We start from the raw sequence: 144179 nt of genomic DNA, 5'->3' as shown, positions 1-144179 counted from the left end.
GAGAGGTCTGCTGTTGTTATTTCCAGAAATGCAGAGATGTAGAATTGGATAAACAGCTTAAGCATTTTCTAGTGGAGGGAGATATAAATCATGCATCCCTGTTGCAGCCTAGACTTGTCTATCTGCCTAAGAAATTTATTAAAGATAAGTAGGCAGGAATATCAAAAAATCATCTTGTAAGCTTCTGGCACCTCTCCCCTAAGCATTAGTCTTTGGAAATAAATCTGTATGTATATAAAATGAATTAAATCTAACACCAGTGATGGTAACGTGGCTTTCATGAGTTCCACCTTGCAATTATCTTTTATAAAAAAAATTCTCTGATTTAGTAGTGAGTAGATGAAAAGGAGAATGAATCACTAACACCTCTTTCCTGGCCGTCAAAACGTTACTTACTGACTCCAACACTCCTTACCTTCTCAGGGACTATTTATTTCTCTGTGTGCGTAACATTTTTTGCATGTCCTGATTAATCTAAGCCAAATGAAGTTCTTTGCACATCCACATTTTTATGATTAAAACCCAGCTACATTTTTCCTACAGTTATATGAGCTAGTAGTGATTCTGTGGTTCATGTTTGTAAAATATTTATTTCTGAAATAATACTTCATAGATATAGGATGCTGTTTTAATAATTTATCCCAGATATGCTRCTTTAGTTCCAGGTCTGGGAAAACTGCTTCAAATGCAGTATGTGAGCATATACCCAGGCTATTTTTCTGTGTTTGTATAAGGGTTGTTACCTGAACTTGAGCTTGGATTAAAATGAAAACTAGCACTTTTGGCTTTAGAACATGCCAGACAAGACAATGAAAACTACATCTGTTTGGGTCAGCAGGACGTGAGAACTCTCTATTTTCGCATTATGGCTTCCAGGAAAACCACAATGTCAGATGCACAGGACAGCATGTCCAAGAAGTTCATTCTTAAACTGATATCATAGTGAGGTGCTTTATTAATTGTGGAAAGCAAATAGTGCAGATAAAACAAGAGAATACCATTTTTATAAAATGTACCTCAGGCCATTCCTAATTTTCTCTAGTTGCTTAACAGCATTTTTACAATCAAAGCATTTCGACACAGTTTTTAAAGGATTCCTCTTGAAGACATTTTGAAATCAGGGCTGTTGATTAGTTGGCCTTTGAAGAGACAATAACTTAGCATGCTGTGTGCCTAATAATAAACCCTTGGAGATTCATACAGGTCTTTACAATCTTTTACATCTTGTTTGGTCTCAGATTACTGGGACTAAGAAAATTTCATTCATGGTCAATACTTAGAGCATCTTCCTACCTTTCACTTGAATTTTCATCAGATTCTGTGTCAGCTCCATCAAGAAATAAAAGTATTTTCATTACGTTACTTCGTGGAGATTCCATGCGCTTTAATTCTGTATAGTATGCTTTTAAAGGAAACTCYACAGACTTCAGCATTACAAATATTTATTATTAATAAATGCATTTCAAGAATATTTGGGTATAGATAAGTATTTGAGCTAATGCCTAAATCAGTGTATATAAAATAATATACACATTATAAAAAAAAAAAAAAAAGAATGTATTACGAAGTATTATTGTTGAATACCCRTTTGAATGACTTTTCAGTGTAATAGCCTTAATTCTGTTTCCCMGTTAGTGCTTGATAAGTCTTAAATTCCTTAAAAATTATATTGCAAGTGAAAATATTTTGAATGTTTTAGGATTATTATGAAAAAAAAAGTTGACATTTGATATTGCATGCAAGTATTTCAGAACTGTGCTTCTCTATCTCCAGGTTGTAGGGAAAGGGGCCTTTGGGAGTGTCCTTTGAAGAAGCTTTGCATCAAGCACACTATGATCTGTGATGGTTTCCCGGATTGCCCTGACAAGACGGATGAAAAGAACTGCTGTAAGTGCTTAGGCAGGTTCTTGGTCCCTGCTGTAGTGTGTAAGGAGTTGAACATCTTTTTAGGATTCTGGAGCCCAGAATAAATTGAGATAAAAGGATTCTCTCCAGATAGAAAAGCTCGGTCATTCCCACGGTTTCCTTTTCAGTCTTTCTGTGGCATCAATTTATCTCTTTCCTCATGTTGTGTCCTCTGTTTTTCATATCCCRGAATTCTCACTGTCTCTGTGGTCACTCCATCTCTCTCTCATTTTATGTCTCTCTCTCTCTCTCTCATTTTATCTCTCTCTCTGTTCCTTCTCACATCTTCATGTGTCTTCATGTATCTCTGTGACTTTTCTTTTTACTTCTTATAGATCCTTTATTTTTTTCCTAACTATTCTCAGMTTAATAGATACAGGTGCTCACTGATCATTTTTTCTTCATTTCATCTTGACTTTCCCATTAATCTGTTCTTCAGTAACCTTCATATATCTTCCTGTTTTCTTTGATTCATCTACCTGATGTTTCTTAGGTACTGTCTTTCTCTGGCTTCTCCTACATTCCAAACTGATAAATGTTAGAGCTAAAAAGCTTAGTATGATGCAGTGAGAATATGGAGATATGATTTGGGCCAAACTGCTCACATTGGGCAGTAGACCTCTTTTCTCCATAGTCAAGCTGGAGCTTGGCTCTGTTCTGTTTCCATCTCATAGCCAACTGCTGCGATGGGAAAAGGTGGAGGACCCGTGAATGCAGCTGCTTTGCATGTTCCTATCCTGCATGTTAAAGTAATGAAGCCARGAGAGGGTACTATGCATATTTTGCTTCAGTTTCATGAATAGATTAGGGGAACTCTGAATTCTCTTTTTATGAGAAAATGTGGTATGTGAGGTGTGCCCAAGCTTAGGAACTGGAAAAGATATATTGGCCAAGAATCAGCATGGGAAAGATGCTTGGCAAAGTTGATTGAAACTGGAAATTTCAGTTCTTTGGGCCATCCTAGTATTTCAGCATTTTTGCTGGGACTATAGGAAATATAGTTTCACAAATAAAGTTTTGTTAGCAGAGACAGGACAGAAGATTATATCATTTGTCTTTCAAGAGATCTATGTGCAGTCATCTTAAAAAAAAAAAAAATCCAGTCATTCTACAAATTCCAATTCTACAAATTCCAGCCATGCTACATATAGCTAGTCCTTTTTTTTTTTTTTTTTTTTTTGTGGAAAGCACATCACCACTATTCGTTCTTTTCTGATCTTCTTTTGAAAGTTTATTTAAATTCTGTAGGTCTGGATGCTTTCAGATCTAAAGAGAGAAGCATTGTGGACCAAAGCAGTAAACTGTGTCATCTCAAAAAATCTGTGAGATTTAAGCTGCACAGCAYATATGTCTCCCGTGTCTTAAATAGACTTCTGTGGTATTTCTTGTCTAGTTTTGTGTCAGGGTGTGCCTGGTCCAAAGTGGGAGCACAGTGTGCTCAGCCGAGAACTTCCAGCTTTTGGCATATACTCTCTCTGGAGGGCAGATTTAGAAAACTTCTTATTATTTTGCATGTTTTCTTCCAGAGCCAAAATGATCGCTTATRTAGATATCACTGCCTTCTAATTCTGCATAACTTTTGCTGTGGTATTTATTCTTTCCACTTGGAAATAGTTGCTTAGCTTAAATATCAAAACAGAAACTATACAACAGCCAAAAATAGACACAGCTGGATGCAACTTTCCTCAAGCACTCTTTCCTCCACCCTCAATTTCCCAATGAAGAGTTTTATAGGAGCTGGGAGAGGAGTGTGTTCAGGAGGAAGGTGCTGTTATGACATACGCCTTTGGGGTGGGAGCAAACTGAAAATCTGCAAATGGACATTCCTGTAGTTCCTTGCAAACTAGCAACATATTGTGACTTRCAGCAAGTCTATCTGCTATTTAAAATCGTGGACTTTTTTTAAACTTAACTTGAGAGATGAGGAACTAATGTACAAAGGAGGATCAGAAAGAGAAATAACTTGCTTTGGATGAAATATTCTACATCCTATAACATCTTCTGTGTTACAGGAAAAATGTATTTTTTGAAGAGCACAAAGAAATATGCCGATTTAGAGCAGTCTTCTAGAAAGCAATGAACACAAGTTTTAGCTTAAAGCTTAGAGTGAGCATCTGAGGCTTCATATGACAAGACTGCAAATGATATTAAATAAATGAGATAGATTAAATAAATGAGATAGGGGGCATACGTCACAGATCTTGCCATGTCCTTCCTTCTTTTCGACTTATGGAGCCCTCTGTGATTGAGTAGCAGCAACCATCTTCTACCTCAGTGATGTCCATCATCAATTTTGCTGCAAGTCTACTGCACTGCTCCGTAATTTTGACCTGTGCCTACCCTCCCCATCCTTCAGCTTTTCATGTTGATCATTCCTTTCTCAGAAGGAAGCATATTTTTGTCCTTACAGCCTTCTGTGAGGAGGATGAGCTAGAATGCGCCAACCATGAATGTGTGCGACGAGAGCTGTGGTGTGACGGACAAGTAGACTGCAGTGACAGCTCAGATGAATGGGACTGTGGTGAGTTTCCCTCTTGGTACGTTTGGGCAAAGCTGATGGAAATAATTGCTCGTGGTTTGTTGTAGAATACAGTAGAGAGAGTTGCTCCCATGCTCCTGAAAAGAGCCTGGGTAGAGTTGAAGGCTTCTGTGTGTTGTTAAAGTAAAGCTCACTAAACATTATTCTTTCAATAAAAATGCACATGGATTTCATAAAACATGTGCTTAAAGGAAGCAGGTTGGAAAGTGGTAGTGTAGTCTGTGTGGATATTTTACTGAGTTTAGTTTTTTTCCTGTATGTTAAAATATTTTATATTACTAAGTTTTGTAAGTTGTAAGTTATTTTAAATGTAGGAAAAAAGATATTTCATGCTCATGAAATCAAATATTTTGTATTGTATTTGTATTGAAGTACAAATACATTCTACTAAAGTAGAATGTATAAACATCTAATAATTTATAAGTGTTAATAGTAATATTTAGTAAAAATCTATGCATCAGAAATTAAATGTTCTAGAAATGCATATATGAAAATAGTAAACAAAGATAAATATGGAAAGAAAATCTTTATGGAAAAGAAAATCAAAAGCGTCTTTGGCATATAGGATAAATAAATGTTTATGTTAAGATTAGTACTATCCAAGCAAAAGTGAGAACACTTTAAATAAAAGTTTGGGAAAAATTGCACCTAMAAGCTGTCGTCTTGTCAGGGAGCCTGGAGATGCAAGAGAGATGTGCGTTTCTGCTGGGTCATTTGGGATCATTTTGAGAAGGTTTTTATGTGTTTTTAGACCTCAGTTGAGAGAGAGAGAAGTAATGGTCATGCTCTTTCTTTTAAGCAGTAGTTGCTTTTTCCGTTGCTAATATCACCCAGATATTGTTGTGACAGGAACAATTTATATTTTTGAGAGTCAAATGATGTTATCACTCATGTCAAACAATTCATCCCATAAATAACCTAAGTGATTTCATTTGGACTATTTGAGGGGTAAGGTACCATGTAACAAGATTAAGGCTATCAGAAACATGTGTGAACTTTCCTCAGGATGTCTTTATTGTTTGGTGTCTTAAACAGAATTTCCACAGCCATTGTTGCCTCTATTTTAAATGATATGTCTGTCAAGCACGGAAAATGAGCAAAAATGTGAACAACTTCCCTAAGTGGAAGACACTTTTGAAAGAAGTTTCATGTTTTCAGTGACTATATATAAAATCAGCCATGCRAAATAGTAGTCAAGTTATTTTTCTTCTTATTTGCAGTTACGCTGTCTAAAAACAGAAATTCCTCGACGTTCCTGACAATTCRTAGGTCAGCTGCTGATTACCATGTTTGTGCTGACGAGTGGCAAGAAAATTTGAGCCAGCTGGCCTGCAATCAGATGGGTTTAGGGTAAGGTCAGTAGTTTGTAGCATTGATGAATTTCTTAGGATGGTTGGCATGACAGAGTTTGAATTTGTGAAAGATCATTGGTCAGTGTGACCCTGCAGAGTTGGTATGGACTTAATAYGGAAAGAATTCATAGCAAAAAGGGACAACGAAATTGTTCAAAACAGTGGCAGGAGCAAAAGCTACTAAAAATCTAGGCACTTTTTAGCATTTTACAAACATGAATTGCCCAGTTATTAAAAGAGTATGTGGAAAAGATAATAATCTCTTGCTTAGCCTCAGATATGAATTTGCAGTTATTTAGGAGATTCCAAATCACTTGGAAATGTGATACTCTTATGTATTTCTAGGCAAGTAAACCAAAATTTCTTTCTAATAAGCTTAAAATCCTTTGGTATCCTTAAATTGCTTTTACTACTACTGTGTTGTCTCAGGATAAACTGGTGGCCTCAGTATTTAATCATGTTTTTTTTTATCCCCCACTATATTCTAGCTTAATAGGCTTAGCATCAAATTTTCTTCCCTTCCTTGCTCTGAAGAAAATGGGGAAGTTGTGCGATTATTTTTCCTTTTCTCTGAGCTGTGCCTAGACCAAAATTAGCATGAGCAGAAACTTGTTTCTTCCTTCAGCAAGTCCTGCTTACAAGAAGTAATTGTCAACCTTATCACTTTGGAGACAATGTATGAGACAAAAATATTTCTTCCTTTTCACAAATCCCTTTTCTAACAGGGGAAGAGTCATAATAACTTTTCTGTAAATCCTTTTTGTAGTAACAGGTGATTGAATGAAGGGCTGTGGTAAGCTTCAATTTAAATCTGAATTTTGTCACTTGAAGTAGTCTGTAATATACAGCTTTAATTGTTACTTCTAGTTCTTTAGAATACCAAAGCAGTAATTTTCTTTCCCATTTAATGCCTGATTTTGTCAGTACCTGAAGTCTGATTTTCTTAGCTATGCCCCCAGTGTGTAGGAAGTGGTGCTGCAGAACATGCAGTAAATTAGCTGTGAAGATCTATAAGAAATCCCAAAGATTATAAAACATGCATCAGAACTAATTTCAGAAAGAAGCAATCTGAGTTAATATAAATAATTTATGTCTACTTTTAATATTGCTTGGGGAGTCAATGAAAATTGAATCGCAAAGTGTAACACTGAGTCACAAAGGGTAACATCTTCCATATGGAAGGATAGAAGATTAAGTAATATAATGGTGTTACACAACCGTGAAATCTTAGTTAAAGCCATAAGCTTCATCTGTTTTCATTATCTCCAGCATAATATATTAGGCAGTTAGCATAGAGGGTACATGGGAATTAAACTGGATGTTATAGAACACTCAAGTACTGCTGAAATTTTTTTCTTGATTTTTTTTTCATGTTTTCTTTTAAAGATAACACAGTTCGAACTGTGGTTTTCTTCTGATGTACCTAATTGGAAATATTTCATTTTAGTCCTTCAAAAAATTAACATTAAAATTCCGTCCATATTGCACCACATTCCAAAACCCACCAGCTGGGTTGCTATGCAAATTCATTAAAGGCTTATCCTGATAGTGCATTTTGGTTTAATAGTTCTCCTGCTTATTCTTAAAGCTAAGTCGTGCACATGAGATTCAAAGCTGAGACTTCTTAGTGTCTTAAGCTGGGAATTACCATTAATGTGTAGTATTTTTCCTTTCTGTACAGCTCTGCACAGATAACAGATAACTGATACCTGTGACCAGTGTTTTCCCAAATGACAAATCCCAGTTACTATATGATATTATAATGTTAAAAATATGAAAACAATGCATTTCTGGCACCTTGAAGTTATTTTTGCTTGTTTAGACTACATTAATCTGGAAAAGAGAATTTAGTGGTAGTGGTTAAAATTCAGTTAATTTAGCTAATAGAACTGATGTATTTTATCAATAACAAGTTGTTCTTCAATTGGGAGATTTGAGCACTGTCTGACACAACATTAGAGATAATTCTCTTCGGGCTGTATTCCTGGCTGTTGGCCAATTCTAATTCCATAGGTGGTGTGCTGTTTCTCAGCACCATGCAGGTACATGATGCAGCTTCACAGAAAACCTTGCAAATTCCAAGCCTTGTGCAAGGCTCCCGTCTCTAGTGATGGCTGGTGCTCACGCTCTGCAGTGCACACTTAGCAGCTCATGTTTTCTTCTAGCTAAAAGAATGTTATCCATGAGCTGAAGTTTTGTTTATAAGAGCCCAACTGGGACTGGTTTTATAGTTCAAGTATTGGGTTTCATAAAGTTTGCAGCCAGCAGGGGCTATTGGATCATCTGATATGACAGCCCGTTCATCTCAGTGCATATAATTTTGTTCAGAGGCCTCCTCCTGAGTTCAAAATTCAAATATTATAAAGCATGTCTCTGGCAATTGGTTCCTAGTGCCACAAGGGTAAAACAGAGGAAAAAAATTGCCACCAGTGCTCAGATCAGTCATCAGTGATATCACTGGTGTCCTGCAGAGACTGAGTGGCTGTCTAAGGACACATGTGTGCTCAAAATATTATATTATGTTCAGGAGACTGTAGATCTGTCTTGATGTTTAGCTAATGAAAAATATTTTCACATACCCTGAAGCCTACACTTTTGTTGCTGACACAGTGATCAAAACCATAGCCTGCTCATACCTGAAATTTGGCAAAACCAGAAGTTGGTGGAGTTGTTTGGCTGCTCTGTGGGAATTCAGCGCATAATTTCTTGTTTCTCTTCTTTTCTGTACTAGAATGAGATGACAAATGTTGTAACAATAAACTTCTGCAGGTGGTGCCCAGCTGTGTGAAGGGTAATTTCATCTGAACTGCTTCATGTGGTCTAACAGTATAAGCATAAAAGCATAACTGTTTCCAGTATAAGATGCAGTCGTCTTTAATAATATTTGTTGAACTGAGTAATTCAAGCTTGCTGCATCAATATTCTTTTTTTTATTTTATTTTTGTAACATGAATTATGCTAACTACTTTCTAACAACTGCATCAGAAATAATGGAAGTTGAATATAGCGTCTTGCTTAGGAATATCACAGAAAACAAAAAATGGAGTACTTATGCCCTATCCACATTAGAATTTTGAACTTCTGAATCTAACCTACTTTCTTTAACCTATTTTCTCCAAGGATAAATATGTCAGTAAGTCACATTTCTTGTCACGAATGAAGTATTTCAATTCATAAATTCAGTCTGCAGTTCTAAACCCACTTGAAAGAATGTAAAATATGTCTGACCTAGCCCAAATACCTCCATATTGGCAGCAGTGTGTTCTATTAAATCTTTAAAAGTGTTAGAAKAGAAAGAAAAGAAAAAGACCTCAGAATTCTTCAGATTATATTTATTTTATAAAGARGGGGAGCAAATATTTCTATTAAATAAGTTATATCAAAATTAACTATATAAGCTGTGCTTGGTATGGGAAACTTTATTATAATAGTTTTGAGAAAAAAATAAAGCAATGTTAAAACACAGTTATATGTAGAATACATAGATTTTAAGCAGAATACTTTATCTAAATTTAAAATAATTCCACAGGTTTACTATATTTGATAGCTTATGCCTCGTCTTTCATGTAGGCATGTAGTTTTAAGTTACACATAAATTATTTGGAGAAGGCTTTCTTCCAAAGAAATTTTAATCTTATCAATCCTTGCAAATTGTGAGAAGTGCTTCAAATAGTCATTAATGATATTTTCACTTGCCTCATACAGCACTATTTTAGCTCTGTGATTGGGTAACTTTTTATTTAGGTAAAAAAAAGTAATTATTATTATTGTTTAAATTAGAGACAGGTGAATGCTTCCAACCAAAATAAAGGTAGTTACTGTAATGATTGCTCACATTTTTATCAAGTTGTGCTATGTCATAAGTTGTATAAATGATGTATAAATAGGATCTACTCTTTTCCAGTGATTTCCAAATCCAATTTGCTAGATTTAAAATTAAACAGATGTTAGTTTTTACTGTCTTACCTGGAAATTTATTCTGTTAACTGTAAGCTGAACTGTTTTTTATAGTTTTTGTGGCTGATTCATTATTACCAATAGAACTATGCTAACATTTTTCAAAAATAAAATTTCTGTGTAGTGCAATATTGAAATAAAATAACAGTGAATTTTATATTCCATGGTGTAACCATGGCTTTATAGAACTCTGTTCAAGAGTAAGAAACATCTTAAATTCAACTTTAAGCACAGACAGGAAACACATGCTGTTCCAATTCTGAACTAGACTTAGTTTGTTAACTACTAGTTTCATATATGTATTATTCATGACCTCCTGGTGTCCGTCACATGGCTTCCTCTCTCAAGCCTGCTCTTCTGTTACATGAGGCTTAAAACAATAGAGTTACAGAAGCTGAATCTGGCAAATTTACTGGTGCTTTGARGAGAGGAGAAATCTGGTTTGGGGATTATTGAAATGCATATTTTATGCTAACCTTAGAAAAGTGCTTTGAGATAGTTTTGCACAATCAAATAGAGAGAAAGTAGAATTTTACATTCAGATAGATTTAAGTGCAACTTAATGAAAATGCCTTGACTTTCTCATTTTATAAGTGAGTGACTTTACAGTGTTATCTTCAAAATATCTTTTTGGATATTGCATTCTAAACAATTTCTTCAACTAACGGAATTAGATTTGTAGAATTATATGTGCTCTTTAATCTTTATTTTGTGTTTCTGTGAAGCAACAAGTCCAATTTCACTAAGATGCAAGCTCTTCCGTGACCTAAAACTCCCAGGGGGATATAGGTGAGAGTGGAGATTGAGCTCAAGCTTATAAGGATAGATGTAAAATGACAGCATAAATATCTGTGGAAAGAATCAGAAAAGCTAAGGGATAGTAAACCAAAATAAACAAACAAAACCAAAGCAAAACCACACAAAAAAAAAAAAAAACCCAATAAAATATAAGTGGAAAATGTTAGTCTTTTACTCATTAACAAATTAATTACAGTCTGATGACTAGGAGCCATCAGTAGCAAAGAAATAAGAATTAGGGCTAGATTAAGAAAGGAGCAGCTTAATACAGCACTTTTGTAAGTAATTTGTCCTGCTGAAATTCATCCAAGAGTACTTAAGATATATGAGYGTGGCAGTCCTCCGTTATGGTAGACAATAATAGTAGTAAGTATCTTTTATATGTTCTGAAGAAGACTAYATAAGCTGAAAACTGTTAAATATGCCATCTCTTCTTAAAAAAGGGAAAAAGGGGAAGATTTATCAACTAGTCAGCCTAACTTCAATTGCCAACAAAAAAAGTATACAACTAATATATAAGGTCTTAGTGACAGAAAACAAGTATGCGTCAGTAAAAAATCATGACAGAGTCACTAAATTTCCTTTCTGGAAAGGATAGAGACGCTATGAATAGGGAAGAAACAGTAAGTGTGATATCTCTTTTTGTATCAAGTCATGGAGAGTGGGGCTAGAAAGGRCRTGTGCTGGGGCTGCATTTGCCATATAGCCATCACTAGGTCTGGTGAGCTCAGACTTTGGCCTAAGGTTAGGTTTGAGGGAGAGAGAAAGCCTGGAGCCCCATGGAGAGTGGGTCTGGAAAGAGTTTGCTAAAGGAAATGTAGCGCTATATCCAGATCWGTACAAGGACCGTATTTGCCATTTAGTCTGCACTAGGCCTGGTGAGCTCAGGCTTCAGCTAGGGTTGAGGTTAGGGTTAGGGTTGAGAGAGAAAGAGTCCCATTGGGACTGGGGCTTAAAAAGGGCACGCCAAAAGGTAATTGGTACAGACTGAAACAGATCTGTTGGCAGGATCCAATGTAAGTTTGTGGTGGCCAGTGATAGGACAAGGGACAATGTGTATAAGTTGAAACACTGGAAGTTCCATCTCCATGTGAGGAAGAACTTCTTTGCTGTGAGGGTGACAGAGCCCTGGAACAGGCTGCCCAGGGAGGYTGTGGAGWCTCCTTCAGAGATATTCAAAACCCTTCTAGATGCGATCGTGTGCAATGTGCTGTAGATGTCCCTGCTTGAGCAGGGTTGGACTAGATCATTTCTAGAGGTCACTTCCAACCTCAGCTTTTACTATGACATTACTTTAGATAAATAAGGAAATGGGGAAAAAGATGAAATAACGTGAGTGTCCATTTTTGGCTGTCAAACCATGAAAATGTGTCAGTAGAAGACTAGTGGGACTTGCCCTTTTTCTGGTTGCGTTGTCGTGGGTCGTTCAGATGATGGAGTGGARACCCTGCTTACTCATTTCTCGTTCTGTGTCAGTCTGGGAGGATCTTGGATTAGAATTAATTTTTTTTTTTTTGAGATGGCTGGAAATACCTAATGYCAAGGATAAGAACAAAATAGCATGTGTAGGGATAAGTTGAATAARTACGTGAGGGAAAATGGTGACCAAGGCAGGAAACCTGTATGAGAAGGATCTGGGAATACAGTGGGTCAGAAACTGGACATAATGAATCAATATTGTACTGCTACATGAAAAACAAGCAAAGTATAAAAACAGCTAGTTTAGGTATAGTTGATCATATTTTGGAGCAATGGACTGGATGATCTTATAACATGCCCTTTAAACTCACTTTTCTATGATATTTTTACTTTGGTTAAATGTTTAGTGAGAGAAAAATTTCTGCGAGGGTGCCATCCTAATCCTATTCCGTTGTTAAAAATAAGGCAGACAACCTAGTAGAAGCTTGAGGAGAAGATGGACCTGTCTTTTACTACACAGCTTTGTAAGTTGTAACTTAAATGTTACCATTAATCTAGTTGAATCGGTTCGCAGAGCTCAGTGGCATGGTCAAATGAGAAACATTGCTGTCTGCAGTTGCATCTGTTATAAACTTAGCTAATTATGGTACATTTGGCATGGCTTTTAAGAAGCYCATAGCATGAGATTGCAGGCACCCTAAACTGTATTCATTAGACTGYTGTTTTGAGAGCCTTGGAACTCAGAAGTTTTAGCACAGTTGTTTTGGACATAAAGCTTTATTTCAGATATTTAATACCCACATGAGACAATCCATTAAAATTTTGTGGTCTATACAGTAATAGATTCTTAGAACCCCATGGGTGTTAAAATGACCTTATAATGCTTTTCARTACTCAAATCGTTCCATGCAAATATTACCATGAGTTATTATGCAGTCAAGTGGATTCTGGCAGGATTYGTAAGTGATTTGGAAATTCTGGTGGAGGATCTTGTCCAAGGTTCACCACCCAAAAGGCCTGTATGACTGTTACAACAATATGAATGTCTTATGTTTTTAAGGTATCACTGACAAATTTACTTAAATGATGTAGATATTTCAGTGACTATACTGTAATGTTAGAAGATGTTCTAACACAAAAAACCTGTACCAGTAAATGTCAGTAATTTTTTTAAGATGAAGCTCTTCAGCTTAAATTCTGTCCATTTCAGTGTATTTGTTCTACACACAATAATCATAAAAATGCCAATTGTAACGGACATCTGGAGATCATCTAGTGCATCTCCCAGCTGAAGCAGGGGAAGCAATATAGGGRAAGCTATAACCAACACGAGACCAGCTCAGCCACTGCTTTGTCTAGCCAAGTCTTGAAAACGTTGAGTACTGAGATTCCAGTCACTTTGACCCAGCATTGTGCTACCCTCCTGGTGAAAAAGACTTTCCTAATACATGCTGAGAGTCTCCCAAGCTGCAGCTGTGGGCAATTTCACCTGGTTTTACTATGTGCAACTGCCGAGGAATTTGGCTTCCATCACTGAGGTAACTCCTCTTAGCCACATTTGGATTAGCTCTTTGMCTCCTTTTCTCAAGACTAAGCCAGTCCAGTTTCCGCAACCTCTCCTTGTACATCAGTGCCCAAGACACTTTGGTAGGCATTAGCAGGACCCTATCCACTTTCTAAATAAATGCATTTGTAAATATGTCCCTCTTAAACTCAAGGTCCCCTCAGTTGCACACTGTATTCCAGGTAAATATGATTTCAACAAAAAATATGTTTTCAATTTTGMTAATTTTTGCAGTGGAAATAATAATTACACCTACCTAATTAAGCTAAAATCAACAATAAGTTTCTGAATAAAATTTCTGTGCAATATGCAAATGAAATGAAAGAAATTTCATTCACTTCATTTTTTCTTCAGCTTTTCTTCAGGCTTATGAGGCTGAATTGAGGCTTTTAGGCTTAATTGTCTTTGAGGATGCAGGCCTGGTTTTAGGAGTTAATATCTGTTTCATGGTGATTGTAGTATCTTGAGCTGTAATCTAAAATCAAAAATTTCAACAAAATTCAACAAAAGACATGACATGACATTTGTGCTCTTTTCTGCATTATGTGTTTTGTAGATAAGATATTTGGTTAAAGTCACATAAAATATCTGTGCACAAATGTAAACTGTTGAACATAATGAATCATAGAAGATTACAGTGCACATTGTCATCTTAAGAGAAAGGCAAATTTATCTATATTTGGTGGGAGAAAGAATGAGAAAAGGCTGGAAGCTAAATGAGGAGACACCTATATGTGTTTACCATAAGGAGGCACTGATGGAGAAAGCTATTTGCTTCAAAAGGAGCTTTTTTATATAAAAGAGGAAAAAACAGAGAGGTAAAAAAAATGCTTGTTAATATCTGCCTGCATGTTTTGGATAGTAGATCGTGGAGTGATAGTTTTTTAATATGCCCAGAGGAGGCTCCAAGAAATAAGTCATATAGCAGACAGGATCAAAGAGTAAGACCTCAGAGTCTAGTTAATTCTGCCAGTCCTGTTGAAAACATTTCCATATGGCTGCACTGACAACAACTTTACCATAAAACATCATGCTTAGACCTCCATTAACTTGTGCAATCAACTGGCTAAAGGATGCTTATTTATAGTCTTTTATTAGACATAAGGAACCCTAAGGTATTAGCTTATAMAAAGAAGTCCTTAGTTGTGTGCCTTAAGGACTGCACATACCTGCACATGAAAGGGTTTTAAAAGTCATGGAGAATTCTTAGATTAACTGGGGATTGCATATTCCTGTAGAGGTGATCAACAAGATGAAAAATTTAGTGCTTAAAACAACAGATATTGTTATAATAGATATTTGCAATAGCGTCTCTCCYATCACTTCATCCCACCTAACTCTTTTTAGAATTTCCCTGAAAAGAATTTGCCTCAATAAATATTTCCCTCTCAAATTATAGTTTCCTTTTTTTAAGCAATCATCTCTGTTTCAGCAAGGGATAAGTGCTAGACTCATTTATCTCTGCCATGCAGATTCTGGTGGAACTTCATATTTGATAGTGTGTTACTGTACCATAAACCTTGCCTTTTAGAGACCGCAGGAACATGTGGCGTGAAATGGGGTAGATGCTAGAGATTTTCTGCATCATTTCTGACCTGTTTTAKGTGCCCATGGAGCTATTGGGAGTTGCTTAAAATCATCCTGAAATATGTATGAAATATTTTTTTTTATAAGACACAATAATAATATTCTGGGTTAGGCTAGTCTGAAACTTTCTTATGCATTTGATCTTTTTATTTTCCCACAGTCAGCTAAATATGCTTGTGTTACACATAGAAGTTGAAAAGAAGATGCATTTTTGCTTTGATACATTTGCTTTTTAAATAATCCTTTTGTCCCTCTGTAGTAGGAATTAATCTAGCAGCATAAGAAATACTCTTACAATGAAAATTTGATGAATCTTCTAGACCCAATCAAGTGACTGAGGATGTGAATCTTTTTACCAGTTTTCTCACAATGAAGAACTATAGAGAAAGATGGAATATTTTAAAAGCCACAGCTAAAATAAAATGAAAATTGATGTTATAGATTTATGAACACCAATATGCCTATGAGTCCCACATTTCGTTTAAGAATTTATTGATTTCATGATACTTTTAAATTTGGTATGAGTGGTCAGCTTGTTCATTGTGAATAGCTAAAAGTTATCAACTAATTTTTACTTTCCATAGTACTGTGTAGGGAAAAAAGTATTCAATTAAGACATTTCACTAGTCAAATATAGCAGTAATGAAAGAAGAAAAGGTATAAATGCAGTATAGAAAATGCTACCCAAAGATTCTTGCAGTTTCCTGTTCTACTACTTCTTCTTTCTTCTAGTTGTCAGAAAATACTACTTGAGCGACCTGTAATGTTAGCTATGAGTTTAGCTGGTTGGGTTTCCTGAGCCAATTTCATGCCCCCAAGTATGATTTTACTCCAGCTGGCTTTGAAATACCGTTGAACAGTTTATCTTTGGAGTAAAGAGGAGGCATTAAAGCCTCTTCCCCTTTATAACCCTGACATAGAGGCATACTGGAAGATGTAAAAAATATCTCTTATTTGTTGCAGAGGACCACCTGAAACAAAAATTGTACATGAAGATGAGGAAATGCAGCATCACAAATGGCTGAATCTTCACTCAGACTGGAAGAATAAAAATCCATCCACTTTGCATGCACTTCTAGTGAATGGGTAAGGAACAGTTAAATGAGGCTTTACTTCTGTTTTTCTCCCCGAGATATCTGCATATAAATCCCCGAATATACTCATGTGACTTGTTAAGATGCATTCTATGATCTTAATGTTTGTTAGAATTGTAGTCTCTACAGTTACATACAGATAACGTGTACAGATAATATGYATTGGTCCCTTCCCAGACTGAAAATAGGAGAAGCCAGGAGCTGAGAAGTGCTCCTGAGCTCCACAGTCTGGGTATACTCATCCGGATCAGCTTCAGCGTGTAAAATCTGTGCCAGAAACTTTGTCAAAAACTCGCAAATACACTAGTATTTTCATAGAAGTTTGATGAGTGGGTTTGTCAAAATGCAGACACTGTGCTGAGAACATAGAGTCTTTTGGCTATTTGGTCACAAGTTGAAACAATTTCTAGGTAAGGGAATAATTCCCATGTGTGTAGCTGCTCCCAGTTATATTCTGCATTTTTTTTTTAATGCAGCGTTAATACTTCAGGGGCCTTGGAATGTTCCTGAGTTTTCCTTAAAGTACCCCAACTTTTAGGGCAAATATTTTTGTCAAAAATGTCCCAAGTATTCTCTCCTTCAATGCTAAGGAGGAGAAGAGTAGCAATCTCTGGGTATTAAGGGGCCATAAATTTAAAATTGACTGAAGATCCCTCTCAGCTGGCCTCAGAGCTGGATGGATGTCCAAAGAAGGAGGTAGTCTGCCAAATACGATGCACCAAGTCATGAAGTGCATTAAAAATGGGTTTGCAATTCAAACTAAGAGTTTGTCTATAGGCAGCCACTGAGAGGTTGATGTTTCTGATGTAAGAAAGTCTTTGTGTTTCTTTGCATGGTTTGCGGGTATTTTACAACTTATAACAGCAGCTATAGTACCTGTGCTGATATGCAAATTACCAAAAATTGCATCWACTCATTGAGATTTCCATGATGTTGTTTCAATATTTAGGCAGATGTGTCAAAGTAGCAGCAAAGTGTCTCTTCTCTGCACTAAAGAAGGTAAGAGAAACATACATTTCTGGCAAACTAGGCAAAGTAAATTGAACGAACCGCTTCTTGACGCATGTCCTCTGAAGTTACCTAAGGGAATTCAGTAAGAATTAGGGATTACAAATCACCATTGCTCCAATTTATTTCTTCCTCACTAAACTCCCACACGTACAATAGCAGGAATCCGCCCTTGGGAGGCTGATTGCAGAAACTGGTGGTTCATTTTTTTTCTAGAACAAACGGAGTATAAATAATAGGATAATATTTATCTTCAGACTGAGGATAAATAATGGCTGTCACTTTACAAATCCAGAACATAATATGGACCGAAAGCGAAGGGCTAAGTATATTTAAAATAGCAATTCTCTGGCAGATAGGACTCTGATACAGTTCCTAGTGGGGAGCAACATGTAAAGCAGAATGCGTAGAGTATCTTCAAATCTCCAAATACTTTCCCTTGGTGATTTCCATGAATAAAGCAAGTATTGTGTCCAGCAGATAAGTAATCAGTGTTATGTTTGGCTGAGACTTGGGCTTAAGCAAAGTCCCAAGTAAGCTGAGCTAATTTTGCAGAAGCAGCTCTTATGGACAGTGCAAYGTAGCTCAAGTAAACATACAAAAATCAAGAAGCTTCCCCAAGGGTGTTCAAAGAAAGAAGAGAAAGGAGGCCAACTTAACCTGTTTCATATGGTCTAGGCTGGCCTAGGCTGAGCCATTAAAACCAATCTCAGGAGACGAAATCCTTTGATGTGAAGTAAGAACTGAAGAACTGAAATGGTTGAATGCGTTAGATGTTCCTGTGTGATCCCTGATGATTTTATTTATTGTGCTATTCACTGTCACTTAATGACCGTGCCAGTAATGTTCTGTGCCCAGGGGTCTTGCAGCACCTYCTGGACGCACCGTGTCTGTAGTACCAAACAAATCTGTGTCTGTTGCTCGCCAGACTGTGGCCGTCGCCCAGCTGCCCGCATGACCAAGAGGATCCTCGGTGGCCGGACCAGTCGCCCGGGCCGGTGGCCGTGGCAGTGCTCCCTGCAGAGCGAGCCCAGCGGGCACATCTGTGGCTGCGTTTTGATCGCAAAGAGATGGGTCTTGACGGTAGCGCATTGCTTTGAAGGGTGAGAAGGGCCAAGACTGCGTTACTGTTTGCCTACAAAATGCTGTAATTCACTCGTGGAAGTTACCTAGTCCTCCCTCCTTGACCAAACGCATGAGTGGAAGGTGATGGCAGGTCACAGGGGCCTGGTTTGGGAGACCAAAAGGCAAAGTGAGTAGTATACAACAGCATCAGGTGAGGTCCTGACATGCTTTATTGATGGTGCCTCCTAAGCACCATCTAAGCGAACTGGGACTGTTAAGTTTGGAGAAGACTGAGGGGGGATCTGATCAATATGTATAAGTACCTGAGGGGAGAATGTAGGGGAAAGGGGGCCAAACTCTTCTCGGTGGTGGCCAGTGACAGGACAAGGGGCAATGGGTACAAGTTGAAACCCAGGCAGTTCCATCTCCATGTGAGGAAGAACTACTTTCCTGTGAGGGTGACAGAGCCCTGGCACAGGCTGCCCAGGGAGGCTGTRGAGTCTCCTTCTCTGGAGGTCTTCAAACCCACCTGGATGCCGCCCTGTGTCCCGTGCTCTGGGTGTCCTTGCTGGAGCAGGGGGTTGGACTGGATGATCCCTGGAGGTCCCTTCCAACCTCCTCCATTSTGTGATTGTGTGATCTCTTTTAAGATACTTTAGAACTCTTTCTTATTTATTCTAAAAGCCTTGCAGAACAAAGAGACAAAAAGCTGTTTAAWTGCTAAGATGTCTTGATTTAATTTTGATTGAGGAGTTATATGAACATTTCTTCTGCCTCTCTGATGGGAGTGAGGGTCAGTGTCTTGGCATCTTTACACTGTTTAGTAGTTTCTTATATAAGTAGCGAGCTCATTCATGGTCTGATGTTCATAATCCTAGCAACACACAGAGTGGGTTACTGTCATGATGCATTACACACTTTCATTTTAAACTACTGTGTTTTTGTGACACAAAAAATTTCAAAATCTACCACAGCAAGCCGGACAACCCAACAGTTGGAAATATTGCCTACGTGGTGTGATGCATTAGATAATCCCAAGCTACAGAAAATAGCTTTCAAAACATGAGGCCTGGGCATCATTAATGCAGCAGAAGATTTTGAGACTGGCCATAAATACTCATAGAGGTTAAAAATGAGAAAAAAAAAAAAAAAATCCAACTCTACATCAAGCATGGAGGCCATGCCTAAATACATCTTTTGTCCTGAGTAGCTTGAAATGCTTTGCATAAAAACATCCAAGACACTAAATTATTTTTCCTCACTGTATGATAATATATTCCAGCTGTGACTTCTCATTGCTCAGAGCAATGCTTTTTATAATGTTAAGAAACATGATAGCATATGAATATTCTTAGCTGAATATTCATAATAATGCTGAAACATTATGGAAAAAATATTCACTGACTGAGTATAATAGCAAAAAGATCATTATTGAATTTTCATGCAACTTTTAAATTGAAATAGCTCTTATTTAGCAACCAAAACTCTACACAAATTATAGAACCTACAGTTCTCTTGACTGCTTTGAGAAAAAAAAAAAAAGCTGAGTTTTTAGCGGCTTTGATTTATACTGTTTGATTAAGCATCAGTGTCTGCAAAGGTACTTGGTCACACTAACTGTCTCCCATTAATTGTGAAAATGCCGAGGGTTTTCTTGAGGATTTTTAGAATCACAGGCTAATTAGGAACCCGTGACTTCTTACCACCAGTTACCATCAGCGATGACACCCTCAGAGCCTTTCATGAAGCCCATGTTTTTCTCACATGTCTCAACTGGTGCTAATTCAGTCTTCAGTCTTCCCACTTGAACCATTGCCATCATTTTTTTTTAATATTCATTTTTACAAAAAGAGGAGAGAAAAAAAAAAAAAAAAGGCTTATTAAACTATTGTGTGGAAGAGTCAAAGTCCCCTTTGATCGTAGGCATAGTGTGCTTGGCACAGGCCGGGTGCCCAGTAAACAAGAAAGGACTTTTTCCAGGGATATCAAAAAAGTTTTAATTTCCATAATTGCTGCTTTGAGATTTATTTGAGACTTCAGCTTGAGTTACTGCTGTTAGCAGCATGTTACTGAACAGTAACGTAGCCCCCTGGGACCTCTGTACGTGTCCCGTGGTGAGCAAGGGGACACCCAGGACTTGGGCAGGATCCCCARGGTGATGCTGAGAACCTTTGGCATTTGATACAGCGAGTTGGGGGCTACACCCCTCTGAGGGAGCTGAGCTTGAATTCATTTGGGAGCAAGCAGGAAGGAAAAGAAAATCTCTTGGTGCTCAGATGATAGATGTGATGCCTAAAACAGTTTTTTTCTTGTYTTATTTGTATGCACAAAGTAAAAAGACAAAAATTCTCAGTTACGTATGTTCCTTTGCTATCTTGATGGAAATTTCCCGTTTTCCCTTTTATTTTTTAAACAAAGGCGAGAAAACGCAGCTGTTTGGAAAGTAGTGCTGGGCATCAGCAACCTGGACCATCCCTCGGCTTTCATGCAGACGCGGCTTGTGAAGAGCATCATCCTGCACCCTCGCTACAACCGGGCGGTCGTGGACTACGACATCAGCATCGTGGAGCTGCACGACGATGTCAACGAGACRAGCTACGTGCGGCCCGTCTGCCTGCCCAGCAAGGAGCAGCTGGTCCAGCCGGACACCTACTGCTACATCACGGGCTGGGGACACATGGGCAACAAAAGTAAGGGGAGTGATTTGGGGAATGCTTGGAAGTTCTCATATGACTTGATCACATGCTTGGTGCCAGTACAAAGCTATACCCACTTACACTGTTTCTGGCTCTTATTAAATACTAAGGAATGCACTTATGAAGGCTTCTAGCTATGACCAAAGCCTGCCTGCCTGCCTGCCTTCCTTCCTTCCTTCCTTCCTTCCTTCCTTTTTTTTTTTTTTTTTTTTTTTTAAAAAAAGCCTAAATTTAGGCTCCTAAATTCACATTTAGCTGAGTGGATCATTTTTTTTTTTTCAAAATTGCTGAGGACCTAGCAATTCCCACCAGGAAAGCCACCTGAAATGGTTACCACTTTGCTCCTTCAGGTTGTGTCCAACACTGTATTGAGAAGGTATCAAATCACCAGTGGGAGAACAACCATCTTCGTTTGGTGAAAACAGAAGGCATGGGCTCGAGGCACTGCCTGTATTGCCATGTAGGCTGAAGGAAGTGATTTTCCTAAGCCAAGGCTCTGTGCCATGCTTTGGGCTTGTGACACAGTTTATTCCATCCAGGCTTAATCACAAGTGTTGTTTTTGTTTCCCCGAACAGAAATGTTACTGTGTTGGGGTTTTTGTTTTTTGTTGCTGCTGTTGTTCTGTAGCCACTGTAATCATGGGGTCCCAAACAGAAACATTTATTTTATGCAAAGCTCTGTAGTGCCAGAACGAGCCTGCATGCATCACATGCAAAATACCCTGGCTCTGTTGCATTCAGCCCCATGTGTTTCTCCCAACTCTGCTGTAGAGGACATCTTTCTTTCAGAATCGCTTCAGATGGCATTTCACAACTACAGGTCAGCTCATACCTGTGGTAACAGTGAACAAATTATTCCATTTGTAACTGAAAAATTGCATTCTGTATTTCTGAACACAGAAACAAGTTGTGTCTGTGAGGGACAGTCTGCTTATTAGCAGCTCTGCCCATCTAAAACTAGCTTTTATGTATTGGCAGAACAAACAGAATACTTGTGTGCCACTGCTCCCTGGGAATAGCACCTTGCTCTCTAATATGGTGTGGCAATTTTATTTTTTGGTGTTATGAAGCAGCAAAAGATGATCACACCTACATCAGGTCTAGTACTTCATGCACTGGGATTAGCAGTTTTGCTTTGACTTTGCGCTAGGTTGGCTGCTAACGGTGGGAAGAAGCCCTTTATGGTCTCCTGGATGCTCTAACACAATTTCAGTGCTTTCAAATTCTGATTCCCTGATAGAGGCTCTAGGTCAAATTTTACCCATGCAGTAACTCAAATAACTCTGTWTTTTAGTGCCCTTTAAGCTGCAGGAAGGAGAAGTTCGCATCATTTCCCTGGAGCAGTGCCAGTCGTACTTCGACATGAAGACCATCACCAGCAGGATGCTGTGTGCCGGCTACGAGTCCGGCACCGTGGACTCCTGCATGGTAGGACACRCGCCGAGAAGCAACTCGCTGCCACGAGTGCTCCAACAATCCGAGGCAGAGCAGGGCTCACGAGCTGTAGTTACTTCATCTACTGCAGAAATGACAGCAGAGTTTGCCCGCATGTTTTGATTCAGTATCTGATCCTACTGGTGTAGTTAGCTTCAGTTTATGATTATGAAATGCTACTTGAAAACTCTAAGGTTCCTATACATTAATTATTAAATTACCATTTTTTTTAATTAGTATGAGCTTTGCACAGGTATATTTTTGTACAATTAGAATTAGTYTAATTTAGAACGGACTAATTGTGAATATAGCTATGCGTTACATTTCTGTGAGCTTAGCTGAGGTGCCAGTTTTAACAGCTGAGTTGCTTATGGAAAGCAAACCTGTCCAGAAATCGAGACATAGCTCTAACCATACATRCTACACCCAGCAATACACAGCCCCTATAGACTGTTCTTGCTCTCCCCTTGCAGGGTGACAGCGGAGGACCCCTCGTGTGCGAGCAACCCGCGGGGCGCTGGACTCTGTTTGGTTTAACGTCTTGGGGCTCCGTCTGCTTTTCCAAAGTTTTGGGACCTGGAGTTTACAGCAACGTGTCACACTTTATTGAATGGATTGAAAGACAAATATACATCCACACCTTTCTGCTGAACTAGCTCCAGATGGCTAGGATCGCGCTGACAGGCCAAAGGGAAAAGGAATCAGCATTTCAACCCTCAAGACTCTGCAGCCAAGAAGGAAGGAAAAGGAGCTCAGGCTGTTACCTGTTCCTGGTGCAGGGCTCTGGACTATGCAGGATGTTAATGGCAAACCCTCCTGCTGGTGGATAGACTTTGGGGCAGAAGCAGCTTCCCGTTTGGACTTTGCTTTTAGCTGGGTTGTGTCGCTCTTCCAAACACAAGAACAGGTTTAGAAGAAGAGACTCAGACACTCTCTGCCTTTCAGTTACTCAAACTAAGCAGTAGTGCAGACTAGTAAAACTATAAAATAACCTATTTCAATACCGTTAAATTAGTAGCACAGGCGGTCTCGCTCGGTGGCTGCCATGAGAGGCCCTGCGGTGACAGGGCCGCCGCCAGGAGGAGGAAGCTGCTGCTGTGTGGCTGGCCAGCTCCTCATGGCACCAGTCTCTTTGTCAGGGTGGCTCGTTAGCACCGCTGTCATTAGCCATGCTGCTCGTCACCGGCTGCTCCCTTCGCAGGGCAGCGTGCAGCCTGCGGTGCTGGCGGTGGCCCAGCTCGTCCTGCAGCTGCTCCGAGGCCTGCGCCGCTCTGACCCGCAAGGTTTCGGAGACCTCTGCGTTTCAGTGTGCCTGAAATGCCCACGTTTATCAATCCTGCGGCCTCTTGTCATTTTTCTTAAACTATTTCTTTTTCTTTGCATATTGGATCCAACCTATAAAAAGGGTTGACAATCTCTAACAAACCAACACTGGCAAAGCCACTTTTCTTTTTCTCCTACCAATGAGCTACTGGGATATTTTGGGCTGGTTTTCTTTTCAAGTATCTTGCAATGGAAATTTCATTTTGCTTGGCAAGATTAAACACTCAGATCATAGAGAAGAGAGAGAGAGGGAAAAAAAAAAAAAAAGGTAAACCTGAATGACAGAAGACTTGGCTCTACTAGGTTCTTCTCAAATTAATATTACAAATGTTAATTAAAATACAATAGCCTTAGAGTTGTAGTCAACTGCTTGACAGCCCGCGGGACAAGGCAGCGGGGAGCCCACAGCTGGGAGCCCACAGCAGAGCTCAGCCTCTCCTCGTGCTGCCCAAGGGGAGCCATTCCTTACCCGCCGCTGGAGGTGACTTTCTGCACCCACCCCCGTTGTGTGGGAACCTGCCTCAGGAAACGGAGGGTTATAAAATTAATTTCACCGGGGGGCAGCGCATCTCTAACATGTGTGTTTTCAGTGCTGTGCCTTGCACCCCGTGATTCCAGCCTAAAACACAGAGCAAAATGGCCCAGGGCCTGCTCAGCACCAGGGCTGCCCCATGTGGACGGACACCCGTGACGGGATGGCCACCGCACAGGCACTCCAGGCTGCTCCCATCCCCGCTGCTTTCCCTCGTTCTCGATTCCAGCGTTTAGTTGGGCTTCTAGGTGTTCGTGGAGGGCCTCACCTCTTACGATCCGTATCTTCTCCCTCAGCACGCCTCATGTTAGCCATGCTAGACAGTGCTCTACAGAGCAATATTAATAAATATTCAGTATTTATGTTATGGGTTCTGAAACTCTATTTAAGTGACTATTGTATCACTGTTTTATACTCACCAAGAAACTCCAGTGCTTCTCTTTTGTATTAAGGGATTTGCTTTTCTCTCTGTCATACAAACGTTCTTCCCCCAGCTGCAGTTGCGAGGGCAGCTGTGTGTGACACGTTTTTTCCAGTGAGGGCTTCCCCTGCCTTTGCCTCCAACACACAAAGGAGCCAGACTAGGGGAAAAGACACCTACAAAGCACTGGAGAACATCCTGTCCCTTCATGTAGATAAAAGCACTACCAAAGGGTCAGATGTAAAGTAATCCCACATTTCGATCAAATGGGTTTGGCTGCTACCCCTTCCCAAGCTAGCTCTCCCAAGAAACAAGGGAGGGTCCTGCTTAACACCATCAGCCAGTCTCTGTCTAAGGAGTGTTTAAAGGAGTTACAGACCGAGCCCCATCCCAGAAGGCCTTAGGCGGGAGCAGCAGSAATCTTCCGTTCCCACAATTTTGTCTGCTGCAACATTCCATGTAAAGAGGAAATTTGTAGTTTTATAAATGTATTTTTATACTGCTTTTTTTTTCTATATGTGCACATAAATCAGGCAAAACTCCCCTTTCCAGTGTACCACGATTCTCCCTGTGTGCTGCAGTGATGGTTCTGATCAGACTCCCAGTTTCTCTTGCAATGTGCCCCGGCTGTAGCTCCAAGGGGAGCTCCAGTTGGACAGATGTGTTTCTTTTTAGCTGTATTAATAAAAATTTACAATCATTTTCCAAGTAACTCCTCTGTTGGAAATGTGTTTTTGTTCGTTGTGGAGCTGATGATAAGGTCAAGGTGTGAAGAGATTAAGGGCAAAGTTTTAACCTTAGCAGCAATCCCTAAAAATAACCTGAAAATGGTACCTGCAGACCCTGCTCAGTACCACCCTAGCCCTGGTAGCACTGCAGCTTTTGTAGAGGTCCAGGCCCTACAGCCCCTATGTAACCTGTAGTTTATTCCACACATGGGMTTCCAGCTAAAATATTCCTGCATTTAATCTAAGAATGGCTGCTGAAGGCTGCTGTGGGCAGGTGAGCAGGCTTGGGAAGCGGGGATTGCTGTGCGCTACCATGGGGTGCAGGCAAGAGGCCTTGAGGGCATGAAGCTGGCGCCGGGGCCAACAGGCACGTGCCACCGAGGAACCTTGGTGGGGATATTTTGGTGCTGCAGAGGAGTCCAAAGCTCTTCTCTAGACTGTTTCAGCTACTAGAGGCAAGAGGGCTACTACAGTCCAAAGAATGAAATGGTGGGGACAGCCTTCACTTGCGTCAGTGGTTACTGCAGAGAGAATAAAATAGTCTGTTTGCTGTGTCCACAGTGAGGTGAGGCAACAGATGATTTAAGGTGCAGAAGAAACACAAAAGTGAGACAAAAAAGATCCAAAGTGTTACCTTTGAAGGCAGGGGAGTGCTAGTTCGGCCTGTTTCTTCGGAGCTCTTTCCAATTGGAAACATTTGCTGGGAATGACACAGGTAGAGCTGTGAGGAGCTCTACTCCTCACAGCTGCCTTGAGGCAAAGCAAGGCAGCAAGCAGAGGCTGCCTTGGGGCCGTGAAGCAGAGCAGGCGACTTCACTGTGTTCCAGCTGCTCTCTCCCTAAGAAAAGCCCCTGTACCAGCTCACGTCCCTGCTCAGCTTGCTGGCTGTTTCATGTCTTCTTCTTGGCCTCCACCTCATGGTTTCCATGTTTTGCAGGGATGTGAGCTGCTTTACTGGTGTCCACTCCTTGCAAAGGACCTCCCAGCAACAAAGCCCCTCTCCTGTCCTTCTCAGACCTTTCAAAATCTAGACCTTCGAATGATTTTCCTCAACTGCAAACAACACATAAAGAGAACAAGCAAATATGCTACAGGCAACATGTAGAATCCACAACCACAAACCAATTTAGGCGCAGCAGCACAGTCTCTCACCGCCTCCAAGTCTGCTTTCACTTCAAAGGTTCCAATTAACCAYGTCAGAACTTACCAAAAAACACTTGGTCATATGTTGAAACCAAATAAATGCAGTATTTGCAAAAAATACTGGCTCTACCTACTCTTTTTCTTCTCCTGTCTCAAGACAARGGATCTATTTTCTGCTAACACTAAGGATGGAGTCAGTCCTAATCACAATCTACCTTTAAAAAAAAATGGTTCTCAACTTTTGGTAACATGTGGTGACCGGTGTTCAAATGAACTCAGCCTGCCCTCAATAGCTGCCCTGCGAGCAGCAGCCGCCTCAGACCTCACAGCGTTTGTTTAAATTCTTTCAGAGATCTTAAAAGATGGGGCATATGTGATGTCGATCATCGACAAGGAAAACTCATGGTTCAATTAAAAAGCAGAGCCCTTGTTCCAAACATGGAGTCTAAAATTAAACACACAAATCCTGCCAATTTGAAAGCAAAAAGGTTTGGAAAGAAACGTAACAAAATGGGCTCAATACTAATAATTCTTTAGCAGCTACAGTTTGAGGGGAATTGTTTATTTCAACAGGTGCTAGTGGATACAAATGATTTAATGAATTTCTCTATAAATTGGCTATGTAACTCTTTGGGGATGGAGATAARAAGGAGGCTACATTCTAGACAGGCTGCACTCCAGAAACGGCCACCTGCAGCTCAACCAGCTTTTCTGGGTGGGCAGAGCTATGGGAGGCTGGAAAAGGCAGGACATCTCCAAGATACTCACACAACAGTGCTCAAATTTAGGTCCTAACTTCTTTTTAACAGCCTTTGCACACACCAACACTACTTATTATAAAAGAAAGTTTGGAGGAATATAAGAGGACCTGGGAGCAAAGAGGAGAAATGTCATCATCTTGAGGCTACTGTTGTAAGAGAAGGCCCGAAGGAAGACAGGAGTGACCTCTGCCAAAAACAGAGCATCTTCTGGAGGAGGCACAGATAGTTCTTAGAGGAAAGTTTTATGAAGACTTGCAACAGGTCAACAAATAATCCTAGCCTTTCTGCTCACTTTATATTCCATGAAACTGTGAATTCTGGGAAATACTATGATTTTAGGACATCAGTGCAAGACAGCTGGGTGACTTATGAAAGGGTAGGTCTTACCTGAACTGGATCCTGCAAATATGAGGTTCGTACAGGGTCCGTAACAGCCACAGGCTTAATGCAACGTTGCATACTGGAGATAAGCAGTATACAAACTCATCTGTGTGAAAAGTACAACCCTCCCCACCACGCCCAGCCAATTTAGTTCCTGAACATCTTAATAAGTTACTAAAAAACTTTATAAATACAAAAAGTTTTAAAGGCAATGCATGCATCATACAGCTTGTCTGCACAAAACAACCTACCAGGTAGCACCCGCCGTCCGTGCTGTTAACACTCTGACTTTGTAAAATGCACTAAAGCATCTTGCTCACACAGAGCGAAATTCAAACCTGCTTTGTGTGCTGGAGCAGCAGCACTGTGGCCCTCTCCAGACACATGTGCCAGGACTTTGGCACACGAGTTACTACCTCCACATGTGTCTGCATTAGTCTCTTCTGATGAATTCAGAAATACTGTCTTTTGAAAGTTCAGGCTGTCTGACTCATCCTGAGTGCTTGACAAGGAGGAGGCTTTCTCTGCTAGCCCATCCCTTGAACAGGACTGAAAAGGTGTTTTAGATGTTGACAAAACACTGGCAGTGCCTTCTTCCCCTGAGGAAGCACCTGCGGCTGAGCTGGGAAAGCCAGTGGCAGCCTGGAGCTCTGTCCCACAGTTCACAGGGCGGTCGTTTTTCCATCTCTTAATTGCATCCCGCTGCTCCTCACGGGTCAGCCTGTCGAGGTGCTTGGCTCTCAGYACTGGAGATGGAAACAACGTTCCTTGGAGAACTCTCAGTAAATATCTGCAGAATAAACAGCGTTTCAAATAAGCTGTCTGGAAGGAGATTCAAAACTGTTTCCAGCAACATTAAAGGAAACTAAACACCACTGGCGTAAGCCCCAGGCTGCAGCAGACTCTGAAACACAGGTTTTGCAGGTGCCATTTGGGGAATGTAAACTATGACGTTAGAAATTGCATCAGAACATGCTTTTAAACTGGCATTTCTTATCCTATCCACTCAATAACAGACACCTAACTGGAGCAATGCACACTGGCAATTTCAGTGGAGGGACAGAGTACTGGCAGCACTGAAAATGGAGAAAACAAGGTCTAAAAAACAAGATCAGTTTAGAGTTTCCCTGGGCCACTGATCTTCAGTGCAGATATATGGAATTAAGAACAACTGCACGAAAAATCAGGCCTAGAAAAAAAAATCATGCTTTAAAGCAAYAAGTTCTTTATCACTCCTGTTTAACATTGTTACTAATAGTTAAAACCTGGAAAGAGAGACTAAGTTAAAGTCTAGTGACAGCATCTCTCTAAAATTCCTAACTTTTTTGCACTTACAGAACAGGTACACACCTGGGCAGCAGAGCAACACAAGTAGTCAAAAGGCAAACTAGGTAAAACATTGGGTCTGCCATGTGCTTTTCCATGATCCAATAGGGATTTGATGCCAGACTGGATGTTCTGCAGGTTGCCCCAAAAGCCAGAGTGAAGATGAAGTAAAATAGGATGCTGCCAACTATAGCTATCACATGTATCCAAGTCTGCAATTTAGAAACATAAACAAATTAGGCTTACGCTGCAAAAACAGAAAGACCCATACATCTGTAGATGTGTATACATATATGTGTGTGTGTGTGTATATATATATATATATATATATATATATATATGTGCATGCACAAACCCAACCTCCCAAACACAGATTCTCCCTCCTCCTCTGAGGACAGCTCCTAAGGTAACAGATTTGTTCTGAAAGGTGGAATTCTTACCTATATGTGAAACAGTCCCAGGAAGAACAGAACCTTCCTCACACAGTTCACAGGTAATTCAGCTTTTTTTTCCCTTTTTTTGGTTTGACTAAATCCATAGCTCTTGATTTCTTTGTGTAAGAATTTAGAGTACCCTTTGCCATTGGATGACAACATCATTCAACAGCAACACAGAAAGTGTTCTTGTACAAACTGAAGTCATATCTGCACATGGCATCACTCAGGCACCCTTGCCCTTGTTCTTCATTTTGAGTTTTCTGTGATGTCTTGCCTTAGGTTTTTTTAACTGGTTATACTAATTGCTACAGAAACAACACTGTCATTGTTTGGGCAACTCACCCATATTTAAAGATGCCCAAGAAAGGCCATTTAGGCAACATTTCACTATTCAGAGCACAGATAAGTTCATGCTACCCCTATTTTCCCAAATAAAGACATTCCGAAAGTGAGGCCATGCTCCCACAGGAAGAACGAAAAGGCTGGATCACAACTTGAAATTTCATCCACCATGAAACAATTCCAAAAAAACTTTCAAAACCAAGAGAAAAAGCAAATGCCATTAACCTGTGTCCCCTGCTTTAAATATTATTTTATTTTCTCTAAAATTATGCCAAATACACACATATTACTCTTGTAAAGACGTTACATTTGTCCAAGCTGATGCAGATAATATCAACAGATGCTTTAGCTTATGCAGGCTTAAGTAGAAACTGGAATTACAGTTCCATAGCATAATGGTTCTGTCCTGGCAGGGAAACATGCTCTGAATCGTTCACCCTGGCTAGAGAACAGACCCTCAGGCATTCACAAGCAGGAGCTCACACTGTGTCTAGGGAAGAAAGACTTGGGAACCTAGGAAATCTTAGTAACTGGGTGGTTTTGCCATGTGCTAAATTAAAGTAACAGCCTCCAAACACCTGAACTYGACTTCGGCAGGATCCTTCCACAATTTACAAAAAATTCTGAAGACAAATTTTCTTAAGCTTAACCATAAATCTGCTCACTCCARTGAGAGCTGTCTTAAGAGAGCTCACAGGATCTCATTACCTGGATTTTGGCCTTTTATATATATATTCTGATTTGTATATGAAGTTCTTCTTCTGTTTAATTTTACTGATACTTGCATGCAAAGAATAAATTCTTTAAATGGACTGAGTACTCACCACAGACTTGCTCTCAATGAGCAGGTGAAACAATATCATAAAGAGTGCTGCTGTGTTTATAGGGTTTCCGAAGGAAAAAATGTCTATGTCTGAGCCATGGTAAGTCTGTAAAAGAAGACAGCACTCAGTGGAATATGTTCTTTACATATCATCCTAACATGMAAAGCAACATGAATATTTTCAGTATTGGACATATTTGTATATGCAAAGTTCAGCACAATCACAGCGATSTTCCTAACTGCTTACATTTATATAGTACAAGTAAAGACTGCATTTTAGTCTTTAATTTGTTTGGGTTTTTAATGTGTCAAAATGTGTGAATGTAAATTCATACCAAACACTTACAAAGTAAGGCACAAAAAAGCAAACGAGACTTTGGTAAAAAGCATCCAGCAAGGTTATCCAGAAAGTTGAGGACGAATAGGCCTGTAAGATAAAAAGATAACAGCCCTGAAACAAGTTGAACAAATTACTGCATCTTTAGTCAGAATTCATTTTGTTTTCTTTTTTAAAATTATCTGCGGTAGGARTTCTGCTTAGTTTCCCAATCCAAAGACACCTTTTGTGCTATGAAAATAAGAATAAAGAGCTCACTGCAGGTCACTGTCAGTATTAAATTAGGAACCAGGTACCTGCAACCTCATGTTACAATGCCAGCCAGAACAGACCACCTGGAGCACAGCTAAGTACCAAGAAAGGCACCAGACCAGGGGACAATGAACTACCCTTGGTGTCACCAACAGCAAAGTCCCACTTTCTTCTTCCACCTCCACCCTCTTCTCCTGTTCTAGTATATGTGTTTCTGCCTCTCACTTTATGCTGGCTGCCTGCTCTGTGCTTCCTGAGTCCTTGTGTGAGCTAACAACTCACTGGAACACGGGAAGGCTGCTGGGGTAACTCCTTGCTGTTTCAGAGAGCTTCTCAGAAGCTGGCCTACAAAAGGGACTGTAATTACCTGGGTGAGAACAGGGGACACGGTGACAAGGAGCCAGRAAAGGAAAGGGAACAAACCTTCCAGCAAACTGCTACCACAGCTCTGCCACTTGCAAAACCACAGCTGCATGGGCCTAGGCTCGGATATATCCCACCACAATTGTGGACAGAGATGGGTTCCTCCAAAAAGCCAGTGGGCCCCGCCGGCTATTGACCTGCTCTCTGGGGACACATGGAAACCTACCCAGTCTTCTCGGCCCCAGTGCCAGGGAAGAGCCTCAGATTACTGAGGATGAATCTGTGTCACCAACTATTTCATACTTTGTACAGAGCTGTGCGTTTGTGATACGATGTGCAATATTTAGGCTTCTACATTTTTTAAGGCATTTCTCCTCCTTAATTCAAACCAGTTATTTCATTGTGCTTACAAGGAAGCAAATGAGAAATGATATACTACTTACTGACGGCAACCATAGAAGAGGACATTGCTTAACTGGACAAAAGAAAAATTCTGATAAAACCAAAAAAGAAAAAAGAAAAAAAATGAGAGAGGGGAGAGAGACGCAAAGTTACATGTTGTGTAATAAAGTAATTCTGATCATGCTGTTTCAAAAACTTCCTCTCAGCTCAGCTCACCAATCTGTGAGAAAAATACTTATCTTGAAGACTAAAATAAATGACCAAAATCTGAGGCCTCTATAATATTTACATAGTCAAAACTCTTTCCTTTGTCTGCTTTGACAAAACGCAGTCCTGCTCCACAGTCCAGCTCCAGCCAGTCTATAGAGGCTCAGAGTGGTACCAGAAAGTATGTGGTTTAGCAAAAATGTTATAACATATAAACCAAGTGTTTTACGTTATKTCAAGCTATGTAAAAAGAAATGCAGAAGCCAATAAACAAACCAACGTGTGTCCCCATTGTATAGGCTTGTTCTTTTCCAAACCAAAGCAGGGCTTCTGCTGGATTATATTGATGAGACTTCACCAACACTACACAGTATGCTGCAGCTCATTAATTTAGAGATATCTGTTATTGAAAGGTTAAAATCGTAAGGAAAACGGTGAGTTTCAGGTGAGCCACATGCTGATGCTTTTTCTCACTAGTCTTCTGGTACCCATTCTGTTCCAGGCTCAGTATGTTAGTACTTTACATTGTTACACTAAAATTATTATTTTTTAATTAAAAGTGTTAAATTAAAATACAATAAGATTATGTGGGAAAGAAAAAAAAGGGGGTAAAGAAAGAAAAGAAATGAAGGGAAAGAAAAAAAGAGGGAAAGAAAGACATGGCCCAGATGATGACCATTTTCATCTGCTAGAGGCCAAGCAGCATTCTTTAACCTACCACAGATTTCTGGCTCGTCATGTACAGCTGTGGGAGCTGCAGGAGTATCTCTGCAGACACATCTTTATCCAGGACACCACAGATGATGGGTGGCACCGATGTAAAGAGGAGGTTGAAGAGAATCAGGATCCAATAGTGAGTCATTGATGTGCCCGAAAACCCACAGAAGAACTGGTACCAGAACAGGAGGTTCACATAAGCCTGAAAAGACCAAGGCAACATGATTAAAATGATTTAACCTGTAGTCAAGGTTTTTGAAAGTTGAGGGAAAAAAAAAACCCAAACAGATCTGAGGTCTGGTTACAGTAATCTGTGTAAATTTTCCAGGCATATGGAGGAGAAGAAGCTGCTGAGGAGCAGTCAGCACGGATTCACCAAGGGGAAGTCATGTCTGACGAACCTCATAGCCTTCTATGATGGGGTGACAGGCTGGCTGGACGAGGGGAGAGCCGTGGATGTTGTCTACCTTGACTTCAGCAAGGCTTTTGACACTGTCTCCCATAACATCCTCATACGGAAGCTCCGGGACAGTGGRCTAGACGAGTGCACGGTGCGGTGGATCGAGGGCTGGCTGGATGGCAGAGCTCAGAGGGTGGTGATAAGTGGGGCCGAGTCCAGYTGGAGGCCTGTGGCCAGTGGTGTCCCCCAGGGGTCAGTGCTGGGCCCAGTGCTGTTCAACTTGTTTATCAATGACCTGGACGAGGGCACGGAATGCACCCTGAGCAAGTTTGCAGATGACACCAAGCTGGGTGGAGTGGCCAACACTCTGGAGGGCTGTGCTGCCATCCAGAGGGACCTGGACAGGCTGGAGAGTTGGGCAGAGAGGAACCTCATGAGGTTCAATAAGGACAAGTGCAGGGTCCTGCACCTGGGGAGGAATAACYCCAGGCACCAGTACAGATTAGGGGTCAACCTGCTGGAAAGCACCTCCATGGAGAGGGACCTGGGAGTCCTGGTTGACACCAAGTTAACCATGAGTGAGCAGTGTGCCCTCGTGGCCAAGAAGGCCAATGGCATCCTGGCCTGCATCAGGAGGAGTGTTGCCAGCAGGTCAAGGGAGGTGATTCTGCCCCTCTACTCAGCTCTGGTGAGGCCGCACGTGGAGTGCTGTGTTCAGTTCTGGGCACCCCAGTATAAGAGGGACGTGGAGCTTCTGGAGAGGGTCCAGAGAAGGGCAATCAGGATGATTAGGGAATCAAGGGAATGGAACATCTCTCGTATGAAGAGAGGCTGAGTGAGCTGGGCCTGTTTTCTCTGGAGAAGAGACGGCTCAGAGGGGATATGATTAATATGTATAAGTTCAGGAAGGGAGAATGCAGGGAGGAAGGGGACAGGCTGTTCTCACTGGTGGCCAGCGATAGGACGAGGGGTAATGGCCACAARCTGAAGCAYAAGAAGTTCCGTCTCCAGGTGAGGAGGAACTTCTTTACTGTGAGGGTGACAGAGCAGTGGAACAGGCTGCCCAGGGAGGTTGCGGAGTCTCCTACTCTGGAGCTCTTCAAAACCCGCCTGGATGCCACCCTGTGCCACATGCTCTAGGTGTGCCTGCTTGAGCAGGAAGGTTGGACTAGATGATCTGTAGAGGTCCCTTCCAACCTTAAATATTCTGTGAATTCTGTGAATCTGTAATCTGTAGAATATTAAGTATAATTGCTGTACAGTCGATGCCAATTCCACACTTTAAAATTTCGTTCGTCTCTCGTCGAGAGACTAGCTCTCATATTTATATTTAAAAAATGTTGCTGGATACGTGGCTTATTTAAATAGTCATTCTGCCACCACATTATTCATGCCTGTTAGCCATTTTTTAAGCAGAATGGACAATGGCTATCTGAACACATGCGGAGTGGTAACTCAGTCCAAGACATAGGAGTGGACTTTGCTCTCTGCAGATGCAAATGGCAAACAAAGTTGTCTGATGTATGCTCTTTGTTTCTTTTTGAACCCATTCATAACAGAAACTAAAAAAGAGTATGAAGCCAAACCAGACCCTTCAACACCCTCCAATCAGCAGACTGTGACTTTCCTGGAATGGCACAGCTACATACCACATTCTTGTAGAAGAAGTAGAGGATCATGTTGGTAAGTCTGGTGTAACACCAGTGACCATGGACAAGCAGCAGCTTTCTTAGGTGTTTAAACTGAGACACTGCAAAATCACTTGCCATCACAGCCTGTAACATACRGGAAGGAAAGGATATGTTGTATCCAAGCAGTTAGAGAGGAGCTTTGAACACAGACAACTAGTCAACTAATAATGTACTAAGAGAAATGCCCTTTTTCTGATTTGTCATGCACAGTGCTTTTACTCTTATCCAGATCTGAGTCGCTTTGCACAACACTAATGCAAATCAGCCCAACAACACAACACAGGCAGGAACAAGGCTGTCTGCCTTTATGTTTAACCCACAAATCCACAGAAGTCACTGCTGCTTGAGCTGCTTGTTTCCTGCCAGCAGGCAAGCAATTGAGAGGCATTTGATCTGTTGTCTGGAGTCTGAACCCCTGCAGCATTCAACTTCTGGGAGCTCTTGGAAGAGTGTTGAGGCCTGGGCACAGGCTCAGGATGTGATTCCCCCGTATGCAGTAATGGACTGTGGAGCCACTAGACCTCCTGGGTAAACTCTGAACAGATTTAAAGCAGCCTCTGATGTCATTTGCAGCTGCCTTTGCTTACACTACCTGCATGCCTTCTTCGCCTGAGATCCCCACACCAGTGTCAGCCACCTGGATCATACTGACATCATTGGCACCGTCACCTATAGAGAAAAAAGAGGGAAAAAACTCCTAATCCTTCTCACTCAGAGTGCAAACAGGAGGCAGCTTTGCTGGCTCTCATACTGCCATGCAAGTGTCGGGAAAAGAAAAATATATCAGACCACCACATAGGGCAGGGAAAATTATTTTGGCAGCCAACAGTGCAAACTACGGAAAACTCTACGGAGAGCAGGAAAGGTCTGACTGATGAGAAGAATAACGTCCATATTAGCTGCTGCTTCTCTCAAAATCTAGTCAGTATGCTGGAAAAGAAAATATGGATGTTTTACATCACAGTGAACTCTCCCCTTCCTCAGTATTTTGGGAGGTTTGTGATAAAGAAGGACAATGCAAAAATCCCCTCATTTGTACATCCAAACATGCCATACAACACAGAGCAGAAGTACTCCTGTTCTGGTGTTAGAAGATCACCACGAGTCAACTCATGGCCCAGATTTGCTAGCTCAGAAGAGGAACATCATCTTGTGCCAGAAACGAGTGTGACTCAAAGAGTGTTCCTGTGTTAAGTGAACGTTAATAGAGATATTAATAAAAATACAGCAGGAGAAACTGGGTTCTGTGTCTTTCCAGAGAAAAGGTGGCAAGCAGGGGACTCACCTACAGCTAATGTCATTGCCTTTAGCTTATTTCGCACCAGTCTGACCAGGACACTCTTCTGCAGCGGCGTCGCCTGGCAGCACACTACAGCCCGACATCTTTCTGTGAGCTGCAGGAAAGTGTTCTGCAGACTGTCATGAAGGACATGCTCCAAAGTCTTTCCATCAATAACCAGGCCTGCACTGAACCCTGCAGCTTGGGTGGAGGGACTCGCGGAGAAATTCCCAAGTTTCTGACTGCTTTTTTTTTTGGCAGGGTTCGTTTCCTGGAAGCCTTCTAAAATGGTATTCATCACCAAGGCACAGGCATCCTAGTTAAAGACAAGAGAAAGGCAGCTTATTAAAATGCTGTTTGTATTCTGGCTTCCTTTCCAATTTATAAGATACSTGTGGAGAAAAATGTTACCCTTGTATGGCTGTTCACTTGCTCCAGCAGGAATGAAATTTGGGGCTGAATGTTCCTTTAAAATTAGCATGCAGTTGCTAAATGGGCCCATCACCAATGGGTGATGTTTCTAAAATGGACCCATGGTTGAACCTTGCTTAAGAATATTCCCTTGGGAGTTGTAAGAGGTGAAGGGAAAACACTGAGGCACACCAGTTTACAGAAAGAAAAATCTTTGAAGTTTCTACAACATAAATGTAGCTTTGGTGCAAGCCTTTTGCTCTCTGCATTTGCCAAGCCAAAGGAGCTTTCAAATCAGCGTACAGGTGAGTTGCAAAGGATTCATACTGGATTTGTACAGTTACCTTGCAGAATCGTTAAAAAATAGAAGATTTTCCCCCAAAACATACATATTGTGTGTGATACATTAAAAAAAAAACACATTTTAAAATCTTTTGTTAATTTATTTTGAAATTGCAATAGACAGTTCCTATGTACTGTGGATTTCAAAGCCCAGTTCTTGGAAGAAAAGCACTCTGTACAAGGGGCTCAGTTCTCACTGTTAACAAACACACTCCTTGTCCAAGTGACTAAGGTAAAGTGSAAGGAAAAAAGTGTATTAATAAAAATCAAATACTTTCCCCAAACACAACTGGACTAAAAAATACTTTCTTCTTCAATTTATTTTTCCCAACAGTTATTGCTGACTACACAGTCTTCTAGGAGGAACACAACTTAAATTGCTGAAATAACATATAAGAAGGAAAACATTCTCAGAAGAATCTTCTGATCATTTGCAGAGGTCTCAAATTTTGCCTCTGCTCTGAGGAGAGACTTTATGGGCTGACTTTACCCGTCACAATTTTGCTCTTGAGAAACCCCAAATTCATAAATTAGACTTTGAAAAGTAGCTAGTTACAAACCTCCACAAAAGGGCACATCTAGCAAGTGGGATTAAACTTGCCACCCTAAAAATCAGCAGCTTACCACTCTTTACCACATGACTCAGTTTGGCTGGGAAAGCTTTCTGTTAAAATGGTTAGTAGATTAATTGTTTCAAAAACTGTGCTCAATGCACTTTAATGAGACAATTCCTTGTACATTTATGCAAGTCAAGCAGGACTGAGGGAAGATATGACACAAACCAGGAGAAAACTGTAACTCAACACAATTTTCATGACAGGAGCTCTTACATTGCTATTACTCTGTGGCTCGTAGCCTTCTGAAATCTCTGCTAACATCTGAGGTACGTCAGTCTCTAATCCGGCACAAAGTGAAACCAAGCAGCCTACCCAGTTAAAATAATTGATCATTTAGGGACTGTATGTGAGGAAACAAATGCTACACATACATAAAATATTTCACCCAGAGGGAGGCAAACCAGCGGATATTTTATTTTTTCCATATAGCCCTGTAACATAGCCCTGAGTGTATTTCTCAGCAGAAAGAAAAGACAAAGAAAGAAAGAACTCGAGGAAAAATATAACTTTTGACTCACTCTACTTTGTGATTTGAGAGTGAAGATTTTGTCATCTGGCTCCAGCAGTCTGCAAGCATAGGCAATGTTGACAGCTGTCTCTCTCTTGTCACCTGTCAGCATCCATATTTTTATTCCTGCTTTCCGTAGTGCCTGTATCGTGTCTGGAACACCCTCTTGCAGGCGATCTTCAATGCCAGTGGCACCTTAATTTAGACAGGCAGAAGGATTAGTGCCACTGTATTTCCACACCAAGAGGCTGCCAGAATGACAGGACAGGTTGGTCTCGTGTGTGTATTGGCACCCCAAAGCAGATACTCTCCTAGAACATATTTAGACACGGGAATATCTCCCTTCCTGACCCTTTCTGTCCCAAATTCCAGCACATGCCTGATCATTAATACACACCAGCCTTAGGGCTCACAGCCTCAGTGGCCTTCAACTCTTCACAAGACCCTTTTAAGCCAAACTTTTTCCATCTCAGATGTCTCATTCCACAGGGCCCAGAATGAAACCCAGCTCAGTATCTCCCAGGCACTTTGAAGTATTGAAGACTCCCAGACTATTCCAGACAGCTATACTCCAATAATCCCGTTCTTTTGAACTTCAGTTTATCCCAAACCTTCTTTTTAGGCAGAAAAAAAAAGACCCAAAACAAAACCACAAAAACACCCCAAAACAGAATCTCCTCCTTTGCATATATTTTTGCATATTACTGCAAAGTTCTCCCACTCATCAAGAAGTTTCTCAGTCCTCTATAGCTGAAGTACATCTTGTCCCAGGTCCCTCCAACACATAGCACTAAACCAAGAAACTGTTATGCTCTTCCTCCTGCTGGCACTGCAGACCTGTGTCGCCACAGGGAGAAAATACCCTCTCTAACCCCTCTCCACCACCATAACCATGGCCAACTTTGGACAAAGTTGCTCCTTCTGAGATCTGAGAAAGATAAAAAAGGACAAAATACTATCTTTGATCAGTTTACCTCTCCTATATGCAAAATAAGTTATATTACATTATGCTGCCATTCAATATGCAAGATAATATTATGTTGTATTTCAGCAGATCACAGAAAGAGTTTCAGTTAAATAAGCAAGGACTTTAATACAGCCACATCCTCTCTTTTGGTGTGCACAACAGTTAGAACAGTTAGAACTGCGCCCCTAGAAGCAACTTATACAATCTGTTATTCTGGTGACAGTGAGGTTAACACGACATCAGCATAAAGCAGAAACATCTCTGAAAAGCAGAAATGCCAGTGATTTAGTATGGCAGAAGACATTTTTATGGATTGTTCATAAAACAAATGGTACTAAATCATAACCAGGGAGTTGGCTTGTGGGATTCGCAGGCTATGAGAATTTCTCAGAAACTTCACCCAGTTGAATCTAATTCATAAGACAGAATTAATTTAAAAATCCACAGTAAAGTATTCCCTGTTAGTGTGTTTCTAGTGAGAAATTCTAGTGAGCAATTTATAAAGGGCAGCCTGTGATATGGTGGTGGATAAGGACCACAATGCCAGGCTAAGTTTGGATGCCGTAGCAATTCCTGCAGTAAGTAGCTGCCACTCATGGCCACTCATCACCTGGAAGGAGGTAACTGCCAGTTTCAGTTCATACACCACAAAAAGCCGGATCTGAGCTCAGCTGAGCACTGTGTGCTAGAATTATTCTTTCCAGAAATAGTTTTCCATTCAGATAAAGGTCTGGGGCTTCATATACATGCACACAGATTTCACACCTGCCTACAGAACAGACCACAAAACCACCGCTGGCCTGTCCATGGGCCTGGCAATACTGAGACGATTTGAATTTTACCTTGTCGTTCCTTGAGGACCAAGTTTCTTCATTTCTCAGTCCTAAGAGCACAGTCAGAGAACTACAGCTGCAACTGCACTGCTTTATAGTTATTAAAAAAGCAAAGGAAAGCTTAAAGAAGCAGAATGAGGAGTACTAAAAGTACAGCATCCTCATGCCCCCTGGCAATGCCCCTGGCAGTGGTAACTAAGCCAGCACAGGTACTGAAGCAGGCACCATGGCACCATAAAGCCATTTACCTTTTTCATTCTGTTGCCATGTAAAGCCAGGACCAGCTCATTATTGCCTGCTSTCCAACCAAGGACATGAGATGTGCRGAAATGGCTCTGTGTGCAGGACTGCAGGCCTCCAAAGTAACAAAATCTCCCTCTGCTGACTTCTCAGTGCATACGGCAGCCTGTTCTGTATCAGCCCTTAAAACTAYACCCYGGAGCTAGCACTACTGCCCTGGCTTCACAGTTCAAAGCCAGCAACCCCACAGTGCCTTTCAGTATCAAGGATTATGCTATCTATCATGAGCAGGGGTAACAGAAAACGGGAAATGACAGCTTTCCAGGCAGACGGGTCTGTTTCTATTCACCCTCTAGTAGCAGCTGTCTTTACCACCACAGTCAAAGCTCTGTACTTTGCTGTCCAAATGTCATTTGCCGGGCAGTTCTCCAGAGCTATTACCCCAGGCTACCAACAGTTCACCTCTTCCACAAGGAACACTTCTCATTTTGTGAACTGTGTGAAAAATTTTCCATTTTTCATTTTCCACTTCCCAGTTTCTGCACAGCTGGATGACCACCCAAGGGATGGTTCCTGCACAAGCACGCCTGACTTCTTACCTCCATGCAAGGAGATGCAGAAATAGCACCAGCATAAATGCCATGCTGCTAATACAACATTGATGGAAAATATGTCCAGAAGTAGAATCCCTGAAAATGTTTTTGTCRCTATCATGTAATGGGATTATGATAACACTCAAACACCCTAGTGAGCACAAAAATCCTTTACAAACAAGAGAACACTGGCTGCCTTCAGTGGGTTTTGCAACTAGTAGAAACCTACCAGCAAGGTTTAAGAAAATTCAGGAATGGCAGTAAATTCTAGATCTGCAAAAAGCTGTGCATTATGTAAATCAGATTAGCACAGCTCTYTCTGGGGTAAATTCAGAGCAGGACTGTTAAAAGGGATTTCCTGAAAGCATTTTCTACCTACCGAGCAAAGTTAGTTTGGTCTCGAGCCTGATGGCAGATTCAAGCAACAGCTCCTCCCTGTTGTCAATACTGGTTTCTGCTAAAAAATGAAGATTTAACCAYTCTGCATATTCTGCATCACTCATCACCTACAGAGAGAGAAAAAACACATAGGGTGTATCTAYACAATGTTCGCAAAGATGCCCCAAAACTCTCCTCAGAGCCAGTTCTGCTGTCCACATCCTGAACCTGGAAACTCAGTCCCCTGTAATGCAGTCCATGTGTGCCCCAGCATGTCCATGAGTGCAGCAGGTGGTAATTAATTGTCTGAAGACCTTCAGGCTGCAGGCTCCACAGCACAAACTGCTCTCCAGCACCCTGGAAGCTGCTTGATTCACTTCTGTTTGGATGGAAGGTAGGCAGGCTAGGGAGCATATTGCACTGAATTCCATATATTGGAAACCAGTCACAAACAGGGCAAGTTCTTCTTAAGACCTACTGTACCTAGCCCCAAACCAAAAACACTGAGGCAAGAGTTAGATTGGTTGTAGAATAAAGCCATTAATTTGCTTAGCATCCTACAGTGACAACAACTATGTATACCTAACTAAATTTAAGAAGTGATTTTGGTCTCTTTACAAACACCTCCTGAAAAAACAAAGAAAAGCAAAATGTGGCAATGYCAGTTTGTAACAAAGTACTGATGTTTGTCCCATAGGTGATACACATACTAAGAATTACGCATAAAGAAATACCTTTTTAGCAATACACAAAGTGCGAAGTCCCCTTCTAGCATAGTCATCCAAATGGCCCTGAGTTTTCTCTTTAATTTTCTTTCGTTCCATTTCTGAACCTGTTAAACAAATGCAAAAAAAAATTAAATTAAATTGCTGGACTAAATATTTCGGAAGCTTCTGAGGGTCTAAATACACCTGCCTCAGAAATAGTAACACAGGTAATGGCTAGGAGGCATCTCATTTGAATAAAGCTTATCAAATAGCTCTCAYGGGGTAGCAGAAATGGGGTTCTCATTCAGCCAGCTACTTGAGCCGATGACCTTACTTTAGCACTGGAAGTACTTCAATTGGCTATAAACTGTTGCTTTAGATAGCACTAAAGTCTTTGAATGACATCAACTTTYCTGTTTTCAGTTTCCATAACAGCAGGCAACACAGCCATACCTAGGTGACAAGCAATAATATCTTTCTATTCCCTATAAGGAACTATTAGCAGATAGAGTTCTGCTTGGTAACTTGTTTCCTCTTACGAGTTGCACAGGCTCCTCTGCTCAGCTAGACTGGAGAATGACAAATGTGAGTCAAGAACAAAATTCTATAAAATACCTTCTGATGTCGTTTCCAACAGATCCATCATGACCGAGTCTGCACCTTTTGTGTACACCACCACTTTGTTGGAGACAGGATGACGAACCACTACTGACATCCTTTTTCGCACTGAATCAAAAGGCAGGATATGCAAAAGCTGAAATGTTAAAGATCCCAGACCTGCCAAGTCCACAGTTACCTGATCGGGAGTCCTAGACCGTAAAATACATTTATAAGCCCTGGCAGCATGAACCAAGGCAGCTTCATCCGGACTCTCAGCTTCATAACACAGTTTAAGAGACTGTTTAAGAGAGAAACCAGCACTGTGGTTTTCACAGCCAGCAGCTACATTCTCTGTATCTAATTCTTGAGGTAGCGAGGAACTTTCTGGGCTGTCACTGCAGTGAGGCTCAGCAGCCCTTTCAGCAGCCCCATCTGAAGCAGATGAAGGCAGTTTCATTCTGAAAATAGACAGTTTCCTCACAAAACTATTTGGGCTTTCAGATGATGACTCTTTTACACTTGGAAGCGGAGGGGAACTTAGTCTCCGGACTGACAACCTCTGGAACATCTGTCTGATTTCCTCAAGGGATTTAATTGGCATCCGACCCAGTGAAGACAGTCGCATCTGGAACAGAGCAGATAAAGAAAGTTAATCAAGTTAAAATCTTCACATTTTTTTTCATGAAAGACAGTTACAAGTTGTGTACATTTCCTAATGAATTATTTTGAAAACTGCCATGCTTTTGCTTTTACTTACTTATATTAAAAATGGCCACTTTAAATAAAACAATTAGTGCCCTATTAGTAAACTGTCATACATATAAAATGAACTAAATAAATTGTCAAAGCTATATTTATGCAAACTATATTTCAGATCTGTAAAATGCATGTATTAAAAGTCTGATTCTTGAGTCCACGTAGTACCGCTTTTTAGAACTAATTCAGTAATGAAACAGATAGCTTGACAGCATAGCTTTTAGAAGTTGTGAAAAATGCAACTAAACATTTCGATTCTTGCATTCAATTGGGAAGATACTTGTAAAGAGCAAACCAAGTCAGCAGCCTTCACAGTAAATAGCTACAAGAATATTAAGAATACAGTACCTTGTCTACATTTCTTTAATATCTGAATTTAAACCAGAAAAGAGTTCTTTTGCCATCAGTGTTAGAAAATAACTGGCTTACTGTTACTCAGAATAGTTCGGCAGCAAACAGTTTGTGAAGAGAGAGTAAGTGATGGACTCATGTCCATCACTGCTGTAGGGCTGTGGATGAGGAAGCACATTCTGCTTTGCCATCGGGAAGCATCACGACAGGACAGGCTCTGGCTTCAGTTCTACCCTGGCTGCATCTCTCTGTTTAGCAACACAGCGATGGAGAGCAGGAACATGCAGCCTTGTATTGCTTCTCCCTAGGGAAACACTGAAACCTGCTGCTCCTCAGGCTCTGAACTCGGAACCTTTAGGCCATATCCCTCCTTTCAAATCACCAACTTGGGGATCTTCTTCCCTGTTAGCAAATCATTCAAAAATATCAGCCCCTAAAGAAAGTCCTCCAAAGAAAATCTTGCCTACTTTTCCACATCATCCTTCAGGAATGGCTGGGTGTTAACTATTAACACTGCTGCCCATCCACACTTTCACACGTAAGCAGCCTGCTATGCTGATTTGGCTAGGAATGTCTGCAGCATACTAAAATATCAGGTTCATTTAACCACAGGCAGTACATAAATACTCCACAAAATATCCTTTGGGAATGTCTCCAGGCATGATTATAGCTTCGCTGCTAGATGGACAGAAAAATCTAATTCTGCACATGTCACTGAAAATTTTTACACGGAAGATACAAGGAGTAAATGGGAGGGGACGGTGCATRTGGAATAAATCATAGTTGAATGTATGAGTTATCCTGCAACACAGCCAGAAACAATATGAGAGAGTGCTATGGAAATCCTACCCTGGAAAGCAACTTGAATTAAAAAAAGAAAGTAACATCTTTAGACAAGGGTTAGGTGTATGTTCTCAAAACAAGTAGTCTCAGGACGAACTTAAAATCACAAGAACATTAAACTAGGACAGTCTAGCAAATCCACTGTCTAGTTAAGGTGAGGTTTGTTATTTTACACTGAGAAGCATTTTTAATTCAAATTATTACACATGCGAAACCTGAATTGCCATTCTTTTACAGGGATCCTTTTTGAAAAGTCAGAAAACAGAAGAGGAAAAAGTTTTCTCAGCCGTAATATTCTGGGGCCTTCTGAGATGATTCTTATCTTTCAGCCAACAATAATCTATTTGTAAAGGAAACCTGAGCCAGGGCACTCTGAAAGCTATCTAAATATCTGGCAAAAGAATACTAGCATATAGTAAGAATTGTAATTCTAATTAAATCTCAAAATATGACTTGTACAAGTTAGTTACAATTGACCTATCTACAGAAGGAAAAATATTCAAGTCACAGTTTTCTGCATTAGGAAAACCTTGCCAATATTAAAACACATTGCACTCTGTAAACGTACAGTATTTCCTTTCTAACACACACACACAAAAGAACAAAAGAAAAGGATCATTTTCTAAATGCCAGTTATTTTCTTTTCAAAATCAAATCAGAGGGCACATTTTAACTACAAATCTGCCCAACCAGTGCAAAACAAGGCCGCCCTACCTTCTGGCGTGGCTGATTGGGGGCCGAGACGACGACGGTGTTGCAGAGGGCAAGGGCGAGGAAGAAGTCCCTGACATACACGGCCTCCGAGCAGGGCTCGCTGCCGGCGGCGCCGCACTGCGGGCAGGCATGGGAAGAAATCGCACGGAATTTCTCCAGCAGTTGCGCGTCTGGTACGACATCTGTCTCCTATTGATCAAAATAACAAAATTGTCCATTAGGATATAAGCCCTGAAAGTCCCATGAGGGACTTGGTGCACAAAGGGATTTTTATATTTCCAAGGATGGAGACCTATAGCCTGTTCCAGTACATTGGTACCCGCACAGGAAACAAATTTTTCCTTATATTCTCACAGAACTTTGTGCTTCTGTTTGCAACCGTTGCCTTGTCTTATTGCTGGGCATCACTGCAAAGAATCTGATTCCATCCTCTTTGCAAAGCTGTTTAGCTTTGAACASGAATTAACAGCTTATGCTTTTCTAAGGCTTTCTAAGGCTTTGGCCTGCCTTTAGAAGCAATAAAACACAATTTTACTTTTGCCATTGATCAAAAAATTAAAACGTTATGCTGCAAATAGGCTGTAGCCAAGCAAGCACTGGAGGCTCCCATTTTGATGGGAGAGGGAAGGGATTTTACACGACAAGCATTCAGTTCAAACGGGGTAAAAAAGAATTCCTTTGTGAGTTAYTCCCAAAATTTAGTATCTAAACCAACACTTTTTACTTACAATGCGGCTGCTGAAAGCAACATGTTGTGAGTGGGGAACATCACTGGCACCATCTTCCCCTCCTGATGCAGGAGAACCACCAGACAACTGATTTAAAGATTTCTGGCTCAAAGGTTCATTCACAGCTCTGCTCTTGTGCCCCCTCCACTTTGGCATAAGGCTCAAAGAGCCACACTGACCATCAGGCAAATCCTCATCCTCTGAATCCGTCTCCTGATAGGATTCCAACCTCCTTGCTACAAAAAGAATAACAAAGTTATTGTTTCATGAGCAAAAACACTTTTTACTAAAACACTGTCTGGAAGCTTAGGGCACAAAATTTAGTAAGGAATTTAGTACATAGTTAGGAATAATCTACAGTTCATTAAAAATCAAAACACAGGAGGCCATCCCACTGTCATCATTCTGTTTCAGATGCTGTGCTTAAGAGAAACACACTCCAAGGCAAGAACACAGAAGAGAGAGCAAGAATAATGAGGTGATGAGGAACTATGGCCCACAACAAAACAGCTGAGCACCTGACAGAGCCTCATGAAGAGAGCGCTGATGAGAGCCAAGTGCAAGGGCAACTGCAAAGAGAAAAGAAATAACCTCTCTTCTATACACACTGTGGGTAATAGAAGATGCAATGTGCTAAATTGTGGCAAGACGGGCTCGGGCTAGACAAAAGGAAAGAAGCATGTGGATGGTCTCTAGGTAGAGGCTATGGCACAACAGGAAATCTCTATAAACACAGTCGATGCACTGATACTTTTGGAAGTTGGAAGCAAGTGGCAGGCATTTCCTGCAACAATAAGGCCTGAATCTGCCACAGCTCATACAGTCTCACTACTCTTTGGTTTAGCTCTTCTGAAATGTTTCTCATGCAGTTAGAAAACACTCTGAAAAATGTATAGTACTTTTCAAGTTGTTTATTCATCAGTTCAAATCTTGAAGRTATTTTCTTCTGGCTTTGCTCCTCATCCTTTCCAGCAAACCATGCAAAGTCATAGAAGCACTGGGACACAGGCAATTTTTCGAAAGATGTGCAGAAACGGTGAGACTCTGGCTGCTCAGAGGGAAGCAAGGCCGGCCCCATTCCCAGCTGTGGCCAGCAGAGTGTGCCTTCTGCCCGAGCAAAGCGAGCTCGGCCGTGGCGGCCRAACCCAGGCACCACAAGCCGGCCTACAAGGCCCTGCTCTACAAGGCCCTGCTCTGAGTCGCACGTCTGGCTGCCYCTCAGCTGCTCCTCCTTGATCTCACACAGAGCACACGGGCTGCCAACCAAAGGAGTATCCAATACCTGCAGTCACTAGCACTCGCATAGCACCGTGGTAATAAAAACTCGGTGTATTTACCTAGCTTATACATTAGCTAATTTAATTGACGATTGCAAGAGACTAAATGTTTTCTCCCGTGTCTAGAGCTGTATCTTCTCTGGGCTTTTGGAAGGTTATTGATTCAGAGTTTCTCCCATGAGATCTCCCATATCTCCCATGAGATGCCCATAGAAAGTATTCTAATGTGAGGCAATTCAATGAGGAAGCATGAGTAATTCCAGTATCACTGCTTTCTGACTTTTCAGCTAAGGACAAGTTTGTAAGATGGAGGGAAGAATACAACATTCTTTATGCTTCAAGAAGGCACTTACCTTCTAAACCTAACCACACATTCATGTACATACATCTGCCTGATTTCTCCCTTAATGTTACTGTTAAAACCTTCAATATACCTTCAGGGTATATTTTATTAGGATTAATGCATCCTCAAATGCAGAAGTATGTGTTGAACTGGAGCCTTAAGGTATACTCCATAAAAGTAGTACAGGGCACAATTAAGCATCTTCTATGGTAAGACAGAGATGATTGACTAGATGGACAATTTTCCAATGGCCTGACTCTGAAGGAGTCAAGGAGACAAGCAAAGTAAACATGACTCCTTGCTGAAAGAATATTTTGTTGGTGTTAAACTTGAGCATCTCACACAGAGTTCCAGTCTCTTGAGAGAGAGACTTCTAAGAGACCCAAGTCTCTTAGCACACAACCCAATTTCATGAAAGGACACAAATAAGGGAAAAGTGCATAGCTATCAGTGGGACCACTCTGAACTTGCACCTTCCCCGAGTACACGAGGCCCAGTGGACAGACTTATGAACTCCCAGCTTCAGAGGAAGGACACATCATGCACACAGACTGCTTCATGTCTTACCATTTTCCTCATGGCAATATTCCTGTCCTGCAATGCTGCACCTCCGAAAAACCATCTTATTTTCAGTGAGAGTTCCAGTCTTGTCCGAGAAGATATACTGGATCTGGCCAAGATCTTCAGCGATATTCAGTGCTCGACATTGAATAGTAGAGTCTGTCTTCTCATGGTAGAAATCAATGTCATTCTGAATTAAATAGATTTGTCCCAATTTGACAATTTCAATTGAAACATAAAGAGAAATTGGGATCAACACCTACCAAAAAAAGAACAGAATTATATGAAACCAAATTCCTTGACCAGTTACAAACTTAAATCAACTCCTGTGGAGCCAAAGAGTTACTCCAGGGACATAAATAAGAACATAATATGGTACATCTTCAAAACAAACCAAAGTTACCTGTAATAAAATGATCATTGTCCAAAACATATTGAACCCTGCTAAGGTTGGAGGAATCAATTTCCCATCTGGCTCGGGGATGTTAAAAAATGGTATTTCCGAATACCTACTTAACCAAATTCCATGGCCTTGAAAACAAGAACAAGATAAAGTGAATCACTTTCATGTAGAATGCACTGTGGTTCAGGGTCACGGTGTTAGTTGTTTCTACTATGCAGTTACCTCTAAGCCTTTAAAAATCCCTTTGTCTCTCGAGCTTTACCTCCAAGAGAACCCCATTTAAATTAACCCTCCAATGCATTCAAGAATAAATGCTTTATTGCATTCATATCAATAGCACATCTGATACAGCACAGATCAAAAACAAAAGAAACCTAGTTAGACTCACTAAACACTTCAACACAAAACCACAAAACACATAAATACTAAACACAAAAAAAATCTTTGCAAAGAATCTGGCAATGAATAGTCTTATCTTTGCTTGTCCAAGTTTCATATAACATGTAATAATAACCCGTAATTATCTGATCCTAAATAAGCTAACCAGCCTATGGTTCTGTGAAACAAATACTGGCATAGAAGAGATCCCATGTAAAACACAAGATTAGTTTACGGCAGGAAACTTAAAACTCAACTGCAAAAGCAGTTTCAGTTAACACACATTGTGATTTCAGTGCATAAGGCATGTTTATTAAGTGCAGTGTGAAGAAGCCTTTTTAAACATCTTTTAAATTGGTTTTTGATTTGTCATAAAATGTAGCCAGTTCAGATTTTGGTATTCTAGTACACTTTCTAATCATACTCTAAAATATTAAATACTTAAAACTCTACTCAAATTAGGCCTCTCCCACAATACTGCACATGCATCGCATTTTACAGTTCCTACAAATAAAAACATGAGTTCTGCAGAGCCATTAGTGAGGGAAGAGGGAAATGCACTGGAGAAATGGGCTGCGGACCTAAGAACTTTCACCAGAAATGTACTCCTTGACTAGACCGAAGACTAAACATGACAAAAGGAACTCCAACCTGCCAGCATCACCAACTGCCAGGGAATACACTCAGGGAAAAGCAGTTTCTGTGATGAGCAGATAAAAATAATCCCTCCCAAAATAAAACAGTAAGAACCACAGGACAAATGAGGAAAGAGCAGGAGTTTACAGATTCTTACTTACCTATTGCCCCAGTTAAGCACATTAAAATTAGAAGCAGAACACACCAAAGGATGTCAGTGTTCACTCTTCTTTCCAATTTACTGCGCTTGTAATGTGGGCCACTATTATTCAGCAGGGCTTTGGTTTCATGACCTGTAACCAGAACACAGGATGAAATCCTCTGCTAGCAAGCATCACAGCTAAAACATTTTGCTGAAGTTAAAGCTCTGGGAGAATGGATGTTTCTGTTAACTAGTATTTGAAGAGAGATTTCAAACATAAGCAAAGTAACTAACTGCTCCTACAATATATTAAGTTATTCTGTCCTAAAGGAAACAAAATAAATCAAAATCTTGTCCACACATTATCTCAAACTGTTAATAGGATTCCTTSCTATAGCAACAATCATTTTCTTGATATTTTCTCTATTATTTCTATTATTATTTTCTACAATGTTCTGCACCTATGTTATAATTATCTAACTGAATATATAACATTTAACACTGATTGGCCTTAAAACACCTTTCCTTTGATAACGGAGTACTGAATAACAGTATTAACTGGATCAGAAAAAAACTCCTAAAAAAGCTACAGATCTCCAAGTCCATCTCCAAATTTGGATTTGTCACCACAGCTAACAACAGCTAAATAAAAGCTGCTGTTCACACAGAAGGGAACTGGTCTCTCATGCATAATCAGACCTAACCGCCCTTTACATTTTTAAAACAGAAACTAACAATTCAGACATGCATTCTTAACACTGGAAGCTACAGCTGGCTTAAGGTGGATTCAAGCTTGGCATCTCAGCCAAGAGAAAAGGTAGTTCTCTCTGTATGACCATTTCTTGGGGCACATGACTTGATCTTGTTTGCTGTGAATGTCAGGGTGGCCTCACGTACCTGCATACACCACGATGCCTACAACAGCTTCTGTGTTTCTCACCGTGCAGCCTCGAAGCAGCAGGTTCTCCTTGCTGAGACCCACTCGTTCCTTGTTTGAATGCTCACTGCAAAGACAGCACATTTTGTTTGTTTAGTCTCCAATCCAGAAGACTCCACCAATTTCCAGCCAAGCTCTGGAGAAGCATTAGTCTTTTCCCACAGAGGCTGCTAATCCCTTGCCTAGTCTGGACATTTCTGGCTCTTCAAAAAGAACGGGGCACTTGGCATGTTGGTTGGAAACCTAGTGACAGAGGCACTGTAGTGAAATTACTGTATGTTTACAAGTCTGGTGCTTGCATATCAGAAGCTGAAGTGAGCTCAGGACAAACACTGAGTCTCAAAGCAAATAACTTCTGTTTGGATGGCCAACATCACACAAATTCCAGCACCACTTAGAATGCCCTTTTAAAGCTATTGTGCACACGGTTACCCTCATGACAAACTGTCAGTGCAGGCAAGCCCACTGTTACTCAAGCTTTTTCTTAGAGATCAAGATTTACATAGGTGGAGTTTTTCCACATCTCTATCTCACTGCCTATTACGAAAAGAGTARAAATCAAAAATTAGCCACTCCATCAAACAGCACTTTGCTTTCCTCATGTTCATAGGAAAATCACAGGCTCCTCAGGGTAAAGGAGACGATAGATGAGAAACTTAAGATCGAAAGGATTCTGGTCCAGCCAGTGAGGGCTACACACAAGGCAGGGGTGGAAACCAGTCCTTCCCATTTCCAGTACTGAGCAGCGCAGCTTGTCCAACCACAAAGTGGCTCAGACTGAATATTAAGCACACAATTACTGATGCCACATATCATTAACAGCAGATTTTAAACGACCACTTCAAATGAGGAATACACAATTGCAAAGTAACTTGAACTACGGTGTTGAAAATATTCAATTAAAAAAATATATAATATTAGCGAGCTTCCCCAGCTTACAGACTGCTATTTAGGAAGACCCTTCTAGAGCTCTATCTGCTTGGCTGCACTCAGAAACTTGGTGATGAAAACTCCCAAAAAAAAAGAAAAACAGAAAAAAAAAACCAAAAAAAAAAAGTTGTAATTATTTCTTAAAGTGAACATGACTAACTCTCAGAAAATCTGTATGAACACAAAGCAAATGACATTAGTTCAAAGAGCCAGGAAAGCGACTTACATAAAGCCTCGGAAGCAGCTGAGGTCGTTGTTAGGACTTTCACATTCTATTCTACTGGAAAAATTCTCTGGATCCATTTCAGAGACCTGAAGCCAGGAAAAACAAGACAAAAACAAAAACAAAACCCCAAAGAACTCAGACCAAATGTAATGTAAACAGACCCAAATGTAAATGTAAATGTAAATGTAAATGAATGTAGAAACTTGATAAATTCACAGATTTAGATATCACGAAGAACTTAGCTTCAACCTTGTGAATTGCTGATTTTAGCATATCTACAATGCAGGGCAAATCAGACTTAAAAGGCATGCAAGGACTTTCCAGTAAATATTAATCCTTGGAAAGGATCAGCTGAGTTTCTGATATCTTGAGAACACTGGATAGGAGAAAATTGTGGGAAGTCATGAAGAAAGAAGAAATGTGCAATAAGGACACAGGAAAAGGAGAGATTTTTCAACTCTCAGATCAAAAAATATAATTTTTATAATGAGGAAAAAAATGGACACTGACTTCTCCGTAAGTAGAACTGCTTCTGAACTGTGTTGCTACTTGTGCTAACATAAAGGAAGTTTTTCAGGCAGAGCTTTTTAATGACGATTGAGCCTATATTGAAGTTGAAATTAGTGGGATATGAGTGAAGTCAGGATATGTGGAAATTTAGCCTCTGGTATAACAGAACTCTTTCCAAGTWGAGTGCCCGCCTCTAACACTTTGCAAAATCAGTTCTGCTCTTTACAAAGAAAAAGACTGGCCAATTTAAGGTTTCAAACTACATGTCTAAGTCTGCAACTCTCAGTTTGAACTTAAAACACCTTCTATGTAATTAGAGGTCACCTAAAATATCTATGTCGTCTATAACTGAGTGACACTTCACATGAGGAGAATAATATGGGGGCAWAAATACAATCACATAAACAGTATTTGAAATTCAGAAAACATAACATTTTATTATTAACATATGCCTAGCTGGAGCTGTACTAAGTCATGAACAGTCCTAGACAKAACCTTCAGTCTCTTTGTAAATGTAATTGAAAGTCATTAAGTAACTGTGAAGGACCTTTTTCTCCACTAACTGTCCTCTTATTTATACAGGAAGTATAAATTTTCTGTAAAATATATTACAGTATATTCATTAATCTTCTCATCCATGTTGCGTTGTGCAACGATTATGCAAGAAAAAGAGAACAAAGAAAATAAGGATTATCCCCAAGAGGAAGCAAAATAACCAAAGCAGCYGATTCTTCGCTTCTGCATTTTGGAAACTATCTCTAGACATAGATTTCTAGCGAAACCATTTTATTTTTGGTGTACAACTAAACCATCTGACTTGGTGAGATCCTCAGCTGCAGTAAAACAGTTTGTAAGAGCTTTTTGGAGTAATGAGAAACAGCAGCCACAAAACTGCTGGGTGCAACCCATGGAATTATGTCCACTGGTGATCAGTAAAAATAAGAGGTGACTACAAGTACATGCACACRGTGGTATTTTGGTGTGTGCACTCGAGCCTTCCCTGGCCAAAAGAAATTTAGTCTAGTCTATCTCATTTATAATATTACCTTCTTCACAGTAAATACTGGAAATAAAAGATTTTACCCTTCACTTCTGGAGATACTTTGCTACAGTTCCTAGCACAAAAGAGAAGCTTTACTACAGCAGATTGAAAGCCACTTGCACTGTATGGAAAGGCCTTTAAAGATGCACCAAAAAAGGGTGATCAGACAGAAAGTAAAGATGGGAACTGATGAGCAGCTGTGAGTGATGATGTCTGTGTGAGCCTTTCTCCAGGGGAACGGAGAGAGAGGCAGCTTCCCAAGGCCAGATTTGATGCTTTGACTACACTGTGCTTCTGACTGTCAACATAACCATGATAACATGGCATTGGAGAGGGGTGCACAGCCAAGATGGAAAAGGAAAACAACTCCCTTTACCAACTGGCAGGAAAGGATATAGCACTTTGTCCTCCACTGGGTTTGAGGATGCTGCAGGTTGGACTGGATCCAGTCACCAGCCACATGAGCTCAGAAGTTGGCAGTGTTGTCCTGCCTGCCCTGTCCTATGCCTTTTAATACAAAACACTTGCCATGCAGTGACTTAGCGCTAATAGTATTTTGGTTTGGAAAGTATGAAAGGAAAAGGAGATTATGCCTTTCTTAATGGGAAACAACTTTGTAATCTCTTGAAAGGAACAGGACAATGTCAATTTATCCACTAAATAGGTCAGTATCCTACAGAGAGTAGATCCTCAGCAGGCTGGGGTATTCCTCCTCACCTCCTCATCACTGCTGCTGATGCACAGTTCTTGTGATGTTATCTCCAGAGAACTAAACAGTCTGTCCTTACACACAGACAGCACCCACTCCTCTCTACTGTTGTGATCAAGTGTGGTCTGCTTCTATACCACAAGCCCGCACCAGATGTGCTGAAGTCTGAGCATAAGTCAGGATATTTTTGTTTTCTTTCGACATCATCTTCTTTGTGCTGGTTTCCAGGATTTTGTCTACTAGATTTAATACTGAATAAAGTTGGTTTGTCTGTGGGTTTGCTATTACAACAGCGGTCATGTCTTAAGGACCAGAAAAGGCTTTCATGAATTGCTTATAAAGCTGTAAACATGTGATTTCCATATTGGGAAAGCAAAGATCTACTGAGTTTCCATCACCACTAGTTAGTTGTGTGGAAAACTGCTGAGACACAGTGATTTTCAGTTTTAGAAGGGAAGATGACCCAGCTAACGTTATTCAGAGCAGGCTTGTTGCAGAAAATCAGAAAGGTTCCAAAAGTTTTAGAGATCCTTGAAGGAATTTAGTTAGAGCTAAAAACACAAAATGCCATTGCATAAGAAAAAAACACAACAAAATAGAGAATATCAGTGGCAGATAAGGTACACACCTCTTTTCTAAAAAGAATTTAATTCAYTCCCTATGAAATGAGAGGTGCCACCCTGATAAATAGCTGAGTATTTTTACTGTCTTGTGTCACTTGAAATAGGGTTCTCCTATTCTGTAATAAGTAGGCTCTCAGATATTTGCTCCAAACTAACCCCAAACACAAACTAGAACTGTTATCTGGTTAGTTTGCTTTCAGATGGGGATTGCTGAGCTCCAAAGAATGAGGCAATCTAGAAAGTTGAGAGTTTTTTTGGTTGATCATCTGGCAYGCTGACATTCTCAACCCAACAGAGACACACAATTATCACCTGCTCTGAATATCCTCTCACCACCTGCCTCTGCTTTAGGTTGGTTTCTCCATCAAGGCCTGCTGTTTCAATATAACAGATCCCATCTGGGTCAGTAGAATACAACAGCACCATGTCAGCAGGAATGATTTCATTACGTGAAAGACGGATGAAGTCCCCAACATTGATATTTTTCCAGCGTTCATCCATGTATTTCTTCTCTTTCCTAAAATACATATAAAATATTAAATACAGAAAAACAAAATACACATGAGCTGAAGGCTCAGAGAAACGTACTTTACTAGAAGACGAGCAGAATAGTTAATTTGTACTTTTAAGCCACAAAAAAGTGCTTGATGAATATCAAGCTTCTGAATCAGCTTCTGAATCCCAACCCTGTCTTCTTGGGAACTGCATCCCAATCACCCTTACAGAATTACTCCATTTAAATTTAAGTTACTCACTTCCTGTATTTTTATTACTCCCAGAGAGAAAGCAGTGTTTTAAAAGTTTTTCTTTGGGTGACATTAACTTCAATTATGCAAATAAAAACAGCAAATCTTTTTTTTTCCTTCTGAAAAGGCCTTTAAAGGCCAACTGTTTGGTCTCCCAGAATGACAAAACCTACCAGAAAGCAAAGATGGTTCAAACACCAATACTCTCAAGAAACGCTTATATTTACAAACTTTTAAAACCTCCCTTCCACTCTTTTTTTGAATATAAGGTAGCAAGACCCTATAACACTTTGAGGAGTCATTAAGAACTCAGGCGCCTGGTACCAACCACAGACTAACCCTGGAGCTGTGTCTAAAGAGAGGAGCGTGTGGCCTTCATAGTCCTGGTGTCCCCCTCTGTGCTAGGGGTTGTCTTCCACCTCAGGCCTCCTGTCCCAGGTCCCATCCTCGCACAGCTCAGCAGCACACTCACACCAAGCAGTTGGCATGGTATAGACACACATATAGACCATGTATATACTAATAAACTGAAAAATATGTTGCAATATGGGTTTTATGTACTGGCTTTAATCAGGTGCTAGCTATATAAAATGCTCCTGATAAACATGTAAGAAGAAATAGATACTTCCACAAAGGGAAAAAAAAACTACAGAAAATGTCTCCTGTGCTATGCCCCGCATGTGTACCTCTAGGACCTGTGTTATCTGACAGTACCCCCTTAGAAAACACTTCTCTGCAAACAGAAGAAACAAAAATTGCACAATTATCATGTTTTTTGATGTCAGTTTCTCCAGCGAAGATGAAACGAAGGTTGTTAAACTGCTTTCAACTTGCCAGCAAAGCAGAACCCCGCAGCAATAAAAGCTAATGTAAAGCTAATGTAAAGCTAATGTAAAGCTAAGCCAACACAAACCACTTCTCTGCTTCCTCCTCAAGATGCTCGCTGCTGGTTTTCTAAGCAGGCAGAAGACTGGCACAATGGAAAGAATGTGAAACTCAATGAAGGCAAGAGTCACGTCTAGAGGAGACAGATGGGCTCAACAACATCCATAGAACTGCCATTTAATACCAAYACATTCCCTTAAAATAAGGGAAAATAAGAACTGAAAGAAAAATTAACCAAAGGGGGAAAAAAACACCTTAAGAGACCTAAAAATGGAGGTAAACAGGGAAAATGAARGAAGATTTGTAGAAGCAGGATGTGATTCATGGACCAAAGGTATGATTTAAGCTTTGATCAAACTGAGCTCAGTCTTACTTTCCCTCTGCTATTGCTTCTATGCATCCAATTCAATGAACTGAGTCAGCTGAAAATCAATAAAGTGTTTTGTTTAGAAATAGCCTTTTGATGTTGGAAACTGCACCAGCATAAGGTTAGATGTAGTCCAATTTTGCTAAGAAGCAAAGCTAGTCCAAAGAGAGCGTAAGGCCCCCTGGAAGGGAACGCTCTGGTTGCTCCAGGAGAGCTTCCTTCACCTCTCTCTTCCCATGGGATGGAAAGGGTTCCAGGTGACTGGGAGAGATTTACTTCCATGTCCACCTGGTATCTGGAAGAGTCACAKAAAGAATGGAGATGGAAAGGTAAGCAAGACAGAGTAAGATCATAAAGAAAGGAGTAATATCATAGTTGTAATAATACAGGATGAAGGAAAAAGAAAAAAAAATGGGAGAATGAGAAGATACTGATAAAATCTAAAGTGAAAGGTGCAGCTACCTGAAGCTTCCACAGTAATTTTGCAAAGCAGTAAAAATATTCAAAGCTGCAAAACCACATTAATATCTGGAAATAAGTATTTTGTGACAAAGCAACCTTTTGATTTATGCTTTAAGTAACTACTGACTAGAGATTAAAAACATATATAATCTCACATCCCCAGATTTCTTCTTACTAACATGTATCACACTAAGAAACGAAGACTGGCTTCTCTGTCCCTTCTCCCTTCTCTTTAAAATAAGAGACAAAGACTTCTCTTTAAAATAACTACCTATTTAATAGATGTGGGACTGAGAGTACATGACCCTTCTTTTCTTTACTTGCTGAACTTGGATAAGTCTAACTTTCTTTTTGCTAAACTAGGGACTATGGCAGAAAAGGGAAAATTAAAGTAAGGGAGAATCTTCTGGAAAGAAMTGTTCTTGCTTAATTGCATAAAGCTTTAATGAAATGGGACAAATTACATGATTTTAAGAGATGCCTAAATAAACAGAAMTGCACCCTACTTTGTGATTCATGGCAATTTAAATAAACTCATATTGCTTTAAATGATAACTTTTGAAAAAGACAGGAGGATGTGCCTAATTAAAGAGTTCAAACTCATAGCTTTTGCAAACAATTGCATGCTTATGTGCACATCAACACATTTTTGCTGGTTTTTAATATTTTCTCTCATCTTTTGCTTGTGGGTTGAGAAAGGAACAAAATACATAAGTAATTTTACCTTACTTTCTCACATTTTCAAGACAGAAATAAGCTGGTTTGGAAAGAGCAGCCTCAGCCTCTGTGTATTTAAGACCAAGTACCATTATAAATAAATTCTTGTCTTGGATAATAAAACCCCCTAAAGTAGCAGGACAAAAGCTGTGAACCTACGGATGGCAAAATGTTTATTATAAAGAAGAAGAAATGAGGGGAAGAAGAAAACAGATGTGGTAAAACCCACAGAAAGCTGGCACGGAGCTGCTTGGTTAGGTTTAGCAAGGCACTGAGGTAGGCAGGTTTTGTCATCGACAAAGCAGCACAGTAAAACTGTTACTTATTATGAAAAAGTATGGTAAGAAAATAAATGGAAATTGGATTCAACAATACCTAGGTCCTTGGTAGCTTTAGAATTGGTATGAATATGCTTCATTACATACACTGGAAGAGTCTTTCAAATTTCTAAGGGATCTCATTGAAATGATTAACAAATTCTAAATCCTAATGTGGTATGAACTATATTTAAGATAAATCAGCTCATACAAAATAAACAATCATTTCTGTATCAGCAAACTTTAATTCTCCTATAGACTATGCCTCCCAAATTATTTTAAAATCCAAATTATAGAATACAAAATAATTCACAGTGATGAAATTAAGAAGAAATTTAAGTTACAAAAAYTGCATGCTCATAGGCAAAAGAAAACGTTCCTACAGATGACTGATATGAATACTTCTTATCTCACACTTTGGAGGAAGGAACCATGACAGAAAAGGAAGTCAGAAATCATTTCTGCTTCACTGACATGAGATTGCAAAAAGAGTCGTTAACACGAAGAGTAATCAAGAATGTAGATCCTGGATATTCTGGCTTTCYGGCACCTATTTTCCTCAGTGGCATGTGTACATGACACAATCCACAGCAGGAATAATCTAGCTTCTTTCTCAAGTGTTCTTTACAGACATGAGAAAGAAACCTAATTTCCTTTAYAGCTCAATATAGCTCTTTCCTAATAGCTCAATTACTTTCTTGGTTCAAGTCCTTCAAGCTCAAATTTTTAATAAAACATTCCTAGCAAAGCTGCTGCAAATATTAGCAATCGTGTTTGCAAATATATCTATTAAATTATGTTAATTTCTTTGATTATATAAAACAATAGTTCAGATTATTTCTATAGGTATGAACTAGCTCCAGAATGAACTACCAACAGAATATATCAAAGACCAGRAAGTAAAGACCACATCTTCTGAGTATTATCACAATATACTTAGTTAGTATATTAGTTCACAACAAGGGTTCACTATAGCGGCTCTTCCATTTATCCTGCACAGCTGCATTATATGGACTTTGAATGTGTCTCACAACATGCTTTTAGACAAATATATAAGGAAATAAAAGGATATGGGCAGTGGTAACACATGTGAAAGGCAAGTTTTTTGGCAGTTTACTTGGAATGTGATGTTTGCTTTTTTGCTTTTTTATTATACATGCCAAAAAATGAGCTAGCCAAATACCTGAGTTAATACAAACTCATGCATCAACATTCTTGCTTCAACTGAAAAAAACATTATTTCTGTGAAGTTTACACTAATGTGATATCCATTTAGCTAAACTGGCGATCAAGAGTCAACTAGGCAAGTCCCTGAATAACCGGATCTAATTACACTTGCTCTGAGGAGGGTTAGACCAAATGACCTCCAGAGGCTCCTTCCAACCAAAATTACTACGTGATTCTTTGAGTATTCAGAAAGTAAACCGGAAGATTTTTCAACAGTTTTTCCCCATATGCTCATAAACACTTTAATAACAATAAGCGAAAAAGATTGTTGTTCCTTACCTGCTATATACTTTAGTTAGCAAGTTGTTTATCTGTTTATCCATTTTGTATTTTGAATAGTCCTCCAGACCATCCTTCACTGCAATAATTGTGAGAACCACCACCAGAGGTAGCATTGTAATTTCTTTCTGGAAGGCTTCCACCATAGGAACCCAGTTTAAAATCACTAAAAACAGGAAATATAAATTGGCAACTCTGAAACAGAGAACAAAGGTAGGAGTTAGCTACGCTAGCAGAGATTTACCCTCATTCCCCCACTCAGCGCTATACAGAGAGCTAAACTGACAGCAATCCATTTCTTCMCCACTCTATTTACAATCTCTTACTTTACAACAAAGTATCTAAAGTTCGGATTTTGATTTCTAGTGAAAATACATTTATCTGGATAGTTGCTTGAATATGCATCATAAGAAGATGCAGAAACAGGTTTTCCTGTGTTTCCCACCCTCCCATCAGGTCTACATTTGTATCCCAGTGAGGCTTTGGTAAACTTTAACTCTCTCAGATTTCCAGAACTTCTAACCTCAATTTTATTATATCCTAGAAGAGTAACTTACTTCAAAGAGGGACCCATTCTGCTACCTTCCTGTATAACTTCCCAAGTTGGCAGTCCTCCGAGCAGAAAGAAGATGAAAAAAAAAAACTGACCATAGATTAAGAAGTGACATAAAAGGAAGAAAACATTTGGAGGAAATGAGCTGAAAATCCCACTGCAGATTGCTCTGTCACAGTCCTTTAAGATGAAGGAATATTTCAATAACTCAAATTGTTGAATGGACAGCAATGACAGAAGCTACAAAGAAAACAGCTCAAGACTGATGCTCGGAAGAGTGAGTATTTGGCCCCAAAACAAATCTTTTCAGAAGTGATAGGCAAATCAGGAAAGAGGAATATTTAAAAAGAATACTCCCGAATACATTAACACACATACTTAAATAAAAGGATTCCAACTCAGAAGAATTCCACATACAAAATGCAAACGCTCATTACCTGTGAAACTGTTCAAATAAATTCCGTGGTATAAAATTCAGTACAGTATACTTAGTAGTCCGTATTCTGTTGTTCATGTACAGCTTTGACACCTTTTCATACTCCTCCTTAAAATGGCCCAAGCAAGGTATCACTGTCCTGTGTTTGCCGATGGGTTTTGACGACTGGACGTACTTGCTGCTCGAAGTGGTGCTGTTGCTGCTGTCTCTGCCTTCTGCAGACACCAGTCGCTGCCAACGGTATCGGGCCCAGCGGATGGGATCTGCCATGGTGCCTGCAGGGCTCTGTGACTCAAGCAGCGTCCTCTATCTAAAAAAAATACATAAAATAAGGCAATTTATGCAGTATTCTGTAACTGCTTTTTAACTACGAAGTCAAAGTTACAGTTTTGAAGAAGCCTAAGGAAAAGCAATTTATATATTTTCATTTAAAAATGAATGGACAGTTAATAGCTTGTGTGAGCTTAGGAACTTCTGCTTCAGTGGTCTAGTGGTCTTTGCATAAGTTGACTTTATCCAAATTGATTACTCTGTTTAAAATGCACTGTATTTTTGTCTGTGTTTTATGAACGAAAACAAATTTGACTCCAGTATTTTCTGCTACTGAATACACACTTGCTAATTTTTTTCCACTAAAGAGCTTTCACTTTGCTATTTACAACCCCAGAGTATATATACCAATATAGTTTAAAATTGTACTGATTTCTAAAATTGTATGTACTAMAGCAGTAGCAATATTTGCAGCTTGAGAAATCCAAATGAGTGTGTTAGTCGGGATTATATGATGACTAATAAAATAAATGATACCAGGCAACTTTACTTAGAAAACTAAGTCTAGGTAAGTCTGGATACTGCAAGAGAATACACTTTTCTACAGACTTCTACATTTACCGTGAGGTGAGATATTGTTCAATCTTTCCATAACCCCTATTTAGGCAATAAACTACTCAATTCTTTTTACAGCTCCCAATAGCCAGCATACTATACCATGGTAATGCCTTACAGGAATTTAAGATTCTTGTAGGTTCTTTAAAGTTTACACAACATACAATCACATCCAGCACAACTGCTCTGGGACTGCAGTATTGCTTCTTGTAGCTACTGTAACATTTGCTCAAACAAATGAATTTTGCAAAAAGAAAAGGAAAAAAAAAAACTATGCTACAAGAACACCTGCCACAACTAGCGTCTCTTGTTTTGTATTTCTGTTAAGCCCTTATGCCCTCAGTTTTGGGAGATGCTCCCGTTTGTCAGGGTGTGCAGCAAATTTCCATCCATCCCTGGATGTCTCAGAGAGATGGCCCTTGTAATCTTAGGAATGATACATTACAGACAATGACAGTTTCACACTTTATTTGTATTATTTCTCTTCTGCTAAAGTCTGAAGTGTCTTCCAGCAATCCAGCATTCCAAAGGAATGACCATGTCCACAACTTGCACTCCTCAAACACTGAAGCATCCTGCAAGACACAGACACTACCTATCCTTAACTCACCTGGGTTTTTGGTTCCTTCTCTATCACATTAGCTCTATTTTGACATCAACCATACAATAACACCTTGTGAAAACAGACTGCTCTCCACTTACTTATGCTATAGTACGGTGAAAGAAATTGCTAATTCCGCAGAGAGCATCGCTCTGGCAGGAGTCCTTATCAATGACTGATGGTCCTTACTCAGCCCGTGAGGCAGCAGCACARCAAGGGGCATCTGATGAGCAAGGCACTGCAAGGAAACAGCACTAAGCAGCCACCATGGTCCAAAACATCCTCTTCCTACTGAATCAAAAGAGCCAGGAGCATTCTTGCCAGCTGGGGGAGGAGAGAGAGAGATTCCACAGGAATGTTTCTCCTCTGAGAACATCCTCCTACTTTCTGTTTTCCTAAAGAAAGTTAATGTTTATAGGTACAGGTGATAACTCCGTTTATGAGAAGACTCATTATAATCAGAAAAGCACTTTTGGGCACATGAGTCATTCTTTAACAGAAGCTCAAAACCATATAATTTTTTTTATAACTTAGAGTTTATACACTTTTTGCAAGACTTCTTCCAAGGAGAGCCCGTCTTACATTCATTCAAAGCTGCAGCTTGTCTAAGCCCACAGTCATTTCATCAATGCATCTACTTTTGACTGGGGATTTYTTTCTTTCCAACTGGTATCCTACCAACTGCATATACTACAGCAAAAGATCAGTCAAATCCATACATTTGGTAGATTTTATAAATATAGTAGGCAAGCCCTATGACAAATTATACTGAATTGTCCCAATTCCGTAGTTATTCCTAGGATAAAATGAAAAGAGAATATCTGTATGGAAAGTGAGTAAAATAAACCATTATGTRCAACCAAAAATCATTTCAAGTCCTGTAATAACTTCCAAGTTACATAGTTCCAAGATTAGATTTGGAGATTTRGATTTAGAGACAGTTGTGTGTGTTCTCATAAGCCCAACAAAAATAAGTATCTAATGCAGGTGATTTATGAGACCAGAGGAAGAAGCACAAGTAAAGAAACTTGCTCACAAACTGCAAAATGAGAATTCAAAGGGTTTATATGGGAATCTACTTTGACTCAATTAAAATGATACAGGCAAAATGCTCTACGCATAAGTAACTAAAGCACCTTTAAGAAATTAAGAATAATGTTACCAGTAACATGCAAATAAAGATGAGAAAAGAGAATAGGGAAAAACAGAACAGAGAACCTGGCAAATTCCACAACACCTAAACTCAGGCAGTTAACTCTTTCTGCCTTTCATGATCTACCAGCCTTTGTAACTCATCACATTTACGTACACACACGGTGATCTCTGCTTAAAGCAGCAACAACAGCTAACAGGATATTTCAGAGCGACAGCGGGTTAGGGCAGYGTTTCTTACCGCTGGGTCGGGAGCCATGGGTTGGCACCGCACGTGGGGCGCTGACAAGAGCAGCCCCCCCTCGCTGCACACCACGTCCCCACAGCCCACACTGCCCCACACCCACGGCCCCACCCTCCTCATCCTCCTCCAGGGAGGCAGAGCTTCCCGGGGCTGCTTCCCAACAGGAAGCCTCCGGCTCAGCTGCACGTAGGGCCTGTTTTGTAGCGCCAGCATCTCCAGCACTTCGCTGTGGTGTATCTTAAGGAACCCACTAAGSTGATTATGTGCACAAAAGATAACTAAAATACCACCATTTCCTGGCCACACTGGAAACACTGTTAGGAGAAAGTAACCCTCCATGGCTAAAAGGAAGAACAAGATAATAAATCTGGTAAAAAAAGAAATACTCAAGATCTGCTACTCTTTCACAATACCTCTGACTCACCTGGGATTTGCCTGAACTGCTTTCACAAATGATTTTTAAAATTACTCGCATCTCCATTTTAAAGTATGACTTACAAAGCTCTGAACTTCAGAAATCTCTTTTGCATTTCTTTCTTTTGATTGTTTTCTTCTTCCTCCTTACTGCAGTGGGAACACAAAGCAAAGAGCTCCTTCTCCTTGGTTACTTAGATGGAGGTGAAAAGGAGATTCCTCAACTTCATGTTAGGCATCAAGAAGGATGAGGTTGCTGAAGATCAAACAGAAGTAGTTTTAAAGAGTTTTTCTKTTAAAATGCTTTTTGTGTCTCCTAMATTGTGATGTGATGTTTCATCGCACACTGTTGAGCTCTCCGGTCCAGCTCAAATTCAAAGCAATAATGTAAAAATGTTTCTGGAAATGCTAGCAAACGACCCATKAAAGGGCAGTTAATTACTTCTAAAGATACTTGAGAGCGCTTAACTTTGAAACAGCTTTAAAAAATGAAGTGCATGTTTAAAAAAAATTCATAGGAAAACCTGCATGTTCTTGAAAACAGGAAACCTAAATGATGAGATTATAAATTGGAGGAAATGCCCTGGGTTCTTCTCTCATTCCCACTATGCAGTCACACAGCACCACCCATCACTGCTAAATAACTACTTTTTTAGAATTATTTGTTGTTTTTCCTACATGCCAAAAGGCAAGTTTTTGTAGCAAGTGCACCCATGTCACAAGACTATGATAAAATCTGGAAGGGCAAAAATGTGCTTCTCTTTTCCCATCGTTTGCTTTCCTCTGTAAATTTTTCAACTTCCAGTACRGTGAAGTTTCAGTTTCACATCTGCTTCCAAGCCTTTGCTCCGAGCTCTCCTGCAGGGAGAGTGCACGGAGACCGAGGATTCCGGAGTTCCAATTATATCACTGCCTTTGGCGAGTCACTGACCTCTCCTGCACCAGATTCTTTGCTGGAGACTACCTACATAATTTAGTCAGTATTTGTAGTGCTTTGGAACTGTACCTTGCTATTAACATTGTTGTTGTTTGCTTGCATGTCATAATGAAGTGCCCTGCCATTTACCCTGGCTTCTCTTGACCACTTCTTCCCATCTCCTACCAACATTGTTCTCCTGCTATGATTCCCGAAGGATTCGCCCTCATTCTTCTTTCAGAAAATTATCTGGTAAATGCACCCAGTAAATGACATTTTAACCATAACGTGTCCAGACCTTTGGCCCATGCATGTATACAGTGCTTGTTTCCATCCTGCTCAGGCACAGGCTTTGGACATCACGCGCAGAGACTGCTTGTGTCCTCTGGGGCTGCTTCCAGTTATCAATTCTTGGCAAACAGAAATGCACTAAATAAAACTGCATTATCTTTTGTGAGGTCTGARGTTCTGGGGTGACCAAGGAGGACAAAAAATGCTAACCCAGAAGGAGCTGACACTACACTGACAGCTATGGACAAGAGGCTTGGCATTTGTTCATACAAAGTCCCACTTAAAGCTCTTACTTAGCCTGTGTTACTGCACTTGTGTCACTACCTTACAATTCTGGTATGCTGTCGAAACTGTGCAGAGTGCGCGTTAAAAATGCCTTCTAATCAGCTGTGAAAATGCAGAAGCTATTAGATAACTGATAAGCTTAAAGAAGCCACGGCCTAACGATTAATTTRCATTCTGAAAAGCAAACAGTTCTCCTAAGGTTTGCTGCTTTCTTTGTGGTGCCCAACGCCACGGGGCTCTAACAAGTCTTTGCAAGCTGACCTGCATTCTGCACAGAGCCACCTTAACTTGCCAGACAGATCTGAGAAAGAGGCTTGTGCTGCTAATCCATGGGGCAGAGAGCCAACAACCTGCAGGAATCAAGATTTCAGGTCTAAGAGGAATACGTGGCTGCTTCCAAGTCAGACATTCACATGCCCATAAAGAGGATGCTAAATAATTGGATTAAGAGGAGAAAGCAGATGTGACCAAGGAAAGTGCAAGGCTATGGCAATATCTTGCCACACAACTCTACCTACAAAGTCAGGTTTAGCACAGGGGACACTGAAAGCCAGCAAGCCTTGGAACGCCTTGCTGTGACAAGTGACTTTTCTTGGTTGTGAGGAAGTTAGACCAGACATCAGAAGCTCCTCACAACTAAAACATAACCAGCAAGGGACATAAAAATGCAGGGAATGCCAAGGCCCTGACACAAGGTCAAGACAAGGTAACTGGATGGCAAACTGGACGTGCAGCCGTGCCAGGTAATGYGCTGCCGTGTGGGAGCAGCACGTACAAGTATAAACAATCTCCTCCATACGGGCCAAGTTATTTAGAATGCTAATCAGAGTCGGTACCTACGCAAACAGCTGAGTCACATACTACCCAATTCGAGGTTTAAAATTCAGGGTTGAATCATGTATCGCAGTTACAGGCCAAGAGTTTCAAAATAAAATTGAATGACTACTGGAAAGCTGTGGTTTGTGCAAACCTTTTACACCCTCTTGTCCTTCCTGCTTCATCAGCGGTTTTCTCCTCTATACCCTATTCTCATCCCATCTCAAAACTGTAAAACAAAATCTTTCAGAAAAAGGTTTTGAAAAGAAAATTGCACTTCTTTATATCTCCCTTTTCTCACAAGTGTATCTTTAGCTGGTCGTCATGCAGCATTTAATCACTGCAGATATTATCATGTAAGTAAAAAATAAGTTGTTATGTTTCACAGTAAGGCTAAGGTGTGAGCTATGTCAGAAAAGTCATATTGGTGTTCATATGATGCACAGAGATTAAGCTTTTGCATTCTGCATAGGCTCTGTACAGTGAATATATCAGCTGCTTACCCTGTTTCCTATGCTACAGCAAGCAAATCTATACTGACAGTACAGTCAGTATAGAGAAACCCAGAGAGGTTTTCAGTTCCAATGTTTGAGGGTGTTTTCAAAGGCTTTGGGGAAGGGGGTTTTATACTCATGGTTTCAAAGCGCGCAACTTCAAATCTGGAAAATCCTCTGCAGCTCACTTTCAATGAATATTAGATTTGACTATATCAAAGACCTTCTGGTTTTAAATAGATTTTTCAGTCAAGAGTGAAAGTCGGAGATGTCAGTGATACAGCGGTGGGCTTAATGCGAGCTACTTAAATCTAGATACTAACAGCAGCGAAGCCACAGGAGTACTGATATCCATGAAGGGCTCCAAGCACTTAAGCAGACTTAATAGGTCGTGTCAAGGCCTGTAACAGTGCATTTTGGCCAGCTAGATTAAACCTGCCTCAAATCTACTGCAACCAAATGTACCAAATGCATATCTCAAGTAGGAGGACCTTACATACAGCATTCCTTCTTTTAAGAAGCTGAAATAACAGCTCCAAGAGCTGTGATGTGCTCATGTATTTCAAAGGGATGCTAATGCTACAGTTGACAGCACCTTAATTGTCAGGGCTAATTATTTCCCTGCTGCTCAGTTTTGGGGCAGGTCTGCAGTGTTGATTTAGGGTATTTGTGTTATACGTTCAGCAACTGCTGTGCATAAGGACAGTTCCTACTTCCTATTAGTAAGGCATCTTCCATGTACACTGTCCAGCTGCAAATGAGTGTTGTCTAAAAAACCCTTGCTGTGCATCGSGTTTGGCTATTGGCAGCATGCTGCTTCCTTGGCATTTTAAGATTGAGGTGTGCAATGGTAAGACCCTTCAGAAAGGCAGTTCGGAAGGTCAGACTCAACTAAGGAGCTGTTTCAGTTCYATTCATGTTGCTATCACTGCTTTGCTACTTGCCTTACCTGCCTCTCTATCCTTTCACTTTTATTTTTACTTCTTCTTCACCAGTACTGTTTGTTATATTTAGCTCTAAAATTAGCCTCAGATCATGCAGACTTCACTCAATATTATATGACACCAATTTCAACTGTTACATGCCCTAGATGGAAGTTACATATTGACTTCAAACACGCAAATACACTTTTATTTCATTAATGTGACAGCAAGAAGTTAATCCAGTTTTACATACATATTAAGCAGCCTATCAGAAGATATTTATGGTTCTTGAGTTTATATAAGATAGATGGGGCTTTTTATAGTCAAAGCAGAAACCACATCTAGGAGCAACAGAGGTGGTCATCAGCCACAACACCGTTCAAGAGAGTTCAAGGCAGCAAGGAACATAATTTTCCAACAGTGCCTTGAATTCCTGACAATCCTGACTCTTCTGTTACATCAGGAATACAATCAGACATTTGTCACAGAACAATAAGACTTGTCAGGATATTTTTAACAGGAATAACCTGTGAATCCACTTTAACCACTACAAAGCTACTGTAAAACATGCCTCTCGAGAGGCTAATTTCCTACAGCAACTCACAGCTCATCTACAAATGTGCTGCTTTAGAAATCTCATTATTAAAAATGAAGCCAAAGACGGGGGAGCCTGAAGCAGAACGCAGGGGGTCATGAACGCTCAAGCTGTGATGCTCCCAATCTCAACAACATGACCAAATGGATCTAATAGCTGATGCTAAAGGGAGCTGGTCCTGCTCTCGGCAAGCCTGACCTTGCACTAAAGCCATTTTAAAATTCCCTCATCCAGAAAACCCCAAAACATCGGAATTACTATGTATATATCTGATCCAACTTACAGCTGTAAAAGTACTTGAGATGGCAAGTAAGGTGGGACAAGAAGGTCAGATTTGAGTGTGCTTTTGGAGTAGGTGCTGAATTGGGCTTAACTTTAACTGGGAGAAGAGATGAGCTGCAGACCTAACCTTTGAACGTGAGTGTTGATTAACAAAGAACATGATCTTTGTCTGCACTTCCTGGCTTTTCCTTCTGTAAGAAGTATCTATCCACAGGCTGACTGCAAAGATTCAGCCAAAAACAACGTCTTGACACCAGTTTTGGAGGGCACGCAAAGGTTTTATGAGAATTAAAATCTTGTCTCCCTTTCATACATGTCACGTTGAGGAAGTCACTTTGTGCCTCTCTGCTGCAACCCGTCTATGAAAACACAGATAACAGCACTGTCACCTCATAGTGATCATGTAAGGACAAATGTCTTTATAAATGAGAGGCTTCTCAATACTGCTGAGATGTGAGTATCTTTTAAGTGTTATTTTAGCACGAAAACAGTAGTAATATGAAAAGTACATTCTCCTTCAGCAGCTGCTCTTCTGACAGAGCAAGCATTTCCCTCTGGGGACTCTGTTTTTCCTTTCACACCCTTGTGAACATCTTTTCATCCCAAGCCCGGTAATTGGGGCTCATTACCGGGGCCTGATCCTGCCAACGCTGCACCCCACTGCACGGTCCCGGAGCCGCGGGGATTTCGGGGTGAGTTTACACACACCTCGCTCCAAGCCCTCACCACAAGCACGTGCTTCCTGCACAGGAGCTAACACCCTTCCCCTGCGCCGCTGCCACGAGCTCTTAAATTGTCCCACGCAGAAGGGGTGATTTAATTGCAACCTTTGTACCTTGTTTTTGTTGTTGTTGTTCTAGCGAGCTTCCTAGGAAGACCCGGATGAGATTAACACGAACAGGGCTGGAACAGGGATGGAACAGGGATGTCCCGGGGCACGTTTAAACCCAAAGCAGCACCAAGCCACTATTCCCGGTTTGGGCTTGCGCAGCACTTCGTGCTGACGGTGACAGGGAGGTGCTGACGGGCACACGACATGTCATGACATGACACRACACGACACSACACGACACCACACGACACATGGGGCCTCCCGCTTCCCAGATGTGCCCCAGGGCCAGGCAGCTGCAAAACCCTGCAGACCATTCCCACCCCGGGGAAAACGGGGGCAAGCCCCATGTGTCGGGCGCTTTTGTGCTTTTGTTCCGGGCACACGGCGAGCTGGGAGCCGCGCCGGGCTGCGCGGCGACACCCCCCCGGCCACGGCTCAATGCGCGGGGCGGCGGGCGGGGAGGAGCGCGCCCTGCAAGGCGACACCGCGGGGCAGGGCAGGGCGCGAGCGCCGCCCCGTCCGCCCCGACGGCGGGGGGGACCCGCGGGGGGGGCGGGGGGTTCGTGCTCACGGGTCTGGCCCGCCGGGTGGCCGCGTCCTGCGGGATGCGGCCGGCCCGTCCAGGGAGTCCCTGTCACGTCTAGATGCTCCCAGGCAGTGCGGGGTGTCCCGGTCATGCCTGGGTGCTCCCATCTTGCCAGAGTGCTGCCAGTCCATCTAGGATGTCCCCACCACGGCTAGGTGCTCCCAGACCAGCTACAGTGTCCCCGTCTTAGTTGGGTGCTCCCATCCTCTTGGGATGCTCCCTACCCTTCTAAGGTGTCCCCATCCTGGCTGGGTGTCCCCATCCTGACAGAGTGCTCCTGTCCCGCCAGGATGCTCCCAGCCTGTCCAGGACATCTTCATCATGTCKAGGTGCTCCCATCCCATTCAGGGTGTGCCCATCCTGGCTGGGTGATCCCTGCCCATCTAGGGTGCCCCCATCCTGGCTGGGTGCCCCCATCTTGCCAGGGTGCTCCTGGCTCATGCAGGTTCCCCTCATCCTGACAGGGTGCTTCCCAACTCATCCAGGGTGTCCCTGCCAYGTGTGGGTGGCCCCACCCAGTGTGTTCCTGGTGCATTCAGGGCATCCCTGTTTTGCTGGTGTGTCCCAGTCACTCCCGGGGTGCCCCCAACCTCTCGGGGTGCTGCCAGGGGGAGCTTGGCCCCTCCAGGATGTTTCCATCATGTCTGGGGACTCCTATGGCAGACGGATGCACCCAGCCTATCCAGGGTGTCCCCCTCCCACCTTGGGTGCCACCATCCCATCTGGGTATCCCCAAGGTGTCCGTGTGCTCCCTTGGGTGCTTCTATCCGATCTGGGTGCCCTCATCCCGTCTGAGTGACCCCCCTACCACCGTGCCACACCACGCTGGGTCCCCCAAAAGGGCACCCAAAATCCCCCTTCTGCCTGACGTGACCTGGACTCACTCTGACCTGCTCCATCTGGAAAAAAACACCCAGCCAATCTCCCCCCTCCAAAAAGAAATTATTGGGAAAAAAAAAAATGGGCTGTTTTGCTGTCCCCCTCCCCATCCGGCCGCACCACAAAGCTCCCTCAGTAGCTTTGCCTCGGCCCTGGCATGAAAAGGCTTTTGTCACCTCAAAAGCGCTGGTGACCCCGGCCCCCCTGCCCCAGGACACCAGGGAGGGACAAGGGGCAACTGCGGGTTCCGGGGAGGAGGGATGTTCTCCCTCCCCCGCCTGCATCGGCAAAGACCGGACAGAACTCGTTGCATGCAATGGATGGGAGAGGCGGGAATTGCCAGGGGGCAATGGGGGGGTGGAGCGGGTGTGGGGGGGTCGTTGGCTCTTGGTGACTACCTGTGAATGGCCCATTAGCCCAGGCCTGGGAGACCCCCGGGGCCATGCAGGGGCTGGCACATCTCCCCCAGCCAGGTTGTTTTTTTGGGTGAAAAAAGGCCACAAAAGGGGCTCAGTGGAGGCTGCRTGTGCCACAGGGACCAAGGGGAGGTGCCCCAGCCCCCCTGCTATGACCCTTGGGCTGTGGCGTGTCACGATGGTGCGAGACCTCAGCTCCCAGGACAGCAAGATCGAAGGCAACTGAAGGATATTTGGGGCTGGGGGAGGTCATTCCGCCCTCCCCTCCCACTTTCTCGGACCCCTCCCTCCGTTACTCCAGAATAAATCTCAGCTCCTCACTCCGGTCATGTTATCCAGCGGGAAAAATAATTAAACGGTGCTCCAAATCGGTGGCCGCAGCACGGGAACGCTGGGATTTCCAGGGGGACAGAGCCAGCGGCAGACCAGAATTAACAAAAAYGAGGCAAAATGCTGCAATGCTGCAGAACCCCCAAATTTGGTTGAGGGGGATTTGCTCTGAATCCGTGTTTTTTTGGGGGATGTTTGGGCTGGATTTATAGAAAAAAAAAGAGAGTTTTGGCGGCCTGCTGGGGTAGGGGTTTTAGGGCCCTGGGGAGGGTTTGGGAAGGTCTGGGAGTGATTGGCGGGTGCTGGGATGGCCTCAAGGGGTGCTGGGTGTCCCCACGGGGTGTCCCCAAGGAGTGCTGGTGTGTCTGGATGGGACTGGGGAATGAATCCAGGGTTTGGGACTGTGCTGGGACAGAGGGTCCCCAAGGCCACATTAGGATGGTGTCCCCAAGGCCATAGCGACATCCTGCATGCCACGCTGCTGCCTCCAAGGCCGCGCTGGTGTCACCAAGGCCACCCTACAACAGCGGCCCCATCGGGAGCGGTGTCCCCAAGGCCACCCTGGTGTCCCCGAAGCCATCTGATGTTCGCAAGGCCACCCTGGTGTCCTGGATGCCACCCTGGTGCCCTCAGGGCCATGTGACGAATGTCCTGTGGCCATAGAGATGTCCCCAAGGCCACGGTGGTGTCCCCAAGGCAATGTCGGTCCCCAAGGCTGCGCTGCCGTGAGTGTCCCCAAGGCTGCACCGGGACGGGCGTCCCCAGGGCCGCAGCGGGGCATCCCCGCGGCCGTGGCCAACGGGGAGGGGGCGTGGCCAGGGGCGTGGCCAGGACGAGAGGGGCGGGGCGAGACGGGCCGAGGAGAAGGGGAGGGGAGAGGCAAAATAAGGGCGGGGCGAAAGGGGAGGGGGCGTGGCCTGGACGAGAGGGTCGCGCGGTGGGAGGGGGCGCGACTGCTGGGCGTGGTCATGTAGGGGCGTGGCCATGAGGGAGGGGTAAAGCCAAGCNCCCGGCTCCCCCGCCGCGGGCGCGCAGCTTGGAGGCAGGGTTTCCAAAGGGGAAAAGGAGAGGGAGGCGCCTGGCGCGGCCGCGTGGCTGCGCGCCCGGGCCCAGGCGGCGGAGCCCGGCGGCCCCGAGGGCTGCCAGGGAAGCGATGCTCTTGGTGCCTCGCCAGGGCTGAAGGCAGCTCCGTGCCCTCATGGAAACATCCTCCACGCCAGCCAGGCTGAGCAAACGTGGCCCCTTATTGTCAGAGGAGCAAGCCTCTGGCTACCGCGAAGTCCTTGTTATCTTGAACAAATCTCTGGCTTATCCCTGGCACCAGGAGCCGGTGTGTTCGTTCTCATCAGTAATTCCTGAAGCGCAACCACATCCTTCTTGCACTGACCCCCATGGGCTGCTCTTGGATGCTGCCCCATTATAAGGCCTTTCACTCAAAAAGTGAGGGGATTCTTGCTCTGAGAGCATCTCCTGCTGAAAAAAAAAAAAAAAAAAAAAAAAAAAAAAAAAAAAAAAAAAAAAAAAGGAAGAAGAAGAAAAAAAAAGAACAGAGCTAGTTTAAACCCTTTTGTCTATATGGAAATGGAGAGGGTTTCCAGCACTTCTCCGATGCCAGCATGAATTCCTGGCAGAGGCCGAGGAGGGCTTTGCTGGGCGATGGTTGCTCGCTGTGTTCTCCCTGTTGTGCATGTGAGGGGGATGTTTTCCCTACGTTCTTTGGCATTTTTGGACATTCCTGCTTCCCAGCTACGCACRCCTGGCAGTCTGCTCCTTGGGCTGCCCATGTGGCTTGTCTTGATAAGGCTGCACTGTTGTGCAGGGCAAAGATGCCCAGGAGGCGCATAGCCGCCCTACTGCAGCCCTCTGTGCCCTTTGATGAGATTTGACAAAGCAGGGTGTGTGAACCCGAGGTCTGAGAGGTAGGTCTGGCAGGGTGGTGAGAAGCTTTATTGATCTATATTCCTGATCTAGCCTTTACATGTACGTGTTTTCACTTTTATCCTGCAAGTGTTGCACAGTGGTACAAATGGTGTAGGTCCCAAAGCATGAAAGCCACTATCTGGCATACCTAAACTCTGACTGAACTGTCTTCTCCCTTGTGTCACGTGGAGGACTATCTGCAAAGATAAATGGGGACACCAGAGACATGAATGACGGAAAAAGAAATCTCATTCAAACTCTTCTATGTGGAGGGAATGTCATTTACYGTCATCCATACTGATGAATCTCTTATTTCCAGTGCAGTCTGCAGTTAACTCTTGCATTGATTCCCAAACTACTATGTGAAGAGAGCAAACTATGCACACATAGGAGCTCATGTCTCCAGCACAGYTGGGGAGCTTTTTGGTCCTTTGTGGTTTTCAGAAGCTCTATCTGTTCATGGTTACAGTAACTCTGCAGGCACAAGCGTGGAGACCTCATGTTGGCACTAGCTGGGACACAAAAGAGATGAACAGACATTATAGGAACTGTGTCAACTAAATGTGTTGACAGATTGAAAGCTCTTCCCCAKGAAGATCTGGAAGGAAGAAGGGAGTTTGTCACAGGATGCCATCAAACAGTTCCTAGAGTAGCTCAAGTTAATGGAATGCTGAGAACCTGAGTATGATTCTCCAGACAATCTAGTGCCAAGGCCATGTAAATAGTAGTAAATAGTAGTGCCCATGGGGATTTGGTTTTAGAGATATAAGTGATTGTCATTACCCAAGTAATGACACTCATTGGAAACTCATTGGACTGGCTTAGCAAGTACAAGATGCATATCAAGACAGTGGATGTATCTGAGAGATCTGGCTGTATTTATAGGCATGCAATGATATGCAGTCTGCTTTAAATATCTTTGAAGTTACTGTGGAATACTCTCTGAGTATTCCTGTGGAATACTGTGGAATACTCTCTGACTCTGAGATGCATTTCCCCACAGGAGCTTGCTCTGACTCAGTTCAGGATGATGGATGCACAGTTAATATGGCAGCTATTGGTATTTACCTGCCCTAGTCTGTGTGTAGCTATAACCTTTATTTACTGTACTCCTTTTAAATCTGTAGGGGTTTGTTGATTTCCTCATGGGGAAATGGCATTCATTGCTAGAGTGAATATTTTACAAATACTCATGAATTTTCCTCGCAGCACCCTGGCAAATCAGAAGGCATTATTACTTCCATTTACAAATTAGAAAACGAAGCAAGGAAGAATGAACATGGTAATGGTAGTGTTTGCTGGTGATTCAGAAACTACATACATAGTTTGAATGATCCAACATTTCTTCAACTGAGTATCCTTTTTGTAGTACTAGCAATATTCTGGGCATAATACGTACACTTTGCAAATGTTGAGTGTGGTAGGGTAAGTATGTAGATGTTGTTGTGGGAACTTTCCTGAAAGGCTGGATGGATATGGATTATGGAGTCTAGACTCTTCTTGTTGCCAGCATGCCACGTAATCTTATTTATAAAATGATTTAGCTTTATCTTGAAAGTCGTTTTACTTATACCATGCTATTAGAAAGCAGTTCCAGAATATGGATGATGTGAGGGTTAAGAATTGCTTTCTAGCTTCCAAACAAAACATCATACCCATTTTCTCTTACACAAGCAGTGTCCTTTGGTTTAAAGATTTCAATAATTCTTTTCCTTCCTGGAGTTTATCCTTCCACCTTCGTTTTGCTAAAGTAAACAAGGTAAGAACAAATTATGCCAAACTGAGTGAAGGCTAAGTGAATTCTGAATGCAGTGTCCACCCGAAGGTGTAATGCAGTTTAACACATCCATTCCCTTCTTAATTAATGTTAGATTAATTGGCATGACTTAGCTTGCACGAACAAGTTTYGAACTGGCTGCAGTTTTCACTTGACTTGTCCTCACACTTTGCTTGTGGTTTATTCCGTTATGATTAGCAAGTTGCAGAACTCCAGGAATCGGAAAGCTTGAGTTACATCCCTGTTCTAGAGAACATCCCTGTCTGGAGAACATCCATCTGTCGCATGTACTGAGATAGCACTTGGTCTGGTTTGGCCGTCATCTATGTCAYGAACTTGCATCCTGAAAACTCACTAAAGTGATGGAGCATGTAGAGTAGGAAAGTAACGTTAGCTGAGTGCAATGAACAGAGGTGGCTTTCGTGCACTTGGATCAATTGCTTTATCCCTTTATTTTGTATTTACTGAGGTGTGGCAATTTCCCATGGCTAATCTTCAGCCTTATCTTATCTGCAGCTGCAAGCTTGTTATTAGCTTGTTTACACTGCTGCGGTTTTATTGTGCACTGGAACACACTTGATACACAAACTGGGAGTACGTATGTGCCTCCCTTTGCATTGTATGCAAAAGCTGTGCGCTCCGGTGAGTTATTTGACTTGCTGATTTTGTCTGGGCCGTAGAATAATTTTAATTCTCAATCTTTTTATTTTTTCCTCTCTCAAACCACTCTGCAGGCTAATAAAAAGAGCTGAGTTAGGCATTTAAAATAAGCTGTTTGGTAAATGCTGCTTTTCTGTCATGATTGTGGAAAGTTCTTGGGGAAAGTTCTTATTCTTCTTATAATTTTTATGAAGCTTTATTTACTTTTTTTTTCTTTTTACAGTTTTTCTAACTGTAATCTTTCTAATATTTCTGCTGAGCAAATGACTCAGACTTGCTAAACAAAAATTGTTTTTCACTCACTATTTTAAAATAGTTACTTATGTCACAGCTCTTACATCTATCCCCTAGACAAATAAAAATAACCTAGAATTAAGCAGATGGAAAGGCAGATGTCACTGGGACTTTGATTCCTTCACCACAGTAAAATCCAAAAATCCAAGTTTTTTTTTTTTTTTTTTTGCAAGATGGTTAATCTAATTTTAGAAGGGCTAGTATCAGATCCAAAGTGTTATTGCCACAGGACACCACAGTGATACAAAATTATTCTAGTGGTTCGTGTGTATGTAAACATATTTGAAGAGGAAAGGGGAAACTTTTTCCCAGCAGACCGTATATCTGATCATCTCCCCCTCAGTATGGGCTAACTGCTGGGTGTTTTACTCTCATGCTGTAGAGAAAGGGGAATTGCAGTGATGCAAATTCAAAGCACAATTTGTCATGGGACTCTGTGTCGTGCAGATGATGTCATATACTTGCAATTTTTTTTTAAGTACAGTTTATCAATTTGTGCTCTTTTCCACTGAATGTATTCCTTTGCATCACTCATAAGCATCACATGTGCTCTGCTTGATGTCCTATTGCCATGTGTTTATTTAAAAAGAAACCCTACCATTCAGAACAAATACCCGGCCTACTGACAGGTCCGACTTTTCCCCAAATACAGAAGAGCTGCTGCTTCTTATCAGATATCAGCTACCATTAGTAGATATGACGATGCAAAACTGTAGCCTTAATAGATTCCTACAACACCCATTGAAGCATTCAGCTGTTTCTATCTTAGTTTTGCATGTGGCAAAACTCAGATGTACGAAGATGAGGTGGGTTGTCTGTAGCTTGAAAATAGGATAGTGACAGAGCTGATTTTATTTCTTTATTTTAGTTCTATGCTAAATATGTGAGTCATACGGCCTGTCTTAGAATAAAAGAGGAAGGGAAYGGATGTTATATATCCCCCAAGAGAATGTCTGTGTGTAAAGTGTACTAAGGGATTCCACTTCCCAGAGGTTGAGCACAGGCGCAGGTGCCCAGGATTTGTGTTTAATAGGAGTCGATGAATTTCTTGGGTGACATTTTTTCAATCGTTATTTCTCATGGWAGAAGAAGGAGCAAAAGTAGGAGTCAGGCTTAGAAATGTGGCCCCTCGAGTGTTATTTGGATACTCCGAAGAATTCTCCAGCCAGCACAGTATGCTGCCAAGCTGGACCAAGCCTGAGGATTAAACCTGGAGGTTGTTTTCCTTGGGAGCAGGTTGGCTCTATTTACAGTGGAAGGGATTTACTGATAAATAAGCCCTATGGTGCCCTGCTGGCAAAAGCACTCTCAGCATGGATGGATCTGCATCTAAAAACTCTGCTGCTACTTAGCCTGATAAAATTAACTTACATTTCATGAATTTAAAGTACTATGTGATTAAAAATAGAGCATATAGCAGCTATCGTAGTTGTTTCCAGATCTGAGGTGTGTAATAAATATGTATGTATGGATGAGGTGAGATTTACCTAGTGCCATGTTTACTGTTTCTCTGCTGCTATTATGACATGTTGGTGCAACTTGTTAGGCAACATATTCCAGTGTCCACTAATTTCTGTTTACTAATAACACTAAGAGTCATTGTAATCTACCTACAGGGCATTTTCTTTTCTTATGTCCAAGGAAACCATTTTGAAAAGCACTAACATATTAGTAACATTCAATATTAACATTAAAACCTTGGGGTTTAAGGAGAAGGAGGGGAAAATTTGGCTTATGGATTTGCTTTTTCTGCSCTAGAAGTGGCCTTCTGTTCTTGTTACAAGCATCGCACTCACTAGACCCGCACCAAGGAGAGGCAAATGCCAGCCCTGACACATACCTTGAGCCCTATATGTAGGGCAGGAGGGAGGCAGAGTGCTAAAAATGGAAGCTAGAGGTTTTTCCTGACAAGGTGGTGACCAGGGGGGCTTGTGAACATCCAACCCCAGTTGGTCACTCTGGTTTGCCTTGGGCTGTGAGCTTGCCCTGCTGCCCAGGGCACTCATGGGCTCTTTGGTCGCAGTTCACAGGAGTTTTTGGCTCTTTGATGCTGGTAGTGCCATTACCTACCTCAGAGGTTGCTCTTCCCATTTCTTTCCCATTGCTTTTTAAAAGAGTGTTTCCAAGGCTGTTTTTCTCAGCTTTCTGTATGTCCCGCAGTTTTGCCTAAGGAGACTCGCATCACACCAYGGCAGCTGCTCTTAAGCTGCTTATTTTAAGACATGGCACCTTTAGTCAGAGTTTTCTGTCCTCTGCTATCTTAGTTCCAGGCTTATAGCTCAAGCTTCCCAGCCTTGAGTAGGCTGCATGTCTGGTCTGAGCTCTTCCCTCTTCTTTTGTCCTGCAGAATACTCTGGWTTAAATCAGCTATTGACCCTTCCACTTGCTCAGCTTCGCAGGTGACAAGATGAACCCGGTATTTAGAAGTCCCATGATTTAGAAAAATATCTGCAAAGCTTTTCCCATCTGGTACTCTGAAGTACAGTCTCCTGCATTTTTCTCTYTGAAAATCTTGCAATGCAGCTGGGCTGTTCCGAGTGATCTGTTTAGTAGGTTCTTGTCTGTGAAAGGTGACATTGAGTTCAGTGTATAAACAGTGCATTCCTAAGGAGATGCTGAAGAACAGAAGTGTTCCTCGAAGCTATTGATAGCTCTGAAGGGCAATGCGTTGATGGAGCTGAAAAACTGCTACAGAAAACAAGGGGCTTTGGAAACTCAAGAGTGAGAACTGAAAATAACAGTTAAGAAAATCCCCTCTTGTTCTATCACTATATTGTAAAAAAAAGTTAGACAGTATGAAAGTAAATGATTTTGAGAAAATAGGGGGATTTAGGAGAAAAAATGTTGGCATGAATGGCCAAGAAGATTAAGAAGCTGGAGATATGACTGTTTACCCGTGTTCACAAAAACAGTCTTGACAGCCTGTCCTTCGTTATTAAGGACTCAAATGGATTGATTTGCAAAGAGGACTTCACAATTCATTACCTGAAGTTTTATAGAAAACCCAAGAGCAATGGGCATCATGCACTGTGGCCATACAAATGGAAACAGTGCATGCAGCCAAACAGGGCAAGTCTTAGAGCAGCAAGATTTTCTTTTCCCCTGGAAATAATTGAATGTTTTTTTGCAAGAACAGTGGAAAAAAAAAACCCAGCAACATAGGTCTTATATAACACTTTATATCTGTAAGTTGAAAAGTATTTGTATTTTTGTTCCTGCCAGTATCTGTGTCATTTTACAGAAACTGAGGCAGAGGGAAGTGACTCATTTGACTCGCTGAAAGTACAAACCATGTTAATGACATAGATGGATACAAACCCAGGGCTTCCACATCCCAGTGCAGCATGTGCCACTAGGCTCTAGTGTCACCTACTTTCTTGTAATAAGTATAACCTCTATAATCATTCAGTGCTCTTGATGACATGGTTTCTGTCCACAAACCAAAAAAGCTGTGAGCAGGTTGCAACAGTAAATAATATATGCTTCCAAGCCTGGGCTACTTCTCTGGGATCTGGGAGGTACAGAATTTTTTAGATAGAGTAGATACAGGGGTGTGCTACGGAATATTCTTTGGAAGTTCAGGTGTTATGTGCTGAAATGTTACAAGTAAAATTATTTAAGAAGCTGAGGAGATTCTGACGTGACTGCCATCTCAGGAGTGCAAGTCATCCCTGGAGCATATTTAAGGAAGACTGACTGCTAAACATAATGAGCTTGCAGAGATTTCAGCTGTGGAAAAAACAAGATAACGCTGTAAATGAGAGATTGTGAGGGGCAAATAGCTAATAAAGAATGCTCTGCGGGTCACTGCCCTGCTGTTTAGCCAGCTATGAACTTGCTATGAACTTGACTTTTTGGTATGATGGTCAGAACTGAATAAGGGCACATTRGTTTCAATGTTCTTTTGTTGCAGCACCTCATTAGTATAGAAGAGTATGTTTGTGTATAATTTCTACAAAAGCTTTCTGGACACCCGCCTTAATAATCCCAGTGTCTCACTCATTGCTATGCCTGCAGCAAGCTGCAGTTTGAGGAGCAATTTCAGCTGATCAAAGCGTGGGCTGCCAGAAGGGGCAGTTTTGTCTTCTCCCTTAATCCTGGACYCCAGTTCCTGCTAATCCCCTTGTCAGAACTGGTGTTCTGATCCCACCTGGCTGAAGTCTAACATGGAAAAAAATAAATCAGTAGAAATATAACTGTGATTTTTCAGCCTGATGTGACACGAGGGAGTGGGAATGGAAGCAGTTATGCATGCTGGTTGGGTTATTGCTGCTGTGGGCATGAGAAGTTAGATGAAAAAACAGAAGTAGAAACAAAGTCTGAACTAACAAAGGCTGGTTTTGTAATCGTAGATGGGCTCACGAAAATAGCATGCGCTAATTTAGTCTGGATCTTTCATGCTTTTCTTTCCACTTTGCTCCTTATAGTTCAGTTGATTGAACTGAAAATATTACTCTGAAGCTATATACAGTTATAAGAAGTGAGGCTTTATTTTTAAGACCTGAAAGAAATAAACTGCTGTGAATTTACTGAGAATTGGTCAGACAAAGTGCACGCTTTTTCCTTTCCCTTTCATGTGCTACATCTTTGCTCCATCGCATTTGTCACTTGTTCGATCCCGTTCAGCTTAACGGGACATTTGCAACCAGTCTCCTTTTCGTCCCATCTTCCTTCTCTCAATCTGGGTTTCTTGCCCATTTTTCGTGTCCCAGAGCCTGCTCTATCGGGGCAGAGGCCCCCCCTGCTGTCAGACATTGCAGCAAGACTGGACACGCCGTAGCTTTCCACCTAACCTAGTCCAACAAGCTGCAAATTACAGGGAAACGGAGGAAATTATTATGGAAAATGATTTAAAATACCATTTAATACTTTTTTTTTTTTTCAGTTTCAGCTTTTCCTGAGTTTAACAGCAGCACCGGTATATTTTTCACAGGATTTTTTTTCCAGAGAGCCTTTATTAAAAATGCAACCGATTAAGATTAGCAAAGCCAGGGAAAACGTGGGTGCATTGAAAAGTTTACAGCCCCTATCAAGTAGATGAGCAGGCAGGTAGACCCCAGGGGGTAGCAGGCAGAGCTGCAAAAGCAGGTGGAAAACCCGATGAAAACGCCCCCAAAACGGCGCCGAGGCCTGCGGGGCCAAGACCGGGACTCGAACCGGCGGCCCTACGTGCTCCTCCCTCGCGCAGGCGCGCTGCCGCCGGCGAGGTCACGTGCGCGGCGCGGCGGKGCAGCGGCGGCGCCATGGCCGCGCTGCGGCTGCTGGAGAAGCTGCCGCCGGGCCAGGCCCTGGAGGTGGGAGCCGCGGCAGGGCCGGCGCCCGGACACCGCGCCCGGGGCGGGAGCGAGGCCCAAGCTCCCTGCCCCTTGGGCCTTGCTCTGCGGGAGCCCCGGGTAATTAATTAATTACTGAGTTTCGGGTTTCTTCCCCCCCAGTTCCTTCACGGAGTGATCGACGGCGTGTGCGGGCGCGCGTACCCGCGGTACCGGGACTACGGCGGCGTGTGGAGCGTGGCCGAGTGGATGGAGGTTCTGCAGGGAACGGGGGCGCACTTCAGAAACGCCGTGGGGAAAGGCGCGTCCGAGGAAGAGGTAAGGGCTCCTCAGCGGCTGGAGAGAGCGAGCCCCGGTACGGAGCGGGAGCTTCTCCTTCCCTCCTTCCCTCCTTCCCTCCTTCCCTCCTTCCCTCCTTCCCTCCCCCTTTTTTTCAGAAATAGAAGGTCAAGTTCAACTTTTTTTTTTTTTTAAAGTACCGTACTGAATAGCACTTTTTGTTAAAATGCTGCTTCATTTATTTAAATGAATACCTCATGTGCCACGCAGGATTATGTCCGTGTCATTRGCAGTGAAAGCAGTTTATGCTCTTGTTTGATTCACTCTGTTTATTACTGCTGTATTGCAGCCTCTTTAAGAAGTGGGTGTATGTAAGTACTTACACATCTAGTGGAAATAAACCGTGCAGGAGAGAGATCGTAATTCAGGGCGGTTTAATATGTCTGAGTTTTGCAGAAGTTTGTGGCCTTACCAGGAATCTTAGCTCTCTTCTCTGGGCCCTTGTTGTTATCTTGAGCACTCACTAGTAGGGTGCAGAAGTAGGCATTAATAGSGGCTTCCTTAGTAAGTCTGTAATAACTGCTTAAAAAGTTTGGTTTTCGCCTTTCCTCTGTGTTATTGATATGAAAGTTACTGACTCTGACTCCTGGCTACTGAGGATACGTAAACCGAGGTTATGAAGTCCAGTGTGAGCAGCTATCCAGGTAGMAGCTTGGAGCTATTAGCTGTGGAGCTAGTAATGTGTGGTGTGTCTTATTTGTTAGCTTCATGGTTAAAGCAATCTTAACTTAGTCTATTTTAATATTTACAGGCTGCTGAACAGTTGAATGAGCTAAATTCAAGCTGCCAAGAAGCGATCACAAAGTGCCTGAAAAGCAGAAAGGAAGAAATCAGGAATGCATTAGTAGAAAGAGTAAAYGCAATCTCTTCTGCCCAGCTGCAGGATTTTGACTGGCAGTTAAAGGTGAGACTCCTCCTTTAATGCTGCTGGAATATATCTAAAGAAGAAGTATTCCCCAGTATTGCAGTAAGTAATGTTACAGGTTGTTTGGYAGGACAGCTCAGTTATCCTTGGCATTATTTTATTAAAGCTGGATGGTTCTTTGGGCTTACAGATGCATTGCTGCTTTAAATTAAGCTCTGAGCTGCCTTAGACTTAGAAGGTAAACCATGTAAGTATTGTTACTTTGCCTGTCCATGAAAACTGTTAAATATTAAGTAGGTCTCTGTCTGAACAAGAGTAATTTGTGCAGCAAACTGCTCTGGAAACCAAAGAGCAGTGCTTGGATAGACAAGATTTTGCAAGAGCTGCTGCCTTGGCAACGTGTTGCGCTCCAGGTGAGCAGTTACTAAGATGAGCAGTAGAGCAGTTACTAAGATGAGCAATTTCTAAGCCTTGGTCTCCCTTGCTAACTGTACTTGTTGCTGACAAGAATATAAACCAGGCTTCTGAGAACTCATTACTTACTTGCGCTTCGTATCTTTGAAGAAGTTTTTACCTTCCTTTTCCATGATTAAAAACGTATGGTAGATATCAAAACTATTGCCAGCATTTTATTTAAACCACTCTTTGTCTGAGCTGATTGTAGTGCCCTTTTTCACTTACTATCGCTTGCTGTACTGCATTTTGCTCTGTAAATAAGATAGCTGGGTACAGAAACTGAGCTACAGTGTCRTCAGCAGATTCTGTACTGCATTTTTGAAGTCTAATTATATTAGACTGAATAGTAAACAAAAAAACCCCCCCACAATTGTATAACCCTCATCAGCATTTGTTAAATCATATATCTGACATAAGTTATTTGATAAGCTGTAGAGCTAAAAATTGCATGGAAAGTGTCCTTTTTTTTCCCATGCTCACTTTTCTGAAAGCTTTCTCACCTGTTGCTTACCAGAGTTGTCTGAGAAAGGTTACTTCTAAATTTTAAGAACCATGCTTAAATATTTCATTTCTTATGGTTTAGAATACAGAAATTAGAAGCCCTATTGTTTTAACAAAGTCTTCTGACAAATTTTTCTATGCAAAGGGTTGTTGGTATGTTGTTGGGGTGTTTTTTGTTGTTTTGCTTTGCTTTTACAGCTGCGGAGATGACTGAGAAGCTAGTCTTTTCATTTTGGTGTTGGTTCTGGTAGTAGCTTTCTACAGAAAGTACAGATATGATATTAAGTAACTGTATGGCTCATCTTCACTTTCTTTTTTTGTTTCTTTCATCAATTTACACAGCTTGCTCTCTCCAGTGACAAAATCTCCATGCTGCAAATGCCACTTCTCAATCTTGATTTAGATGTGAGAGAGAATGGTGAAATTAAGCCAATCTCTATAGAAATGAACAAGGAGGAGTTACAGAACCTAATAAATGCATTGGAAGCTGCTAATAAGGTATATATTTTTTTTTTAGCATAAGTATCCGTGCTGAATTCTCATGCATTTTGTTTTAGCTGACGTTTTGCTAAYGAAACTTAAGTTTTATGGTAATTAAGTACCTTAATTTCCACGGAACAGTAAATCGGAAAGAAAATTACCAAGATGCCCATATGTGTATAATGCAAGAATAAAAATTCAAGTATGACTTTCTTTAGATATTTCAGATTTCTAATAGAGAAGGTTGAAGAGGATTTAAAGAATGTTAGGGAGAAAAGTGTCATCTGCCTTGCATCTTGGTGATAACCATGGGTCCTGGAAACCATCCTTGTTCAGTTGCACCCCAGTGTTCATTCTGGCCCTGTGAAAAAGGACAGCGGGACCTTTTTAATCTAAAAATATATTTCAAATATTTATCAAGTCARTTGTGTGGGAGACAAGTGTCTGGTGTTCTGTAGGGTAAATATGAAAGTGGTGCACTGATGTCTTTAGAGCTACTTGGAAGTGCCACGTTGCTTCTTCATGCTTAGTGTGCAGAGATTAAAAGTTTTATATAAAATGTGTTGTCTAATCTGTGTCTAGAGTTATAGCTGGGAATTATAGATGAARGTTTCTAAAATCTCTGATATGTGACAACTGAAATTGATTGTAGTTCTTGGGGCAGAATACTAAGAAACAATAGTGCTATTAATYTTGGAGTCTAATGTAGTTAATATTACATGCACCTCTTGTCCCAGTGAGGCTGACAGGATACCTCTGGACAGCTACATGGATTCTAGTGAGATAAAGGTGTTAGTGGAGRTACAGGTGCAGCCTTCTTAAAAGTTGTTGAGAAGCACAGTCTTTAAATAAATAAAAACAAAAAGAGCAAGTTGAATTCTAKGCTCTGCAGACAAAGATTTCTTATAGCCCAGACTTCAGTAGTTACCAGGTGTCTTGTGCTCTGGTTGAAAGTCTGCTACAGGAAACTGTCATTCCATACTTAAACTTCAGTGTGGGGGCAGTGAGATATTTACTTTATAAATGGAGCTCTTTGTTCTGCTTGCTTTGTGAAGTGAATCCAGTGGGCCTGGAATGACCATTCTGTTTTTTACAATCATGATGAGATGGAGAGTGCTCTGTGTGCAGAAGCACCAAAGGAAATTATTAGAAGTAGTAGCAACTGCCAGGTGCATTTTCCAGAGGAAACGTGTATATGCAGTCTCGTGTTGTAGTGTATCTGTAAGAAAGCATAAAGCTGTATTTCTGAGATTGTTTTAGCTTTTTATCTCATCAACTCTGATCTAATTCCTTTTATTCKTTTTGAAGGTTGTATTGCAGCTGAAGTGAGGATATTCAGCTAGCTGGCAGCATCTGCCAATGCTGGTTCCACAAGTGACCTGGAAAAATGATAGACACACTTTCTACAAAGTCAAAAGCTCTTGATGCAATAAAATATTGAACTGAGCAGGTAGTATTGACTTGTGATCAAATAAACTATTACTCATTTGAAAGCAGAAACCTCTTAGATCTGCTAGAGTCGAATTATCTAAATCAAATATACAGTTGCTATCAGTACCGAAATAATATATAGCTAGAATGATRTAACCATTGTTAAAATGTACACTTGCATACATGATTTTTGTTAAATTTTGGGGGCATTTGTGCATTTTTGTAGAAGACCTAAGGCACCCCTTTGTGTAACACATTAGCCTTTCAAAAGGTTCAGTGATGATGAAGAAATGACAGCAGAAATGTGGCATTAATGTGTATATATGTACTTGTAAATAATAAACATTTTTAATATGTCTGAATAACTGCAGTAATTTAATAATCATTTATCCCAGAGCTTGGGCTTAAAAAAAAAAAGTGTGGTGGGGAGCACTATAACAGGTGAGTAAGGGTTAGAGGTTAACCCAGAAAGGAGTTTCCAAAGGAGCCCATGTGGTCTGTCAAAAGCGTATTCCCAGCCTATGCAGTAAGGCACATATCTGGTAGATCAGCATCTAAACCTTACTGAAACCAGAGTAGGATTTTCTTGTAGTAAAATATTTGGAGCTACCCAGTAGAGAAGTCTACACTAGAAATTTAATGGCTTCCACTGTTTGCAATACTATTTTTCTATACCTGGGGAGTAATTTATTTGTAATGGATGATGCAAATTATCATGTGCCCTYTGACACGCCTTTGTACTTCCCTTTTGTAGAAGAAGGCAAAGCTATGATAACTGACCCTCTTTGTCTTGCAAACTTTGTCTTGGGGTTCTTCCATTGTATTTTGCTGTGCCGTGTGCTCTAGCAGGGGCTAAGAGTGAAGTCACAGGATTGTATGGGGAAGGGAAGGTGCAGACACTTTGCAGGGTTGTTAAATAGATGGTCTACGTGGATCAGTGTTCTCAAGTCCAAGCTAAAACAGTGARGTTGGAATTAATGTTTGTTTAACTTAAAATCTGGAAGAAATTGCTGCATGTTGTCTTATAGTCTGTTTAGGAGTACTCTCCTTTTTAATGGTGAGTTCAGTGAATAAATCAGTCAGATTTGATTATTAGGCAGATATATTTGTCTTGCCTCCACTTCTCCCTTTCCTGTAAGTGTAGTTGCTTTATAGAAGAATGAATATATTATATTCCTTTGAAGGGACCCTGCATGTTTAAGCACTTCATCAACTGGATGATAAATATTATCTCTGCTTTAGCTATCTTTATGCTGAGAATATGTTGGTAGAAGGTTCTGTAGAAAAAAACTTAACTTTTTGGTAAGTGGTTATATTGTTGGTAAGGACAAAAGGGCTGGAAACTCTCCCTTGTTCTTGACAGTAGTGGAAGTAAGAAACAGCTGACAATGTTTCATATGAATGTACACTGTGAAGTTCTGTGCGTCATAGATRGGAGACACTCAGGTGTTGATACATTTCTACAGTTTTTTAGACATACTGTGAATGCATTAAAATTACCAATGCTTAGGAGGTCTGTACTTCAAAGAATATAAAAAATATAGATGCGCTGAACAGGTTTAGGAATATGCTGCTGAGGACCACTCTTAGGCTGGTATTGTTTAGTTTTCGAAGACCATTGTTCAAAATACAGTAGACTAATTCTTCAAAAAATAGTTTTGTTTTTTCAACAATAAAAGACCACAAAGGAGACATTTCATTTTTACATTCAAAAYTTGCTGCATATCTACCTGTTGAAAAAGTTCTTTAAGACTTTAAGACAAAATACATAAGTTTTACATAATTGTATTTTAAATTCATTTTAAAATAACTTACCTAAAAAGGGTTATATAGCTGCACTGATGATGTGTAGTAGTGTTTCATCTTCAGTATCATCTTGTGTTTCAACACTTAACAGAAAAGGATGAAGATTCTTTTCTTTTTTTTTAAGCGATTCTTATGACATAACCGGAATAAATGAATTGCTTTTTCTATGTGTTAGATTTTACTGAGATCCAAAAGCTGATAGTAAAAACAGGTATTGTTTATACAATTGGCAAAACTCCCGTGTTTTTGACAGTGAGCATAACAACTAGAGTGTGTGAATGGCTGTATGGGGAGAGGAGCTCCAGCCAACAACCAGCTGAGAAGTAGCAGTAAAATATGGTTATAATGAGGTGGTATTTAAAGGAAACTGGTAACCTGACTGCACATCTCTGMAGAGAAACAAACTATATTATGGAAGGCACTTAATGGCCTCTGGTAAATTGAAAAGAAATAGCCCAAGCAGGAGAGCTCTGATACTTTGTAGTGTTTATTAGAAAACGTGTTTGTTCTGGCTCTGCTCTGAACAGTAGATACAATTGGGACACAAAAGGTCTGCAATTGTGACAGATGAGGCATTTGTAGAAATTGCCAGGCCCAGTTGTGGCAAAAAGCTAGAAATTCTCCAAAAAGCAGTATGTGAGTGTCAGCTTCGACACTTGGTGAATGCAGGTGGAAATAGAAAGGTATCAAAAAGGAAAGATGAATGCAGAGTATGTGGCTGGAAACATGTAAAGCAAGCTCCCTGGCTTTGTGCCGATGGAGCTGGCATGTGAGGGGGGTCCAGCAGCACGCACTGGGCTGAAGAACAGGCACTGAGGTAAGAAACTTTGAATTTTGGCCTTTTTTATCTGTTCCATTTGCTCATGAAGCAGAGAACATCATTGAAGTTCAGTCAATCTTCGTCTACAGTATGTAGATGAAAGTCACCTAGCTTTCCTGTATAGAGTGCTAGATTTCTTGTTTGTCTCAATTCTTTGCCTTGCACATAGGCATTTCAATGTCACTTTAGCTCCATGTTCTTGACCGGACTGAAGGGGCTCCTGGCGACTCTGGGGGGAGTCTTCCTCTAGATGACAAGGGGCTCTTCCCTCTAGATGACATATATTGAGGCCTGCTGCAACATGTGGTGTTGGGAGCTATTTTCATGCTGGAGGTTGTGACATTTAGCTCGTGACACAGCCTGGTTTGGGGCATGCTGCTCAAATCCAGCCTTACTCTTCTGTCAAGGGAAAAGCCCTTGCTTAGCATTCATCAGACTTGTGTATGTTTTATGTGTTTTTTTAAGACACTTCAATATTCTAAGTTGGCACTAAAATATTAATTATATAACTATTTTAATTTGACAAAACACATTAAACTGTCCCTTTTTGAGTGAGACAATGTGTGCCAGTTCTTATTTTGGCTGTTGATGCAGTGCCAATGTTAAACAAACAAAACTATTTGTAGTATGAGGGTAGGCATAGAAGTTGTACTCAAATCAGAAGAGTCGTTTGGTTGTATAAATATTTATCTTGAGGAATCCCAAATTACACATAAGATCTCATTAAGCTGTTAAAATTGTGCAACTCATTAATAGAATGGGGCGATTAATGGTAATAGAAAATAAGATACAGCTAAGGAGACCACCTTTGCATGCCATAGAATTGGGGATGAGATGGGGACTTCAGACCTCCCACAGAAATGGTTAGATTAAAAAAAAAAAAAAAAAAGTGACTATGGAAAATGGATTAGGTGATGTAGATCAGAGAAGACTGAATCCTGTGTTGATTATAGCTTGCTAGCACTTCCCCTGTGGCTGGGTGATGGTAAGCAGGATGTTTGGAGAAGGATGTTTGGCAGAATGCTGGTGGTTAATCTGAGCCCTAAGCCTGTGGAGATGCAATTCATCAAGAGCAGTTTATCCAGAAACACCAAGGAATCCTAAGTCTCAGCTATGTGACCTTTTCTTCAGTGGAGTAAAGAAAACTTTGGGAATCCCTGTGCAGACCTCTGCTGTGATCTGTACCCAGGCACCTGCTATCTCCTGGGGGAATAGATTGTAATTACCAGCCAACAAAACCAAGAAGTCAAGAAGGCTGACCACTCTTGATCTGGAGTATCTATTAGTAGTAGCTTCTAGGAATGAGCACACTTTTTCTTGTATTTGTTTTATTCAGTACAAAATTAGAGGTGGCACAATTGTTCTTGTATCAATCTGACTTTGCTATACTGTGGAAATAACAGAATTCCAGTTATATCCAATGAGCTGTCTTCAGAGTTGGAAACTTGGTGGAATTTGTCCCTGCTGTCCTTATGCTCCTTTGAAAATCCCTGCCTCACTGAAAATGTGAATTGACTTACATATCCTTGAATGATACTTTTCACAGACACTATGAAAATATTTCCTATTACAATTAAAATGATGCTATAGAATTATAATCCTTTAAAGTTTTCAACTGTCTTTAGAGTCTTTTAAGGCTGAAAGATTCTAACGTAACAACTGTTGAGTCATACTGTCTTACTTGGGGAGGGTATCCTGGAATGGGCTACCAGTATGTGGCAAGAAATACAATAATTTTTAATTCTCCTCAAATGAAATAGAAGTGGGTAGGGAAAGCTCATTGGTGATGCACATTTTTTTGTAAAGTTCTAAGAATAGTGCTTTTGGTGAAGATGCTATATAAGAGCAGATCTGTTCTGATCTGAAAGTGGTAAGGCTTTTTTAGCTGTTTATTTTTTTCAGAAACAGACCTAGAAGTACTCGGTGGATGAATATCTTGGCTTGGCAATGCAGCATCATGGTAACTGCAGTTCTTCCGAGTTAACGAACTTGAGAAGGAAAAACAACTTCTGGTAAGCTAGTCTGTGTTAAAAGCTATTGCATAAATTAGTGGACATAATACAGCCAATAGACAACATTGAAAAGAATAAACGTGATGGGAAAGACCATTCTGGACCACTTGTCTATCACATTAACATCAGTCAAGTCGGGGATTTTGACCTTGATCTGGGAGGCCCTTCTTCGTAAGTGTCCTTTCTTGTGAAGTTTGTGTCTGTCCAGAGTGCTCCTACTGTAGAGTTCTCTGCTGGAAGTGGTTCTTCTGAACGCAAGGCTGGCACTGTCGTACGAGTACCTGGTGGCTCTTGGGTCTCTGAGGCTTGTGAATGCATCTGAGCTGCTGACTTCAGTTCTTACTTCAAGTGGATTAAGAAGAATGCTTCCATGGGCATCAACCTGTTTCAAGGAAGGAACTTGAATTAGATAAGTGCTTCAGTAAGTCCAAGCTGTCTCCTAAACCAATAGGTACCCTTTGGGTCATAAATTAGGTTCTGTCTGTCAATTCTATACCATTTTAGTGCCATGGGTTTGTTTTGAAGCATGTTTGTATTGATGGATTTATATGAGGAACGTGTAGGTACATGTGCATTTTCTCAATCATTCCTTGCAAAATGCTAGTGATGCATTTTGTAGAGACAATATATGCTGGAAATAGATCCCTACTCCCTACAGTGCACTATTAACTGTACATTAAGTGCACATAGAATAATCCATTTTATGGAGTGAAACCTTAAATGCTGCTGCATTTTCATCTGTTGGTACTGAAAGCAGTTATTTCAAATACATTTATCACTCATTATAGTCAGGGCACTGCTCCGAGTACCTGAATAAAAAATGGGAAACTGTAACGAATGTGTACATGCCTGGCATAGACAATATATGCTGCTTTTAATACAACTAGCTTTTTCATACCTGAATATAGTTAAGTAAGAATGAGAGCATGACTGGTGACAGAGGGTTTACTCATTCACTGCTCTCTAGTTTTCTACATGTGGTAAAACTTCTTTTTGGAGGATGTTTTGTTGTTTCCACAATGACCTGTAACTTCTCTGTGAAGACTTCCCAGATATTTAAACTTCCTAAATACTTTAACTGTCGCTATAGCTTGCATCAGGGAAAAGAATCATGGACCTCTTATATGAAACCTATAAGCCTTTACTTTAAGGCTTGGGCACTGAAACTTGTTCTTTGTGAACTGTAGCCTTGGTCCTACCTAATATTTCATAACCCAAACCATGGTTGTCTGGAGCTGGCTTAATACAAATGAGAAATAATCTATTGATAAAATCTGTAAAGCTTCTAAATTATGTGAAGCCTCTGGAAGTCCAGTGTTTTGTTCACACTCTGGATTTTTCCTCTTTGATGAAAGAGCAGAGCTGACATGGTATCTACAGTGGGCAAGATCCAGGCTCCAGGAGTTGAGGTAGGTGAAAGCTGGAAATCAGTGAAACTGTCATTTCTGCCTGGCAGTGTTGCTCCTTTTCACTGCCAGAATTGCCTATCTGGCCGGTGTGTTTATTTGACAAGAGTTACTTACCATGAGTTTCTTGCTTAGTAACATCTGAATGTTACTCTTAGTGTGAAATAGTCCAAGTAATAAGTGAACCATCATGTTGAGTGCATGGAAAGCAGACTGTCAGCTCCACAGGAAAAGCCTGGCAGCATTCTGTGACAGTGGATTGGCCTCAAATGTTCAGATCTGTCTGGTATGTGTTTTTACTTAGCTATTTTTTTCCCCTTAACTATTGCGCAGACAGATAGTTACAACATTGAGTTTTGAATCAATATGAAAAAAGTAAGGAAAAAAAACTCAATTTTCTCCAAAGATAAGAGACTCAGGAGCCCATGCAAACTGCCCTGCTGGAATTAATGCAGTATAGATGTCATGGACTAGTCTTCAAAGAAGCAGGTTATGTTCCACAAGGATAAGCTTATTCATGTGTGGATTTACTTAGGGGAGCCTGAGCTGGTTGTGCTACTGGCTGAAACCTTTTTCTGCTTCCAGCAGCAACAACACTGAAAAAATCGCATGTTTTCCTTGGAGCCCATGTATGAACTTGACTTTCTATACCAGATGTTTTGCGATTCACAGAAGGCTTGGAGGGAAGGTATGAAGCTGTGCAGAGCGAGGGTGCAAAAGGCCATCTGTGCCATAGCTTGCTTGGCGACTTGTGGGCTTTTGGTGGCTCAGCTCCTTTTCCACTTGCACTGTGATTGCACACAGTGCTTGTGCCTGGAAACAACCAGCTGTACAGAGGGAGCATCCAAACACTTTCTCCCTGTACGGTGTGGTTTGGTTATGGTGATTTCCTCAATGGCATGGGCATTTTGACAACCAGATGATAAGGAGATACAAGTGGTCTTTCTTTTATTTGAAGAAAGAGAAAACTTGTTTACTGTAATTTACTAGTTCTCAGATATTAAAGTTAAAATGACATGGTGAAAGTGGAGAGGCCCTATTTCCACGTTCTTCAGGTTATAGAGCAAAAAGCAGCCACATGTGAAGCATCAGTTCCATTTGGTCTTCTCTATACTCTGTTAATGCCATGATCTGTTTGAGTATTGCTCGCATGTGTAATGTTTTCTTACTTGATGAAGAAAGAGGAATTGTTTTTTTGGAGGGTGAATGTGTATGTCGGGTGAAAATGAACAGTATTCTTCACCTGGCACAAAGAGAAGAAGGACTACTACCTATATTCTTATGATTATGGGTGCCTGTCTGGATATATGGTATGCATAAAGAGAATAAAGGGGAAGTCAGTATCCTGTAGTGGTACATACAGATGTGCTTTTGTGCTCTGAAAGCTTTCACTGGTACAAATCAACATAGTAGAAGTGAAAAATGAGAAATGAGGAGAGAAAGAGTAGTAGYGGCCTTCATTAGTGATCGCACAAGTTTACTGTATGCCACTGTTCTGATCGTGTGCATTATTTCTGTTAAAGACAGAAGTAGTGCTGGACATCGGCATTTTCCTTGCTGATGCACAGGAATACGTACAAGGTCAGGCATGTGATGTATCTCCATAGAGCTAGTAAAAACCATTGGTACCCATTTAGTCATATGTGTTTCATGAAGCTGTATGATACAGAAGGCAGTCCTAACCCATTCTCAGTATCAGAATGGAAATGCAGTGTGAACAATTTAAAATGCTACGGAACCTGTGTGTTTTGAAGTCATTGTTGGAAAAACTGGTGCATGCTGCTCTGAGAAGTTTATGCGCTTGTATAAATATATTCCGGCCCATTTTTTAGTACTGTTCAGTGTAATCTCTTTGCTGGTTTAAGATTTAGACAAAAGCTTTCAATTACAAGATTTTGTGTGTGTGTGTGTGTGATTCAAACCAAATAGCCAAATGTATAGAAAAAAGGCTTACCTTCACTCTGACTCTTATCCTCTACTCAGATCAATGCATTGGAGCCATAGTTGATCATAGATCTTACAAAGTTCACTTAGCAGATGCGAGGAGTGTTTAAAAAAATGTTTCTCTGGACCCTCTTTCTTATATTTTTTTCCATGATTTCTTATTTGTATATTTATTTGAAGATTTACTTGAAGATGGGACAAATCATGTGTTGCTATGATCCCTTTAAATATTATTTTTCCCTAGAAAAGTTTTAAGTGCATTTGCATATGTGTTCAAACTGCTTTTCTCCCTCTGTCATCACACACATCAACACTGTCAACATTATTTCAGAAATGGCTGCAAAGTTGGCCAGAATATTTTACCTGGACTGTATTTGTATCCAGTCGGCCCTTCTTGCCTGCAGCATGTCCTGCCTTGTCTGCTGACTTTTTCTGACGCTGGGGTCCTTTACCGAAGAATATATAATTTACAAAGGCATATTCCAGCAAGGCCAAGAACACAAACACAAAGCATCCCATCAGGTAAATATCTATTGCCTTGACGTATGGTATCTTTGGCAACGTCTCCCTGAGGTGGGTGCTGATTGTGGTCATGGTCAGCACAGTTGTGATTCCTGAGAAAGGAAAAAATGAATGTTAACTAAAAACACAGTGGAGTCACTGCTTGACTACCATGCTTTTTTTCTGATGTAGATGGCTTAATTATATGATTAGATTCTCAGCAGCTGAAGGAATGCGTTTCCCAGAACTAGACGTGGAAATATTGCAACTGGTAGTAGTTTACTGGCACGTGACCTATCCTAGGTAGTACAAACAAGTAATCCAAGGCGTCAGTGACACAAAGTGTGCATCTATTCTAGGATGTCCTGCTGCCTTAGCAGTATGTTACACAGTTGGATCTGCAGATCTACTGATAATACCTTTATTTCCTTTTCCCATATAATAGAGGGTGAATGAAATTGCCTACAAGTGTCTAGGGATCCCTAGCTCCTATCTCATATACTCATATACTGCCTCACTGCTACAAAGAAAATGTAATTTGCAGAGATATTCTGGTGTTAGCTGATTTGAATAGCATAGAAATTTCAGAATAACCAAGTTTTTGTAAGGACATCCTTTTCACTTTTCTAAGAGTAGTAGCATTGCTTGACTCATACATTGGATTGCACTATCCTGAGGAATTGGAATAACATCCAGTTGAAGTCTGAGGGGAAAAAAAGGTGATATGTTCGTGCAGAAACAGCTTTTCCTACTAAAGGATGTTCTGTGAAGTGAAACACTCCCATCTCATCACGTTATTCATCCCCGATTCATTTTTGTCCTGTTATTGTCTGAATGAAATTATTTTATAGTGTGCTGTAATCACAGGTCACTAGTGTATCGAATAGCTCTAAGCACAGGTGCAATAAGTTGAGTTTAAATAAAGGGACAAAGTGATTTTCTGCTATTAGGTTTTGAAAAGCAAATCTGCCTTAAAGCACGCATGGAGCAGAAGATCTTGATCCTTACAGTAAGTTGTAGCAAGTAACATGGTGCGGGAAAATAAGCATGTGTGTGTGAACCAGGTTTATTTGCTGTAAAATGTTATATCTTGATTGTCAGTAGGATCATATGTATTTATTCCAATCATATTTCTGGCCTGAAGTGATTCCTTTTAACATCAGAGTTGTCAATACCGCACAATGTAGAGACCTTTAGATACTTGCATTAGACCTTCGCGTATCAATTTGGAAGTGACCTACTGATTCAGAGACCTTTATGGCATTTGGAAATCAGTCAGGATCTCCCATATGGGCAAGGTGACATTTGCATGAAGATCTAAAGCTGCACTGCTGGGCAGACTACTAATGATGTATTATTGCTCAGAACCAGCCTGACAACTCTGTGCTGCTTAGAGGACTAAAAAATTAGGCATTGTTTTGTGATATAACTTGGAGAAGAATCAACCAAACGTGAGTTTGGTGAGTGAGATTGAAGAATCAACTAAAAGTGTTATTCTTCTTCACAGGATTTAGCTAATACCAACCATAAAAATTAACATCATGCAAACATGATGCTTTTTGACTGTACAGGCTAGCAGGAAGATGACTTAATGCTTCTGATATCAGTCATATGGAAGTGGTGCTAGTGTGCTTAAAAAGAAAAACTGTCTATGTATACCAGTGCCAAGATTTTGGAAATAAGTTACCTAGGGCAACTCTGGCTGCAGAAGCATCATAATTGATCCAAAAAGATACCCATGACAGAATTGTGATCAATGTAGAAGGCATATAGGTTTGCAAAATGAAGTATCCGATATTCCTCTTAAGCCGGAAACTGAGGGATAATCGAGGATATGCTCCTGAAAGAAAGAAGTCATATAAGGACTAGTGCCTAAGACAAGTTAGACATTGATACTTCTGGTTTGTGGTTTTTTTTTTTTTTTTTTTTTTTTTTTTTTAATGGATAGTGCTTACCTGTTGTAAATTCTACTCTCTTTGATACCATCTGGTAATCAACAATAGAAAATTGTGGGAGTTCAATGTTGTTAACTCCTGTTACTGCAGACTCTCCTCCATTCCAGTAGAATTCAATATCATCAGTAGTGTATCCATCTGTAACGGGCACAATTTGACCATTGATTTTATTTTTTTCTTTTTGTTTTTTTTATTACTTAGCTTAAATAGCTGCAGTTCAAGTCAAAGGACCTCTCTCACTCCAGGCTGGAAAGCCTGTTTCCCAAAGGCAGACACTTGAATCAGGAATTCAACCTTCCTGTTGTGTGAAGTTTCTTTAATATAGAAGTCACCTAGCTTGTTATAATATAAACAGGGGGATGTGCCTGAGTAGGGAAAGAAAGAAGACTAGAAAAGAGGGACAGAATTTAAGATTAAAGTTAATTTTTAGCTACCTCTACGAAGACAATCTAATCTATATTTCAGCCTTAATTCACTCTGTTTTCCAGTAGATAAGTAGCATAAGCAAAACTCTTAAACTAARGAGTAAAATTTACTGGCACAGTAAAGCCAGGTTCAGTTCCCAGGCTTACTTTTAAGCACCTATGCCATTTATTAAAAATACTAAGTTTGGATCCAGCGGAGACACCTGAAATAGAATTCTAACTAGAAGAATTTAGGTGCCTGCACTATTATGTCTATGTTTATCATAGACATTATGCTTATGTCTATCAGAGCGGTAGTTACCCCTCTGACATCTGTGCAGCACTTTGTATTTTAATTAGACTTTGCCATCTTTGACCTTCTGTTACCATGAAGTATTTTCTATCCACTTAGAACTAGGATATTTTCTGTCTTTAAGTGATTTTGTTTATAGATTAATTCAAAATTAACTTGTGATTTCTAGCCTAGAGTATGTTAACATTTACAAATGTATCTTGATTAAAATCAAAAGTGACTGAGTTTCAAAATCTCACAATTGAACTTTTCTGAGCTAATATTAACAGTTATTTCAGTTTAGTGCATATTACTACTTTATCCATAAATCCTTTAGAGGGGAGAGCAATATCTCATCTATTTTAGGCTTTCCTAAAAATGTTAGATTTAATCAGGTTTAAATCACGTAACACAGCTCAAATAGCTTTGAGTTCAAACACGTTTTTTTAGAAAACTTGACAAGAGTTTTGCCAAGTGAACAAACTGCAGCATCAGAAGCCTCTATATATACATTTAAGAATTTATTCTTTTTTTATATGCTAGTAATGAATTTTCTAGCTAGGGAAATTAGACTTTTTTCTTATGGTAGTAGCTTGTTATAGCCTCATCTCTGGAAGTCTGACCACATGCAAAACAAGTCTGTAGTTTCCTTGGTGACAGTTGGAGCTTTCACAAGTTGTTCCCTGATTCAATAGACTGCTTAGAAATTCTGTAGTTATTGAATAAATCTTTTGATGCAAGTGTATAGTGATGGGTTGGAAAAGGTTAAGTGTTAATGTATATTATTTGTGAGCTGCTCAGCATCGTGGTTTGCCAGCCATCAGAATTGCTCCTGAAACCATACTGGGCTGTGTAACATGGATCATGGGTGTTCGCTAAACATCTGTGCTTCTGTTCTTATGCTGATGTATTTGAAATAAASTGTCTTGGAACTGTCATGCAAGACTGTGTATCATTGACTTGCATTCCTTTCAGTCAGAAGCTGGCAGCTTCCCATCACAAAAGGTCAAGACAGCCTCTTGATACTGTGATATCAGTAACTGTTTTAAAGACATGTCACRCAAATCATGTGGTCAACATGATCCAATGCAGCTTCCTCCTCTATGGAGCCAAAGAACACACGACACTCTCCCTCATCACAGTCTAGGTGCATTTCCACAGAGGCAAGATGCAGCATAATTCACTGTTGCAACTGCAGATAAAATTCCATTCCCTGAAGATGATCCCTCCTTGCTGGACCTTTGCAAAAACAGACTGCCGGGATTTTGTAATGTGGGTAAGACAAACTTTTCATTAATTTCAGTCTTGGAAATGTTTCTGTGAGTTTGGTTAAATTGTTTTCTTTAAAAACAACCCCTCAAATCTGTTGTGTATAAAGTCTATCAGCCAAAAGCAAGGCCTTTGCATGGAAGACTTCAGATAATAGTCAACCTTCTGTTAGGCTGCCATTAACCTCTGCAACCTCAAAGACTTCCAAATACTACAAAAATGGATCTGGTACAAGCTACAGCTATCTCTAACGTGCAGATTTTTTCTTTGAATTTTGCTAGTTAAAGTTGGAAAATTATGAGAAATTGAAAAAAAAATCATTTTCTATCACAAGCACTGATGGTCATTGATTCTGTCTTCAGAATAACTGAGCAGCAACATCTTTCTGCATTTTTGTATAGATAAMCACTTCAGTATGATCACAATCTTCTTGAAAGTCATTGCAGTAACTGTTAAATAACTACGTTCTTTCCTGAATTTTCCATTTCTGGTTGTGATATGGATTTTGCTCACTGGTGCCTTTTGTTATGTGCTGGAGCGCTTTGCCGCGGAGGTGCAAGGAGCKGCTTTCATGGCTGAAGATGACTCACAGGTGCAGGGCTTAAAGGTCCTGCTATTCTATAGGCATTGAGATTGCTTTTCACTTTCCAAGCTAGGAGACTTCAGAGGAGCATAATGGGATGCAATTTAAAGAGTGGAACTGATCTGCAGTTCAGAACAGAGTTGGAGAACTGATCACTCCTTCTGCTATCAAAGTGGAGAGGCTCTTGAAGCGAGGCGCTTTAGGTGCGGTAAAGCAAGAAAAGTCTCCTTTGGAGATGCTCTAGCTTCTGGCTAGCAAGTGATGATGAACCTTCATTTCTGAACATCCTTAACCTTTACAAGAGAAGAAAAGCTATTTGAATGGGATAAAGAGAGGGCATATTCTGTGCAGCGGCCAGCTCTGTCATGCCCATTTGTTCATTAAAGCTTTCTGTACTGCTCAAGCTTCAGCAGCTGTTCCTCAGCCGTGGATTTTCCCCCTGTGACCCTTTTCCTCTGCAAATGCATCCGTGACACTGTTTAAAAATGCGTCTGTATCTCCGGACAGCGATACTTCCAGCTCTGGTGATGTCGGGGCTGGAATCCAGTGGAAGTAAAATAKGGGCAGGCTGAGATACTCTCCCTTCAACTTTAGAAGTTTGCCCGTTTTTCCCAAGTATTTCTCAGGGCTGGTGACAGTTAACGGTCGCTTCAGTGGCGCCGCTCCGCGGGCGGCCACTGGGGGGCGCCCAAGCTCCGCGGCGCGAGGCGCGGGGGCCGCTTTCCGCCTCTGGCGCCTCTGGGGGATGCGGCGGCTCTGAGGGACGTGACGGCTCTGAGGGCCACCCCGCGGCTCCTCGCCGCTCTGCGCCAGGGCCCTCAGCCCCGTGGCCGCATGGGGTGCCGGGCTTCACCCCGATTCACAGGCGCTGCGATTTGAGCCCCTTTCCTCAGATTTCCGGAGCATTTTCCAAGCATGGCCTCATTCCTGGGCTGACCTTCTAGCAGTCTAGCCCACTTAACTAAACAACTTACCCAGGATTTCTGTGTGTGCTTTTATTGACCTACATAATAAGAGATGGCTAAGCTTTTTTTTTTTTTTTTTTTTTTAAGTGTATTAATAAAGCTTTCATGCAAACAATTTGATGTATTGAAGCCTTTGTTTGCCTCCTAGAACTTGTTTCCAATCTCAGCATCATTACACTACATTTTATCACTTCCAGATATTAAACTTCAGCTCCAGAGAGAGGGAAGAATAGAAAGTTAGGAATGATGGCACAATTCTTGATGTGTCAATAGTTCATTTTCCTGCTTCTTCACCAGCAGCTGAAAGATTAATTGAAAACAATTACGGGCAGGAGCAGCACAGGTCTAAAAAGTTGCTAGAGTCAGGCATGGCATAAAAAAAGGTTATGGATAAATCTCCTGGTTCCCAGGGGATAAAAATATTTTAGTGCTGCCGACATTATCATATAACCGAGGTTAACAGCATATTAGCTATTGTCATCAAGCTGTTTTATTTTCCGCTGCAGCCCTTACCATCTCAAATACCTCTGGGATAAATAAAGATCCACATTATATTAATTTTGGAAACAAACTCATGGTGGTACTGTTATTACCTATTCTGCTACCTCAGTGTACAAATGCCCTGTTTTCAGGCTGACTCTGCAGTGCAGGTGCTTCAGAAAAAAAAAACCAGTAACAGAGTCTCTCCCTTAAGGATCTGAGTCTAAACAGACTAGGCATTTYGAAAGTGTATTTCAGGTCTGTGTGATTATAGATGTGGTGCTGAGGCCCACGCAAATAAGGTGAACTGCCCCAAATCATCCAGCCCTGTACAAGGATGTGAGCTGGAACCCAGGCGCTCTCTATCATTACTCGGCCATTCCTCTTCAAAAACTTGTTTTTTAKTAGTGAATGTGTTTTTTACAGTGCCTGTTTTCTTGTTTCACATATTTATCATTCCTAAGACTGTATTCAAGCAGGAGGATGAAGTATCTCTTCATTACACCACTAAAATGGTCCCATACAGTGATAAATCAATTGTGCTACACTGTGATCCCAGTATGTGACAAGGGCGTCATAGATCTCAACACCTGGTTTGGAAAGCAGTGACACTAGTTAACATTGGAGTGGTCATACTCCAGTGTTATGAAGTGAAATGGCTTCCTGATAGCTTTGGGTTTTTAGGATGTGATTTTTATTTTTCCCAGTGAGGAATATAGGCTGACCCGAAGGAAGGCAGCCTTTCACTTCCCGCAGGCAGATGGTGGGTTTTGACTGGGAATCTGAGTCAAAATTTAGCCTAAGCAATATTGACCCAAATGGATATGGCTGGAGTATTACAAATTGTCAGTTACTTAAAAAGGTTTCTCAAAAGACACTAAACTTAACATATGGGGCAATCTGTTCCGTCTCAGTTGGAGACATCACTTCCTATCCATTAAAAACAGAAAATAAATGTTATTACAGCATAAAGTCGCTCTTGCGACACCTTAATCTAGTTCAGGCAGTGAATTATAACCTCKCACTGTGTTGTACTGACACCTGGAATGCTCATTGCTGCCTGTTATCTTTCTTGCCTCGCTCACTACTTAGATATCGTTTGCCACTGCAACGTGACACAAAGTCAGAAGCCCTTCACGAGGGGGACTGTTGATCTTGGCTTAGTATCTCTTTAATGGCCAAAACAACAGGACTTTTGAATATTGCTCTGATTCTAATAGATGAAGACACTGTAGTAGAGCTTCTTGTATGATTCTGAGGAGCCACCGTAGCCAAACTTGTACTGAAAATGCTTTTCGAGGCTGTTTGTTTCCTTCTCCTGGCTGGTGCCTGTTATGTCAGAGGACCTACCTAGTCTAAAGTAAATGTAATCCAGTGCTCAATMTAAAATACACATTAACATCGTTCATCTGGCAGGACTTTCATGCATATGAGTACTTAKTACAGGGTATTGTGGCGTGCGTTTTCTCCTGTTCACTAGTAAGCATTTCATTCTCTTTATCTATAAACAAATAAATCAAAGAGACAGGAATTTTTAGTAAAGAAATGCAAATGCAAAATTCCTTACTTGTTTTCTTTCACTTGCAAATGTATGTTTTGTTATGCCTTGAATGTTACTTGCATTTTTCTTCCTCAAAAATTTGAGTACTAAATGGGTTGCAAAGAAGAGCCACCAAGATGATCATAGACAGACCTGCTTTCATTTAAGGAAGGATTGACATCATGGTTCTTCAGTCTGAAAGTAGGGTGATTTAGGGAAGGTTATGACACAAATCTATAAACTCATAAGTTAAAATAGAGAATTTGAACAAGGAATGATTATTTGTGATATCTGACACTATCAGACTAAGGTGATAACAAATGCTATTATCTGGTGACTGCAAGAAATTGTGCAATAGAAATCTGTGCAGTGATACTGCTCCTGGCTTGAGAAGCACAAACTGAAGAGCAGTAACCAGAGGAGTTTACTGGGGAAATATTATTACGTACCTGCCACCTATGCGCAGCTCTGTGGGGTATGAACTGTTCCATCACAGGCAGAGCATTAACTGACCTGCCTCGAGTACTTCAGTGGCCAAAGTGTCACTGAAACCCCAGGGTCACTTATGTACACATGACACACTGACAGTACCAGTTAACTTTGGCCTCGTGACATTTAGACCTGTTCTCTCAATTAGCAGCAATGATATTAATGACTTTTTAGGGTCCAAACATTTTTATCAAAGCAAATGTGCAGTACATGCTCCTGAGCAGCTGACAGCTGAGTGATGTCTATTTGCACAGGCTGGATATTTGTGTAGCTGTACATGTAACTGGTACAGGAGCACAGAGCAGCCCTGATAATTACAGCCTCCATCCATTAGTTTATATAAACTTTGCCATTAGTTTATATAAACTTTGAGTTAGTTCCTCAGATGTAAACTTGTTTCAGTGGATCCAAAATGTAGAATTTTAAAATTGAACTTTTTTTGTTTGTTTTGGTAATTACAACTGCTATGAATCTATTTGCTTAGATGCTGTAAAAAGATAAACCAAAGCTCTTTTTATTTGCTAGTGAGATTCACTTTTTTTGTGTGTGTTTTTTTTTTTTTGTTGGTTTTTTTTTTGTTTTCCTTTTCTCTTCTACTCTTCACTCTCCCCTCATTTGATGTGAAGGAAACAAAATCCATCTTTGGGATAGCAGAGTGCACCACTACAGAGCTGCTCTGCTGGAAAGTGACTGATTTTGGATGGGAGAGATCTCAGGGCGTGAAGTGAGAATCTGTGTCTAAGAACTGACCTCTTCTGGAAGTCCAAAGTTTTTGGTCCTAATCTCTTGCTAAGTCTGAGGACTTTCTCCCCATCACACTAACTAGGTTGAAATAACCTCCTTTCAATAATAACAGGAGTGCACTTTGTACTGAATCTTTAATTTTAGTATCACTGTTCTTCTCTCACTTTCCTGCTTTTTATCTCACATCTGAAACTACTATACAGTCATGGGTATTGCAGTCTAAACCATAATCCTGGAAGCTTTTCTGACTTGAATTGCTTTACAAAGTTGAAAAGATAACGGAACTATTTATAAGCACATTCGGAAAACACTGGCAACTGAAGTCCAGCTGCTTAGCCTTCAATTAATTTAATTCAGTCAATACTGCACGGTACATAGTTTTGTCTGCTCATATCCTGAACGCATCTTGCCCTTGAGCACTTATTTCATTTGACTAATGAATATCTACTTCTAAGTGCTCCCATTTTGTTGCCAGGCAAATTCCCCCAAATATAGATACAGCTGTTTTACTTCATGAGGAGCTTTTGAAATCCAGGTCCATCTGTTCAGTGTCCTCCTGCGCCAGGCCAAAACCTGCTCTCATTTATGGGACCTCCATTTTCCATAGGGTAAGACTGACTGTGTACAAATGAAGATCCTGGCTTATCCCAACATGGTTTATGCAAATACACCTTACATTTCTGGGCAATACTGTTGTCCCCTTGTGCGGTAGTGAGAATATTTCTAATTACTTAATTCAGGTGCCTAAACTTTTCAGAGAGGTTACAACTGAGACAAATCCTAGGCCAGTGCTTGTTATTTTTTTTAAAATAAATTATGAGAAATATATTTGCATGGTCCTCTTAGTGTTCTAGCTGTGTGAGTAGATGAATATTCGATTTATGAACAACTGTATTAAAAAAAGTCATTTCTTGAGCTACAAGAAGTACTTAATTCAGCTGAAATTAAAAATGGTTGAACGAAAAAGTACTAAAACCTCTAAAAGTACTCTTCTGTATGAAATTCATTTCAAATAAAAACTGCAGCTCTTCTGACTTTTGCAAAATACCACCTTTTTTTCTTTTAGAAAATATTTTATAATGCATGTATATTATGCATTTACTACATTTTTCTGCATACATAACTTCTAAAAAGAGTTGCAAACTACTAGATCCATGTACTACAATGGGGAAAAAAGCCTGGCCTGAAAAAAACTTTTTGTTCTTAATCATCTTAACAAGATCGTGGAGTGGAATGTAAATCTCTTTGACCACTGTTTTAATTCTTTCTTTTTCCCCCATCTACTTGACCATTAGTCACCATAGGTAAATATTCTGTCTTGTGAAGGATGGCAAGAGAATAGAAGGTGCGCACAGAACCAAAATTCATGAGAAGGGACATCCAGATTTCTACTTGGCAAATAGATTTATAGCTTTAATGGGGAGAAAAAAAATAAATAAAAGCTTTGGACTGAGTTCCAGCCTTAGTTCTATGGAAATGATTCTTGCTGCTATGATGCTTGGATTGCATTGTCATCTCCTGCACAAATTCACCAGCATTAAGGGGCTGAGAGAAGCCACGAAGCCATCACCATTTCAACCACCTTTTACACACACTGTGGCGCACAGCAGGGCTAAGCAGGGAAGATACCAGCTCTTCTGGGGCTGCCAGTGTTCCTCGGACACAACGTGTGCTAGCAGCAATCGGTAGAAAATTGCAAAGCTACATTTGGCAGGAAAAAGCAGATTTGGGGTAAACTCTTCTCTTGGGCAATTTCAGTACTGTGAGGAAATGCCAGAACAAAGTTCAGTAAGTGCTTTATAAAAAGAAAAGTCTGGAAGAAACTTGGAAAAGTTACCTAATCCATCTCCTGCACTGAGGCAATGATGGCTGGGAATATAGCGTGCTTTGCCAGCATGTCACATCATTGACTTCAAATCTTTGATAAGTCAAAGAAGACAGGTAGGTAGACAAATATTAGGGTTTTCAAGTCTTGTGTCATCTATGATCAGAGGACTCCAAATATTCTGTCCCCAAACCTGATGATGCAAATTCCTGCCCACAGTACGGATATGTAATATTTGAATTAATATTCCTGCTRCTTTGATCCTAAACATGAATTCAAATATAGAGAGTCATGTTCTATGTGTTTGGATTAGAAATGGTAATATGTTAAATAACTATGGGTCTGTCTTCTCAGGAAGAGCTCCCCATAGCTAATTCAGTGTTCATAGACACGTACAGAATGTAAATGAATGAGAATGGAGACAGATTGCTCAGGAGATGAACCATAACTATATATTCCGAGTTAAAAGTCAGTCATTGATATTCATCTTCATCAGCTTCATCTCACCAGCAGGAGCAGATTTACTGGAAACTAATCTAACAACCTCGAGCTGCTGTTTCATTAGCTCAGGGTGCCAAGGACTCTGTGCTCAGGTTGCCTTTCCACTTTCCATTGCCATCAGCATTATGTCTGTGCAGCCCTGACCCCAGAGCCAAGAGTCTTATATGAAATGAATTGTTGTCTAATTCAGGTTTCATCTACATGCTAATAGACAGTTGTCTGTTGCAGAAAGCAGCATTGCACTTTAATGTTAACAGGTATTCAAAGGATTGAGGGACAGAAAAGTGCACTTAATTCCTGTGCAGCCAGGGAGATTGAAGTGGCAGCCTGGGAAACTTTGTGCTGCTTTTGCTGCAGAGAATACTGATGAACTGAGACCTGCCATTCAGGCACCAACCAGAAATTATGCTTTTTCTGGAGGAATTGAGRAGGAAATAGAGGAAGGGGAAGTATGAGCCCTTCAGACATAACTGAAATGCTAAATGTTCTTCTGAAGATTGCCACACACTCAGGCTTGCAGGTAATGACCAGTTTCTTTGTGCAGTCTAGTCCTGCAGAAAACACGGATGTAACTATGCAGAAGATAAATCTCTGCCAAATAAAGTGGTAGCAGAAAGCTAATGGMAGATGTATGAAGAATTTTGTGTGACTGACAGTTCAGCAGTTTACATCCCTAATGACCAGAGAAGTAGCATGTGAATATACCACTCGCTTGATAAAACTACTTCATGTTAATGTTGTGTTAGGTCAGATGAGCAGCCTTTCCAGAGACCTGAGAGACATTGCTTTTTTATTTATTTGTATCACTGCAGGGACAAGGAACCTTAGCTATAGACCAAGTCCTGGAGTGGATAGGCACTGAACAGAGAATTTCTGTACTTAAGTCTGTAGTATCCTAGTACAACTCTATTATCTCAAAGCATGATGTGTCAGTTCTTCAAAAAATGTGAAACGACATCCAGAGACTATTTTTGCTGCTGCTATCTGACTAAAGAAATGTAATATTCTTCTTTACTAATAGAAAGTTACCAAGAGCTATCACACCAGGCCTACAATCTTGCGTTCAGGTGACACCAGAGTCATGGGATGTTTGCCCTTCTTCAGACTATGAATGTCAGCACTTGTATAATGTGAAAGTGCCTAAGGCACTGAGGTACGTCAAGGAAAGCCCTATCTCAGAGATATTTCAGTCTGCTATCATTTCTGAAGCTGGAAAGCAATGGATTTGTGTTAACTTAAAACCCCCTTAGAAAGTCACTGGGAGATTATAGAGACTGAAAAGCACAGCACAGGATTTTCATCCCAGTACTTACAAATATCTCTCTAGGAAATCAATGGGAGACTCATTTAAGAGCACAACTGTTTGCTAAGATACACAGGTATCCCTGTGGAATAAAATCCTCATCTTCCTCTCTCCAGAAGAGAGTCTGTAATCTTCTGCAGAAGGGGAAGAGCTCTTCTCTCACCATGTGTGTCTTCTCAAGCCCCTCTTCTCAAGTAGGACCCCCATAAAGAACAATGTGGTGGGGAGGGAGGTGAGGCTGCAGGAATGAAATGTGCCCTTTAGCACAGCCCAYGTAAGCACCAGGTTTCCAGACTCTCGTGGGGTCTCTTCTGTTGTGTCTCCAGTTTGTGGCCTATAAGAGTGACTGAAGATTCAGACCTGATAAAGTAAGAACTTTGCCAAACTCTGTGGCTTTTAGGGGACAACTTGGGCTCACTACAGGTAGTTTTGAGAATATTGAGGTGATATTAAAATAACAAAGGTACTTGAAGTGAAGGATAATATATTTCATTGTGTACAACAGAAAGTGCTTAAGATATACCACATAGGCATCTGTCTTGGCTAATTTCATATTCTCTCAGGGACCCTAAATTCTTGAGTGTCAGCTATTTTACYATTAAAGCCTTCATATCCAAACAGAGACAAACTATGCTCTATTTAAAAAATAAAAAGGCAAAGTCATAAAATACACTRTCAATATCTGAGTAACTTCTAAATTTGTCTGCATTGTACAAACATATTGTGAAAATACAATAACTAGCTCCTACTTCCCTGGGGAAAATAATCCTTCCACAGCGTATGTGCAGAGCTATCTCCGCAGCGTAACGCTAGCAATCTGTGAAGAATTAATTTTTTTGGCTTGGTGGCTGAAATAAAAAAAATGAGTGGTAAGGAATGACTTAAATTGAGGCAAAAGAAACAATTTTTAGTTTTGCTGCAAAAGAAACCCCAAATACAGTGCCATTTGATAAATCTTTTTTTCACAAATAGTTGAATCTGCCTCCCAAAATATAGCTGAGAAAAACCTTGGCCAGCTACACCTACTCTTTTCCATCCTGGGCTTTCTGTCCCCATGCTGTGCGTCTGCTGCTGTGAGTGTGCATGCTATTTCTATCTTCAAAATTACTGCTCCTATTTTGCTGCCAAAATGGTCCTAGCAGCTACTACATTTAAATGGGAAATTTTAGATCTCCATGGGTCATCGTTCTGCGAGTGAATTTGTAGTAGTAATAGCTTCAGTGTATGCATTCTACATGGGATATAGTATATATAGAATGACTATATTATCAGAGTCTTTAGAGATGTTTAATATTAAAGATTTTCAATTTGCAAATTGCACTGCCTATGTTTAGGTACCTCCTAAGGTCTATTTTCTGCTATCCTGATCATAATGCCATAATCTGAATTATCAATTACTAATTGTTCTGCTTTCATTTCTATTCTCTATATGGCCTCAGGTTGTCAACAACACACTAACTGCTGCTTTGAAGCGTGTAAAAAGCCCTTCATACAATGAATACTGCAGTATCTATCAATTAATATTACAGTTGTATTAATAGCTCCATTAATTCCAATGTGATAAAATAGGGGGCAGAAACCTGACTGTTATTCCAAGAACATCTTGCTCATCTATGGACTGTTATGCATTATCTGTCAAGGAGTGCACAGTCTTCCAGCTGGCTGTGTTCAAGGTCAGTTCCCTGATAACACCTGAGAAATCGGAGAAACCTTCAACATTCTCCCTTCTTTTTCCAGGAGTTGCTTTTAAGATGGGGCTTTCTTGCTCAGCCCTATACCTGTGCATTGCTAACCTGAACCCTGAATTATATTCTCACTTTCTGACTTGACTGTGCACCTGCCTCATCACTGTGGGCTTATCTGGTGATCTTGACTGCTGATTGAACCTGATTGCAGTCCCCACACCTGTGGGAGTAGAGAGGAACGTGGGGGAGAAGGTTATAAAAGGAGCTCTGCCCTTTGCAAAGGGAGTTGCTGGCACACAGCTGTATTGGAAGAGCTCTTCAGGTACCTATTTCCACCTRTTAAAACTGGGGAGCTGCTGCTATACAAAGGGAGAGAAGGTATGTGGAAATGAAGTCCAGTAAGTATGCTTGTTCCCCAAAAATTCACTGCCAAGAAATATCAATGAATGTGCACGTGTGCAACAAATGTATATGGAAGTGCTTCAGAAGGAGGCAGGATTTTTTTCTACTGGATTATTTTCAGTGATCTGGGCTTCTAGCTAAGCTCCCCAGACAATGTTATTACATAAATGAAGGGGCAAAAAGCAATGATAATTTATTAAGCCAGCTTTGACATAGAAGTCAATGTACTATATAACTGTACTGTATGCCGGCCAGGAAGCAGAGCATATTCATGCCTCTAKCTGGCATGGTAAGTGCTGTTAGCCAGACTTGACCTAAAGCTCTAAATAAGCACTGATGTCGGAGTGCTTGGAAGGGTCCTTTACTGGGTCCTTCTTTACTGGAAAGGGTTTTTCAGTCATTGAATGGCTGTCCTTCTCTGTGGCATTCTCATCTATATGCAAACATGCCATACGTTTATGTGTGATCTGAAAGGKGTGCATGGTTTGGTTCATTCCATTGCTTTAGAGCGTTTTCCTTACCCTGTGACAGTGTTGGAGTCTGAGTACGCATCAAGCCTGCTTGCTCTTAAGTGTACAAGAGCTCCTGGCAGCGTGACATGTCCCTTTTGTGAAACACTCTGCTTCTCTCACCCTTGTTTTCCTTCTCCTACACCCTTTTTCTATTAATCTTTGAACTTAAGCCTCATCCTCTTCTCTTGCATACATGATTTAATTTCTGTGTTGAAGTAATCTGCTGAAATCTCTGTACTTTTGTTATAAATAAAATTTAAAAACAAAACAACACTTTTGGAACATTTTTGCCCCGTGAAACTGATAGTAGCCTTTTCCTCCAGTTTCAGAAAAATGTCAGCTCTGAAGCAACACTTATAGGGTCTGGTGTGCTCTCCTAGCTCCCAGGAAGAAGTGTAAACACTTGTGCTTTTCAAATTCACATAGTGTTTTGATTTGATCCTGATGGAAACATCTGCATTTAGAGAATCCAGCCCTTTCCTGGGTCCTCGTGCTGTTGGTCCTCRTGCTGTTCTTCCCCAGGAACAGCAGGTGCTGTGCAGGAGATGTGCAGGAGAGTATTTGTGGTCTGGTTGGAACTGTGGTTTAATCTGTTACAGAGAGATGCCAGAGTGTATTAACTTCAGAAAGATCTCAGTGTTGGAATGACTCGTGTTTGGAAGAGACTTCCCTCTTCACAATATACCAAGCTTGATAATAATTTAAGTATGGCTATGCATTTTAGAGCACTTAAAAATTTGGCCAGAAGCAGAAGAGTTCTTATTCTAAATTGTAATAAACAGAGACAAGAAGAGCACACAGCTTCTCGGTACAACCRAAGATGTTGTGAGTATGAGGGTTGTTACAGCCAGGCTTTGCAGGGCCTGTGGGAAGTGGCACGTGTTGGGGCACAGGATTGTTTGGCTGGCACGTGTCTCATGATGGGGCAAGGAGAGTTTGAGAAGTGGGTGAAAAAGAGGCTTTTCAATTAGGGATGTGGCAGAACATAAGCTACTGTGAGGGGTGGAAGTTGCCCTCATTAGCAAGACCAGGAGGATTGAATTTTTTTAGGAAAGGCAAAGAGCTGAGTCTCCTTCCAGGTTACTTCTAATCGAGAAGAGGCTAGGTCTTGTTTAGTGGGCATAAATGGTGGAATTTTGGTAGCAGGGAGCTACAAACAGGGTCAGGTACCACCCTACTCCTGAAAGACACTAGAACTGGTGCAGGAACATATATATGGGAGCAGGAACACCCCCAAAGGGACTAGGGTTTTTGGAGAATTCACAATGAAACAAGGATTCCTCTCTCTCCGAGTTTCTGGATCCCTGAGGGAAAAGTCATGGGTAGGCCCAAATCAAAGATCAGGCTGCCTCCAATACTAACACAGTCATATTCATTAGTGGATTTTGCTGCCAGGCATGAATAAATTACTAAATATCTGGTGCCTGCAGACAGGCAAAGATAAAGCTGTCTGGGAAAGCTTGGATTTGAGACAGGTTTTTCATCTGTAATAAAAATAGCCTTKTTTGTTTGAGGTGTAGGTTCTTATATCCTTGCTGGTTCGAATGCAATCATACTCTGGATCAATGCAATCTTGTCTCAAGCAGGGAGCTGTGATAAATCTGTTCAAATCTCATTCTTTCAGACCACTCTGTGCCAATAGAAGTGATAATGAAGGTTTAGGTATGAGCACAGTGTGCTTTTTTTGTTGTTTTTTTTTTTTTCCTGGTAGCAAATCTAGAATTCTATTGATTCACAAGAATATCATTTTAAGTTGGTTGCTATTTCATTCAAACATTACGTGTATTAAGCGCTACGTCTAATGCTATATGAAATAGCATTAAAAACAAGGGAATCAAGGCAGAATTGTCATTTTCTAGATTGTACTCAACTAATGAAATCTTTTCGGGTTTCTTTGTGCTTGTTCAGTTCTCCCACATAAGTGAACTGGTTCCTAACAGGGTGACTTGTAAGGTTAGAGCACGGCTCAGTGTTGCAGTGTAGCTTCCTGAATCACGCTGCAGCGTTGCAGTTGTCATAGAGATGTAATTTTTAAAGCCAGGAGGGACAGTTCTGATTATCTGCTCAGACCTGTAGCACGTGGTTTAACTCTACCAAATGCGAGTGCAGTCTGGCCCTCCCTCTCTTGTGACTGTGAACCACATTTCACTTAAATTATGAGGATGCTAAAACTGAGACCCAAGCAGGGATTTAATTGATTGATAGAACGGAGCTCTCTGCACATCAGTTTTTTCTCTGCTGAGTGCMAGTCAGACATAAGCTTAGTCCACACGGTCATGCTCAGAGCGTGATACTGGCAAACTTCAAAGGGACAAGGAGTTCTCTAGGAATAACAGTACCCTATCTTTGGCCTGGTGCCTTCTCCCTCTGTCCGCACCTTCATCAGATGAGGCTTGTGTCTGCACCTCATCCAAAGCCAGTCCAAAGAATGCCAGAATCATTGCCAATGAGAGTGGGTTTCTGCTAAAGCCCTGCTTATGAACTGCTCTAGCCCGGTGTTAAGCACTCAGTTCTACCCCTTGCCAGGGGCTACCTGGTATAGAGGAACAAACAGCTCAGGGATTTAACCTCTTAAATTGCTTGCATGACAGTGCCTAGCACAGGGGGACCTGCACCCAAGTACGCAATCTCCTCTGTCACAGGATCACAGAATGGTTGAGGTTGGAAGGGACCTTTGGAGATCATCTAGTTCCATGTCCCGCCTCCTATTCCTGGTAATCTGTGAGAAATGAATTATCCTATATCCCAGCTATGCTGASACAGCTTTTCTAGTCTTAAAATCTTCTCTTTTTATACACAGACATTTCTAGTGGCCATCACACTATTAGGCACTGGAATAGGTATAAAGCTTCTCATGTGGCTTCCCCATCTGCCTCCTCAGAACTTGAAATATGGGGAACTGCTTCCCCAGARCATTATATTCCCCACAGAGCATTATATTATTTACAGGTAAGTATTAATAACAAAAACTCTTAGCACTTCACATTTTCAGGGAGTTGTGCTGACTAATTTCCACAGCATCCCTGTGAAGTGGAATGAGTCACTGCTTTTCTATCCACAGATGGAGCCACGCTCACCTCCGAGTAGCTCAAGACCAAGTCATTTGTGGAACCACCTTCTTTCTCCATGCTTGTACAGTAGGAAAAAAGTCTCTTTAAAAGTCTCTTTAAAAAGTCTCTTTAAAAACACAGATAAATTTACTGAGAAGAGCCAGGTTGCATGTAGTGCAACCATGGAACTGCTCAGCAACCCTGGTTCTGTGAACACAGGGTTAGAAGAAAAGATAAAATTTCTGATTGATGCATAGCATTCAGTTTTCTTTTTAGGGATGTTTACCAGTGGTGTGAGGATTAGATGATCCATTTTGGCCATGCTGTAGTGTYTAGGCATGTATTAAACTTTTGTTTGCTATTTTTAATGCAATCGTATTGCTCTGTGGTTGCATCTGCTGGTGTGCACCTTCCTGCAAGCTATGAATTTACATCTGCAGGTGAGGGTCAATTTAGGAGCTACTTCTGTRACATATTTAATGCATATGAGACATTTTTCCATGCTCACATAGACCTTTGACATGGTTTATTGCTCAGGCTTTTTGCTTAACTTCCCGGCTGTCCTGTGCATTGTCTACAGGCTTTGAACTCATTTACAGTGTCTCTGTTGATCAGATCTAATTTAAAGGCTATGTTACGGCTATGCTGTTAGTATTGAATAGAGGTCCCTGCTATCTGTGTTTAGCTTCATTTATTGTTTTCTTTCTGCGTGCATGAAGTCTGCACTGGTTACTGCCAGCACAAATGCTAAAAAAAAWTTATTAAGAAATAAAATAGGTAATAAAGACAGGATTAAAAATAAGTCAATGTTACTGCTCTCACATTCCTTCTAAAGCCAAGAAGACTGTAGGAAGGAAAAGAAGAAAGTCAATGTCAAGAACAGCCTAGAGTAGATGGAGTGAAAGGTTGAAAGGAATCTCTTAAACCAGTTTTGTCATGGAAGAAAATGTCACATGCCAAGTGTGTGTAGTAATAATAGGGAAACCATGCCTATSGTTGTCATTTCTTCCCTACTCTGGCCTTAGCAGCTTTCAAGGAAATTAATGGGTATTACTAAGTGCTAAGTAATCAGGACAGTTGGCTTACTAACACTCAAATWCCTAAGAAAAAATCATGTAGTCTAGTCTCTGGAATTCTGCCTAGATTATTCTTCTTCCAGGTTCTTTGTCAGTAATTTTGGGACTTTGAGATGCAAATAAGAAAAGCTGTGCTGTGCAGTTGCAGAAGATTTATTTAAAGTGGAAAACTGTCAAAGATTCCAGTGTTTCTGAAACTTCCAATACCYGTAGACCTTCAGTAGCAGTTGAGCATGGTAGTGCTTTTGGAAATCATTCAGTTGGTAGTAGAACTGATCAAAAAAAAAAAGACAACAAGTAATTTACTCTGTCAATTTTGTCTGGTAGGAAAATTGTGAATAAAGATTTTGTTTTCCTTTGGCTCAGCTGAAAAAATATTAGACTATCATCCTATTTTTGGAGATGTGAATTATTCAGAGCAAGTTTTCAGAAAAAAAAAGATCACTTTTCTGAAAAAGTGATTTTCTTTTGGGGACATGTGACTGGCCACAGGAGGGACATGGTGTTCTCTCACCTCCAATTGAACATGTCAGCATTTCAGTTGCTTATTCCATATGATTCAAATTTGGATTCTTGATAAGATCTCAGTTTCCAAGTCATTCTGACTAAACATTCATCCCTACAAATCTTTGTTTATGTGACAGTTTCTGTATAAAGAAATAGGAAGCAGCTGAGTGTCATTCTGGTCTCCAGTCATTAGAGCTGCTAACTGATAAAATGCTCCTGTGCTTTGATCAGCTTCAGTCATGACTGAACTGGAGTCTTCAAGTCAGCTACCTCCCAGCAAACAAATCCATATCTCTCCAGTATGAAGTTGCTAATTTTGTTTGCTGTGGTACTTCATTTACATCCATCTCCTCTGCTATAGCCGGGTAGAAAAGTTGCTGAAAAAGAAGTGTGATTCATTTTATTTTGAAAACCAAGTAAAAACTTTTTCTCTAAAAGCACAGAATGCATGACCTGCTAAGTGCAAACTAGGACATGAGCCAAGCAGCACTAGGATAAGTGTTTAATACCAGAAAGGCAGCAACCTGGGCCTGCAAAGTCCTAGGTGGTGCATATTGTAGCAGGTTTGCAGTGCTTCAGTATGCACAGAGTGCTTGTAGATATGGAAATCTATATAGATAGCATGGTTAAAGATATGGCTGAGGTAACAGAGCAGATCTACAGGGAAGGCTGAGGCGTCTTGCACAGGTATTCATTCATCACAATAACCTTGTGCAGCTTGCAATGCTTTGTCTGCTGTGGTAGGTTTCCTGTGGTGCATAACCTGTGTGCCTTGTACATGCTGAACAAAGACAGAAAAGAAGGCACTGTGGTGACACACGCTGCAGCTATTGAGGGGCTTCACAGGGAATGTGCAGAATACAGTCTCCCTGCTTCCCTTTCCCGCATGTCTGTCTGCAGGACCAAAATATCAGGATCTTAAAAGATGGCATTTTTTATCTCTAAAGAAGTAAATGAGCAGATTCTATTAGAAAATGCTCTTTAATATAAGCAATTTTCATTAAATCTATTCTGAGTGTTTACTTGCCTGAAATCTTTTGCTGGCAGAAAAATAAGTTTGTTGTTTTTAACCTAGCAGAGAATTTTTAARATAACTATAACATCAATCCAAGAAAGGCAGCAAAAGCAAATAATTATCATAGAAAGATTTCAAATTTCTTACYGAGCAATTTAGAATTTAAATTCAAAGCTGTGTCTCCACTGGTTTATTATAAAGCTGGTCTTGAGCATGCACTTACAAAGGAACAAAATACTTCATCATGGAGGGCAATTTTGAGGGTATGTGCTCATTTCAGTGCTTAAAATCAGGCATCAAAGTAAAAATATGCTTCTTACTGGCTCTACCAATTAGACATTATAACTAAGCATAAATACTGGGCTGTGAGCCCTTCTTGCCTCAACTATGCTACAGACCTATGTATATGCTTTTTTTATGCTTGACAGAGAAAAACAATATCCACCTCACAGATATGTTGAGATATATAAYATTTATGAATACTGCAACTGATGAAAATCTCTGGAAAACATTGTTTTCATTGTTGACCTGGASAGTAGGAAATGTTCTGTGTAGGTAAGGAAGAATCCTTAAATCCTGGATCAGATTGTTTCCTTAGTTACGTTGTACAATCTATCTAAACAGAGATTTGAATACTGAGATTCTGTTTTTCTTTTTTTTCCCTTCAGTAAAGTGAAGCAAAATAGTAGATTTTGGGGGAAACTGTTAATCATTTCTAGAACCTGGTACTTTAGGGAGAAGTATTATTATAATAAAATATCACTTTAACAGCATAATCTTGTAGCTGTTACAATGTGGTAAATGGAAGTTCTTAGAAAACTGCTGCATTACTTTGCCTTGTACTGTTTTATGCAGTATTAACCAGCTTGTTTAGACAGACTGCTTTCTCTCTGCCAGTGTATTCCTTTCGATTAGACCAGGGACTGAATAAAAATGCTTTTCAGAAATCTCAAGATGGTCATTTCTTTAAGGGTTATCACTTTAGTAGAAGATACTAAAGACTTTACTAATTATTCTAAAGATTCTGGTTTAAGTATAAGGATTCTAAAGATTCTAAAGGCTATAACAATGATAAAAACTTGGAAATGTGAGTCTGGATGTGAGCTCATGGAAGACAATGGCAAGATTCTTGTTAACATTTATGATTTTCCTTTTATAACCTTCAAGTGTTAAGTAAYTGAACAATCCTCCCAACAACTTTTTGGGTAGCTGTTAATCAGATGTTACAGATGAATGTACTAATGAGAAGTAACTTATTAGGGTTCTGTGGTTAGTAGGCAGTGGAGATGACCAGTGTTCTGTTTCTATGACTTAATTATCAAGAAATTCTTCAGTATTTAACAAAAGGCTTTGAAAGATATAGTATAAGCTTGGATCAACGAAATATTGTACAATAAGCAGGTTTTGACTTATGTGCTATAAAAATGTACTAGGTATTTTCAGTTTACAAAGTCACTGGAAGTGCAGAATCAGAAAAACTACTACTGCCTTTGTAACCTGTGAATGCCTTTAAAAAGACAACCATAACTTGGGCAACCCTTTCCCTCCAGTAACTTACAACTTTCAATTTCTAGTGTGCAGTTTTGTTCATCCAGAGGATATCTGCGTAGATCCATCATGCAAGCGGCTGTTGTTGTGATCCTGTAAAAAGCGGGATGGGGAAAGACATGAGATTTAAAATCAAACATTACTTGTTTGAGAACAATTTTTTTCCATAGCGGCCTTTTTTGGTTTTAATATAGGCTGGTTGTGGCAGTTATATAGGCTTTCAATAATTAAATAGTTATTAAATTATATTTAGTTATTAAATATAGGCTGGTTAGGTAGTTTATATAGAACAATATACAAGTTACTGTATAGATTAGATTTTCCTAAATTTTCAAAATATATCTACAAAGACTGCCTAGCAAGCACTGTTATGAGAACTAGTCCTTGAAAATACTGGGGAATACTGCTTAAAGTACCATAGAGATGTTATAATGATGTTTTTTCTCTAAGGCTAATTTTTGAGTCTTGAATGCTGCACATTAAATTGAATTTCATGTCTCTTAATAGTGTTTTGCATTTGTTATGGTAAATGTTGAGGACTTCAATATAGATATGACTTCATTTGTTTCAGCCCCGTAACAGACACAGCTTATTGAGARGCATTGAAAAGGCAGGCAGTAATCATTTGTCAGACTTTCCTACATAACAATGCTGAAGATCATACATAACTGAATATATTACCTTTAGTCACAGTTAAATGCTTTTTAATTAAGGTTTCATAGGGTAATGTTTTGTTCTCAATTAATAAATCGGCCTTTATGCTATTTTAGTTCACCCTTATCAGCCAGAAGATTTATTTAAACGTGTAGAGAAGCAGAGGCTAATACAGTGTTTCCTACACCACAGAATTACAGWGGCCAGATATTCCTTAATGACTGGAATATTTGCATTACGAGTTATGCAGCTCTGAGCCACGTAAGCAATAGCAATTTGTTATTTTTAATAACACCAAGTATTTTTTTGCGGGTACAAAGTAATTTTTCAATAGCAAACAATGTCATTATTGTATACCTGGGATTTACATGTTCCACACAATTATTTTTTTTCCAAACCTAGTAGTTCTGATTAGTCCTTGCTCAAATATATTCATGTTTTCATTATTTGTATACATTTTTTTGTCCTAAAAGGGCTTTAATTGTTGGCTTAGAGTGCCTGATCACAATTATAATCCAAGATCAAAAATAAATGTTTGTTAATAATACACTGCACTGCTAACTGCAGGTTTGAAAGCAAACACTTGGATTATGCAGAAAGGAGATAAGTTCTTAGTATTGGTTTCTTGCAACAGTAAGTAATCTAAATACACCCAACCTGTCCCTTAGTTTTTTATTGTCCTTCACCATCTTTACACCACTCTGTGTTTACAGTCTATAACAGAAAATAAAAGCACTTGACTTGTTCTAGATTTCCCTCAGCTTTGTTTTGCACTCCCCGTAGTGCCTATTAGACAGTGTTATATATGCACCTGTTACTGTGCTTAGATGGAAGGTTCCCTGGGAAGTCAGAGCGGGAGAATCCATCTTTCCCTCTCCCGATTTAACCCTCTGACAGCAGTGATGAATGTTGCTGAGCCTTTCCGGAGCAACGGCAAGCAGCTACACAGGTAACGAGTTGCACACCCAGAGTGCTGTGTCAGCACTTCTGCTGAACCTGAATGAGGAAAGACTAAGTGAGCTGGGCCTGTTTAGCCTGGAGAAACAAAGACTGAGAAGAGTTCTGCTCAATATGGACAAATATCTGGGGGGATGATGTAAAGATACTTTTCTTGGTGGTGGCCAGTGATAGGACAAGGGGAAATAGGTACAAGTTGAAACACGGGAAATTCCATCTCCACATGAGGAAGAACTTCTTCACTGTGAGGGTGACGGAGCCCTGRAACAGGCTGCCCAGGGAGGTTGTGGAGTCTCTTCCTCTGGTGTTCTTCAAAACCTGCCTGGATGCTGCCCTGTGTCCCCTGGGTGTCYCTGCTGGAGCAGGGGGTTGGACTAGATGATCTCTAGAGGTTCCTTTCAACCTCAGCCGTTCTGTGGTTGTGTGATTCTGAGAGTGCAGCACTGCAGGAGGTGCAGGTCCTGCCCCTGGGCACTAATGGGGATAAACAGTGGGGGATAGGGGATTGGTCAGGGTCATAGGGCCTCTATGAGCTGGAAAAGGCAAGTGAAAACTGTTGGAGGCTCCCTCCTGCAGGGAATGAAGGCATCAATCTGCCAACCCAATGCGATGGAAAAAGCTGGAGGTGCCTCTGGGGAATTATTTTGGGGAATCCCAGGCTTCCTTGACAATAAATACTTCTAATTGCTGCGGAAGGATCCAGCAGCATTCATTGAATGTGATTTGTAAATAGACTTTAAAACATTTCTTTCTCCATCATGATAGATCCCCATTGTGTAAAGTTCTTAAATGATATTATGCTCTAGGTAACCATAAAACTTGTGTAAGGAGATAAATTAGAGCCATATGCAGTCAAGGTATTTTCTGTCTTGATTAATAAAAGGTCTGATTTCTTTTTTCCTTAATGCTGAGTAAGAGATAATCCTGTCTGAACTCTCTCAGTGGAGTTAGCAACTTATGGCTTGTATGTCTACCAAAGGCTTAAAAATACAGCTATTCAAATGCAGAGTATGAGAGGGTAATGGCAGGAAGGGGAATGCAGGAGTTGGAACRTAGGGCCCAAGCTACAGTAAATCTCTGTTCAGAGAAATTAGTCCTGAAAATCACTAGGTGCAAGGATTTAATGGCAAAGGAGGTAATAGCATGAAACACTATAAAAGTTTAAATGGAGGACTACTACTTAAATAGAGCTATTTGCATTTTAGAGCAAGATACGATTCTTCTAGAATTTCTGATTTTGAAGCACGTTTTAAGTTTTTTTTTTTTTTTTTTCCCCCAGTGCTGGGGCTGCTTTGATTTGCTTGGACAGTGTTCTTTATCCAGCCCTCCAGGCATTATTTTGACATCTAATGCAAATTATAAAATGGGATTTTGCAAAAATGACTAAGCAGTTAACCTTGTGGTGTTCGATTTAATTTATGTCAGTACCCAGACATCCTGGATTGGAGGCCAGTCTGAATAGCTAACAGACATAATATTTGCCATAGCAAATGGAGGAGAGCTAACAGACATAATATTTTTGACATAAAAAATCAAAATGAGATTCTTTTGTTGCTTTTTTAAATTTTGACTTGAATTTTAAATTATCTGTTTTTCTGCTCAGGTTTTATTCAGGTGTCTGACTTTTTCAATGCCATATTCTTACTAGATGTCAAAATGCCCCAAGTAAAGTTATATGAAAAATATAACTATATTGAGAATAATATTCATTTTATTATAACATATTGTGTATTTTAAGTATATCATATAATATATCATAAACAAGTAATAATAAGAAAGGATAAAGTTATATGAAAGAAAAACAAAATTGCTTTTCAGTATTTGCAAAAGTCACTTCCTTATATGATTTTTTCAGAACCTTTTCTGTAGGACAGTATATTTTGTTTAATCAAATGGTAAAGCTTAGTCTTTTTGGTTGTCAGCAGTGAATGGTTAAAACAAGCTCACAATGAGTACAGGAGGTGGAGTTACAGTTCAGCACTAAGAACACTCCATCAAAATGCTGCTGAAAAGCTTTTTCCAAGTCTTGAAAAAGAAACAAACAATATTTAAGATATGATTAAATATGGAGATGAACAGAATTAAACAATGTGAATTCTGTCATGAGAAGCTGCCTCCTATTTGGAGAAAAAGCTATCAAACTTTTATGCATTTGTTTATTCTGTCTCAGGGTATAAATTATAAATGTATATGAGGACATGAAGTGGGATTTTTCCTTAAAAGCAAAATAAAGCSTTCAAATTAAAAATAACCCTGCTTCTCTTAGCTGCTGTGTAGCTGGGGCTTCTGGTACGCAGTGGAGTATAGGTAAAAGATTGTTCTTGAGTTAATTTGACTTTGCTGATATGAGGGAGACTAATAAGGCAGCAACTGGTTTGACTTGGAATCCAGCTCCGTATTCCTGGTGGAAACTGTGACCTTAATTTTTCTCAAATCCAAAGAATCTTTAAGAACTAGTGGGATGTTCTGTAAGCAGAGTTGTWGAATCTGAAGCAGAGTTGGAGGAAGGCAGAAAAATGAAACTATACATATAACTTTAAGGCCTTTTTTCCCTGCACATGCCAGGCCCAAGCTTTCTGGTTTTCATGCCTGCAGACACTGTGAAGCTCAGAGCAAAGCCTGAGTAATGGGTGGTTACGTGCCTGGACCTTGGAGAAAGTGTTGGCTCTAAGCCTTTAAGCATGCTCAGCTTTCATAAGTATGTTTAAGAAGGGCTAATAGATAGTATAATATTGGTATTTGCAAAGCCTATGATTAAAAGTTGAGAGAAATTAGGAATATAGGTTCCTGAGCCAGTTGAAGAAAGGATGTCAGTACTTGTTTTTATCCACCTGACTCCATTAGCATGTGAAAACTCTTTTATTTTTTTTTAGATTGAGAAATTATTATAATTTTAGTAAATACATGTCATCTCCTGCCTTAATCAGTAGGAAATACATCTGTGGGTCTAGGGAGATAAGTTGTCAACTGCCAGGTCACTGCTGGAGAATACGTAGTTTGAGATAACACTGAAGTATATAAGGAGAACATTTGTATGGATTTAGGTTAGCAAGTGCAGAACACATTTCCCTTTAATCTTGCTCGCAGAAACAGCAGAGTTGTTTAAAAATAAAAAGGCTCTTGATGAATCCATGTATTGGAGAAATATACAGCTCCCAGAGTCAAAGATAAGTTGCTGAAAACAAAGTCTGTTTCAGAAGGGTCAGACTGTGTTTGTTTGGGCAGCCTGTGCCAGGGCTCTGTCACCCTCACAGTGAAGAAGCTCTTCCTCACACGGAGATGGAACTKCCTGTGTTTCAACTTGTACCCATCGCCCCTTGTCCTAYCAAAGTACAAGAGCCTTTAAAGGTTAGGTAGTGTCCTGGACTTACGTGTTGCAGGCAGTAAAATATTCTGGGCTTGTAGCTCTCTGGGGAGATTCATCTTAGTATTCAAAGTAAGTGTCAGTAAATTAGTCACCACCACTTTGTTTAAAGAAACAAATTGTTGCCAAGTAGCTTTGTTTTTTAGCTGCCAGAGCCCTGCTTCAGAGAACTAGCGTGGGACTATCACAAAGCAGAGACTGAGTGAGGAGATTACCCCAAATGGGACAAATATGTTTGCTGCCTCCTGCCTCTCCCAGGAGGAGAACCTGAAGCTCCAGAGCAGAGACAGGAGTAGAAAGAGATGGAGAAGGGGATGCCATGATGTGGAAAACCAATAGGAGAGGGAGAAAAGGTCTGAAAGAAAATCTTTTGCTTTGACTGGAGTTAGGAGCACCTAGAATCAAAGCTCTAAGTCTAACACACAGTTTGAATAGGTAACGAGCACTTTGGCTGTTGTGTAAAGTACATCAGGAACAGAGCATTGTGAAGACGAATGGCTTGTGAAGTACTAGAAATACCAAACTCATTAACGTATTACATAGTAACTTTTTAAATACTAGCAAAAAGGTCTCTTGGTCTGATCTTTGTAAGCCAAGCATCAGTGCAGTGAGAATTTTTACGGCATAGCTATAAACCTATAAAAGTAAAATTTATAGTAGAAATCCCAAGAGGGCTATAACTATACCATGGCAAACAAGATAGTTAAAATAAAAAGTGCCTGAGAACAGAGCTGAAATTTACTGCAAAAAGTAGTTTAGTTTGACAGTGCAAGTATGTTGCAAGTCAAAAAGAGCCAGTTGGAAATACTTAGCRCAGTGGAAGCTCCAAAAAGGAAGAGAAGGAAGAAGATAACTGGTTTCCAGTCTGATTTCAGTAACAAGAATGGTGCTGAACCTCTTAACTTTATTTCAGTGTCTCTGCAACCTTTCTAAAAGTGACTAACTGCAAGAACAGTGATGTTCCTGCTGAATTCTAGTCACGAATAAGAGTGTCAACAGACTGAAATATCTGACCTGTGCAGTAGGTCCAAGTATGTGTCCAAGCTGACACCTCCTGGGAGGTGTCAGTGGTGTTGGTACCATTTGATATCGTGAGCTTTGTTGTTGATTTCAGAGTGAAACCAAGCACTGTTTGATGTGTGAACAGAATTGCCAACATATACTTTTTGGTCTGAAATGTTATTCTTTAATTCAGGGAAGAGTTATACATATTGTGTGAGTGTGTGAAAGAAAGACTTGCATATCCTTATATTCAAGTTTCTTACAATTTGGCAGGAGAGAAATTGTTTTTGTATCTTATGCCTCTTTTTCTTTACACATGAACTATATTGTTAGGTCAGTGACGTCCTTAAATCAGCCCAGTCAGGACTGGGAGAGGATACCTGTGTACATATGTAGCTTCCTTTGTGCCAGCGCTTTTTCAATTCTATTATTTTCTTTCTGTCCTTTTTCCCCWGTTCTTCAGCTGGGTTTGTGTAAGATTCAGCAGCTTAACAAGGCCCAAAGAATGAGTAGTATTGTGCATTTATGCTAGTATTGTGCATTTGTGCAAGTATTCACCCCTAATCTTTACAACACTTCTCCCCCTGCAAATCAACTGCTACCTTTAACAGGGAGCTTGTTGTTGTAAAGAAAATATATATACACACACACATACACACACACACACACACACACACACACACACACACACACACTACCATTAGACCATTCATTTTATACAGCTAATTCGAGGTTAGGTATATTTTCCTGTTTCAGAATCATCAGACAGATCGTGAGTTTATCAGATAAACAGACTTAATGTTTCCTGCCTATTTTTGCTTTTTGTGGGTTGCAAATGGCTCTTTATAAGTAGTTTTTGCACTGTAATAAAATTGTAACCACATTCCCAGTGGTTTGACAGAATGATTCCTTTCTCCTGAAGGCATGTTTTATGGATACCTTATTTCTGTATAAGAAGAAGAAGTTAGGAACTGTTCCAGGGTATATAYCTGAAAATTATTTCAGAAATGTTGTAATATTTTAACTTATATATATAAGCTCCTACTGGTCTAACACATTCTTCTTGACCAAGTATATGGGTCCTTTGGAGTGAGAAGGATTTACATATAAATTTAACTTCTTGTTACATTTACACAAAGTAATCGCATGTTTGGCAGTTGTGGGAAGATCTATAATAAGGATTTTGCTTTGGCCATTTAACTACTTTRGCTACAGCTAGAGATAGTCTTTTTCAGTGTGGTAATAGATATTCAGTTTGGCAAATAATACTTCACATTGGTTTTTATTTTACTTTTTTTTTAATCTACAGTGAGTGAGTTTGCCAGAAGATTGAGCTATTCTTCCTGCRAGTGAAAACTTAGAGTTGTGCAATATTCAGGTAAATTTACTTATAATCTGGTGGGCATGCAGGCTTTTGAATTTTCAAGGAAGCACTTTGATATTTTCACTGACATGTTAAAAATAACCCTGACATTTTGCCATTAAGATATAATAGGAAAAGGAATTAGAAATGGAATAAAAGATGACTAGTGAATGAAAGCTCATATACATATCAAAAAGCTGATAAAAGACAGAAACTCCCCTCGCCAGAGAGAAAACACTTTTAATGGAACAGTCACTCCACTCTTGACCTCTCAATTTTGATCTTATAAGGTGACCTACAAAGTTTCTTCAAAGATGGATCTGAAGACTAAGCCTTAGAKCTGTGCATTCATAACTAAGAGCAGTGAAGTGACACGGGTTTACAAATCCTTCTGGGAAAAGCTGGTGCTTGGAATTCCAGCCAGTTAATTGCATGGTCCTCTGGGGAGGTGTGTGTTGGAAGCAAGAAGGTAGCAAACTGCAGCCGGGTTGAAACCTTTGACATGAGTCTTGCTAGCAAAGAAAATATTGATAGATCTGCAGCTTCAGAGTTAACTGTTCGAGGTTGTACTTACCTTGAAGTTTGTTGTTTGCTTGATATAAAGAGGGGCTCAAGCAACAAAGTTGTCTGTCCTTTGTCAATTATATCAGTTGGTGTGACAGGAAAAATAAAATCCATCCCCAAAATGTTCTCATAGGACTTTAGGWTTTTTTAAAATCAAACTGAATTAATATTATTCTGTTTATGAAATCTGTAACAATCATGCACAGATTTGGAACCTTTCCATCCAGCACACAGGCTGTGCCATTTGAATCTTAAGAGCACACATGTGCCAGAAGTAGGMGTGCTTTTAAATACTTATTTAGCCTATACTAAGCAAATGCATGTACAGCACAGAGCAAAATTACTATTTTTCTCCTGCATAGTGACTGGTCTATGAGAAGGTAAGCATTCAGGGACTCTAAGGACACTAATATCAAATGATTGYGATATTTAAACATTACTGAAGCATTTGAGAAAGGCCTCGGGCCCTGCYTGTCTCCTACAGGCAGAATCCCAGCAGGGGGCTCCCAGGTAACACTGAGAAGTCCATAATCTTTGTGCACTTGTCTACGGTTGGATATTAGCTGTGTGTTTTAAAGCTTGCTAARATTTGAGATAAATTGCCATTTATAATCGCTATGCCTTTAAAAAGTTTTTGTTTTCAGGTTTAAATTCCTTCTCCTTGGATCAAATTGCTTTCTTTTTGGTATTTAAATCTTTGCGTTGTTCTCAATAAATACTTGTTAATCTGGATTTAAGTTTGCTAAAACTGTTTATGTGAACTAAATAGGGCAGTGGTGTTGTTGATACCCACTAAATGCCCAAGAAGTGAACTAGTGTGTGAGCTTTCTTAACAAAGTGGATGTGCAGCCCATTTTTCTTTTTTCTTGTGTACCTTTAGCACATTTTTGTCCCAGAATTCACTTAGGTTTCATCAGCTTTCCATATTAGGAGAATTCTCATCTTTTACTGACAATATCTAAATAAAGACCCCCTTTTCGTGGCTATAGGTGCAGTCACCTGCCTAGTATAGATGACTGGTGGAATTTTTGCAGCCTCCCCAACAACCTTAATTTGCTTCCTGATACTTTCATTGCACAGAAAATGCATAGATATGCTGTTTTTGCCACCTCCCTCCAGCTTTATTTGCGACCTAGTGCTTCATTAATGTCAAAAATCAACGTTAATATAAATGAAATGAGAGTGAGGATGTTTTTGAACAGCTAAGACCTTATTTTCATTTTCTTCCTCAATAGTAATTATCCTCAACATGCTAGAAATTAATTGCATGCAAATTGGAAATCTGTAGCAAGGTACAACTTTAATTATTGTCTCTTTGTCTGTTTTTTTTTTTGTTAGAGTGAAATGGATTTGCTTCTATGGAGTGTCTTTTTAATGAACTTCAGGACCAGGAGAAAAATAAGCTTTGGTAAATACCATATACATATTAGTATGAATTTTTTTTTTTTGGTTCTTCTAAAATATCTGTATAATTAACAGCTTATCAGGCAAGAGCTCTTACGTTCTGTGACAGGAGGAATATAAGATGGTAAACTATACAGAAGTTCCTAGTCGATATTGCTAGACCTCCTGCCCCCACTACTTCTCCCCTAAAAGAAGGTAAAAGGAAAAGAAAAATAAACCAAATTTACTATTGATGAAGAGATTCTTAGGCCGTGTATATTTTTATTTGAGGTTGAAGTACCTTGAATCATTAAAATTTCTTACTGTAATTTCCGTACATCTTAATATTTTTGAGTACACTGTCTCTATTGGTATTTATATACCTACCAGAGCTGTTTTTCATAGAATTTATGCATTTTTTGCCAAAAAGAGTATTAAAGACCCTTACATGGAGGAAGGTAGTCTAGACATACATTGCACTAAAAGTGGCAGAGGCAGTAATTTCTCCTATGAGTGAAAAGGATGACTGTGGCTTGTTCAGATTTAATATGCAGAACACTTTGTAAGACAGAGGACAATGAAATTATCTGAAAACAATTTATACCAGTAAAGCAAGACCTGATGTGCTGCATAGAAAATAGGTAGAACATATTTTTCACTGTCCTTCAACTTTAAAACTAACTGATTGTTAATCCTATTTAGTTTTCTTTCTTAACTTGATGTGATTGGGTTGATTTTTGTGAATTTTTGGTATTAATGTGGTTAAATAGGTTTTAAACAATATTAATATCTTTAGGTGACAAATAATTTCAGCAGTCTGAGTTGGATCCAAAAGCTGCTCGAATGAAAGTGGTCTTTGAACGAGGCCTACTGGGCTTTGCTCTACAAAATGCTTGTGATGCAGTTGTTCAGAGTGCTGTACATGACAGTTGTAATCGATCACAGCATCTGAGGCTGGAGTTTAAATTCAAGCCCATGGAGCTCGTCTCTGTGATTCTGGCATGCTGCTTGGGTACTTAATTACTGATACCAAGAGCTCCCACTCATACATTTAAAGCTGAGTCCATGTTAAGGAGTAATCCATAAGCCTTGTTCAACCTCAAGTGATTTGCCTATCTTTGCTCTTTTAGTTTTACACTTAAAAATGTATGAAAATGGAATAAAAAAAAAAGCAAATTAGCAGATCTGCAATTGGAGGAAGAAGGTCCCAAATCAAACGTAGGGAATTATTTCATGATACAGTATGAGTTGATGAATGAGTTGCTTTACTTGGAGCTACACTTTTCCACACAAAACTGCTATTTATTGTGGCTGGAGGAATAGAAAAGGGAGCGATTAGCTTCACGGTCAGCTAGAATTTGCATGTTGATTGCTGATGTGAGGAGAATATTCCTTTTTCCCCTGGAGGTGGACACAGTTGGTGGTGCTAAAGACTTTCTCTGACTTGCATCTGGGACTTGACTTGTTCTGGCAGTCTGAAAGAATAGTAACTTTTCTTGTGTGGTTTTAACATAGCTTGTGGCTTTGTAATCTTCCATTCCTATGGAAGATCTTTGGGCTTCACAGACGTGCCGGGTGAAGGAATCTTTGCCTAAGCAGCTGTGAAAGCACATACGCGGTATACATTTTTATACTATATTTAATTTGTACTGTGTGCATGTGAGTGTACGTCTGAAAGGACTTTAAGACTCTAATAAATGTCCTTGCACCTGTGCAACTATTATTACAAATAAGAACAGTTTCTAATCTTTAAAACAAGTTTTTTAAAGTTCTCAGGCCAGAAAGTTTTTTAATCATAGTAATCCTGTGAAGATGCTTTTCAGGCCTCAGCTTTGTAAAAGGAACTGTACTACATGAAATCTAAAGGCAATCGGTAAGATGCATTTTTCACATGTTCTGTCAGATGATAACAATGGCTGGAGTCTGTCAGCATCTTCCTCATTGTATATATTGTTTTGTGTTTTTTGTTCTCATAATTCAAATAGCAGTAGTGCTATAACAGAAGTGACTGTATGAAAATGCCTTTGAGTTCCCTAGCAGAGACTGATGCACTGCCTGTGAGCATAATAAGTTCAGAAGAAATCACCATGAATCAAATATTTTGAAAGTGTTTTTTTCTTGTGAAGCTTGAGCTGATGGATTGAAAGGCTCTGTGAGCGCATGGGTAGTGTTGTCATTTGAAGCTATCTTTTTATAGGCTAAAAAGTCGTATTTGGAACTTTGATTTTCAATAAGCTATATATACACATTTTCCCTAAATTATTACTTTTGTTTTTGTACTGCTGCAACAATTTCTTTTCTTTTCAATCTGATTTAGGTATACATTTAAGGACCTTAACAATATCTAGGTAGCTAAGAGTCATGCTTTATGATTTTTTCAGGTTAGCTGAAGTACACTTTGGGATTTATGTTCTGTGGATGATATTTTCACTTTTGAATGGTAACAGTGATCAGAGGTTACTTCAAGCAGGCATCATTTTCTTCCAAGTAAGCTACTTCAACTTTAAAAATAATACAATGCCTACACACAGAGGCTCTGGAGTAAACTTAACGTAACCAGTAACTTGATTTAATTTTAATGTTATATTTACGTACATGATCTTTAGTTTGTACTTCTTCAGATCTTAGAATATATTTTTATGTACAGGATGAATATGAATTGCAGTGTAGAAAGTAGTTGTAGTTTGGAAAGGCAGATAATAAACCAAGGCAAATTAAAGAAAACCTGTACTCAGATCAATCAATAATATGGAAATATCTCTGGTGAGTTAGAACTGTTCTCTCCTTTTCCTACTAAAACTTGGTTGCATTTCTTCAGAAGAGTCTGATTTTTATATTTTGTATTGGAGAAATTCTCAAAAGAAGGAAGCTTTTGGTTTTGGCTGATTACAGGGAGAACATGCAGAGGCATTAAGCCTTATTAGTCTGGCTACAGCTTATTAAGGTAGCTAGGATGCCTTGTGGAAGATATTTAGCAGTATTATTGCAATGCCCTAGATCGAGTTTGACTTATAAACCTGCAGTGAGAAACCATGAAGAAAAAGAGAAGGACCATGGTAATGCTGGCATTTAGCACTTGCTCTTTGCTTTCTGCCAGGACTGCAACATTCCTGATTAAAAAACCCAACGTACCGTAGGCCATAGAGAACTGTCCCATCTGGATGGAGTCGAATCATTCGATTTTTCACTGTCACCCCATGGACAAATGACTTCTTGTCGTTTAGAAAATAGGTGTCAGGCACCCAGAGCTGGTCAGCCACTCTGTTGTCCAGCGTCAAGTTTAGAGGTATTCCAGAATAGGAGAGCCTTTTATCCCTCCAGGACTGCTGGAAGTACATGGTGAGGGTGTAGTCCTAGGGAAGGGTGGAAGAAAGAGAGAGAGAAAAAAAAAAAAGAGAAAAAAATTGAATAAGATGATATTTGGGGTTTTGTCTAAAGACTGACCTAACACCGGTTTATTTTTTTAGATGCCATTTCAGACTATAACTGAGCCTCGATATCACATTAAGAAATGTAAGGAACATTAAAATGTTATTAACCATGACCATTAGTCTTGATGTGTTCATGTTTCATGTTTATGTTGAGCTTCACACTGCTCACCAATGACAGTGTGACTTCCTTCCCTCCATCCTACAGTCTTTCAATATATCTTGTGCCAAAGGAAATACCTGGAGCTCATGGAATAACATAAGGGTCTCTAGTCCACAGATCACACTGTACAATTTTTGTTTTGACTTTTTTTTAATCTGAAGAGAGGAGGAATCTGATTCACCTGAGTGATCTCAGTCAAAGAGCATTGAATGCCACTGAGGACTCCTGATGTTCTCTGTTTTTCCTGAAGGATCCTCACTACGCTTCAGGAAGGCTAGCTCTCTTCTACCTCCTGAGAAAGAGCAAATGTTATCTCAGAAGAAAGGTGAGTAACTTAATTTTTTACTGAAATAAACAATGCAAATCACTTTAGTAACTGGCAGATCTCACATTAGTTCAGGCAATGTTGTGCTTTCTGTCCTTGATAATCAAACATACTGCATAGAAAATGGACATCTTGTGTTGACTCTCACATGGTGGCATCAGGAAAAACATCATTTATGCAGTCTTGTGTTTTTCTACTTGGCCTGAAAAGATATTATTTTAAAAGCCATCTCTGCCTGATTTGCTGCCTCACCTTCTCATTTTTGAGAATTTGGTGATTTTAAAGCGTGTGTGTGTATAAATATGGAAAAGCCCATGCACTGGAAAAAAATGCTACCAATTGAGAATGTTCCCTATGTCTTAAAACTCACCTATAGAGAGAAGTAGTCGAGATAAACTACATGATATCTTAAAGGATATGCTCAGGGAAAGAAAGGAAATTCTCTTCTGGACTAAGTGGCTCATTTTCTTTTAGACACTCTATTTAGCATCATGATTTGCTTTAAAAAATTGATTTCATCTACCTGTGTTGTATACAAAATATTTTTTCCTTTGCTCATATCCAGCTATGCTATACTATATAGAAGTATCTGGCATACCAGAAAGTGCTAATGCAGAGAGCTTCATCGTATGGACGTTCCTTGGTTTGTAATTTTAGAATGATTTATTTTTTCCCATTCAGAAACAAACATGGGGGACTTACTGATTCCATATTTTAGGATTAGATTAAAGGATCTTCTGCCACACTTTTACAGTGTCAGTGACTTGCAATTCCCTATTTTAAAAAGAACATCTGAAGGTTATTTTAATAAACAATTATACCTCTAGTATACAATGAAATTATACTTCTACCATAAATATAAGAGTGTAATGGTGTAGTTATACTCTTCCTCTTTCTTTTCTTTTGCAGCGCCTTTTAGCGGATGCCTTTTGGCAAATTATATTTTTTTAATCTGAGTTTAAGCAGTGAGGTAATCGCTGAACATGGATTGTATATTTGGAGAATGAAGATCTTCCAAGCCCAAGTTTGCACCGGAACATCACATTAATGTAAACATTAATGAACTACCTCTTAATGAACTAATCATAATCATGCATCATGTTTGTGGAACATATTAGTCTCACCAAGTGACTCTCACCAGAACTCAGAATCTCAAATTCAATGTCTGCATACATGAAACCCTCCTGCCTGTCAGGTGCCTAAAGATCTGTATGTGCAGTGCAAGTCTCATAGATAAGCAATGGGAGCAAACTTTCTTGCTCAAGTAAGAAAAATTTATTTTAGAAGACAAAGTGTCTGGACCACAGATGCCTGTTGTGCCTAAGTTCATAAGAGGGATTTAGAATTCCAGTAAGTAACAGACCAGAGAGCTCTTAATACTGCTTTTTTTTTTCCCCCAAATCATCTTAGTAATATCATTGTACAATGTATATAAATGATGTGAGGACAGTAAAAGACTTTTCTTCTCTGATACACATCTAGCTTTCTGAAAGCAGTATAGGTATATTAAAATAGCTAGATAATACAGAAAGCTGATATTTTCCACTCTGAAGTGTGGAAACCAGCATAACATTGCAAATCATGATGTGACATGCAGTCTTGCATTATAACCTCATTTTCTGGGATACACCAAGGGTGCTGAAGCACCAGTTCATCACCTAATTTATAGCTTCCAATGGACTAAAAGACTGTGGCTTAAATGAGTTACATTGTCAATTCCTTTTTTGACCAATTCAGACATGTATTTTAAAAGGAAAATGGGAAATTTTGTAACTTGCAGCACWAAGCAGTATGATCTAAAAGACCTTTTGTTCTTTCTGCCTTTCAAAGATGACCTGAATCTAACTTTTGTTATTGTTCCATGCTGTAGAAAAATAGCTTAGAACTTCTGTGACATATTTAAGCAATAATTGAATATCAAAGCATATTCAGAAAGTCTTGCTAGCAAAAAATTAACACTGAGATCAGGTCTTATTAAAAGCTGGTAAATAAAAGAATGTGTCATGAATATTTAGCTGTTGTAGGTCAAACTGATAGTGAATATTAGAACTTCAGATGAGTTGGCACATCAGACTAAAGAATAGAGAGAAACAAGCACAATTACAATATCCAAGTCTTTAATATGATAAAACCTTTTCTTTTGGGTTAAAAGGATCTTATGTCAGGAGGCATTAGAAGGGGTCAGTGTTTATGTGCTCATCTATGTGGATTGCATTAACTATTTCAGGGCTCCCCAGTACAGGAGGGATGTGGAGCTGCTGGAGAGAGTCCAGCGCAGGGCTACSAGGATGATCAGGGGCCTGGAACATSTGYCMTRTGAGCAAAGGCTGAGRGAGCTGGGCCTGTTCAGCCTGGAGAAGAGGAGGCTGAGGGGGGACCTGATCAGTGTSTATAAATACCTCAAGGGGGGCAGTGAGGAGGAGGGGGTGGCCTCTTCTCGGTCATGGCCACTGACAGAACTAGAGGAAAGGGCCATGAATTGAAGCACCGAAAGTTCCACAGGAACTTAAGGAAACATTTCTTAACAGAGTGAGGGTGACAGAGCCCTGGAACAGGCTGCCCAGGGAAGCTGTGGAATCTCCTTCTCTGGAGATCTTTAAAACCCGCTTGGACACAGCCCTGTGCCACATGCTCTAGGTGACCCCTGCAAAGGGGTTGGACTAGATGACATCTGGAGGTCCCTTCCAACCTTAAGGATTCTATGATTCCATTGGAGAGTTCTAAATCCTTTGGGCACTTTATAATCAACAGTAATATAAAACTGTTCCCATACCCAAGTGTCTAAAATTTTGAGTAGTTTTGTAATAAGGTGAAAAAGATTCCAGGCAAGGGAAAAGCAGCTTCAGTTTTGTGGAAACTATATTTTCTGTCAGAAAATACCAAATCATTTGTAGGTGTGAGATTTCTATAGGAAGAAGAATTATGTGAGCTATGTGCTTCTCCCATTTCCCTTGATCCAGTTGATTGGTATTACTGTTGAGGATTTTTCCTGCATTTTTTTTTTTTTTTCAAAAGTGCTGATACTTCTCCAGAGAGGCATTTCAGAAACCTTATTGGCATTTGTAATTTCACAATTAAGTTAAGTACGTAGCATCACGGTTGCGTCTTATAGAAAAAAGCCGAAATCTGGCAGGAGTCTATAATGATGATGCTCTTTATTGCTGAAAGCACAGCCAGGAATAAAATTAGACTCATTAGAAATGTAGCATATTGGAAATGGAAGCACTGATCATTACTGTATTGGGATCCAATACCACTTTTCGCAGTCGGTGGCAAAAGTTCCCCTGACTGCAGTGGGATTGGGATCACATCCACCCTCTTCAATCATTACTGGAAAAGCAGACAAAATCTTAGCTCTTCATGGAAGACTATGTATTTGGTTGCACTTTGTTCAGTGTTTTAGTGCACATATTTATTATGATTTCCAAGATTTAAATGGTTTCTGAGATTTAAATGTTAGTTTGTGCCAACTCCAGARTATGTCTGTGGTGTGATTCATATTCCCTGAAAGATCAATCAATTTCTTCAGGTATCTGTAGGAAACAACTAATGCTATTTTTTTCCCATGCTGCTGTATTTGTTTCAGGAGTTAGCAATCATTTCCATACTGGGGTAATAGTGCAATAAATACGCTGGAGCAGGGAGATCGAAAATAAAGGAAAAAATAAGAATATATCATAGAAGATATCTGTGCTTAGGAAAGATTTTGAATGTGATGGATGCTGAATAAACAAATAGAAGTGTATAAACATGTAGAATAACCCCATTCAGTATGTGCATATATTTTTTATGGTCAGTAAATAACGATATCTCTTGCATTTTGGCTCCAGTGAGAGTAGTTAGGATCAGCTGAAGGGGAAATCAAGGAACAGAAAAGCATTTTACTGCCAAGMAGTCCACAGACCAACATATATTAATCCAGGTCTAGATGTATTTGTAATGTACTGTTTTAGATTAAGTGTAGACTGAAATAAGAGACAAATCTATTCTTTTTAACTTTTTTTCCTCTAAGATGCCTGGTAAGTTTCTGCCACAAAAGCTATCCAGGTGATTTATGCTTGTCCATATATATCTGAGACCTGAAGTTAACATTTAGGTCTGGGTAATAGCAAATACAGGACAATGGTATTTTGTGTTTTATGGTGTTCTGTTCATGCTGCAGTAAAAGTGCTCTCCCTGTGAATGGTGGAAAACTTGCTTGCCTGGAAGCAAAGGTGGGATATTGTTTGAGGATGTGACACTGTGCCCAGATAGCTCAATTTTTGTCCTCCCTACAAAGTAGGTAGATGGGGAGCACTCCAAGAAAAGAAGGTCCAAGCTGTAAYTCATGTTCCAAAAATTTTTAGCCAACTCGGAGAGCACTAATACATAGTGGAGAACTTAAGCTTTTGGTAGGAGATGGCTCTTCTGAGGTTCTTACGTGAGCTCCTTGGAATCGCTGCTTAGTGAGTGGGGCACAAAGCTAGCAGTGAGGTGGGCACAGAAAACCTGTGAGACTCTGAACACACTGTGTAATATACAGAGTAAGGCAACCTGGAGAAAAAAATATTTTGGAAGGATGTAGTACTTGAAGGTTCACATAAAGGCAAAATATTTTGAATAAGTGGAGAATTAATTAAGAAAGCATTTCCCTTGTTGCCTATAAGCAAGAGAATTGGAGGCAGCCTAATTTCTAACGGCAGTTGCTTCTGAAGCACTTGGTGCTTTTTGTAATTTGCAGCTAGCTCAGCAGGGCTCAGCTTGGAGATCATGAGGAGGTGCACGGAATGTGCAGGGAGGATGAGGCAGTGCAAGAGCTCGGGAGTCCCTCGCAGCGCCAGGGAACGGTGCTGCAGGGTAAGGTGGACCCACGGTRTGTTAGCCGGGGAGCAGATTGGATGGTCTGCTGAACCTCATCCTGAACCTCATCTTGAGTACTACTGTGCAAGCTGTAGCAGTACCAGAGATTTTACTAGCGCTGGAGAGGAAGCTAAAAGAAAAATAAGCATAGGAATGTCAGCAATATCAAAGGCTGCAGTCATAAGAGGACCTAGCTAAGTAAAATAAGAGAAAAGAACTCCCCAACTCTAAACTTTGTTGTGCAGGGGCAAGTTTAGCAAAATGTACCAATTGGAAATCACTCATGAGCATGCAGTGGACAGACTCCTTAGCTGCAAAAGTTCCTGAAAAATGTAGGAGGGAAGCTGATATATATCTTAATAGGAGACTGGGCTAACCCTGTAAAAGCTACTGTCTTTTTAATGCCTCAACACACATCTCAGTGTAATACATATTTCTTTTTTCTTTTTTTAACCAATTTACTTCTAAAGTTAGGTAAGAGTCATAAGAGTATCTGTGGCTCTGCTGATTGAAATCTATATTTTACTGCCTATTTTTGAGTTGTTATACCATTTTTTTTATTCCTTAATTTGAGAGGACAGAATAAGATCAAAGTGAGATGCAGTGGCTCCCCTTGGAGCACTGAACAGTTATCAYTGAGCTGCCATGTCTGGACTCATGTATACCTCTATTTTCACTGTGCTTAACTATTGTTTCAGTTTGACATTTTGTTCTGAACTGCCGGGGACTGTTGCTGTTATGTTTGAATCGTTATATGGATTGAGAGATTCTCCTGTATGATGTTGATGTCCTCACAGCTTTGCAGAGTACTAACCCTTAAATCAGGCTGTCTCTGCTTTCCAAAGGGAGAGTTGTAACTTTCTGTTGTACCTGGAAATCCAGGAGAAAGGAGCATCTTGACTTTTCTGTTGTAAAACATCTTTCACAGTGAAGAGTTTTTTCACTGGAAGTTGATAAAGCTGAAGATATAAGTAGAACTGTCATATGATAAAAGTATTGATGTCTTAGTTGAAACRTCTTTTGGGCTTTTCTAGTCCAGTATCCTGTCTGAAGCAGGTTTATCAGTAAACTTATATCAAGATATCCTATTTCCAGGGATTGCTTAAGGCTTTTAGTTCCCATGACCTTCCTTCTTGCCTTATACAGATAGACATAACAGTTACCTTTTTCTCCTGTCATCAGAGACCTCYATGATTACCCTCATTTTTCACCAAGGTAAAGAGCAACCTCACAATCATATTGGCTCACTCTTAAGTATATTTGCATGGACACTGCTTTGTGTTTAGATGTCCTTAAATCACATTAAGTATTCTTTGTGTTTCTCTGCATGCGAGCCACAGCTGTTCTTCTTTTATTCTTTTAAAAATACCCTGTTAATACTTGATCTGCATGTGGATTGTTTCTATAAAAGCAGTCTGAAGAAAAGCTTTCCCCGTGTGATTTCTTATGATTTAAATATTAAGCTGTTTATATGATGATCTCGCATCACAGTTGATAACATTACAAGACTGATGCAAATTTTCTGGGGAAAATTGGCTTTTGGCTTTTGCAAGGAATSGTTTTGTCTTCAGAGACATGTATCATTGAAACTGAATCCTCAGAGCCAAAGGAGGGGATTTTTAGTATATTGATAACAAAGAACTTTGTTTTATTTTTATCTTAGGAATAGCATAACCAACTAGTTTGCTAAATGAACTAGGCAGTTTAATCCAATTAAAACCTTACAAATCTAGTGCCATTGCCAGCTTTGTGGGAGTCCACATTTCAAAACATTTCCAATATTTCTAGGCATTTTCAGAAAGAGGGAAAATAAGCCAAAGCAAATAATTCACCAATTAGTCTGAAGACATGTGACTAATACTCCTGAGCACTGATTGGGATGTGAGAGTGTGATCTTTTCCCTGCAAAATTAGTAACGAGGGAGGATATAGGAATGGTCRTTATGGGGGGAGGCAAGTAGCTTAGTGGAGAAAACAGAGATTGGCAGCAATCTATTGAAAATTTGGGTCAGTGTTTTCTTGTGAATGACATGATAAAGCAGAAACAAAAATCAATTTTCTTTAGCACTCATGATGTTAAAGCTACCTCTTATTGAGACCAAAGTTTCAGAAGGCTGATGCGTGGACTGCCATTGCCTTCTACTACTGCAACTAACCTTGTCCATGGCTGTTTTGTCCTGGTATTTTTTTCACACAGTGATCTGCCCTCCCCACACCACACTGCAACCCAAGAACTGATTCTGGGGGAGAAATGGCCAGCTGGCAGTGAAGGAGGAAGGCAGAACAGCTCAAAAGAGACGTGAAACTGCAGTGCTGAGTGGTGTTTACAGCCTCAACGCAAGAGAAATAAAATTGAGACCCGTGATAGATTGTGGAGAGCACTGGCACTGTTCAAGACCAAAGGCAAATGCTGTCATGTATTTTGGGTTTCCTTGGGAGAGGAGGCCAGGAGGACCCCGAAATAATTAGTACTTGGGTGCCATGCTCAGGTGCTAGAGCAGAAGCCAAGTGTATTAGACCAGAGCAGGGACCAAGCTCCCAGAGCAGATAGGGCAGCTCCGATCCATCGCCAGGGCTGCAATGACATGCTTCAAATGGGTGTGCAAGCCAGGTTTTATGGCTTAGCATCTGTTGCTCTAGCTGCTGCATCAACTGTGCTCGTTTATTAATGTTTTTACAGCATTAATGTACTCCAGGGGCCCAACAGCTAGTTGGCTGAATCAACATTATCTTGCCCTTGTTTGTTGTTCATTATTAGTGGAGAAGTATTGTGTATAAAGATAAAATTAGCATCASAACTGTCTGCCAAAGCGAGGAGATCCAAGCAGACCGTTCAGYTTTCCCTTCCTTGCTAGAGCCACTTACTGAATGCTGAGGCACTGACATGAAGCTTGTCCTCTGTGGTGGCCTTCGAAACGGGCAAACTGGAGGCCTTTCCAAGAGATTACTGCTATTTCTCTTTCTTAAAATACTCGTTTTCTTGGTTCACCATGAGTTGTTACCCAGGCAGTGTTTATTTCTTGGAGCTTTAATTCTGGAGCCATTGCAGTGCCTTCCCCATGTTATCTGAAAATCCTCATGCATTTCTTCTGTTAGAAAATAGACGCTACTTGCAAGTTTTCACTGCTTAGCAAATTAGGCAGCATACGGGGAGGGACATTCAGTGTGTTCTCAGGAATAAAAACAACATTTWAAATTGTTTACGTTTCTACTTCTCCTCCTAGAAATACAAATGCTTTTCAATTTCTCTTCTTTGATGTCTCCAGCCAGTGAGTAGAAAGACTCATTTTGCACTAAAATCTATTTGCATTCAGCCAAAGAGGGGAAATTACTATGGTTWTATCATCCAGTTCTAGCAATGAGTYCAAGATTTGAGTCTTATTGTTTGTAGCAAAATAGATCTTTGAGACACCTTCAGACATGTGGAAGTGTTTGCAAGTGTTTAAAATGGGCACTCACATTTTGGAATAATTCTGTTGCAATGGTCTGCTATTGTTAAATCAGTGCTTATATAGATGTTGAAGACAGACATTAGTTTAAAACACATCTCAAAGCAGTGTGTATTTTTTTCCTTTTTTTTCAGAAATCTAAGAATTCATCACCAACCATCTGTCAACACTGTAAGCCAAAAATTGATAGAAAGCTGATTCCATTCCAGCTGCAAATATTAGCAAAGCATCACTGTGGGCCAATTTTAGGCATTATGAAAGCTATGAACATTACAAATAACTGGAGTTTCTGACAAGCCACAGCACAGAACTTCTATGGACCAGGTGGTTGGGCATTTCCTATGTTGAGGTCACTTGTCTCTGTTGGCAACTAATTTCCATCTGATTTCCAATATGATCCTTRCAGATGAAGGAAACAGCAGACCCATGGTGGTGGGAGTTTGAAGTCTTGGGGCAGGAAAAAGTAGTCGGTCAGAGAGAGGGGTCAGGCAAAGAGTAGCTTTTCTGGGGGGATCAGAAGGATCTGCAGGAAATCGCTTGCTGAGTTGCTATTTGATGCATGAACGTAATGCTGAATTTTGATTACGCAAACAAGAGAAAAATAAGTTGATGAAGGGAGTTTTATAATTTCYTAGCTCTTCCCCATCTACAGGTGAAGGGAAAATTCTTATGATGAGAGTAGAGCTGGGTCAGTGGTTTTGAACCCTTACCTGGTGGGTCTTTCTCTTATGAGAGAGACCTGATATGAAGGTGACCTAGAAACTAATTTCATTCACATAATCTCAGGGTATGTCTTTGGAACATTATCCAGCATTATTTTACCTAGTAACATTCTAGTAATAATGCAAACAGTGCTACGAGACATTTCCTTTTCAGCTAAAGATTGTCAGGAAATAATACTGAGGATTCATTTTTAAATGCTGTCATGCCTCAGCATAAAAGTGACAGAAATAGAGCTCCCCATTGCATGTGAAGATATAATGTTAATCTGGGACATTTTATTGTGATYAAGTTGACATGAGTGAAGAAGAGACAATAATAGAAGCTTTGGGATTCAGTGTTTTCTTTGGCTGCTTGTTGAAAATACTACCTTGTGTTTCTGACAATATGCTTTGGGTATCTTATTTCAGTAAGTCCATAGGTCAAGCAATAAGTCTGCAGGAGTGCTCCAGCTTATCTCCAGATGTAGGAAATGGCTCCACATGGAGGTTTGATCATCACTCAGAAATCTGCAATCTTTGAAGATAAAGATGTGATATTTGATTTTTGAAATACGGAGTCATTTCACCTTCTTTTCCTCTGTTTGAAGGTGTAAGGTATTTCTTCAACAGAAAGGTTACAGAAAAGGTACATTTCACTAATAAAGACCCTCAGATGTTATAGTAAGGAGCATAAAAGAAAATGTAGGTACTAAGACAGTGTTTGGATTTTTTTATCTGTTCATAAATATTCCTTTGTATCAATTTTTAGTTTCTTGGTCATGATGGTTGTGTGGCTTTGACTAATAATGTACCTCCTATGCAAGCCACCGTGGTCTTTGCTCTGCCAGGAAGAATTTTTGGTCTTTATTTAAAACAATTTTTCCTGCTAGCACTCAAATGTAAGCCATTGAGCAAGCTGTTTCTTCATTTTTTTAGTGGAGTTTAGAGGCAATGAGGCTTAGGTTCCAGGCCCCCTTCCTGAAAGAAATTATAATCCCTGAAGAGAGAGTAAGTGCACAGCTTCATATACTTTGATATAGACAGAATTGACTTAGAGATTTTTTTAATGTTTCCCAGCTGCTGAGATTGAAATTTGACTTTTGATGCCAGGTTGGATCAAAGTTTTAATTAAGGTAACCTGTAAACCTTTGTTTAGCTGTCATTGCCACTAGTGTGGCCACATGCAGCTATTTCTTTTGCGCTTAGGTGGCCATATCCATAAAGCCTGCCAAGTGAGAGGCACACACAGTCTTCATGAGATGTGGTGAAGTATCCAAATCAAAATCCTGTAATGATGCACACTAGCCATTTGATCATTGCTCTGAGTTTTCTCTGTGTTAATATTTCTCTAGCAAGCAATAATTTTTATTTTATATTCCTGTTTTAGTGCTTTAAATACATATTCTAGTTTAAAACTCCACCAATTTTGACATCTTCCCAAACCCTGCTACTTGTGACTTGTGCAACCAAAGTAGAATTAAGTAGGCTAAACTAAATTTCAAATACCCTGATTAATACGAGTGGCCCAAGTTAACTCATATCCAAGGATCACTGAGTAACACATCAAAAAAGACTATAGCTTGCCTGTACAAATTGTTGAAAGAGGCAGCCTTTGTGGAGAAAGAGAAACGACAGTGAACACGGAGATAGGTTGTCTCATTTGCTATATTTCTGATAAACCAAAAAGCCTGAGTGTTCTCTCCTGATACCTGAATTGTGAAGCAGTTCACCTGCATTTCTGGGGTTATTTAGGCTTGCATTATTTGCATTTGGTACACTAGTTAAGTAGTTTTTGCTGCTTTGTAATAATGATACTAGTTATTGCACTGGAGTTCACTTATGAGATGATGAACAGACTAGAGGGGTGGGCTGTTATTTTACTGAGGAAATACTTGAATTACCTTGCTGTGTTGCCATGTGTTCAGAGGGATGATGTTCAGAGGGGCTTTGTTYTGGAGTAAAATGGTATTCCCCCTCCTCCCCATCTACGATACCTGCTGGCACAATATTTCATCCTAAATTCTGCTCCAAAGACCATGGTAGCTGTTCGAAAATGCATTACATATAAAAAGAGAAAAAATCCCAATTTTTTTTTCTCAATACAATGTATCGTTGTTACAGAGACTTTTTTTTCAATGTGGAGTTATAGGTTTATTATTGAGATGAAAAGTTTAGATCCTATTTGATCCTATTTGATTTCTTCTGATTCCTTTTGCCTTATAACCTCTTTGCAGATTCCTGTCTCACAGGATAGTTGCATTCTTTCATTTTCAGCCTTTTTACTATGTTAATGTAAAGGCAAAAGGAGTGACCAGCATTTATGACCAGGCTGTGACAAGTTCTTTTCTGTGATTTGCTTTGTGACAGATTTGATAGAAGGTGCAAAGTTGTTTTGGGGGTGAAGCAAGACATAGTGCTTACATAAACCSCACCTATAAGGTAAGTGCTTCTTTCTGTAGTGCAGAAGGGCAAATTGTTTGCCTTTCATCAGACTAGTCTTTCCCTGGCAAAAACTTTGCTGATTCTGAAAACCTCTAGAATGGCTTGCTGAAAGACCTCTGAGGTCACTGATACATGCCTGGACCTTCAAAGAACGAGGATTGCTGAATATCTTGTTTTATTTTTCTTGATAGAGGTTTGACATTTTTCTTGTGTAAAATTTCAAGATTCTTTTGATTCTTATGATTGGATTTTAAATTAATTAAATATTTTTAAATTAATTAAAACATGCCAGATTTGTTTGTTTTTTTTAATTGGATTTTTTGTCACTTCAGTAGATTCTCATTGGGAAACACTGAAAAGTCTCTCAATACTTCTCACTCCGTTCTAGTGCCTGCACCGTCAGCAGTGGCACTCTGAGTTCTTGGTACCAGACTCTACTGCAGCTTTTTCTGCTTTTTCATTCTTTGTTGTTCATTTTTCGTCTGTAGCCCTGAGTATTTTAGCCTGTTTTAATCAGCAGAGGATTGGCAGGGTTATGTATTTTTGATGAGCGCCATCAATAATGGATGGCAGTTGTTTGAGCCGAGCAGCTCTGTGGCTTCCTGGGAGAAGTGAGTCACTGCTGACATGTTTTGGGGGCCCGCAGCGGGACCATATGGCATTTGGGACTCACATGTTTGTAATATTTCAGTGCTTCCGATGAGAGTTTTACATTTCTTTGAGAACATGCAAATACCTTTGTTTTGGCTTGTGGCAGGACTTTTCCTTAAGTAACTTCTTTAAGAAAAGAAATGGTGGTGGTTTTCCCGTGYATTCCTACTGATTTGCTGTTTGACACATTCCTCTTCTGTCTTTTTCAGCAGGATGCAATCAATAAATACATGCCCCTGAGGTCTAGCCCTGTGTACTATGTTTCCTCTGGTTTGTCTTGCTCAGTTAATACCAAGTTTATTTCTTGGTGCGTTCCTTTAATGGCTTCAGAGTTGCCATGGGAATTACTCCCTCCCTTAAGAGAACTCTAAGCAAGTTTTATCCTAAAGAACATTGGGCTGGTGCTGGGCTAGAAATGTTTTCTGAGCAGTGGGGAGAGGAAATAGATGTTTTGTTTAGGATATTATATTGATGCTCATATAGCTCTCGCTAATTGCAAAAATAGCTGACACTTGGAAATTTTTATACTGAAGTCTCAATATAATAAGGTTTATTGAGATGAACGGTTCTTTTTTTTTTTTTTTTTCTATTCAATCAGTATTGCCTTTCTTTAGTGCAATAAGTTTGTATTTAGTTAACATCAGTCTCTGATGTGTGCAGGACAAACGACTTTTTCAGCCACCTGGGCTGAGCATTCTGCTCTTTGTCACATGGTCCTATGTGTGTTTTTGTTTCATGTCACGTCATTATCATGTATATTATGAAAATATAAGTTTATATTTTCTTGTTGAATGTGTACATCCACAGAAGGAAAGGCAGACTCTCTTCACGCACTTGTTCACAGGAAGTAGAAAATGAGCAGTCTAACGAAAATCCTGTATCGCTGTAGAGCGAGGAAGCAGATCTGAAGTGGAGAAGACCTGCAGAGCAGCTTGCATGGTATGTGTTGGTAAGAATCTGCCTCATCTCACAGGAAAACATAGGGGCACAGTTGTTACCGAGTCCCTGCGAGAATGGGGCATCCTGCTGCATCCATGAGACGCAGAAAATCAGCTCTACGTCTTAGTTCTGGTCCAAGAACMAGTGCGGAAGCAGAAGGAGGTTTACTATCTCTCTGGCATCCTTTCATGGTGCTTCATCTCATAGTAAATTATCGTTTAATCACATATATTTGTGAGAAGGAAAAGTAGTCTTGTTGTGTACTTTGCTAGAGAAGTTCCAGTGGTATTAATGGACTAGGTGCAAATTTCTCTTCACTACGTAGAGGTTTGGATCTGTAATTCTTCGTGTTGGCAAAATTGGTTTCCATGAAAGGGTTGAACTTTGGCCCTCAACAGGAAAAGAAACCAAGTTTAATATAGAGCTGGTTGACAAAGGCTAAAGGGCTGCACGATGCTGGGAGACGATTACAAAAGCATGATGTAAATAGCTCAGCTGCCACGCTGAGTGCTGGCAGATGTTAAAACAACTGCTTTATAGTTGAACTCTGCTCTGTGCTAAAAGCTGTCTGCAGAGATTTGAGTCAAATCACTGTGAGAAACACCACTGAAATGGGTCCACTATCAATTTACCGAACCACCAAGAAAATAAAGATAGACAAAAATTGAATAGTCAATGAATGCTTTATTAATTTGGCAATGTTGCAGAATATGATGTTGCTAATTCTTTATATATTGACTGAGGCAATTTAGTTTAAATTGTCAGCCCAATTATATTATTATTAATTCTGCAAAGTATGTTTTTTAAAATAAACAAAAAAAAAAAACCTATGGCAATCACATCAAGAATCTGGTACAATACAAATAGTCTGCTTTGGGATAAACTATTTAAGCTTCTGTGGTTTGGAAAGGGAAAACAGGAAAATTAATCCATGAAGAATCACCTGGCAGAGATGTGCCCTGTTTAAATCCCTTCTTGTTGACATACTATGGAGCATCATATAAACTTTTACCAATCCAGTCAACTAGTTTTGCCTCAACTCCCCTGACTGGCAGCATGGGTTCTACAATTATACACAGGACTACAAGATTCAGACATAGAACTTGAATGTACACCAGCAATCCAGCACCTTTCTGTGTGATTGCTTTATATATGAATCCCCATTTCCAATGGCTGTTAGCTAAATCTTTTTCTGAAATGCCATTGTTTTGGTAATTTAACATTTCTCAAAAATATTTTGTCTGGCTGTAGTTGGATGTCTTTGCATTGATCCCACAATTTTCTGGGAGTCTTTAGTGCCTTCTCTTATTCTGCTTCTTTCTACCGRATTCAGATAGAACACCCTGAAGCACTGCATCCCGGAGGCTTATTGCAGAGAGAGGTGGCAATAAGTGGCCAGGGGTTTCTGGTTCTGCTCTCCAAGAACAACTAATTTCACAGCCTGTGCTCTCTGGTACCTACTGGCAGTGTGACGCAGGAATGTTTATTCCTTGTTTTTGAGTGTAGTGATTTAATTCTTAACAGCGCCTTTTCATCTCCCTTTAGTGGTTAGTTCATACATTTTGGCACAGTATGGGGACCTACTCTCTCTCTCTCAAAAGCTCTTTGACATTTTCCTCTTCCTGAGGCTTTCTCAGTTGTTGCCTGAACCCACTGATTTTCAAGGCAGACAGGAGGCTCTGGCACAGATGGATGCTTATATTCAAACTATATGTGCTGCCTCATGAAAAATTCAGTGAACTTTGTAACYCTCTTAAAATGAGCTGTCAAAAGGCTCACCTGGAGTGAGTGTGACATGCAGGGACAGC

At 40.4% G+C, this 144179-nt stretch overlaps 4 protein-coding genes across 6 annotated transcripts in view; 2 read left to right on the top strand and 2 right to left on the bottom strand.

Annotated features, from left to right (window-relative positions):
• CORIN (corin, serine peptidase) overlaps positions 1-24014 on the top strand; it is a 110952-nt gene extending 86938 nt beyond the window's left edge. Inside the window, exons 15-23 of the mRNA XM_026033621.1 lie at positions 1774-1887; positions 4316-4426; positions 5665-5794; positions 16085-16207; positions 17165-17214; positions 18152-18326; positions 20707-20978; positions 22279-22412; positions 22892-24014. Of these exons, the coding sequence (XP_025889406.1) occupies positions 1774-1887; positions 4316-4426; positions 5665-5794; positions 16085-16207; positions 17165-17214; positions 18152-18326; positions 20707-20978; positions 22279-22412; positions 22892-23074 (1292 nt within the window). The 3' untranslated portion in view covers positions 23075-24014. The remainder of the gene's footprint in view (positions 1-1773; positions 1888-4315; positions 4427-5664; positions 5795-16084; positions 16208-17164; positions 17215-18151; positions 18327-20706; positions 20979-22278; positions 22413-22891) is intronic.
• A 3900-nt stretch (positions 24015-27914) lies between these two features.
• ATP10D (ATPase phospholipid transporting 10D (putative)) lies at positions 27915-62185 on the bottom strand. Of its 2 annotated transcripts, XM_026033596.1 has the most exons (23): positions 62165-62185; positions 60579-60887; positions 59589-59783; positions 54901-55105; positions 51705-51790; positions 50509-50615; positions 49631-49762; positions 48456-48583; positions 48059-48311; positions 45872-46107; positions 45144-45332; positions 42495-43104; positions 41907-42004; positions 41174-41300; positions 38172-38356; positions 36290-36599; positions 35597-35673; positions 34963-35088; positions 32915-33115; positions 30982-31062; positions 30637-30741; positions 29058-29245; positions 27915-28497 (listed from the first exon to the last, which is right to left on the bottom strand). In XM_026033596.1, exons 2-23 carry the CDS (start codon positions 60845-60847, stop codon positions 27984-27986), a joined length of 4422 nt encoding a protein of 1473 aa, XP_025889381.1. In that variant the 5' UTR covers positions 60848-60887; positions 62165-62185; the 3' UTR covers positions 27915-27983. The 2 variants fall into 2 exon arrangements, with proteins under 2 accessions (XP_025889381.1, XP_025889382.1); XM_026033597.1 differs by lacking the exon at positions 62165-62185 and having other exon boundaries at positions 59589-59754; positions 60579-60641.
• Positions 62186-81411: 19226 nt separating this feature from the next.
• Positions 81412-85766, top strand: COMMD8 (COMM domain containing 8). Of its 2 annotated transcripts, XM_026033649.1 has the most exons (5): positions 81412-81463; positions 81605-81760; positions 82533-82685; positions 83946-84101; positions 85392-85766. In XM_026033649.1, the coding sequence occupies exons 1-5, from the start codon at positions 81413-81415 to the stop codon at positions 85410-85412; spliced, it is 537 nt and encodes a 178-aa protein (XP_025889434.1). In that variant the 5' UTR covers position 81412; the 3' UTR covers positions 85413-85766. The 2 variants fall into 2 exon arrangements, with proteins under 2 accessions (XP_025889434.1, XP_025889433.1); XM_026033648.1 differs by lacking the exon at positions 85392-85766 and having other exon boundaries at positions 83946-84140.
• A 3637-nt stretch (positions 85767-89403) lies between these two features.
• On the bottom strand, positions 89404-128782 carry GABRB1 (gamma-aminobutyric acid type A receptor beta1 subunit). Its single transcript, XM_026033522.1, has 6 exons — positions 128568-128782; positions 116159-116241; positions 95959-96096; positions 95691-95843; positions 93866-94116; positions 89404-90534 (listed from the first exon to the last, which is right to left on the bottom strand). The coding sequence occupies exons 1-6, from the start codon at positions 128771-128773 to the stop codon at positions 90187-90189; spliced, it is 1179 nt and encodes a 392-aa protein (XP_025889307.1). The 5' UTR covers positions 128774-128782; the 3' UTR covers positions 89404-90186.
• Between the last annotated feature and the right edge of the window lie 15397 nt (positions 128783-144179).

The sequence above is a fragment of the Nothoprocta perdicaria genome, unplaced genomic scaffold (assembly GCF_003342845.1).
Source record: "Nothoprocta perdicaria isolate Ctin4 unplaced genomic scaffold, notPer1 scaffold_13, whole genome shotgun sequence".
NCBI lineage: Eukaryota > Metazoa > Chordata > Aves > Tinamiformes > Tinamidae > Nothoprocta > Nothoprocta perdicaria.
Note: the sequence above shows the minus strand (reverse complement) of the source record. Positions and strands in the feature narration are given on the sequence as shown.

Bases quoted from the DNA above. Each gene is read 5' to 3' on its own strand.
- GABRB1 (XM_026033522.1), bottom strand. From the start codon at position 128,773: ATGTACTTCCAGCAGTCCTGGAGGGATAAAAGGCTCTCCTATTCTGGA. The intron at 116,242-128,567 runs GTACGTTGGGTT...CGCTTTTTACAG, and splicing joins ACAGTTCTCTATGGCCTACG to GATCACAACAACAGCCGCTT. The intron at 95,844-95,958 runs GTAAGCACTATC...TCTTTCTTTCAG, and splicing joins GAGAGTAGAATTTACAACAG to GAGCATATCCTCGATTATCC.